Source organism: Cavia porcellus, unplaced genomic scaffold (genome assembly GCF_034190915.1).
Source record: "Cavia porcellus strain 051 isolate PalLab524CR breed Dunkin Hartley unplaced genomic scaffold, mCavPor4.1 scaffold_35, whole genome shotgun sequence".
Lineage (NCBI taxonomy): Eukaryota > Metazoa > Chordata > Mammalia > Rodentia > Caviidae > Cavia > Cavia porcellus.
In genome coordinates, this window is record NW_026947518.1 from 10,478,618 (window position 1) to 10,622,796 (window position 144,179).

The window sequence follows — 144,179 nt, forward strand, 5'->3', positions numbered from 1 at the left end:
GGTGGTGTGAATCCGAGGGCCTGATATAGGATAGGAGTGAGTGGCAATGTAGGATGGAGAAAAGCACCACGGGGTGGTCAGCATGGTGAGTTCAGGAAACATGCGGTGGTAAAGTAGGAAACGTTTCTGAAAAACATCGCGGGATGGTGCGCATTGTAAGTGTTTTTAACAGGCGATTCACTACTAAGAGTGAGAAAAACATCACGGGGTGGTGTGAATCAGAGGGCCTGAATTAGAATAGGCATTGAGTGGCATTGTAGGATGGAGAAAAGCAAGACGGGGTGGTTAGCATGGGGAGGTCAGGCAATTTGCAGTGGCAATGTAGCATAGGTTTGTGAAAAACATAGCGGGGTGGTGCACATTGTAAGGGTTTCTAACAGGCCATTCAGTAGTAGGAGTGAGAAAAACATCACAGGGTGGTGTGAATCTGAAGGCCTGAATTAAAATAGGCATTGAGTGGCAATGTAGGATGGAGAAAAGCATCACGGGATGGTCAGTATGGGCAGGTCAGGAAACATACGGTGGCAATGTAGGATAGGTTTCTGAAAAACATCTCAGGGTGGTGAGCATGGTTAGGGTTTCTAAGAGGCCATTCACTAGTAGGAGTGAGAAAAACATCACGGGGTGGTGTGAAACGGAGTGTCTGAATTAGATTACGCAGTGAGTGGTAATGTAGAATGGAGAAAAGCAAGATTTCGTGGTGAGCATGGGGAGTTCAGAAACATGCAGTGGCAATGTAGGATAGGTTACTGAAAAACATCGCGGGGTGGTGCGCATTGTAAGGGTTTCTAACAGGCCATTCACTAGTAGGAGTGAGAAAAACATCACCGGGTGGTGTGAATCGCAATGTCTGAATAAGGATAGGCAGTGAGTGGCAATGCAGGATTTAGAAAAGCATCACAGGTTATTCAGCATGGGGTGGTCAGGAAACATGCGTTGGAATGTAGAATAGGTTTCTATAAAACATCGCGTGGTGGTTCGCATTGTAAGGGTTTCTAACAGGCCATTCCCTAGTAGGAGTGAGAAAAATATCATGAGGTGGTGTGAAATGGAGGGCCTGAATTAGATTAGGCAGTGAGTGGTAATGTATAATGGAGTAATTCAAGACGGCGTGGTGAGCATGGGGAGTTCAGGAAACATGCAGTGGCAATGTAGGATAGGTTTCTGAAAAACATCGCGTGGTCCTGGGCATTGTAAGTGATTCTATCAGGCCTTTCTCTTGTAGGAGTGATAAAAACGTCACGGGGTGGTTTGCTTCGGAGGGCCTCAAATAGGATAGGCAGTGTGTGGCAATGTATGATGGAGAAAAGCACCCCGGGTTGGTCAGCATGGGGAGGTCAGGAAACATGCGGTGGCAATGTAGGATAGGTTTCTGAAAAACATCGCGGGATGGTGCGCATTGTAAGTGTTTCTAACAGGCCATTCACTAGTAGGAGTGAGAAAAACAAACGGGGTGGTGTGAACCAGAGGGCCTGAATTAGCATAGGCAGTGAGTGGCAATGGAGGGTGGAGAAGAGCACCACGGGGTGGTTAGCATGGGAAGGTCAGGAAACATGTGGTGGCAATGTAGGATAGGTTTCTGAAACACATCGCGGAGTGGTGCGCATTGTAAGGGTTGCTAAAAGGCCATTCACTGGTAGGATAGAGAAAAAGTTCCCGTGGTGGTGTCAATCGGAGGGCCTGTATTAGGATAGGCAGTGAGTGGCAATGTAGTTTGGAGAAAAGCACCACGGGGTGGTCCGCATGGGGAGGTCAGGAAACATGCGGTAGCAATGTAGCATGGGTTTCTGAAAAATATTGCGTGGTGGTGCGCATTGTAAGGGTTTCAAACAGGCCATTCACTAGTAGGAGTGAGAAAATCATCGCGGAGTGGTGTGTAACCTTGGGCCTAAATTAGGATAGGCAGTGAGTGGCAATGTAGGATACAGAAAAGCACCACGGGGTGGTCAGCATGGGTAGGTCAGGAAATATGCGGTGGCAATGTAGGATATGTTCCTGTAAAAAATCGCGGGGTGTTGCGCATTGTAAGGTTTTCTTATAGGTCATTCACTAGTAGGAGTGAGAAAAATATGACTGAGTGGTGTGAATCGGAGGGCCTGAGTTACATTAGGCAGTGAGTGGCAATGTAAGATCTAGCAAAGCAAGACGAGGCGGTGAGCATTGGGAGGTCAGGAAACATGCAGTGGCAATGTAGGATAGCTTTCTGAAAAACATCGCGGGGTGTTGCGAATTGTGAGGGTTTGGAACAGACAATTCACTAGTAGGAGTGAGAAAAACATCACGGGGTGGTATGAATCGGAGGGCCTGAATTAGGATAGGCAGTGTGTGGCAATGTAGGATGGAGAAAAACACGACGGGTGGTCAGCATGGGGAGATCGGGAAACATGAGGTCGCAATGTAGGATAGGTTTCTGAAAAATATCTCGGGGTGGTGCGCAATGTAAGGGTTTCTAACAGACCCTTCACTAGTAGGAGTGTGAAAAGCATCACAGGAAGGTGTGAATTGGAGGGCCTGCATTCGGATAGGCAGTGAGTGGCAATGGAGGATGGAGAAAACAACAAGTGGTGGTCAGCACTGGGAGGTCAGGAAACATGCGGTGGCAATGTAGGATAGGTTTCTGAACAACATCGGGGGTGGTGCGCATTGTAAGGTTTGCTAACAGGCCATTCACTAGTAAGAGGGAGGAAAACATCACGGGGTGGTGTGAATCAGAGGTCCTGAATTAGCATAGGCAGTTATTGGCAATGTAGGATGGGGAAAAGCACCACGGGGTGGTCAGAATGGGGAGGTCTTTAAACATGTGGTGGCAATATAGGATACGTTTCTGAAATACATCGTGGGGTGAGGCGCATTGTAAGAGTTTCTAACAGGCCATTCACTAGTAGAAGTGAGAAAAACATCATGGGGTGGTGTGAATCGGAGTGTCTGAATTAGGATAGGCAGTGAGTGGCAATGTAGGATGGAGAAAAGCACCACAGGCTATTCAGCATGGGGAGCTCAGTAAACATGCGGTGGCAATGTAGGATAGGTTTCTGAAAAACATCAAGGGGTGGTGCGCATTGTAAGGGTTTCTAACAGGCCTTTCACTAGTGGGAGTGTTAAAAACGTCACGGGGTGGTTTGCTTTGGAGGGCCTGAAATAGGATAGGCAGTGATTGGCAATGTAGGATGGGGAAAAGCACCACGGCGTGGTCAGACTGGGGAGGTCAGGAAACATGTGGTGGCAATGTAGGATAGGTTTCTGAAAAACATCGAGGGGTGGTGTGCATTGTAAGGGTTTCTAACAGGCCATTCACAAGTAGGAGTGAGAAAAACATCACAGGGGGGTGTGAGTCAGAGGGCCTAAGTTAGAATAGCCAGTGAGTGGCAACATAGGATGGAGTAAAGCACCAAGGGTGCTCAGCACTGGGAGGTCAGGAAATATGCGGTGGCAATGTAGGATAGGTTTCTGAAAAACATCGCGGGGTGGTGCGCATTGTATGGTTTTCTAACAGGCCATTCACAAGTAGGAGTGAGAAAAACATCACAGTGGGGTTTGAATCAGAGGGCCTGAATTAGCATAGGCAGTGAGTGGCAATGAGGATGGAGAAAGGCATCACACCGTAGTTAGCAAGGCGAGGTAAGGAAACATGCGGTGGCAATGTAGGATAGGTTTCTGAAAAACATCAAGGGGTGGTGCGCGTTGTAAGGGTTTCTAACAGGACATTCTCTAGTAGCAGTGAGACAGTCATCACGGAGTGAGGTGAATATGAAGGCCTGAATTAGGTTAGGCAGTGAAAGGCTATGTAGGATGTAGAAAAGCACCACGGGATGGTCAGCATGGGGAGGTCAGGACACATGCGGTGGCAATTTAGGATAGGTTTCAGGAAAACATTGCGGGGTGGTGCTCATTGTAATGATTTATAACAGGCCATTCACTTGTAGCAGTGATAAAAACATCACGGCGCGGTGTGAATCAGAGGGCCTGAATTCGGATAGGCAGTGAGTGGCAATGTAGGATGGAGAAAAGCACCACAGGATGGTCAGCATGGGGAGGTCAGGAAACATGCAGTGGCAATGTAGGATAGGTTTCTGAAAACCATCCCGGTGTGGTGCGCATTGTAAGGGTTTCTAACAGGCCATTCACTAGTAGGTCTGAGAAAAAAATTATGGGGTGGTGTGAATCAGAGGGCCTGAATTTGATTAATCAGTGAGTGGCAGTGTAGGATCTAGCAAAGCAAGACGGGTCGGTGAGTATGGTGAGGTCAGGAAACAGGAAGTGGCAAGGTAGGATAAGTTTCTGAAAAACATCGCGTGGTGGTGCGCATTGTAAGGGTTTCTAACAGGCCATTCACTAGTAGGAGTGAGAAAAACATCATGGGGTGGCGTGAATCGGAGGGCCTGAATTACGATAGGCAGTGAGTCACAATGTAGGATACAGAAAATCACCACGGGTTGGTCAGCATGTGGAGGTTAGGAAACATGCAGTGGCAATGTAGCATAGGTTTCTGAAAAACATAGCGGGCTGGTGCGCATTGTAAAGGTTTCGAAGAGGCCATTCACTAATAGGAGTGAGAAAAACATCACGGGGTGGTGTGAATCTAGGGGCCTGTATTTGGATAGGCAGTGAGTGGCAATGTAGGATGGGAAAAAGCACCACGGGGTACTCAGCATGGGGAGGTAAGGAAACATCCGTTGGCCATGTAGGATAGATTGCTGAAAAACATTTCAGGTTGGTGAGCATTGTAAGGGTTTTTAACCGGCGATTCACTAGTAGGAGTGAGAAAAACATCACGGGGTGGTGTGATTCGGAGGGCCTGAATTAGAATAGGCATTGAGTGGCAATGTAGGATGGAGAAAAGCAAGACGGGGTGGTTAGCATGGGGAGGTCAGGCAATATGCAGTGGCAATGTAGCATTGGTTTGTGAAAAACATAGCGGGGTGGTGCAGATTGTAAGGTTTTCCAACAGGCCATTCACTAGTAGGAGGGAGAAAAACATCACGGGGTGGTGTGAATCAGAGGTCCTGAATTAGAATTGGCATTGAGTGGCAATGTAGGATGGAGAAAAGCACCATGGGATGGTCAGCATGGGGAGGTCAGGAAACATGAAGTGGCAATGTAGGATAGGATTCTGAAAAACATCTGTGGGTGGTGCGCATTGTAAGGGTTTCTAACAGGCCATTCACTAGTAGGAGTGAGAAAAACATCACGGGGTGGTGTGAATCGGATGGCCTGAATTAGAATAGGCATTGAGTGGCAATGTATGATCGAGATAAGCAAGACGGTGTGGTTAGCATGGGGAGGTCAGGAAACATGCAGTTTCAATGTAGGATAGGTTTCTGAAAAACATTTCAGTGTGGTGTGCATTGTAAGTGTTTGTAACAGGCCATTCACTAGTAGGAGTGAGAAAAACATCACGGGTTGTGTGAATCAGAGGGCCTGAATTAGAATAGGCATTGAGTGCCAATGTAGGATGGAGAAAAGCACCACGGGTTATTCAGAATGAAGAGGTCAGGAAACATGCGGTGGCAATGTAGGATAGGTTTCTGATAAACATCAAGAGGTGTTGCGCATTGTAAGGGTTTCTAACAGGCCATTCACTAGTAGGAGTGAGAAAAACATCATGGGGTTTTGTGAATCGCAGGGCCTCAATTAGATTAGGCAGTGAGTGGCAATGTAGGATCGAGCAAATCAAGACGTGGCAGTGAGCATGGCGAGGTCAGGATACATGAAGTGGCAATGTAGGATAGGTTTCTGGAAAACGTGGCGGGGTGGTGCACATGTAAGGGTTTCCAACAGGCCATTCACTAGTAGGAGTGAGAAAAACAGAACGGGGAGGTGTGAATCCAAGGACCTGAATTAGCATAGGCAATGAGTAGCAATGTAGGATGGAGAAAAGCACCACAGGGTGGTCAGCTTGGGGAGGTCAGGAAATATCCGGTGGCCATGTACGATAGGATTCTGAAAAACAACTCTGGGTTGTGCGCATTGTAAGGGTTTCTAACAGGCCATTCACTAGTAGGAGTGAGAAAAACATCATGGAGTGATGTGAATTGGAAGGCCTGAATTAGGATAGGCATTGAGTGGCAATGTAGGAAGGAGAAGCACAACTGGATGGTCAGCATGGGGAGGTCAGGAAACATGCGGTGGCAATGTAGCATACGTTTGTCAAAAACTTAGCGGGGTGGTCACATTGTAAGGGTTTCTAACAGGCCATTCACTAGTAGCAGTGAGAAAAACATCATGGGGTGGTGTGAATTGGAGGGCCTGAATTAGATTAGGCAGTGAGTAGCATTGTAGGATCTAGCAAAGCAAGACTGGCGGTGAGCATGGGTAGATTATCAAACATGAAGTGGCAATGTAGGATAGGTTTCTGAAAAACATGGAGGAGTGGTGCGCATTGTAAGGGTTTCTAACAGGCCATTCACTAGTAGGAGTTAGAAAAACATCATGGGGTGGTGTGAATAGGAGGGCCTGAATTAGATTAGGCAGTGTGTGGTAATGTAGGATGGAGAAAAGCAAGAAGCCGTGGTGAGCATGGGGAGGTCACAAAACATGCAGTGACAATGTAGGATAGGTTTCTGAACAACATCGCGGGGTGGTGTGCATTGTAAGGGTTTCTTACAGGCCATTCACAAGTAGAAGTGAGAAAAATATCACAGTGGGTGTGAGTCGGAGGGCCTAAGTTAGAATAGCCAGAGAGTGGAAATGTAGGATGGAGAAAAGCACCAAGGCTGGTCAGCATTGGGAGGTCAGGAAATATGCGGTGGCAAAGTAGGATAGGTTTTTGAAAAACATCGCGGTGTGGTGCACATTGTATGGTTTTTCAACAGGCCATTCCCTAGTAGGAGTGAGAAAAACATCACGGGGTGGTGTGAATCAGAGGGCCTGAATTAGCATAGGCAGTGAGTGGCAATGTAGGATGGAGAAAAGCATCACCCCGTATTTATTAAGTCGAGATCAGGAAACATGCGGGGCCAATGTAGGATAGGTTTCTGAAAAACATCGCGGGGTGGTGCGCATTGTAAGGGTTTCTAACAGGCCATTCACTAGTAGGAGTGAGAAAAACAGAAAGGGGTGGTGTGAAAAGGAGGACCTGAATTAGGATAGGCAGTGTGTGGCAATATAGGATGGAGAAAATCACGAAGGGGTAGTCAGCATGGGGAGGTCAAGAAACATGCGGTGGCAATGTAGGATACGTTTCTGAAATACATCGCGGGGTGGCGCGCACTGTAAAGTTTTGTTACAGGCCACTCACTAGTAGGAGTGAGAAAAACATCATGTGGTGGTGTGAATAGGAGGGCCTGAATTAGATTAGGCAGTGAGTGGCAATGTAGGATGGAGAAAAGCATCACCCCGTATTTAGTAAGTCGAGATCAGGAAACATGCGGTGCCAATGTAAAATAGGTTTCTGAAAAACATTGCGGGGTGGTGCACATTGTAAGGGGTTCTAACAGGCCATTCACTAGTAGGAGTGAGAAAAACATCATGGGGTGGTGTGAATCCGAGGGCCTAAATTTGATTAGGCAGTGAGTGGCAGTGTAGGATCTAGCAAAGCAAGACAGGGCGGTGAGCATGTGGAGGTCAGGAAACATGCAGTGGCAATGTTGGATAGGTTTCTGAAAAACATCTCTGGGTGGTGCGCATTGTAAGGGTTTCTAACAGGCCATTCACTAGTAGGAGTGAGAAAAACATCACGGGGTGGTGTGAGTCGGAGGGCCTGAATTACGATAGGCAGTGAGTGGGAATGTAGGATGGGGAATAGAACCACGGGGTTGTTAGCATGGGGAGGTCAGGAAACATGCGGTGGCAATGTAGGATACGTTTCGAAAAACATCGAGCGGTGGGGCGTATTTTAAGGGTTTGTAACAGGCCATTCACTAGTAGGAGTGAGAAAAACATCACGGGGTCGTGTGAATCCGTGTACCTGAATTAGGATAGGCAGTGAGTAGCAATGTAGGATGGAGAAAAGCACCACGGGATGGTCAGCATGGGGAGGTCAGGAATCATCTGGTGGCCATGTAGGATAGATTTCAGAAAAACATCGCGGGGTGGTGCGCATTGTAAGGGTTTCGAACAGGCCATTCACTAGTAGGAGTGAGAAAAACATCACGGGGTGGTGTGAATCGAAGTGCCTGATTTAGGATAGGAGTGAGTGGCAAAGTAGGATTTAGAAAAGCACCACGGGGTGGTCAGCATGGTGAGTTCAGGAAACATGCGGTGGTAAAGTAGGATACGTTTCTGAAAAACATCGCGGGGTGGTGCGCATTGTAGGGTTTGTAACAGGCGATTCACTAGTAGTAGAGTGAAAAACATCACGTGGTGGTGTGAATCGGAGGGCCTGAATTAGAATAGGCCTTGAGTGGCAATGTAAGATGGAGAAAAGCAAGACGGAGTGGCTAGCATGGGGAGGTCAGGAAACATGCAGTTTAAATGTAGGATAGGTTTCTGAAAAACATTGCGGGGTGGTGTGCATTGTAAGTGTTTCTAACAGGCCATTCACTAGAAAGAGTGAGAAAAACATCATGGGGTGGTGTGAATCGGAGGGCCTGAATTAGAATAGGCATTGAGGGGCAATGTAGGATGGAGAAAACACCACGGGTTATTCAGAATGAGGAGTTTAGGAACCATGCGGTGGCCATGAAGGATAGGTTTTTGAAACACAGCAGGAGGTGGTGCGCATTGTAAGGGTTTCTAAGAGGCCATTCAATAGTAGGAGTGAGAAAAACACCACGGGGTGGTGTGAATTGGAAGGCCTGATATAGGATAGGAGGGAGTGGCAATGTATGATGGAGAAAAGCACAACGGGGTGGTCAGCATGGTGATTTCAGGAAACATGTGGTAGTAAAGTAGGATACGTTTCTGAAAAACATCGCGGGGTGGTGCGCATTGTACGGGTTTCTAACGGGCGATTCACTAGTAGGAGTGAGAAAAACATCACGGGGTGGTGTGAATCAGAGGGCCTGAATTAGAATACGCAAGGAGTGGCAATATAGGATGGAGAAAAGCAAGACGGGGTGGTCAGCATTGGTAGGACAGGAAATATGCAGTGGAAATGTATGATAGATTTCAGAAAAGCATCGCGGGGTGGTGTGCATTGTAAGGGTTTCTAACAGGCCATTCACCAGTAGCAGTAAGAAAAACATCATGGTGTGGTGTGAATCGGAGGGCCTGAATTAGGATAGGCAGTCAGTAGCAATGCAGGTTGGAGTAAAGCAAGATGGGGTGGTTAGAATGGGGAGGTCAGGAAACCTGCAGTTTCAATGTAGGATTGTTTTCTGAAAAAGATTGCGGAGTGGTGTGCATTATAAGGGTTTCTAACAGGCCATTCACTAGTAGGAGTGAGAAAAACATCACGGGGTGGTGTGAATCAGAGGGCCTGAATTACAATAGGCAGTGAGTGACAATGCAAGATACAGAAAATCACCATGGGTTGGTCAGTATGGGGTGGTTAGGAAACAAGCGGTGGCAATGTTTCATTGGTTTCTGAAAAACATAGTGGGCTGGTGCGCATTGTAAAGTTTTCTAACAGGCAATTCACTAGTAGGAGTGAGAAAAACATCACCTGGTGGTGTGAATCGGGGTGCCTGTATTAGGCTAGGCAGTGAGTGGCAATGAGGGATGGAGAAAAGCACCACGTGGTGGTCAGCATGGGGAGGTCAGGAAACATGCAGTGGCATTGTAGGATACGTTTCTGAAAAACATCGGGCTGTGGTGCGCATTATAAGGGTTTCTAACAGGCCATTCACTATTAGGAGTGAGAACAATATCATGGGGTGGTGTGAATTGGAGGGCCTGAATTAGATATCGTAGTGGGTGGCAATGTAGGATCTAGGAAAGCAAGACGGGGCGGTGAGCATGGGGAGGTCAGGAAACATGAAGTGGCAATGTTGGATAGGTTTCTGAGAAACATGGTGGGGTGGTGCTCATTGTAATAGTTTCTAACACCCATTCACTATTAGGAGTGAGAAAAACATCACGGGTGGTGTGAATTGGAGGGCCTGAATTAGAATAGGCATTGAGTGGCAATGTAGGATGGAGAAAATCAAGACGGGGTGGTTAGCATGGGGAGGTCAGGCAACATGCAGTGGCAATGTAGCATAGGTTTGTGAAAAACATAGCGGGGTGGTGCATATTGTAAGGGTTTCTAACAGACCATTCACTAGTAGGAGTGAGAAAAACTTCACGGGGTGGGGTGAATCGGAAGGCCTGAATTAAAACAGGCATTGAGTGGCAATGTAGGATGGAGAAAAGCACCATGGGATGATCAGCATGTGCAGGTCAGGAAACCCTGCGGTGGCAAGGTAGGATAGGTTTCTTAAAAACATCAAGAGTTGGTGCGCGTTGTAAGGGTTTCTAACAGGCCATTCACTAGTAGCAGTGAGACAGTCATCACGGAGTGAGGTGAATGTGAAGGCCTGAATTAGGTTAGGCAGTGAATGGCTATGTAGGATGGAGAAAAGCACCACGGGATGGTCAGCATGGGGATGTCAGGAAACATAGGGTGGCAATGTGGGATAGGTTTCAGGAAAACATGGAGGGGTGGTGCGCATTGTAAGGGTTTCTAACAGGCCATGCACTAGTAGGAGTGATAAAAACATCACGCGGTGGTGTGAATCAGAGGGCCTGAATTACGATAGGCAGTTAGTGGCAATGTAGGATGGAGAAAGGCACCACGGGACGGTCAGCATGGGGAGATCAGGAAACATGAAGTGGAAATGTAGGATAGGTTTCTGAAAACCATCGCGGTGTGGTGTGCATTGTAAGGGTTTCTAACAGGCCATTCACTAGTAGGAGTGAGAAAAACATCATGGGGTGGTGTGAATCGGAGGGCCTGAATTTGATTAGGCAGTGAGTGGCAGTGTATGATCTAGCAAAGCAAGACGGGGAGGTGAGCATTGGGAGGTCAGGAAACATGAAGTGGCAATGTAGGATAGGTTTCTTCAAAACATCGCATGGTGGTGCTCATTGTAAGAGTTTTTAACAGGCCATTCACTAGTAGGAGTGAGAAAAACATCACGGGATGGTGTGAATCGGAAGACATGAATTAGGATAGGCAGTGTGTGGCAATGTAGGATGGAGAAAATCACCACGGGGTAGTCAGAATCGGGAGGTCAGGAAACATGCCGTGGCATTGTAAGATAGGATTCTGAAAAACATCTCTGAGTGGGGTTCATTGTAAGGGTTTCTAACAGGCCATTCACTAGTAGGAGTGAGAAAAACATCACGGGGTGGTGTGAATTGGAGGGCCTGAATTACAATAGGCAGTGAGTGACAATGTAAGATACAGAAAATCACCACGGGTTGGTCAGCATGGGGAGGTTAGGAAACATGCGGTGGCAATATTTATAGGTTTCTGAAAAACATAGCAGGCTGGTGAGCATTGTAAAGTTTTCTAACAGTCCATTCACTAGTAGGAGTGAGAAAAACATCACGGGGTGGTGTGAATCGGAGGGCCAGAATGAGGATAGGCAGTGAGTGGCAATGGAGGATGGAGAAAAGCACCACGGGGTAGTCAGCATGGGGAGGTCAGGAAACATGCGGTGGCAGTGTAGGATAGTTTTCTGAAAAACATCGCGGGGTGATGCGCATTGTAAGGTTTCTAACAGGCCATTCACTATTAGGAGTGAGAAAAACATCATGGGGTGGTGTGAATTGGAGTGCATGTATTAGATATGGCAGTGAGTGGCAATGTAGGATCTAGCAATGCAAGACGGGGCGGTGAGCATGGGGAGGTCAGGAAACATGAAGTGGCAATGTAGGATAGGTTTCTGAAAAACATGGCGGGGTGGTGTACATTGTAAGGGTTTCTAACAGGCCATTCACTAGTAGGAGTGTGAAAAACAGAATGGGGTGGTGTGAATCGGAGGACCTGTATTACGATTGGCAATGAGTGGCATTTTTCGATGGAGAAAAGCACCACAGGCTGGTCAGCATGGTGAGTTTAGGAAACACCGGTGGCAAGGTAGGATAGGTTTCTGAAAAACATCTCAGGGTGTTGCGCATTGTAAGGGTTTCTAAGAGGCCATTCACTAATAGGAGTGAGAAAAAGATCACGGGTGGTGTGAATCGGAGGGCCTGATATAGGAAAGGAGTGAATGGCAATGTAGGATGGAGAAAAGCACCACGGGGTGGTCAGCATGGGGAGTTCAGGAAACATGCGGTGGTAAAGTAGGATATGTTTCTGAAAAACATCGCGGGGTGGTGCGCATTGTAAGGGTTTCTAACAGGCGAATCACTAGTAGGAGTGAGAAAAACATCACATGGTGGTGTGAATCAGAGGGCCTGAATTAGAATAGGCATTGAGTGGCAATGTATGATGGACAAAAGCGAGACGGCCGGTTAGCATGCGGAGGTCAGGAAACATGCAGTTTCAATGTAGGATAGGTTACTGAAAAACATTGCGGGGTGGTGGGCATTGTAAGTGTTTGTAACAGGCCATTCACTAGTAGGAGTGAGAAAAACATCACGGGTTGTGTGAATCAGAGGGCCTGAATTAGAATAGGCATTGAGTGTCAATGTAGGATGGAGAAAAGCACCATGGGTTATTCAGAATGAAGAGGTTAGGAAACACGCGGTGGCAATATAGGATAGGTTTCTGATAAACATCAAGAGGTGTTGCGCATTGTAAGGGTTTCTAACAGGCCATTCACTAGTAGGAGTGAGAAAAACAACATGGGGTGGTGTGAATCGCAGGGCCTCAATTAGATTAGGCAGTGAGTGGCAATGTAGGATTGAGCAAATCAAGACGGGGCAGTGAGCATGGGGAGGTCAGGAAACATGAAGTGGCAATGTAGGATAGGTTTCTGAAAAACATGGCGGAGTGGTGCACATTGTAAGGGTTTCTAACAGGCCATTCACTAGTAGGAGTGTGAAAAACAGAATGGGGTGGTGTGAATCGGAGGACCTGTATTACGATTGGCAGTGAGTGGCATTTTTCGATGGAGAAAAGCACCACAGGCTGGTCAGCATGGTGAGTTCTGGAAACATCCGGTGGCAAGATAGGATAGGTATCTGAAAAACATCTCAGGGTGGGGCGCATTGTAAGGGTTTCCAAGAGGCCATTCACTAATAGGAGTGAGAAAAAGATCACGGGGTGGTGTGAATCGGAGGGCCTGATATAGGAAAGGAGTGAATGGCAATGTAGGATGGAGAAAAGCACCACGGGGTGGTCAGCATGGGGAGTTCAGGAAACATGTGGTGGTAAAGTAGGATATGTTTCTGAAAAACATCGCGGGGTGGTGCGCATTGTAAGGGTTTCTAACAGGCGAATCACTAGTAGGAGTGAGAAAAACATCACATGGTGGTGTGAATCAGAGGGCCTGAATTAGAATAGGCATTGAGTGGCAATGTATGATGGAGAAAAGCGAGACTGCCGGTTAGCATGGGGAGGTCAGGAAACATGCAGTTTCAATGTAGGATAGGTTTCTGAAAAGCATTGCGGGGTGGTGGGCATTGTAAGTGTTTGTAACAGGCCATTCACTAGTAGGAGTGAGAAAAACATCACGGGTTGTGTGAATCAGAGGGCCAGAATTAGAATAGGCATTGAGTGTCAATGTAGGATGGAGAAAAGCACCACGGGTTATTCAGAATGAAGAGGTTAGGAAACACGCGGTGGCAAAATAGGATAGGTTTCTGATAAACATCAAGAGGTGTTGCGCAATGTAAGGGTTTCTAACAGGCCATTCACTAGTAGGAGTGAGAAAAACAACATGGGTTGGTGTGAATCGCACGGCCTCAATTAGATTAGGCATTGAGTGGCAATGTAGGATTGAGCAAATCAAGACGGGGCAGTGAGCATGGGGAGGTCAGGATACATGAAGTGGCAATGTAGGATAGGTTTCTGGAAAACGTGGTGGGGTGGTGCGCATTGTAAGGGTTTCTAACAGTACATTCACTAGTAGGAGTGAGAAAAACATCATGGGTTGGTGTGAATCGGAAGGGCTGAATTTGATTAGGCAGTGAGTGGCATTGTAGGATCTAGCAAAGCAAGACGGGGCGGTGAGCATGTGGAGGTCAGGAAACATGAAGTGTCAATGTAGGATAGGTTTCTGAAAAACATCTCTGGGTCGTGCGCATTGTAAGGGTTTCTGACAGGCCATTCTCTATTAGGAGTGAGAAAAACATCACGTGGTCGTGTGAATCGGAGGGCCTGAATTAGAATAGGCATTGAGTGGCAATGTAGGATGGAGAAAAGCTCCACGGGGTATTCAGCATGAGGAGCTTTGGAAACATGCGGTGGCAATGTAGGATAGGGTTCTGAAAAACATCAAGAGGTGGTGCTCATTGTAAGGGTTTCTAACAGGCCATTCACTAGTAGGAGTGAGAAAAACATCATGGGGTGGTGTGAATCGCAGGGCCTGAATTAGACTAGGCAGTGAGTGGCAATGTAGGATCTAGCAAAGCAAGACAGGGCGGTGAGCATGAGGAGATCCAGAAACGTTAAGTGGCAATTTAAGATAGGTTTCTGAAAAACATGGCATAGTGGTGCGCATTGTAAGGGTTTCCAACAGGCCATTCACTATTAACAGTGAGAAAAAAAGAACAGGGTGTGAATCGCAGGGCCTGATATAGGTTAGGAGTGAGGGACAATGTATGATGGAGAAAAGCACCACGGGGTGGTCAGCATGGTGAGTTCAGGAAACATGCGGTGGTAAAGTAAGATATATTCCTGAAAAACATCGTGGGGTGGTGCGCATTTTAAGGGTTTCTAACAGGCCATTCACTAGTAGCAGTGAGACAATCATCACGGAGAGATGTGAATATGAAGGCCTGAATTAGTATAGGCAGTGAGTGGCAATGTAGGATGGAGAAAAGCACCATGGGATGGTCAACATGGGGAGGTAAGGAAACATGCGGTGGCAATGTAGGATAGGTTTCAGAAAAACCTCGCGGGTGGTGCGCATTGTAATGGTTTGTAGCAGGCCATTCACTTGTAGCAGTGATAAAAACATCACGGGGTGGTGTGAATCAGAGGGCCTGAATTCGGATAGGCAGTGAGTGGCAATGTAGGATGGAGAAAAGCACCATGGGATGGTCAGCATGGGGAGGTCAGGAAACATGCAGTGGCAATGTAGGATATGTTTCTGAAAACCATCCCGGTGTGGTGCGCATTGTAAGGATTTCTAACAGGCCATTCACTAGTAGGAGTGAGAAAAACATCACGGGGTGGTGTGAATCAGAGGGCCTGAATTAGGATAGGCAGGGACTGGCAATGTAGGATGGAGAAGCACAACGGGGTGGTCAGCATGGGGAGGTCAGGAAACATGCGCTGGCAATGTAGCATACGTTTGTTAAAAACATAGCGGGGTGGTCACATTGTAAGGGTTTCTAACAGGGCATTCACTAGTAGGAGTGAGAAAAACATCACGAGGAGATGTGAATCGGAGAGCCAAAATTAGAATAGGCAGTGAGTTACAATGTAGAATGAAGAAAAGCACCACGGGGTGGTCAGCATGGGGAGGTCAGGAAACATGCGGTGGCAATGTAGGATAGGTTTCTGAAAACCATCCCGGTGTGGTGCGCATTGCAAGGGTTTCTAACAGGCCATTCACTAGTAGGAGTGAGAAAAACATCATGGGGTGGTGTGAATCGGAGGGCCTGAATTTGATTAGACAGTGAGTGGCAGTGTAGTATCTAGCAAAGCAAGACGGGGCGGTGAGCATGAGGAGGCCAGGAAACATGAAGTGGCAATGTAGGATAGGTTTCTTCAAAACTGCGCGTGGTGTTGCGCATTGTAAGAGTCTAACAGGCCATTCAGTAGTAAGAGTCAGAAAAACATCACGGGGTGGTGTGAATTGGAGGACCTGAATTAGGATAGGCACTGTGTGGCAATGTAGGATGGAGAAAATCACCACGGGTTAGTCAGAATCGAGAGGTCAGGAAACATGCCCTGGCAAGGTAGGATAGGATTCTGAAAAACATCTCTGGGTGGTGCGCATTGTAAGGGTTTCTAACAGGCCATTCACTAGTAGGAATGAGAAAAACATCACGGGGTGGTGTGATTCGGAGGGCCTGAATTAGAATAGGCATTGAGAGGCAATGTAGGATGGAGAAAAGCTCCACGGGTTATTCAGCATGAGGAGGTTAGGAAACATGCGGTAGCAATGTAGGATAGGATTCTGAAAAGCATCAAGAGGTGATGCACATTGTAAGGGTTTCTAACATGCCATTCAATAGAAGGAGTGAGAAAAACATCATGGGGTGGTGTGAATCGCAGGGCCTGAATTAGATTAGGCAGTGAGTGGCTATGAAGGATCTAGCAAACAAGACTTGGTGGTGAGCATGGGGAGTTGAGGAAACATGAAGTGGCAATGTAGGATAGATTTCTGAAAAACATCGCGGGGTGGTGCGCATTTTAAGGGTTTCTAACAGGCCATTCACTAGTAGCAGTGAGACAATCATCACGGAGTGATGTGAATATTAAGGCCTGACTTAGGATAAGCAGTGAGTGGCAATGTAGGATGGAGAAAAGCACCACGGGATGGTCAGCATGTGGAGGTCAGGAAACATGCGGTGGCAATGTAGGATAGGTTTCTGAAAACCATCGCGGTGTGTTGAGCATTGTAAAGTTTTCCAACAGTCCATTCACTAGTAGGAGTGAGATAAACAGAATGGGGTGGTGTGAATCGGAGGGCCTTAATTAGGATAGGCAGTGAGTAGCAATGTAGGATGGGGAAAAGCACCACGGGGTGGTCAGCATGGGGAGGTCAGGAAACATGTGGTGGCAATGTAGGATAGGTTTCTGAAAAATATGGCGGGGTGGTGCACATTGTAAGGGTTTCTAACAGGCCACTCACTAGTAGGAGTGTGAAAAACATCATGGGGTGGTGTGAATCGGAGGGCCTGAATTTGATTAGGCAGTGAGTTGCATTGTATGATCTAGTAGAGCAAGACAGGGCGGTGAGCATGTGGAGTCAGGAAACATGAAGTGGCAATGTAGGATAGGTTTTTGAAAAACATGGTGGGGTGGTGCGCATTGTAAGGGTGTCTAAAAGGCAATTCACTAGTAGGAGTTAGAAAAACAGAATGGTGTGGTGTGAATCGGAGGACCTGAATTAGGATATGCAGGGAGTAGCAATGTAGGATGGAGAAAAGCACCACAGGGTGGTCAGCATGGGGAGGTCAGGAAAAATCCGTTGGCCATGTAGGATAGGTTTCTGAAAAACATCTCAATGTGGTGCACATTGTACGGGTTTCTAAGAGGCCATTCACTAGTAGGAGTGAGAAAAACATCACGGGGTGGTGTGAATCGGAGGGCCTGATATAGAATAGGAGAGAGTGGCAATGTAGGATGGAGAAAAACACCACGGGATTGTCAGCATGGGGAGGTCAGGAGACATGCGGTGGCAATATAGGATAGGTTTCTGAAAAGCATCGCAGTGTGTTGAGCATTGTAAGGGTTTCCAACAGTCCATTCACTAGTAGGAGTGAGAAAAACATCATGGGGTGGTGTGAATCGGAGGGACTTAATTAGGATAGGCAGTGAGTGGCAATGTAGGACGGAGAAGCACAACGGGGTGGTCAGCATGGTGAGTTCAGGAAATATGTGGTGGTAAAGTAGGATAGGTTTCTGAAAAACATCGGGGGGTGGTGCACATTGTAAAGGTTTCTAACAGGCTATTCACGAGTAGGAGTGAGAAAAACATCACAGGGTGGTGTGAATCGGAGGGCCTGAATTAGAATAGTCATTGAGTGGCAAGGTTGGATGCAGAAAAGCACCACGGGTTACTCAGCATGAGGAGGTTAGGAAAGATCCAATGGCAATGTATGATAGGTTTCTGAAAAACATCAAGAGGTGGTGCGGATTGTAAGGGTTTCTAACAGGCCATTCACTAGTAGGAGTGAGAAAAACATCATGGGGTGGTGTGAATCGCAGGGCCTGAATTTCAATAGGCAGTGAGTGGCAATGTAGGATCGAGCAAATGAAGAAAAGGCGGTGAGCATGGGGAAATCAGGATACATGAAGTGGCAATGTAGGATCGGTTTCTGAAAAATATCTCTGGGTGGTGCGCATTGTAAGGGATTCTGACAGGCCATTCACTAGTAGGAGGGAGAAAAACATCAAGGGGTGGTGTGATTCGGAGGGCCTGAATTAGGAGAGGCAGTGAGTGGCAATGTAGGATGGAGAAGCACAACGGGGTGGTCAGCATGGGGAGGTCAGGAAACATGCAGTTTCAATGTAGCATACGTTTGTGAAAAACATAGCGGGGTGGTCACATTGTAAGGGTTTCTAACAGGCCATTCACTAGTAGGATTGAGAAAAACATCATGGGGTGGTGTGAATTGGAGGGCCTGAATTAGATTAGGCAGTGAATGGCAATGTAGGATCTAGCAAAGCAAAATGGGGCGGTGAGTATAGGGAGGTCAGGAAACCTGAAGTGGCAATGTAGGATAGGTTTCTGAAAAACATTGCGGGGTGGTGCGCATTGTAAGGGGTTCTAACAGGCCATTCACTAGGACGAGTGAGAAAAACAGGACGGGGTGGTGTGAATCGGAGGACCTGAATTAGGATAGGCAGTGAGTAGCAATGTAGAATGGAGAAAAGCACCACGGTGTGGTCAGCATGGGAAGGTCAGGAAACATCCAGTGGCCATGTAGGATAGGTTTCTGAAAAACATCTCATGGTGGTGCGCATTGTAAGGGTTTCTAAGAGGCCATTCACTAGGGTGGTTAGCATGGGGAGGTCAGGAAACATGCAGTTTCAATGTAGCGTAGGTTTTTGAAAAACATTGCGGGGAGGTGTGCATTGTAAGGGTTTCTAAGAAGCCATTCACTAGTAGGAGCGAGAAAAACATCACGGGGTGGTGTGAATCGGAGGGCCTGATATAGAATAGGAGTGAGTGGCAATGTAGGATGGAGAAAGACACAACGGGGTGGTCAGCATGGTGAGTTCAGGAAACATGTGGTTGTAAAGTAGGATACGTTTCTGAAAAACATCGCGGGGTGGTGTGCATTGTAAGGGTTTCTGACGGGCGATTCACTAGCAGGAGTGAGAAAAACATCACGGGGTGTTGTGAATCGGAGGGCCTGAATTAGAATAGCCATTGAGTGGCAATGTAGGATGGAGAAAAGCACCACGAGGTGGTCAGCATGGGGAGGTCACTAAACATAGAGTGGCATTGCCTGATAAGTTTCTGAAAAACATCTCAGGGTGGTGCGCATTGTAAGGGTTTCTAACAGGCCATTAACAAGTAGGAGTGAGAAAAACATCATGGGGTGGTGTGAATCAGAGGGCCTGAATTAGATTAGGCAGTGAGTGGCAATGTAGGATGGAGAAAAGCACCATGGGGTGGTCCGCATTGGGAGGTCAGGAAACATGCGGTGGCAATGTAGGGTAGGTTTCTGAAAAACATCTCTGGGTGGTACGCATGGTAAGGGTTTCTAACAGGCCATTCACTAGTAGGACTGAGAAAAACATCATGGGGTGGTATGAATTGGAGGGTCAGCATTAGATTAGGCAGTGAATGGTAATGTAGGATGGAGAAAAGTAAGACTGCATGGTGAGCATGGGGATATCAAGAAACATGCCGTTGGCAATGTAGGATAGGTTTCTGAAACACATCGTGGGGTGGGACGCATTGTAAGGGTTCCTAACAGGCCATTCACTAGTAAGAGTTAGAAAAACATCACGGGGTGGTGTGAATCGGAATAACTGAATTATGATACGCAGTGAGGGGCAATGTATGATGGAGAAAAGCACCATGGGTTGGTCAGCATGGGGTGGGCAGGAAACAAGCGGTGGCAATGTAGGATAGGTTTCTGAAAAGCCTCGCACGGTGGTGCGCATTGTAAGGGTTTCAAACAGGCCATTCACTAGTAGGAGTGAGAAAAACATCACATGGTGGTGTGAATCGGAGGGCCTGAATTAGAATAGTCATTGAGTGGCAAGGTTGGATGAAGAAATGCACCACGGGTTACTCAGCATGAGGAGGTTAGGAAATATGCGGTGGCAATGTAGGATAGGTTTCTGAAAAACATCAAGAGGTGGTGCGCATTGTAAGGGTTTCTAACAGGCCATTCACTAGTAGGAGTGAGAAAAACTTCATGGCGAGGTGTGAATCGCATTGCCTGAATTAGATCAGGCAGTGAGTGGCAATGTAGGATCTAGCAAAGCAAGACGGGGCGTTGAGCATGGGGAGGTCAGGAAACATGAAGTGGCAATGTAGGGTAGGTTTCTGAAAAACATTGCAGGGGGGTGCGCATTGTAAGGGTTTCTAACACGCCATTCACTTGTAGCAGTGAGACAAACATCACGGAGTGATGTGAATATGAAGGCCAGAATTAGGATACGCAGTGAGTGCAATGCAGGATGGAGAAAAGCACCACGGGATGGTCAGCATGGGGAGATCAGGAAACATGCGGTAGCAATGTAGGATAGGTTTATAAAAAACATTGCGGGGTGGTGCGCATTGTAAGGGTTTCTAACAGGCCATTCACTAGTAGGAGTAATGAAAACATCACGGGTTGGTGAGAATCAGAGGGCCTAAATCAGTATAGACAGTGAGTGGCAATGTAGGATGGAGAAAAGCACCACGAGGTGGTCAGAATGGGGAGGTCAGGAAATATGAGGTGGTAATGTAGGGTAGGTTTCTGAAAAACATTGCATGGTGGTGAGCATTGTAAGGGTTTCTAACAGGCCATTCACTACTAGGAGTGAGAAAAACATCACGGGGTGGTGTGAATCGGAGGGCCTGAATTACGATAGGCCGTGAGTGGCAATGTAGAATGGGGAAAAGCACCACGGGGTGGTTAGCATGGGGAGGTCAGGAAACATCCGGTTGCAAGGTAGGATAGGTTTCTGAAAAACATCTCAGAGTGGTGCACATTGTAAGTGTTTCTAAGAGGCCATTCACTAATAGGATTGAGAAAAAGATCACGGGGTGGTGTGAATCGGAGGGCCTGATATAGGAAAGGAGTGAATGGCAATGTAGGAAGGAGAAAAGCACCACGGGGTGGTCAGCATGGTGAGTTCAGGAAACATGCGGTGGTAAAGTAGGATATGTTTCTGAAAAACATCGTGGGGTGGTGCGCATTGTAAGGGTTTCTAACAGGCGATTCACTAGTAGGAGTGAGAAAAACATCACAAGGTGGTGTGAATCGGAGGGCCTTAATTAGAATAGGCATTGAGTGGCAATGTATGATCGAGAAAAGCGAGACAGGGTGGTTAGCATGGGGAGGTCAGGAAACATGCAGTTTCAATGTAGGATAGTTTTCTGAAAATGACTGCGGGGTCGTGGGCATTGTAAGTGTTTCTTACAGGGCATTCACTAGTAGGAGTGATAAAAATATCACGGGTTGTGTGAATCAGAGGGCTTCAATTATAATAGGCATTGAGTGTCAATGTAGGATGGAGAAAAGCACCACGGGTTATTCAGAATGAAGAGGTTAGGAAACATGCGGTGTCAATTTAGGATAGGTTTCTGATAAACATCAAGAGGTATTGCGCATTGTAAGGGTTTCTAACAGGCCATTCACTAGTAGGAGTGAGAAAAACATCATGGGGTGGTGTGAATCGCAGGGCCTCAATTAGATTAGACAGTGAGTGGCAATGTAGTATCGAGCAAATCAAGACGTGGCAGTGAGCATGGGGAGGTCAGGATACATGAAGTGGCAATGCAGGATAGGTTTCTGGAAAACATGGTGGGGTGTTGCGCATTTTAAGGGTTTCTAAAGGGCATTCACTAGTAGGAGTGAGAAAAACAGAACGGGGTGGTGTGAATCGGAAGACCTGAATTGGGATAGGCAGTGAGTAGCAATGTAGGATGGAGAAAAGCACCACAGGGTGGTCAGCATGGTGAGGTCAGGAAATATCCGGTGGCCATGTAGGATAGGATTCTGAAAAACATCTCTGGGTGGTGCGCATTGTAAGGGTTTCTAACAGGCCATTCACTAGTAGGAGTGTGAAAAACATGATGGGGTGGTGTGAATAGGAGGGCCTTAATTTGATTAGGCAGTGAGTGGCAGTGTATGATCTAGCAAAGCAAGATGGGGCGGTGAGCATGTGGAGGTCAGGAAACATGAAGTGGAAATGTTGGATAGGTTTCTGAAAAACATCTCTGGGTAGTGCGCATTGTAAGGGTTTCTAACAGGCCATTCACTAGTAGGAGTGAGAAAAACATCACGGGGTGGTGTGAATCGAGTGGCCTGTATAAGGATAGGAAGTGAGTGGCAATGTAGGATGGAGAAGAACAACGGGGTAGTCAGCACGGGAGGTCAGGAAACATGCAGTTTTAATGTAGCATACGTTTGTGAAAAACATAGCGGGGTGATCACATTGTAAGAGTATCTAACAGGCCATTTACTAGTAGGATTGAGAAAAACATCATGGGGTGGTGTGAATTGGAGGGCCAGAATTAGATTAGGCAGTGAATGGCAATGTAGGATCTAGCAAAGCAAGATGGGGCGGTGAGTATAGGGAGGTCAGGAAACATGAAGTGGCAATGTAGGATAGGTTTCTGAAAAACATTGCGGTGTGGTGTGCATTGTAAGGGTTTCTAACAGGCCATTCACTAGGAGGAGTGAGAAAAACATTACGGGGTGGTGTGAATAGGAGGACCTGAATTAGGTTAGGCAGTGAGTAGCAATGTAGGATGGAGAAAAGCACCATGGTGTGGTCAGCATGGGGAGGTCAGGAAACATCCAGTGGCCATGTAGGATAGGATTCTGAAAAACATCTCATGGTGGTGAGCATTGTAAGGGTTTCTAAGAGGCCATTCACTAGTAGGAGCGAGAAAAACATCACGGGGTGGTGTGAATCGGAGGGCCTGATATAGAATAGGAGTGAGTGGCAATGTAGGATGGAGAAAGACACAACGGGGTGGTCAGCATGGTGAGTTCAGGAAACATGTGGTTGTAAAGTAGGATACGTTTCTGAAAAACATCGCGGGGTGGTGTGCATTGTAAGGGTTTCTGACGGGCGATTCACTAGCAGGAGTGAGAAAAACATCACGGGGTGGTGTGAATCGGAGGGCCTGAATTAGAATAGCCATTGAGTGGCAATGTAGGATGGAGAAAAGCACCACGAGGTGGTCAGCATGGGGAGGTCACTAAACATAGAGTGGCATTGCCTGATAAGTTTCTGAAAAACATCTCAGGGTGGTGCGCATTGTAAGGGTTTCTAACAGGCCATTAACAAGTAGGAGTGAGAAAAACATCATGGGGTGGTGTGAATCGGAGGGCCTGAATTAGATTAGGCAGTGAGTGGCAATGTAGGATGGAGAAAAGCACCATGGGGTGGTCCGCATTGGGAGGTCAGGAAACATGCGGTGGCAATGTAGGATAGGTTTCTGAAAAACATCTCTGGGTGGTACGCATGGTAAGGGTTTCTAACAGGCCATTCACTAGTAGGAGTGAGAAAAACATCATGGGGTGGTATGAATTGGAGGGTCAGCATTAGATTAGGCAGTGAATGGTAATGTAGGATGGAGAAAAGTAAGACTGCATGGTGAGCATGGGGATATCAAGAAACATGCCGTTGGCAATGTAGGATAGGTTTCTGAAACACATCGTGGGGTGGGACGCATTGTAAGGGTTCCTAACAGGCCATTCACTAGTAAGAGTTAGAAAAACATCACGGGGTGGTGTGAATCGGAATAACTGAATTATGATATGCAGTGAGGGGCAATGTATGATGGAGAAAAGCACCATGGGTTGGTCAGCATGGGGAGGTCAGGAAACATGCGGTGGCAATGTAGGATAGGTTTCTGAAAAACATCGCGGTGTGTTGAGCATTGTAAGGTTTTCCAACAGTCCATTCACTAGTAGGAGTGTGAAAAAAATCATGGGGTGGTGTGAATCGGAGGGCCTTAATTAGGATAGGCAGTGAGTGACAATGTAGGATGGAGAAGCACAACCGGGTGGTCAACATTGGGAGGTCAGGAAACATGCTGTGGCAATGTAGGATAGGTTTCTGAAAAACATCAAGAGGTGATGCGCATTGTAAGGGTTTCTAACATGCCATTCACTAGTAGGAGTGAGAAAAACATCATGGGGTGGTGTGAATCGCAGGGCCTGAATTAGATTAGGCAGTGAGTCGCAATGAAGGATCTAGCAAACAAGACGGGGTGGTGAGCATGGGGAGGTGAGGAAACATGAAGTGGCAATGTAGGATAGATTTCTGAAAAACATCGCGGGGTGGTGCGCATTTTAAGGGTTTCTAACAGGCCATTCACTAGTAGCAGTGAGACAATCATCACGGAGTGATGTGAATATGAAGGCCTGACTTAGGATAGGCAGTGAGTGGCAATGTAGGATGGCGAAAAGCACCACGGGATGGTCAGCAGTGGGAGGTCAGGAAACATGCTGTGGAAATGTAGGATAGGTTTCTGAAAAACATCGCGGGGTGGTGCGCATTGTAAGGGTTTCTAACAGGCCATTCACTAGTAGGCATGAGAAAAACATCACGGGGTGGTGTGAATCGGAGGGCCTGAATTACGATAGGCAGTGAGTGGCAATGTAGAATGGGGAAAAGCACCACGGGATGGTTAGCATGGGGAGGTCAGGAAACATCCGGTTGCAAGTTAGGATAGGTTTCTCAAAAACATCTCAGAGTGGTGCACATTGTAAGTGTTTCTAAGAGGCCATTCACTAATAGGATTGAGAAAAAGATCACGGGGTGGTGTGAATCGGAGGGCCTGATATAGGAAAGGAGTGAATGGCAATGTAGGAAGGAGAAAAGCACCACGGGGTGGTCAGCATGGTGAGTTCAGGAAACATGCGGTGGTAAAGTAGGATATGTTTCTGAAAAACATCGTGGGGTGGTGCGCATTGTAAGGGTTTCTAACAGGCGATTCACTAGTAGGAGTGAGAAAAACATCACATGGTGGTGTGAATCGGAGGGCCTGAATTAGAATAGGCATTGAGTGGCAATGTATGATCAAGAAAAGCGAGACGGGGTGGTTAGCATGGGGAGGTCAGGAAACATGCATTTTCAATGTAGGATAGTTTTCTGAAAATGACTGCGAGGTCATGGTCATTGTAAGTGTTTCTTACAGGGCATTCACTAGTAGGAGTGATAAAAATATCACAGGTTGTGTGAATCAGAGGGCTTCAATTATAATAGGCATTGAGTGTCAATGTAGGATGGAGAAAAGCACCACGGGTTATTCAGAATGAAGAGGTTAGGAAACATGCGGTGTCAATTTAGGATAGGTTTCTGATAAACATCAAGAGGTATTGCGCATTGTAAGGGTTTCTAACAGGCCATTCACTAGTAGGAGTGAGAAAAACATCATGGGGTGGTGTGAATCGCAGGGCCTCAATTAGATTAGACAGTGAGTGGCAATGTAGTATCGAGCAAATGAAGACGGGGCAGTGAGCATGGGGAGGTCAGGATACATGAAGTGGCAATGCAGGATAGGTTTCTGGAAAACATAGCGGGGTGTTGCGCATTTTAAGGGTTTCTAAAGGGCATTCACTAGTAGGAGTGAGAAAAACAGAACAGAGTGGTGTGAATCGGAAGACCTGAATTGGGATAGGCAGTGAGTAGCAATGTAGGATGGAGAAAAGCACCACAGGGTGGTCAGCATGGTGAGGTCAGGAAATATCCGGTGGCCATGTAGGATAGGATTCTGAAAAACATCTCTGGGTGGTGCGCATTGTAAGGGTTTCTAACAGGCCATTCACTAGTAGGAGTGAGAAAAACATCACTGGGTGGTGTGAATCGGAGGGCCTGAATTAGAATAGGCATTGAGTGGCAATGTAGGATGGAGAAAAGCACCACGGGTTATTCAGCATGAGGAGGTTTGGAAACGTGCGGTGGCAATGTAGGATAGGTTTCAGAAAAACATCGCGGGAGGTGCACATTGTAAGGGTTTCGAACAGGCCATTCACTTGTAGGAGTGATAAAAACATCACGGGGTGGTGTGCATCAGATGGCCTGAATTACGATAGGCCGTGAGTGGCAATGAAGAATGGAGAAAAGCACCACGGGATGGTCTGTATGGGGAAGTCAGGAAACATGCGGTGGCAATGTAGGATAGGTTTCTGAAAAACTTCGCGGTGTGTTGAGCATTGTAAGGTTTTCCAACAGTCCATTCACTAGTACTAGTGAGAAAAACATCATGGGGTGGTGTGAATCGGAGGGCCTTAATTAGGATAGGCAGTGAGTGGCAATGTAGGATGGAGAAGCACAACGGGGTGGTCAACATGGGGAGGACAGGAAACATGCGGTGGCAATGTGGCATACGTTTGTGAAAAACATAGCGGGGTGGTCACATTGTAAGGGTTTCTAACAGGCCATTCACTAGTAGGAGTGAGAAAAACATCACGGGGTGGTGTGAATCGGAGGGCCAGAATCAGGATAGGCAGTGAGAGGCAATGTAGGACGGAGAAGCACAACGGTGTTTTCAGCATGGTGAGTTCAGGAAATATGTGGTGGTAAAGTAGGATAAGTTTCTGAAAAACATCGGGGGTGGTGCGTATTGTAAGGGTTTCTAAGGGGTTATTCACTAGTAGGAGTGAGAAAAACATCACAGGGTGGTGTGAATCGGAGGGCCAGAATTAGAATAGTCATTGAGTGGCAAGGTAGGTTGGAGAAAAGCACCACGGGTTATTCAGCATGAGGAGGTCAGGAAACATCCAGTGGCAATGTAGGATAGGTTTCTGAAAAACATCAAGAGGTGGTGCGCATTGTAAGGGTTTCTAACAGGCCATTCACTAGTAGGAGTGAGAAAAACATCATGGGGTGGTGTGAATCGCAGGGCCTGAATTAGAATAGGCAGTGAGTGGCAATGTAGGATGGAGAAAAGCACCACGGGATGGTCAGTCTGGGGAGGTCAGGAAACATGCGGTGGCAATGTAGCATACGTTGTCAAAAACATAGCGGGGTGGTCACATTGTAAGGGTTTCTAATTGGCCATTCACTAGTAGGAGTGAGAAAAACATCACGGGGTGGTGTGAATCAGATGGCCTGAGTTACGATAGGCAGTGAGTGGCAATGTAGAATGGAGAAAAGCACCACGGGATGGTCAACATGGGGAGGTCAGGAAACATGCGGTGGCAATGTAGGATAGGTTTCTGAAAAGCATCGCGGTGTGTTGAGCATTGTAAGGTTTTCCAACAGTCCATTCACTAGTAGGAGTGTGAAAAAAATCATGGGGTGGTGTGAATCGGAGGGCCTTAATTAGGATAGGCAGTGAGTGACAATGTAGGATGGAGAAGCACAACCGGGTGGTCAACATTGGGAGGTCAGGAAACATGCTGTGGCAATGTAGGATAGGTTTCTGGAAAACATCAAGAGGTGATGCGCATTGTAAGGGTTTCTAACATGCCATTCACTAGTAGGAGTGAGAAAAACATCATGGGGTGGTGTGAATCACAGGGCCTGAATTAGATTAGGCAGTGAGTCGCAATGAAGGATCTAGCAAACAAGACGGGGTGGTGAGCATGGGGAGGTGAGGAAACATGAAGTGGCAATGTAGGATAGATTTCTGAAAAACATCGCGGGGTGGTGCGCATTTTAAGGGTTTCTAACAGGCCATTCACTAGTAGCGGTGAGACAAACATCACGGAGTGATGTGAATATGAAGGCCTGACTTAGGATAGGCAGTGAGTGGCAATGTAGGATGGCGAAAAGCACCACGGGATGGTCAGCAGTGGGAGGTCAGGAAACATGCGGTGGCAATGTAGTATAGGTTTCAGAACAACATCACGGGGTGGTGCGAATTGTAAGGGTTTCTAACAGGCCATTCAATAGTAGGAGTGATAAAAACATCACAGGGTGGTGTGAATCAGAGAGCCTGAATTACGATAGGCAGTGAGTGGCAAAGTAGGATGGAGAAAAGCACCACGGGATGGTCAGTCTGGGGAGGTCAGGAAACATGCGGTGGCAATGTAGCATATGTTGTCAAAAACATAGCGGGGTGGTCACATTGTAAGGGTTTCTAATTGGCCATTCACTAGTAGGAGTGAGAAAAACATCACGGGGTGGTGTGAATCAGATGGCCTGAGTTACGATAGGCAGTGAGGGGCAATGTAGAATGGAGAAAAGCACCACGGGATGGTCAACATGGGGAGGTCAGGAAACCTGTGGTGGCAATGTAGGATAGGTTTCTGAAAAACATCGCGGTGTGTTGAGCATTGTAAGGTTTTCCAACAGTCCATTCACTAGTAGGAGTGTGAAAAAAATCATGGGGTGGTGTGAATCGGAGGGCCTTAATTAGGATAGGCAGTGAGTGACAATGTAGGATGGAGAAGCACAACCGGGTGGTCAACATTGGGAGGTCAGGAAACATGCTGTGGCAATGTAGGATAGGTTTCTGAAAAACATCGCGGGGTGGTGCGCATTGTAAGGGTTTCTAACAGGCCATTCACTAGTAGGCATGAGAAAAACATCACGGGGTGGTGTGAATCGGAGGGCCTGAATTACGATAGGCCGTGAGTGGCAATGTAGAATGGGGAAAAGCACCACGGGGTGGTTAGCATGGGGAGGTCAGGAAACATCCGGTTGCAAGGTAGGATAGGTTTCTGAAAAACATGTCAGAGTGGTGCACATTGTAAGTGTTTCTAAGAGGCCATTCATTAATAGGATTGAGAAAAAGATCACGGGGTTTTGTGAATCGGAGGGCCTGATATAGGAAAGGAGTGAATGGCAATGTAGGAAGGAGAAAAGCACCACGGGGTGGTCAGCATGGTGAGTTCAGGAAACATGCGGTGGTAAAGTAGGATATGTTTCTGAAAAACATCGTGGGGTGGTGCGCATTGTAAGGGTTTCTAACAGGCGATTCACTAGTAGGAGTGAGAAAAACATCACATGGTGGTGTGAATCGGAGGGCCTGAATTAGAATAGGCATTGAGTGGCAATGTATGATCGAGAAAAGCGAGACAGGGTGGTTAGCATGGGGAGGTCAGGAAACATGCAGTTTCAATGTAAGATAGTTTTCTGAAAATGACTGCGGGGTCGTGGGCATTGTAAGTGTTTCTTACAGGGCATTCACTAGTAGGAGTGATAAAAATATCACGGGTTGTGTGAATCAGAGGGCTTCAATTAGAATAGGCATTGAGTGTCAATGTAGGATGGAGAAAAGCACCACGGGTTATTCAGAATGAAGAGGTTAGGAAACATGCGGTGTCAATATAGGATAGGTTTCTGATAAACATCAAGAGGTATTGCGCATTGTAAGGGTTTCTAACAGGCCATTCACTAGTAGGAGTGAGAAAAACATCATGGGGTGGTGTGAATCGCAGGGCCTGAATTAGATTAGGCAGTGAGTCGCAATGAAGGATCTAGCAAACAAGACGGGGTGGTGAGCATGGGGAGGTGAGGAAACATGAAGTGGCAATGTAGGATAGATTTCTGAAAAACATCGCGGGGTGGTGCGCATTTTAAGGGTTTCTAACAGGCCATTCACTAGTAGCGGTGAGACAATCATCACGGAGTGATGTGAATATGAAGGCCTGACTTAGGATAGGCAGTGAGTGGCAATGTAGGATGGCGAAAAGCACCACGGGATGGTCAGCAGTGGGAGGTCAGGAAACATGCGGTGGCAATGTAGTATAGGTTTCAGAACAACATCACGGGGTGGTGCGAATTGTAAGGGTTTCTAACAGGCCATTCAATAGTAGGAGTGATAAAAACATCACAGGGTGGTGTGAATCAGAGAGCCTGAATTACGATAGGCAGTGAGTGGCAAAGTAGGATGGAGAAAAGCACCACGGGATGGTCAGTCTGGGGAGGTCAGGAAACATGCGGTGGCAATGTAGCATACGTTGTCAAAAACATAGCGGGGTGGTCACATTGTAAGGGTTTCTAATTGGCCATTCACTAGTAGGAGTGAGAAAAACATCACGGGGTGGTGTGAATCAGATGGCCTGAGTTACGATAGGCAGTGAGGGGCAATGTAGAATGGAGAAAAGCACCACGGGATGGTCAACATGGGGAGGTCAGGAAACCTGTGGTGGCAATGTAGGATAGGTTTCTGAAAAACATCGCGGTGTGTTGAGCATTGTAAGGTTTTCCAACAGTCCATTCACTAGTAGGAGTGTGAAAAAAATCATGGGGTGGTGTGAATCGGAGGGCCTTAATTAGGATAGGCAGTGAGTGACAATGTAGGATGGAGAAGCACAACCGGGTGGTCAACATTGGGAGGTCAGGAAACATGCTGTGGCAATGTAGGATAGGTTTCTGAAAAACATCGCGGGGTGGTGCGCATTGTAAGGGTTTCTAACAGGCCATTCACTAGTAGGCATGAGAAAAACATCACGGGGTGGTGTGAATCGGAGGGCCTGAATTACGATAGGCCGTGAGTGGCAATGTAGAATGGGGAAAAGCACCACGGGGTGGTTAGCATGGGGAGGTCAGGAAACATCCGGTTGCAAGGTAGGATAGGTTTCTGAAAAACATGTCAGAGTGGTGCACATTGTAAGTGTTTCTAAGAGGCCATTCATTAATAGGATTGAGAAAAAGATCACGGGGTTTTGTGAATCGGAGGGCCTGATATAGGAAAGGAGTGAATGGCAATGTAGGAAGGAGAAAAGCACCACGGGGTGGTCAGCATGGTGAGTTCAGGAAACATGCGGTGGTAAAGTAGGATATGTTTCTGAAAAACATCGTGGGGTGGTGCGCATTGTAAGGGTTTCTAACAGGCGATTCACTAGTAGGAGTGAGAAAAACATCACATGGTGGTGTGAATCGGAGGGCCTGAATTAGAATAGGCATTGAGTGGCAATGTATGATCGAGAAAAGCGAGACAGGGTGGTTAGCATGGGGAGGTCAGGAAACATGCAGTTTCAATGTAAGATAGTTTTCTGAAAATGACTGCGGGGTCGTGGGCATTGTAAGTGTTTCTTACAGGGCATTCACTAGTAGGAGTGATAAAAATATCACGGGTTGTGTGAATCAGAGGGCTTCAATTAGAATAGGCATTGAGTGTCAATGTAGGATGGAGAAAAGCACCACGGGTTATTCAGAATGAAGAGGTTAGGAAACATGCGGTGTCAATATAGGATAGGTTTCTGATAAACATCAAGAGGTATTGCGCATTGTAAGGGTTTCTAACAGGCCATTCACTAGTAGGAGTGAGAAAAACATCATGGGGTGGTGTGAATCGCAGGGCCTCAATTAGATTAGACAGTGAGTGGCAATGTAGTATCGAGCAAATCAAGACGGGGCAGTGAGCATGGGGAGGTCAGGATACATGAAGTGGCAATGCAGGATAGGTTTCTGGAAAACATGGTGGGGTGTTGCGCATTTTAAGGGTTTCTAAAGGGCATTCACTAGTAGGAGTGAGAAAAACAGAACGGGGTGGTGTGAATCGGAAGACCTGAATTGGGATAGGCAGTGAGTAGCAATGTAGGATGGAGAAAAGCACCACAGGGTGGTCAGCATGGTGAGGTCAGGAAATATCCGGTGGCCATGTAGGATAGGATTCTGAAAAACATCTCTGGGTGGTGCGCATTGTAAGGGTTTCTAACAGGCCATTCACTAGTAGGAGTGTGAAAAACATGATGGGGTGGTGTGAATAGGAGGGCCTTAATTTGATTAGGCAGTGAGTGGCAGTGTATGATCTAGCAAAGCAAGATGGGGCGGTGAGCATGTGGAGGTCAGGAAACATGAAGTGGAAATGTTGGATAGGTTTCTGAAAAACATCTCTGGGTAGTGTGCATTGTAAGGGTTTCTAACAGGCCATTCACTAGTAGGAGTGAGAAAAACATCACGGGGTGGTGTGAATCGAGTGGCCTGTATAAGGATAGGAAGTGAGTGGCAATGTAGGATGGAGAAGAACAACGGGGTAGTCAGCACGGGAGGTCAGGAAACATGCAGTTTCAATGTAGCATACGTTTGTGAAAAACATAGCGGGGTGATCACATTGTAAGAGTATCTAACAGGCCATTTACTAGTAGGATTGAGAAAAACATCATGGGGTGGTGTGAATTGGAGGGCCAGAATTAGATTAGGCAGTGAATGGCAATGTAGGATCTAGCAAAGCAAGATGGGGCGGTGAGTATAGGGAGGTCAGGAAACATGAAGTGGCAATGTAGGATAGGTTTCTGAAAAACATTGCGGTGTGGTGTGCATTGTAAGGGTTTCTAACAGGCCATTCACTAGGAGGAGTGAGAAAAACATTACGGGGTGGTGTGAATAGGAGGACCTGAATTAGGATAGGCAGTGAGTAGCAATGTAGGATGGAGAAAAGCACCATGGTGTGGTCAGCATGGGGAGGTCAGGAAACATCCAGTGGACATGTAGGATAGGATTCTGAAAAACATCTCATGGTGGTGAGCATTGTAAGGGTTTCTAAGAGGCCATTCACTAGTAGGAGCGAGAAAAACATCACGGGGTGGTGTGAATCGGAGGGCCTGATATAGAATAGGAGTGAGTGGCAATGTAGGATGGAGAAAGACACAACGGGGTGGTCAGCATGGTGAGTTCAGGAAACATGTGGTTGTAAAGTAGGATACGTTTCTGAAAAACATCGCGGGGTGGTGTGCATTGTAAGGGTTTCTGACGGGCGATTCACTAGCAGGAGTGAGAAAAACATCACGGGGTGGTGTGAATCGGAGGGCCTGAATTAGAATAGCCATTGAGTGGCAATGTAGGATGGAGAAAAGCACCACGAGGTGGTCAGCATGGGGAGGTCACTAAACATAGAGTGGCATTGCCTGATAAGTTTCTGAAAAACATCTCAGGGTGGTGCACATTGTAAGGGTTTCTAACAGGCCATTAACAAGTAGGAGTGAGAAAAACATCATGGGGTGGTGTGAATCGGAGGGCCTGAATTAGATTAGGCAGTGAGTGGCAATGTAGGAGGGAGAAAAGCACCATGGGGTGGTCCGCATTGGGAGGTCAGGAAACATGTGGTGGCAATGTAGGATAGGTTTCTGAAAAACATCTCTGGGTGGTACGCATGGTAAGGGTTTCTAACAGGCCATTCACTAGTAGGAGTGAGAAAAACATCATGGGGTGGTATGAATTGGAGGGTCAGCATTAGATTAGGCAGTGAATGGTAATGTAGGATGGAGAAAAGTAAGACTGCATGGTGAGCATGGGGATATCAAGAAACATGCCGTTGGCAATGTAGGATAGGTTTCTGAAACACATCGTGGGGTGGGACGCATTGTAAGGGTTCCTAACAGGCCATTCACTAGTAAGAGTTAGAAAAACATCACGGGGTGGTGTGAATCGGAATAACTGAATTATGATACGCAGTGAGGGGCAATGTATGATGGAGAAAAGCACCATGGGTTGGTCAGCATGGGGTGGGCAGGAAACAAGCGGTGGCAATGTAGGATAGGTTTCTGAAAAGCCTCGCACGGTGGTGCGCATTGTAAGGGTTTCAAACAGGCCATTCACTAGTAGAGTGAGAAAAACATCACAGGGTGGTGTGAATCGGAGGGCCTGAATTAGAATAGTCATTGAGTGGCAAGGTTGGATGAAGAAATGCACCACGGGTTACTCAGCATGAGGAGGTTAGGAAATATGCGGTGGCAATGTAGGATAGGTTTCTGAAAAACATCAAGAGGTGGTGCGCATTGTAAGGGTTTCTAACAGGCCATTCACTAGTAGGAGTGAGAAAAACTTCATGGCGAGGTGTGAATCGCATTGCCTGAATTAGATCAGGCAGTGAGTGGCAATGTAGGATCTAGCAAAGCAAGACGGGGCGTTGAGCATGGGGAGGTCAGGAAACATGAAGTGGCAATGTAGGGTAGGTTTCTGAAAAACATTGCAGGGGGGTGCGCATTGTAAGGGTTTCTAACACGCCATTCACTTGTAGCAGTGAGACAAACATCACGGAGTGATGTGAATATGAAGGCCAGAATTAGGATACGCAGTGAGTGCAATGCAGGATGGAGAAAAGCACCACGGGATGGTCAGCATGGGGAGATCAGGAAACATGCGGTAGCAATGTAGGATAGGTTTATAAAAAACATTGCGGGGTGGTGCGCATTGTAAGGGTTTCTAACAGGCCATTCACTAGTAGGAGTAATGAAAACATCACGGGTTGGTGAGAATCAGAGGGCCTAAATCAGTATAGACAGTGAGTGGCAATGTAGGATGGAGAAAAGCACCACGAGGTGGTCAGAATGGGGAGGTCAGGAAATATGAGGTGGTAATGTAGGGTAGGTTTCTGAAAAACATTGCATGGTGGTGAGCATTGTAAGGGTTACTAACAGGCCATTCACTACTAGGAGTGAGAAAAACATCACGGGGTGGTGTGAATCGGAGGGCCTAAATTACGATAGGCCGTGAGTGGCAATGTAGAATGGGGAAAAGCACCACGGGGTGGTTAGCATGGGGAGGTCAGGAAACATCCGGTTGCAAGGTAGGATAGGTTTCTGAAAAACATCTCAGAGTGGTGCACATTGTAAGTGTTTCTAAGAGGCCATTCACTAATAGGATTGAGAAAAAGATCACGGGGTGGTGTGAATCGGAGGGCCTGATATAGGAAAGGAGTGAATGGCAATGTAGGAAGGAGAAAAGCACCACGGGGTGGTCAGCATGGTGAGTTCAGGAAACATGCGGTGGTAAAGTAGGATATGTTTCTGAAAAACATCGTGGGGTGGTGCGCATTGTAAGGGTTTCTAACAGGCGATTCACTAGTAGGAGTGAGAAAAACATCACAAGGTGGTGTGAATCGGAGGGCCTGAATTAGAATAGGCATTGAGTGGCAATGTATGATCGAGAAAAGCGAGACAGGGTGGTTAGCATGGGGAGGTCAGGAAACATGCAGTTTCAATGTAGGATAGTTTTCTGAAAATGACTGCGGGGTCGTGGGCATTGTAAGTGTTTCTTACAGGGCATTCACTAGTAGGAGTGATAAAAATATCACGGGTTGTGTGAATCAGAGGGCTTCAATTAGAATAGGCATTGAGTGTCAATGTAGGATGGAGAAAAGCACCACGGGTTATTCAGAATGAAGAGGTTAGGAAACATGCGGTGTCAATTTAGGATAGGTTTCTGATAAACATCAAGAGGTATTGCGCATTGTAAGGGTTTCTAACAGGCCATTCACTAGTAGGAGTGAGAAAAACATCATGGGGTGGTGTGAATCGCAGGGCCTCAATTAGATTAGACAGTGAGTGGCAATGTAGTATCGAGCAAATCAAGACGGGGCAGTGAGCATGGGGAGGTCAGGATACATGAAGTGGCAATGCAGGATAGGTTTCTGGAAAACATGGTGGGGTGTTGCGTATTTTAAGGGTTTCTAAAGGGCATTCACTAGTAGGAGTGAGAAAAACAGAACGGGGTGGTGTGAATCGGAAGACCTGAATTGGGATAGGCAGTGAGTAGCAATGTAGGATGGAGAAAAGCACCAAAGGGTGGTCAGCATGGTGAGGTCAGGAAATATCCGGTGGCCATGTAGGATAGGATTCTGAAAAACATCTCTGGGTGGTGCGCATTGTAAGGGTTTCTAACAGGCCATTCACTAGTAGGAGTGTGAAAAACATGATGGGGTGGTGTGAATAGGAGGGCCTTAATTTGATTAGGCAGTGAGTGGAAGTGTATGATCTAGCAAAGCAAGATGGGGCGGTGAGCATGTGGAGGTCAGGAAACATGAAGTGGAAATGTTGGATAGGTTTCTGAAAAACATCTCTGGGTAGTGCGCATTGTAATGGTTTCTAACAGGCCATTCACTAGTAGGAGTGAGAAAAACATCACGGGGTGGTGTGAATCGAGTGGCCTGTATAAGGATAGGAAGTGAGTGGCAATGTAGGATGGAGAAGAACAACGGGGTAGTCAGCACGAGAGGTCAGGAAACATGCAGTTTCAATGTAGCATACGTTTGTGAAAAACATAGCGGGGTGATCACATTGTAAGAGTATCTAACAGGCCATTTACTAGTAGGATTGAGAAAAACATCATGGGGTGGTGTGAATTGGAGGGCCAGAATTAGATTAGGCAGTGAATGGCAATGTAGGATCTAGCAAAGCAAGATGGGGCGGTGAGTATAGGGAGGTCAGGAAACATGAAGTGGCAATGTAGGATAGGTTTCTGAAAAACATTGCGGTGTGGTGTGCATTGTAAGGGTTTCTAACAGGCCATTCACTAGGAGGAGTGAGAAAAACATTACGGGGTGGTGTGAATAGGAGGACCTGAATTAGGATAGGCAGTGAGTAGCAATGTAGGATGGAGAAAAGCACCATGGTGTGGTCAGCATGGGGAGGTCAGGAAACATCCAGTGGACATGTAGGATAGGATTCTGAAAAACATCTCATGGTGGTGAGCATTGTAAGGGTTTCTAAGAGGCCATTCACTAGTAGGAGCGAGAAAAACATCACGGGGTGGTGTGAATCGGAGGGCCTGATATAGAATAGGAGTGAGTGGCAATGTAGGATGGAGAAAGACACAACGGGGTGGTCAGCATGGTGAGTTCAGGAAACATGTGGTTGTAAAGTAGGATACGTTTCTGAAAAACATCGCGGGGTGGTGTGCATTGTAAGGGTTTCTGACGGGCGATTCACTAGCAGGAGTGAGAAAAACATCACGGGGTGGTGTGAATCGGAGGGCCTGAATTAGAATAGCCATTGAGTGGCAATGTAGGATGGAGAAAAGCACCACGAGGTGGTCAGCATGGGGAGGTCACTAAACATAGAGTGGCATTGCCTGATAAGTTTCTGAAAAACATCTCAGGGTGGTGCACATTGTAAGGGTTTCTAACAGGCCATTAACAAGTAGGAGTGAGAAAAACATCATGGGGTGGTGTGAATCGGAGGGCCTGAATTAGATTAGGCAGTGAGTGGCAATGTAGGAGGGAGAAAAGCACCATGGGGTGGTCCGCATTGGGAGGTCAGGAAACATGTGGTGGCAATGTAGGATAGGTTTCTGAAAAACATCTCTGGGTGGTACGCATGGTAAGGGTTTCTAACAGGCCATTCACTAGTAGGAGTGAGAAAAACATCATGGGGTGGTATGAATTGGAGGGTCAGCATTAGATTAGGCAGTGAATGGTAATGTAGGATGGAGAAAAGTAAGACTGCATGGTGAGCATGGGGATATCAAGAAACATGCCGTTGGCAATGTAGGATAGGTTTCTGAAACACATCGTGGGGTGGGACGCATTGTAAGGGTTCCTAACAGGCCATTCACTAGTAAGAGTTAGAAAAACATCACGGGGTGGTGTGAATCGGAATAACTGAATTATGATACGCAGTGAGGGGCAATGTATGATGGAGAAAAGCACCATGGGTTGGTCAGCATGGGGTGGGCAGGAAACAAGCGGTGGCAATGTAGGATAGGTTTCTGAAAAGCCTCGCACGGTGGTGCGCATTGTAAGGGTTTCAAACAGGCCATTCACTAGTAGAGTGAGAAAAACATCACAGGGTGGTGTGAATCGGAGGGCCTGAATTAGAATAGTCATTGAGTGGCAAGGTTGGATGAAGAAATGCACCACGGGTTACTCAGCATGAGGAGGTTAGGAAATATGCGGTGGCAATGTAGGATAGGTTTCTGAAAAACATCAAGAGGTGGTGCGCATTGTAAGGGTTTCTAACAGGCCATTCACTAGTAGGAGTGAGAAAAACTTCATGGCGAGGTGTGAATCGCATTGCCTGAATTAGATCAGGCAGTGAGTGGCAATGTAGGATCTAGCAAAGCAAGACGGGGCGTTGAGCATGGGGAGGTCAGGAAACATGAAGTGGCAATGTAGGGTAGGTTTCTGAAAAACATTGCAGGGGGGTGCGCATTGTAAGGGTTTCTAACACGCCATTCACTTGTAGCAGTGAGACAAACATCACGGAGTGATGTGAATATGAAGGCCAGAATTAGGATACGCAGTGAGTGCAATGCAGGATGGAGAAAAGCACCACGGGATGGTCAGCATGGGGAGATCAGGAAACATGCGGTAGCAATGTAGGATAGGTTTATAAAAAACATTGCGGGGTGGTGCGCATTGTAAGGGTTTCTAACAGGCCATTCACTAGTAGGAGTAATGAAAACATCACGGGTTGGTGAGAATCAGAGGGCCTAAATCAGTATAGACAGTGAGTGGCAATGTAGGATGGAGAAAAGCACCACGAGGTGGTCAGAATGGGGAGGTCAGGAAATATGAGGTGGTAATGTAGGGTAGGTTTCTGAAAAACATTGCATGGTGGTGAGCATTGTAAGGGTTACTAACAGGCCATTCACTACTAGGAGTGAGAAAAACATCACGGGGTGGTGTGAATCGGAGGGCCTAAATTACGATAGGCCGTGAGTGGCAATGTAGAATGGGGAAAAGCACCACGGGGTGGTTAGCATGGGGAGGTCAGGAAACATCCGGTTGCAAGGTAGGATAGGTTTCTGAAAAACATCTCAGAGTGGTGCACATTGTAAGTGTTTCTAAGAGGCCATTCACTAATAGGATTGAGAAAAAGATCACGGGGTGGTGTGAATCGGAGGGCCTGATATAGGAAAGGAGTGAATGGCAATGTAGGAAGGAGAAAAGCACCACGGGGTGGTCAGCATGGTGAGTTCAGGAAACATGCGGTGGTAAAGTAGGATATGTTTCTGAAAAACATCGTGGGGTGGTGCGCATTGTAAGGGTTTCTAACAGGCGATTCACTAGTAGGAGTGAGAAAAACATCACAAGGTGGTGTGAATCGGAGGGCCTGAATTAGAATAGGCATTGAGTGGCAATGTATGATCGAGAAAAGCGAGACAGGGTGGTTAGCATGGGGAGGTCAGGAAACATGCAGTTTCAATGTAGGATAGTTTTCTGAAAATGACTGCGGGGTCGTGGGCATTGTAAGTGTTTCTTACAGGGCATTCACTAGTAGGAGTGATAAAAATATCACGGGTTGTGTGAATCAGAGGGCTTCAATTAGAATAGGCATTGAGTGTCAATGTAGGATGGAGAAAAGCACCACGGGTTATTCAGAATGAAGAGGTTAGGAAACATGCGGTGTCAATTTAGGATAGGTTTCTGATAAACATCAAGAGGTATTGCGCATTGTAAGGGTTTCTAACAGGCCATTCACTAGTAGGAGTGAGAAAAACATCATGGGGTGGTGTGAATCGCAGGGCCTCAATTAGATTAGACAGTGAGTGGCAATGTAGTATCGAGCAAATCAAGACGGGGCAGTGAGCATGGGGAGGTCAGGATACATGAAGTGGCAATGCAGGATAGGTTTCTGGAAAACATGGTGGGGTGTTGCGTATTTTAAGGGTTTCTAAAGGGCATTCACTAGTAGGAGTGAGAAAAACAGAACGGGGTGGTGTGAATCGGAAGACCTGAATTGGGATAGGCAGTGAGTAGCAATGTAGGATGGAGAAAAGCACCAAAGGGTGGTCAGCATGGTGAGGTCAGGAAATATCCGGTGGCCATGTAGGATAGGATTCTGAAAAACATCTCTGGGTGGTGCGCATTGTAAGGGTTTCTAACAGGCCATTCACTAGTAGGAGTGTGAAAAACATGATGGGGTGGTGTGAATAGGAGGGCCTTAATTTGATTAGGCAGTGAGTGGAAGTGTATGATCTAGCAAAGCAAGATGGGGCGGTGAGCATGTGGAGGTCAGGAAACATGAAGTGGAAATGTTGGATAGGTTTCTGAAAAACATATCTGGGTAGTGCGCATTGTAATGGTTTCTAACAGGCCATTCACTAGTAGGAGTGAGAAAAACATCACGGGGTGGTGTGAATCGAGTGGCCTGTATAAGGATAGGAAGTGAGTGGCAATGTAGGATGGAGAAGAACAACGGGGTAGTCAGCACGAGAGGTCAGGAAACATGCAGTTTCAATGTAGCATACGTTTGTGAAAAACATAGCGGGGTGATCACATTGTAAGAGTATCTAACAGGCCATTTACTAGTAGGATTGAGAAAAACATCATGGGGTGGTGTGAATTGGAGGGCCAGAATTAGATTAGGCAGTGAATGGCAATGTAGGATCTAGCAAAGCAAGATGGGGCGGTGAGTATAGGGAGGTCAGGAAACATGAAGTGGCAATGTAGGATAGGTTTCTGAAAAACATTGCGGTGTGGTGTGCATTGTAAGGGTTTCTAACAGGCCATTCACTAGGAGGAGTGAGAAAAACATTACGGGGTGGTGTGAATAGGAGGACCTGAGTTAGGATAGGCAGTGAGTAGCAATGTAGGATGGAGAAAAGCACCATGGTGTGGTCAGCATGGGGAGGTCAGGAAACATCCAGTGGCCATGTAGGATAGGATTCTGAAAAACATCTCATGGTGGTGAGCATTGTAAGGGTTTCTAAGAGGCCATTCACTAGTAGGAGCGAGAAAAACATCACGGGGTGGTGTGAATCGGAGGGCCTGATATAGAATAGGAGTGAGTGGCAATGTAGGATGGAGAAAGACACAACGGGGTGGTCAGCATGGTGAGTTCAGGAAACATGTGGTTGTAAAGTAGGATACGTTTCTGAAAAACATCGCGGGGTGGTGTGCATTGTAAGGGTTTCTGACGGGCGATTCACTAGCAGGAGTGAGAAAAACATCACGGGGTGGTGTGAATCGGAGGGCCTGAATTAGAATAGCCATTGAGTGGCAATGTAGGATGGAGAAAAGCACCACGAGGTGGTCAGCATGGGGAGGTCACTAAACACAGAGTGGCATTGCCTGATAAGTTTCTGAAAAACATCTCAGGGTTGTGCGCATTGTAAGGGTTTCTAATAGGCCATTAACAAGTAGGAGTGAGAAAAACATCACGGGGTGGTGTGAATCGGAGGGCCTGAATTAGATTAGGCAGTGAGTGGCAATGTAGGATGGAGAAAAGCACCATGGGGTGGTCCGCATTGGGAGGTCAGGAAACATGCGGTGGCAATGTAGGATAGGTTTCTGAAAAACATCTCTGGGTGGTACGCATGGTAAGGGTTTCTAACAGGCCATTCACTAGTAGGAGTGAGAAAAACATCATGGGGTGGTATGAATTGGAGGGTCAGCATTAGATTAGGCAGTGAATGGTAATGTAGGATGGAGAAAAGTAAGACTGCATGGTGAGCATGGGGATATCAAGAAACATGCCGTTGGCAATGTAGGATAGTTTCTGAAACACATCGTGGGGTGGGACGCATTGTAAGGGTTCCTAACAGGCCATTCACTAGTAAGAGTTAGAAAAACATCACGGGGTGGTGTGAATCGGAATAACTGAATTATGATACGCAGTGAGGGGCAATGTATGATGGAGAAAAGCACCACGGATTATTCAGCATGAGGAGGTTAGGAAACATGCGGTGGCAATGTACTATAGGTTTTTGAAAAACATCAAGTGGTCGTACGCATTGTAACGGTTTCTAACAGGCCATTCACTAGTAGGAGTGAGAAAAACATCACGGGGTGGTGTGAATCGGGGGGCCTGTATTAGGATAGGCAGTGAGTGGCAATGTAGGATCTAGAAAAGCAAGACGGGTCGGTGAGCATGGGGAGGTCAGGAAATATGAAGTGGCAATATAGGATACGTTTGTGAAAAACATCGCGGGGTGGAGCGCATTGTAAGGGTTTCTAACAGGCCATTCACTTGTAGCAGTGAGACAATCATCACAGAGTGATGTGAATCAGAGGGCCTGAATTATGATAGGTTGTGAGTGGCAACGTAGGAGGGAGAAAAGTACCACAGGGTGGTCAGCATGGGGAGGTCAGGAAACATGCGGTTGCAATGTAGCATAGGTTTCTGAAAAACATCGCGGGATGGTGTGCTTAGTAAGGGTTTCTAACAGGCCATTCACTAGTAGTAGTGAGAAAAACATCACGGGGTGGTGTGAATCGGGGGCCTGTATTTGGATAGGTAGTGAGTGGCAATGTCGCATGGAGAAACACAACGGGGTGGTCAGCATGGTTAGTTCAGGAAACTTGCAGTGGCAATGTAGCATAGGTTTCTGTAAAACATTGCGGGGTGGTGTGCACTGTAAGGGTTTCTAACAGGCCATTCACTAGTAGGAGTGAGAAAAGCATCATGGGGTGGTGTGAATTGGAGGGCCTGAATTAGATTGGGCAGTGAGTGGCAATGTAGGATCTAGCAAAGCAAGATGGGGCGGTGAGCATGGGGAGGTCAGGAAACATGAAGTGGCAACGTAGGATAGGTTTCTGAAAAACATCGCGGGGTGGTGCGCATTGTAAGGTTTTCTAACAGGCCATTCACTAGTAGGAGTGAGAAAAACAGAACGGGGTGGTGTGAATCAGAGGACCTGAATTAGGATAGGCAGTGAGTAGCAATGTAGGATGGAGAAAAGCACCACAGGGTGGTCAGCATGCGGAGGTCAGGAAACATCCGGTGGTCATGTAGGATAGTTTTATGAAAAACATCTCAGGGTGGTGCGCATTGTAAGTGTTTCTAAGAGGCCATTCACTAGAAAGAGTGAGAAAAACTTCAAGAGGTGGTGTGAATCGGAGGGCCTGAATTAGAAAAGGTATTGAGTGGCAATGTAGGATGGAGAAAAGCAAGACGGGCTGGTAAGCATAGGGAGGTCAGGAAACAGGCAGTTCCAATGTAGGATAGGTTTCTAAAAACCTTTCAGTGTGGTGTGCATTGTAAGTGTTTCTAACAGGCCATTCACTAGTAGGAGTGAGAAAAACATCACGGGGTGGTGTGAATCGGGGGGCCTGTTTTAGGATAGGCAGTGAGTGGCAATGTAGCATTGAGAAAAGCACCACGGGGTGGTTAGCATGTGTAGATCAGGAAACATGCAGTGGCAATGTAGGATAGGTTTCTGAAAAACATCACGGGGTGGTGCGCATTGTAAGGGTTTCTAAAGGCCGTTCACTAATAGGAGAGAGAACAACAGAACGGGTTGGTGTGAATTGGAGGATCTGAATTAGGATAGGCAGTGAGTAGCAATGTAGGATGGAGAAAAGCACCACAGGGTGGTTTGCATGGGGAGGTCAGGAAACATCCGGTGGCCATGTAGGTTAGGTTTATGAAAAACATCTAAGGGTGGTGCGCATTGTAAGGGTTTCTCAGAGGCCATTCACTAGTAGGATTGAGTAAAACATCACGGGGTGGTGTGATTCGGAGTGCCTGATATAGGATAGGAGTGAGTGGCAATGTAGGATGGAGAAAAGAACCACGGGGTGGTCAGCATGTTGAGTTCAGGAAACATGCGGTGGTAAATTAGGATACGTTTTTGAAAAACATCGCGGGGTGGTGCGCATTGTAAGGGTTTCTAACAGGTGATTCACTAGTAGGAGTGAGAAAAACATCAAAGGGTGGTGTGAATCGGAGGGCCTGAATTAGAATAGGCATTTAGTGGCAATGTAGGATGGAGAAAAGCAAGACGGGGCGTTTAGCATGAGGAGGTCAGGAAACATGAAGTGGCAATATAGGATAGGTTTCTGAAAAACATCGCGGGGTGGTGCGCATTGTATGGCTTTCTAACAGGCCATTCAGTAGTAGGTGTGAGAAAAACATCACAGGGGGGTGTGAATCGGAGGACCTGAATTAGATTAGGCAGTGAGTGGTAATGTAAGATGAAGAAAAGCAAGACGGCGTTGTGTGCATTGGGAGGTCAGGAAAGATGAAGTGGCAATGTAGGATAGGTTTCTGAAAAGCATCTAGGTGTGGTGCGCATTGTAATGGTTTCTAGCAGGCCATTCACAAGTAGGAGTGAAAAAAACATCACGGGGAGATGTGAATCAGAGGGCCTGAATTATGATAGGCATAGAGTGGCAATGTGGGATGGATAAAGCACCACGGGGTGGTCAGCACAGTGAGGTCTGGAAACATGCGGTGGTAAAGTAGGATATGTTTCTTAAAAACATCGCGGGGTGGTGTGCATTGTAAGGGTTTCTAATAGGTCATTCACAAGTAGGAGTGAGAAAAATATCATGGGTGGTGTGAATCGAAGGGCCTTAATTATGATAGGCAGTGAGTGGCAATGTAGGATGCAGAAAATCACCAAGTGGTTGTCAGCATGGGGAGGTAAGGAAATATGCTGTGGCAATGTAGGATAGGTTTCTGAAAAACATCGCGGGTTGGTGCGCATTGTAAGGGTTTCTAACAGGCCATTCCCTAGTAGGAGTGAGAAAAACATCACGGGATGGTGTGTATCGGAGTGCCTGAATTCGGATAGGCAGTGAGTGGCAATGTAGGATGGAGAAAAGCACCACGGGGTGGTCAGCATGGGGAGGTCAGGAAACATGCGGGAGCAATGTAGGATAGGTTTCTGAAAAACATCGCGGTGTGTTGGGCGTTGTAATTGTTTCTAACCGGAAATTCACTAGTATGAATGAGAAAATCATCACGGAGTGGTGTGAATTGGAGGGCCTAATTCGGATAGGCAGGGAGTGGCAATGTAGGATGAAGAAAAGCACCACGGGTTGGTCAGCATGGGGACGTCAGGAAACATGCGCTGGTAAAGTAGGATAGGTTTCTGAAAAACATCGCGGGGTGGTGCACATTGGAAGGGTTTCTAACAGGCCATTCACTAGGAGGATTTTGAAAAACATCACCCGGTGGTGTGAATCAGAGGGCCAGAATAAGCATAGGCAGTGAGTGGCAATGGAGAAAGGAGAAAAGCACCAAGTGGTGCTCAGCATGGGGAGGTCAGGAAACATGCTGTGGCAATGTAGGATAGGTTTCTGAGAATCATCATGGGATTGTCCGCATTGTTAGGGTTTCTAACAGGCCATTCAGTAGTAGGAGTGAGAAAAACATCATGGGGTGGTGTGACTCTGAGGGAATGAATCAGATTAGGCAGTGAGTGGTAATGTAGAATGGAGAAAAGCAAGACGGGGCGGTGAGCATTGGGAGGTCAAGAAACATGAAGTGGCAATATAGGATAGGTTTCTGAAAAACATCCCGGGGTGGTGCACATTGTATGGCTTTCTAACAGGCAATTCAATAGTAGGTGTGACAAAAACATCACAGGGTGGTGTGAATCAGAGGACCTGAATTAGATTAGGCAGTGAGTGGTAATGTAGGATGAAGAAAAGCACCATGGGGTGGTCAGCATGGGGAGGTACAGAAACATGCGGTGGTAAATTAGGATACGTTTCTTAAAAACGTCGCGGGGTGGTGCGCATTGTAAGGGTTTCTATTAGGTCATTCACAAGTAGGAGCGAGAAAAATATCACGGGGTGGTGTGAATCAGAGGGCCTTAATTATGATAGGCAGTGAGTGACAATGTAAGATGGACAAGTACAAAGGGGTGGTCAGCATGGGGAGGTCAGGCAACATGCGGTGGCTATGTAGCATAGGTTTGTGAAAAACATAGCGGTGTGGTGCACATTGTAAGGGTTTCTAACAGGCCATTCAATAGTAGGAGTGAGAAAAATATCACGGGGTGTTGTGAATCGGAGGGCCTGAATTAGATTAGGCACTGAGGGGCAATGTTGGATCTAGCAAGCAAGACAGGGCGGTGAGCATGGGGAGGTCATGAAACATGAAGTGGCAATGTAGCATAGGTTTTTGAAAAACATCGCGGGGTGGTGCGCATTGTAAGGGTTTCTAACAGGCCATTCACTAGTAGGAGTGAGAAAAACATCACGGGGTTGTGTGAATTGGAGGGCCTGAAATAGGATAGGCATTGAGTGGCAATGTGGGATGGAGAAAAGCACCACGGGGTGGTCAGCACGGGGAGGTCCGGAAACATGCGGTGGTAAAGTAGGATACGTTTCTTAAAAACGTCGCGGGGTGGTGCGCATTGTAAGGGTTTCTAATAGGTCATTCACAAGTAGGAGCGAGAAAAATATCACGGGGTGGTGTGAATCAGAGGGCCTTAATTACAACAGGCAGTGAGTGGCAATGAAGGATGCAGAAAACCACCAAGTGGTGGTCAGCATGTGGAGGTAAGGAAATATGCGGTGGCAATTTAGCATACGTTTCTGAAAAACATCGCGTGGTGGTGCGCGTTGTAAGGGTTTCTAACAGGCCATTCACTAGTAGGAGTGAGAAAAACATCACGGAGTGGTGTGTATCGGAGTGCCTGAATTCAGATAGGCAGTGAGTGGCAATGTAGGATGGAGAAAAGCACCATGGTGTGGTCAGCATGGGGAGGTCAGGAAACATGCGGTAGCAATGTAGGATTGGTTTCTGAAAAACATCGCGGTGTGGTGGGCATTGTAATTGTTTCTAACCGGCAATTCACTAGTAGGAGTCAGAAAATCATCACGGTGTGGTGTGAATTGGAGGGCCTAATTCAGATAGGTAGTGAGTGGCAATGTAGGATGAAGGAAAGCACCATGGGGTGGTCAGCATGGGGACGTCAGGAAACATGCGCTGGTAAAGTAGGGTAGGTTTCTGAAAAACATCGCGGGGTTGTGCGCATTGGAAAGGTTTCTAACAGGCCATTCACTAGGAGGATTTTAAAAATCATAACGGGGTTGTGTGAATCGGAGGGCCTGAATAAGCATAGGCAGTGAGTGGCAATGGAGAAAGGAGAAAAGCACCAAGTGGAGCTCAGCGTGGGGAGGTCAGGAAACATGCTGTGGCAATGTAGGATAGGTTTCTGAAAATCATCATGGGGTTGTCCGCATTGTAAGGGTTTCTAACAGGCCATACACTAGTAGGAGTGAGAAAAACATCACAGGGTGGTGTGACTCTGAGGGACTGAATTAGATTAGGCAGCGAGTGGTAATGTAGAATGGAGAAAAGCAAGATGGGGAGGTGAGCATTGGGAGGTCAAGAAACATGAAGTGGCAATATAGGATAGGTTTCTGAAAAACATCACGGGGTGGTGCGCATTGTATAGCTTTCTAACAGGCCATTCAGCAGTAGGTGTCAGAAAAACATCACAGGGGGGTGTGAATCGGAGTGCCTGAATTCGGATAGGCAGTGATTTGCAATGTATGATGGAGAAAAGCACCACGGGGTGGTCAGCATGGGGAGGTCACGAAACATGCGGTAGCAATGTAGGATAGGTTTCTGAAAAACATCGCGGGGTGGTGCGCATTGTACTTGTTTCTAACAGGCAATTCACTAGTAGGAGTGATAAAATCATCACGGGGCTGTCTGAATTGGAGGGCCTAATTCAGATAGGCAGTGAGTGGCAATGTAGGATGAAGAAAAGCTCCACGGGGTGGTGAGCATGTGGAGGTCAGGAAACATGTGGTGGAAAAGTAGGATAGGTTTCTGAAAAACATCGCGCGTGGTGCGTATTGTAACGGTTGCTAACAGACCATTCACTAGTAGGAGTGTGAAAAACAACACGGGGTGGTGTGAATCGGAGGGCCTGAATTAGCATAGGCAGTGTGTGGCAATGGAGGATGGAGAATAGCACCACGAGTTGGTCAGCATGGGGAGGTCAGGAAACATGCGGTAGCAATGTAGGATTGGTTTCTGAAAAACATCGTGGTGTGGTGGGCATTGTAATTGTTTCTAACTGGCAATTCACTAGTAGGATTCAGAAAATCATCACGGTGTGGTGTGAATTGGAGGGCCTAATCCAGATAGGTAGTGAGTGGCAATGTAGGATGAAGAAAATCACCACGGGATGGTCAGCATGGGGACGTCAGGAAACATGCGCTGGTAAAGTAGGGTAGGTTTCTGAAAAACATCGCGGGGTGGTGCGCATTCGAAGGGTTTCTAACAGGCCATTCACTAGGAGGATTTTGAAAAACATAACGGGCTGGTGTGAATCAGAGGGCCTGAATAATCATAGGCAGTGAGTGGCAATGGAGAAAGGAGAAAAGCACCAAGTGGTGCTCAGCATGGGGAGGTCAGGAAACATGCTGGGGCAATGTAGGATAGGTTTCTGAAAATCATCATGGGGTTGTCCGCATTGTAAGGGTTTCTAACAGGCCATACACTAGTAGGAGTGAGAAAAACATCACAGGGTGGTTTGACTCTGAGGGACTGAATTAGATTAGGCAGTGAGTGGTAATGTAGAATGGAGAAAAGCAAGACAGGGGGATGAGCATTGGGAGGTCAAGAAACATGAAGTGGCAATATAGGATAGGTTTCTGAAAAACATCACGGGGTGGTGCGCATTGTATGGCTTTCTAACAGGCCATTCAGCAGTAGGTGTGAGAAAAACATAACAGGGGGGTGTGAATCGGAGTGCCTGAATTCGGATAGGCAGTGATTTGCAATGTATGATGGAGAAAAGCACCACGGGGTGGTCAGCATGCGGAGGTCACGAAACATGCGGTAGCAATGTAGGATAGGTTTCTGAAAAACATCGCGGGGTGGTGCGCATTGTACTTGTTTCTAACAGGCAATTCACTAGTAGGAGTGATAAAATCATCACGGGGCTGTCTGAATTGGAGGGCCTAATTCGGATAGGCAGTGAGTGGCAATGTAGGATGAAGAAAAGCACCACGGGGTGGAGAGCATGGGGAGGTCAGGAAACATGTGGTGGAAAAGTAGGATAGGTTTCTGAAAAACATCGCGCGTGGTGCGTATTGTAACGGTTTCTAACAGGCCATTCACTAGTAGGAGTGTGAAAAACATCACGGGGTGCTGTGAATTGGAGGGCCTGAATTAGCATAGGCAATGAGTGGCAATGGAGGATGGAGAATAGCACCACGAGGTGGTCAGCATGGGGAGGTCAGGAAACATGCGATGATAATGTAGGATAGGTTTCTGAAAAACATCGCGCATTGGTGCGCATTGTAAGGGTTTCTAACTGGCCATTCACTAGTAGAAGTGAGAGAAACATCACGCGGTGGTGTGAATCGGAGGGCCTGAATTAGGATAGGCACTGAGTGGCAATGTAGGATGGAGAAAAGCACCACGGGGTATTCAGCATGGGTAGGTCAGGAAACATGCGGTGGCAATGTAGGATATGTTCCTGAAAAACTTCGCGGTGTGGTGCGCATTGTACGGGTATCTAACAGGCCATTCACTACTAGGAGTGAGAAAAACATCACGGGGTGGTGTGAATCTGAGGGCCTGAATTAGGAAAGGCAGTGAGTGGCAATGCAGGATGGAGAAAAGCACCACTGTGTGGTCAGCATGGGGAGGTCAGTAAACATGCGATGATAATGTAGGATAGGTTTCTGAAAAACATCGCGCATTGGTGCGCATTGTAAGGGTTTCTACCTGGCCATTCACTAGTAGAAGTGAGAGAAACATCACGCGGTGGTGTGAATCGGAGGGCCTGAATTAGGATAGGCACTGAGTGGCAATGTAGGATGGAGAAAAGCACCACGGGGTATTCAGCATGGGTAGGTCAGGAAACATGCGGTGGCAATGTAGGATAAGTTTCTGAAAAACATCACGTGGTGGTGTGAATTATAAGGGTTTCTAACAGGCCATTCCCTAGTAGGAGTGAGAAAAACATACCGGGGTGGTGTAAATTAGAGTGCCAGAATTAGCATAGGCATTGAGTGGCAATCTAGGATGGAGAAAAGCACCATGGGGTTGTCATCATGGGGAGGTCACGAAACATGAAGTGGCAATGTAGGATATGTTCCTGAAAAACATTGCGCGGTGGTGCGCAGTGTAAGGTTTTCTAACAGGCAATTCACTAGTAGGAGTGAGAAAAATATCACGGGGTGGTGTGAATCTGAGGGCCTGAATTAGAAAAGGCAGTGAGTGGCAATGCAGGATGGAGAAAAGCAACTCGGGGTATTCATCTTGGGGAGGTCAGGAAACATGCGGTGGCAATGTAGGATAGGTTTCTGAAAAACATCGCGCGGTGGTGCGCATTGTAAGGGTTTCTAACAGGCCATTCACTAGAAGAAGTGAGAAAAACATCACGGTGTGGTGTGAATCGGAGGGCCTGAATTAGGATAGGCACTGAGTGGCAATGTAAGATGCAGAAAAGCACCACGGGGTATTCAGCATGGGGAGGTCACAAAACATGAAGTGGCAATGTAGGATAGGTTTCTGAAAAATATCGCGTGGTGGTGCGCACAGTAAGGGTTTCTTACAGGCCATTCACCTGTAGGAGTGAGACAAACATCACGGGGTGATGTGAATCGGGGGGCCTGAATTAGGATAGGCAGTGAGTGGCAATGTAGGATGGAGAGAATCACCACGGGTTGGTCCGCATGGGGAGGTCAGGAAACTAGCTTTGGCAATGTAAGATATTTTTCTGAAAAGCATCGTGGGTTGGTGCACATTGTAAGGGTTTCTATCAGGCCATTCACTAGTAGGCGTGAGAAAAACATCACGCATTGGTGTGAATCGGAGGGCCTGAATTAGAATAGACATTGAGTGGAATGTAGGATAGAGAAAAGCACCACGGATTATTCAGCATGAGGAGGTTAGGAAACATGCGGTTGCAATGTGGAGACATTTCTCAAAAGCATCAAGAGGTGGTGCGCATTGTAAGGGTTTAAAACATGCCATTCACTAGTAGGAGTGAGAAAACCATCATGGGTATTGTGAATCACAGTGCCTGAAATAGACTAGGCATTAATTGGCAATGTGGGATGGAGCAAACCAGACGGGCTGGTGAGCCTGAGGAGGTCAGGAAACATGAAGTGGTAACGTAGGGTAGGTTTCTGAAAAACATCGTGGGGTGGTGCGCATTGTAAGTGTTTCTAACAGGCCATTCACTAGTACCAGTAAGACAAACATCACGGAGTGATGTGAATATGAAGGCCTGAATTAGGATACCCAGTGAGTGGCAATGTAGGATGGAGAAAAGCACCATGGGGTGGTCAGCATGGTGAGGTCAGATAACAATTTAGGATGGATAAAAGCAAGACGGTGTAGTGAGCATAGGGATGTCAGGAAACATGCAGTGGCAATGTAGGATACGTTGCTGAAAAACATCGCGGGGTGGTGCGCATTGTAAGGGTTTGTAACAGGCCATTCACTAGTAGGAGTTAGAAAAACATCACGGGGTGGTGTGAATCGGAGGACCTGAATTAGGATAGGCAGTTAGTGGCAATGGAGAATGGAGAATAGCACCACGGGGTGGTCAGCATGGGGAGGTCAGGAAACATGCGGTGGCAATGTAGGATAGGTTTCTGAAAAACATCACGGGGTGGTGCGCATTGTCAGATTTTCCAACAGGCCATTCACTAGTAGGAGTGAGAAAAGTAACACGTGGTGGGTTGAATCAGAGGCCCTGAATTAGCATAGGAGTGAGTGGCAATGGAGGATGAAGAAAAGCACCATGGGGTGGTCGGCATGGGGAGGTAAGGAAACATGCGGTGGGAATGTAGGATATTTTCCTGAAAAACATCGCTGCATGGTGCACAAGGTAAGGGTTTCTAACAGGCCATTCACTAGTAGGAGTGCGAAAAACATCAAGGGGTGGTATGAATCGGAGGGCCTGAATTAGCATAGGCAGTGAGTGTCAATGGAGGATGGAGAATAGCACCACGAGGTGGTCAGCATGGGGAGGTCAGGAAACATGCGGTGGCAATGTAGGATATGTTCCTGAAAAACATCGCGGTGTGGTGCGCAATATAAGGGTTTCTAACAGCCAATTCACTAGTAGGAGTGACAAAAACATCACAGGGTGGTGTGAATCGGAGGGCCTGAATTAGCATAGGCAGTGAGTTGCAAAGGAGGGTGGAGAATAGCACCACGAGATGGTCAGCATGGGGAGATCAGGAAACATGCGGTGGCAATGTAGGATATGTTCCTGAAATACATCATGGTGTGGCGCGCATTGTAAGGGTTTCTAACAGGCAATACACCAGTAAGAGTGAGAGAAACATCACGGGATGGTGTGAATCTGAGGGCCTGAATTAGGAAAGGCAGTGAGTGGCAATGCAAGATGGAGAAAAGCACCACTGGGTGGTCAGCATGGGAGGTCAGGAAACAGGCGGTGACACTGTAGGAAAGGTTTCTGAAAAACATCGCGGGGTGGTGTGCATTTTTGGGTTTCTAACAGGCCATTCACTAGTAGGAGTGAGAAAAACATCACGGGGTGGTGTGAATCGGAGGGCCTGAATTAGGATAGGCACTGAGTGGCAATGTAGGATGGAGAAAAGCACCAAGGTGTGGTCAGCATTGGGAGGTCAGGAAACATGCGGTGGCAATGTAGGATAGGATTCTGAAAAACATCACGGAGTGGTGCACATTGTAAGGGATTCTAACAGGCCATTCCCAAGTAGGAGTGAGAAAAACATCACGGGGTAGTGTGAATCGGAGGGCCTGAATGAGCATACGCAGTGAGTGGCAATGTAGGATGGAAAAAGCACCACAGGTGTTCAGGATGGGGAGGTCATGAAACATGCAGTGGCAATGTAGGATAGGTTTTGGAAAAACATCGCGGGGTGGTGCGCATTGTAAGGGTTTCTAACAGGCCATTCACTAGTAAGATTGAGAAAAAGATCTCGGGGTGGTGTGAATCGGCGTGCCTGAATTCGGATAGGCAGTGATTGGCAATGTGGGATGGAGAAAAGAACCACGGGGTTGTCAGAATGGGGAGGTCAGGAAACATGCGGTAGCAATGTAGGATAGGTTTCTGAAAACCATCGTGAGGTGGTGCGCATTGTAAGGGTTTCTAAGAGGCCATTCACTAAATGGAGTCAGAAAAACATCACGGGGTGGTGTAAATCGGAGTGGCTGAATTCGATAGGCTGTGAGTGTCAATGTAGGATGTAGAAAAGCACCATGGTGTATTCAGCATGGGGAGGTCAGGAAACATGCGGTGGCAATGTAGGATAGGTTTCTGTAAAACATCGCGGGGTGGTGTGCTTTGTAAGGGTTTCTAACAGGCCATTCACTAGTAGGAGTGAGAAAAACATCACGGTGTGGTGTGAATCGGAGGGCCGCCATTATATTAGGCAGTGAGTGACAATGTAGGATGCAGAAAAGCACCACGGGGTATTCAGCATGGGGAGGTCAGGAAACATGCGGTGGCAATGTAGGATAGGTTTCTGAAAAATTTCACGAGGGGTGCCCATTTTAAGGGTTTCTAACAGGACATTACCTAGTAGGAGTGAGAAAAACATCCCTGGGTGGTGTCAATCTGAGGGCCTGAATTAGGAAAGGCAGTGAGAGGCAATGCAGGATGGAGAAAAGCACCACTGGGTGGTCAGCATGGGGAGGTCACGAAACATGCGGTGGCAATGTAGGATAGGTTTCTGAAAAACATCGCACTTGGTGCGCATTGTAAGGGTTTCTAACAGGCCATTCAAAGGTAGGAGTGAGAAAAACATCACTCGGTGGTGTGAATTGGAGAGCCTGAGTTAGAATAGCCAGTGTGTGGCAATGTAGGATGGAGTAAAGCACCAATGGTTAGTCAGCATTCAGAGGTCAGGAAACATGCGGTGGCAATGTAGGATAGCTTTCTGAAAAACATCGCGTAGTGGTGCACATTTTATGGATTTCTAACAGGCCATTCACTAGTAGGAGTGAGAAAAACATCACGTGGTGGTGTGAATCGGAAGGCCAGAATTAGCATAGGCAGTGAGTGCCAAAGTAGGATGGAGAAAAGCACCAATAGGAGGTCAGAATGGGTAGGTCAGGAAACATGCGGTGGCAATGTAGGATAGGTTTCTGAAAAACATTGCGTGGTGGTGCGCATTGTAAGGTTTTCTAACAGGACATTCACTAGTAGAAGTGAGAAAAATATCACGGGATGGTGTGAATGGGAGGGCCGGCATTAAATTAGGCAGTCAGTGGTAATGTAGTTTGGAGAAAAGCAAGAGGGCGTGATGAGCATGGGGAGTTCAGGGAACATGCATTGGCAATGTAGGATACGTTTCTGAAAAACATCTCTGGGTGGTGCGCATTGTAAGGGTTTCTAACAGGCCATTCACTAGTAGGAGTGAGAAAAACATCACATGGTGGTGTGAATCGGATGGCCTGAATAACGATAGGCAGTGAGTGACAATGTAGGATGGAGAAAATCACCACGGGTTGGTCAGAATGAGGTTAGGAAACATGCTCTGGCAATGTAGGATAGGTTTCTAAAAAACATCACGGGGTAGTGTGCATTGTAAGGGTTTCTAACAGGCCCTTCCCTAGTAGGAGTGAGGAAAACATCATAGGGTGGTGGGATTCGGGGGGCCTGTATTAGGATAGGCAGAGAGTGGCAATGTAGCGTGGAGAAAAGCACCATTGAGTGTCAGCATGATGAGGTCAGGAAACATGCGGTGGCATTGTAGCATAGGTTTCTAATAAAGATCACGGTGTGGTCCGCATTGTAAGGGTTTCTAACAGGCCATTCACTAGAAGGAGTGAGACAAACATCACAGCGTGGTGTGAATCGGAGAGACTTAATTAGATTAGGCAATGAGTGGCAATGTAGGATCAAGCAAAGCAAGATGGGGCGGTGATCATGGGGAGGTCAAGAAACATGAAGTGGCAATGTAAAATAAGTTTCTGAAAAACATCGCGTGGTGGCGCGCATTGTAAGGGTTTCTAAGAGGCCATTCACTAGTAGGAGTGAGAAAAACATCATAGGGTGGTGGGACTCGGAGGGCCTCAATTAGGAAAGGCAGTGAGTGGCAATGCAGGATGGAGAAAAGCACCACTGGGTGGTCATTATGGGGAGGTCAGGAAACATGTGGTGGCAATGTTGGACAGGTTTCTGAAAAACATAGCGTGGTGGTGCGCATTGTAAGGGTTTATAATAGGCCATTCACTAGTAGAAGTGAGAAAAACATCACGTGGTGGTGTGAATTGGAGGGCCTGAATTAGCATAGGCAGTGAGTGGCAATGGAGGATGGAGAAGAGCACCACGAGGTGGTCAGCATGGGGAGGTCAGGAAACATGCGATGGCAATGTAGGATAGGTTTCTGAAAAACATCACGTGGGGGTGCACATTTTAAGGGTTTCTAACAGGCCATTACCTAGTAGGAGTGAGAAAAACATCCCAGGGTGGTGTGAATCAGAGGGCCTGAATTAGATTAGGCAGTGAGTGGTAATGTATGATGGAGAAAAGCAAGACGGCGTGGTGAGCATGGGGAGGTCAGGAATCATGCAGTGGCAATGAAGGAAAGGTTTATGAAAAACATTGCAGGGTGGTGCGCATTGTAAGGGTTTCTTACAGGCCATTCAAAGGTAGAAGTGAGAAAAACATCACACGGTGGTGTGAATCGGAGGTCCTGAATTATCATAGGCAGTGAATGGCAATGGAGGATGGAGAAAAGCATCACCCGTAGTTAGCAAGGCGAGGTCAGGAAACATGCGGTGGCAATGTAGGATAGGTTTTGGAAAAACATCGCGGAATGGTGCGCATTGTCAGGGTTTCTAACAGGTAGGAGTGAGAAAAAATCACGGGGTCGTGTGAAACGGAGGGCATGAATTACAATAGGCAGTGCGAGGCAATGTAGGATGCAGAAAACCACCAAAGGGTGGTAACATGGGGAGGTAAGGAAATATGCGGTGGCCATGTAGGGTAACTTTCTGAAAAACATTGCGGTGTGGTGCACATTGTAAGGGTTTCTAACAGGCCATTCACTAGTAGGAGTGAGAAAAAGATCTCGGGGTGGTGTGAATCGGAGTGCCTGAATTCGGATAGGCAATGAGTGGCAATGTGGGATGGAGAAAAGCACCACGGGGTTGTCAGAATGGGGAGGTCAGGAAACATGCGGTAGCAATGTAGGATAGGTTTCTGAAAACCATCGTGAGGTGGTGCGCATTGTAAGGGTTTCTAACAGGCCATTCACTAAATGGAGTCAGAAAAACATCACGGGGTTGTGTGAATCGGAGTGGCTGAATTCGATAGGCTGTGAGTGGCAATGTAGGATGTAGAAAAGCACCACGGTGTATTCAGCATGGGGAGGTCAGGAAACATGCGGTGGCAATGTAGGATAGGTTTCTGAAAAACATCACGGGGTGGAGCGCATTGTAAGGGTTTCTAACAGGCCATTCACTAGTAGGAGTGAGAAAAACATCACGGGGTGGTGTGAATCGGAGAAGCTGAATTAGGATAGGTAGTGAGTGGCAATGTAGTGTGGAGAAAAGCACCACGGGTGGTCAGCATGGGGAGGTCAGGAATCATGCAGTGGCAATGTTGGAGAGGTTTCTGAAAAACATCGCGGGGTGGTGCGCATTGTAAGGGTTTCTTACAGGCCATTCACTAGTAGGAGTTAGAAAAACATCACGCGGTGGTGTGAATCGGAGGGCCTGAATTAGCATAGGCAGTGAGTGGCAAGGGAGGATGGAGAATAGCACCACGAAGTGGTCAGCATGGGGAGGTCAGGAAACATGCGGTGGCAATGTAGGATGTGTTCCTGAAAAACATCACGGTGTGGTGCGCAATGTAAGGGTTTCTAACAGGCAATTCACTAGTAGGAGTGACAAAAACATCACGGGGTGGTGTGAATCAGAGGGCCTGAATTAGCATAGGCAGTGAGTGTCAAAGGAGGATAGAGAATAGCACCACGAGATGGTCAGCATGGGGAGGTCAGGAAACATGTGGTGGCAATGTAGGATATGTTCCTGAAAAACATCGCGGTGTGGTGCGCATTGTAAGGGTTTCTAACATGCAAATTCACTAGTAGGAGTGAGAAAAACATCACGGTGTGGTGTGAATCTGAGGGCCTGAATTAGGAAAGGCAGTGAGTGGCAATGCAGGATGCAGAAAAGAACAACTGGGTGGTCAGCATGGGGAGGTCAGGATACAGGCGGTGGCATTGTAGGATAAGTTTCTGAAAAACATCTCGCGGGGGTGCGCATTGTAATGGTTTCTAAAAGGCCATTCACTAGTAGAAGTGAGAAAAACATCACGGGGTGGTGTGAATCTGAGGGCCTGAATTAGGATAGGCACTGAGTGGCAATGTAGGATGGAGAAAAGCACCACGGGGTAGTTAGCATGGGGAGGTCAGGAAACATGCGGTGGCAACGTAGGATAGGTTTCTGTAAAACATCACGGGGTGGTGTGTATTGTAAGGGTTTGTAACAGGACATTCACTAATAGGTGTGAGAAAAACATCACAGGGCCGTGTGAATCGGAAGGCCTGAATTCGGATAGGCACGGAGTGGCAATTTGGGATGGAGAAGAGCACCAATGTGTGGTCAGCATTGGGAGGTAAGGAAACATGCGGGGGCAATGTAGGATAGGATTCTGAAAAACATCGCGGGGTGGTGCGCATTGTAAGGGTTTCTAACAGGCCATTCCCTAGTAGGAGTGAGAAAAACATCACGGGGTAGTGTGAATCGGAGGGCCTGAATGAGCATAGGCAGTGAGTGGCAATGTAGTATGGACAAAAGCACCATAGGTGGTCAGGATGGGGAGGTCAGGAAACATGCAGTGGCAATGTAGGATAGCTTTCTGAAAAACATCGCGGGGTGGTGCGCATTGTAAGGGTTTCTAACAGGACATTCACTAGTAGGAGTGAGAAAAACATCACAGGGTGGTGTGATTCGGAGGGCCTGAATTACGATAGGCAGTGAGGGGCAATGTAGGATGCAGAAAACCACCACCGGGTGGTAAGCATGGGGAGCTATGGAAATATGCAGTGGGCATGTAGGATAACTTTTTGAAAAACATCTCAGTGTGCTGCGCATTGTAAGGGTTTCTAAGAGGCCATTCACTAGTAGGAGTGAGAAAAACATCACGGGGTGGTGTGAATCTGAGGGCCAGTATTAGGTTAGACAGTGAGTGGCAATGTAGGATGAAGAAAAGCACCACAGGGTATTCAGCATGGGGAGGTCAGGAAACATGCGGTGGCAATGTAGGATAGATTTCTGAAAAACATCGCGTGGTGGTGCGCATTGTAAGGGTTTCTATCAGGCCATTCACTAGTACGAGTGATAAAAATATCACCGGGGGCTGTGAACCCAAGGGCCTGAATTCGGATAGGCAGTGAGTGGCATTGTATGATGGAGAAAATACCAAGGGTTGGTCAGCATGGGAATGTAAGGAAACATGCAGTGGCAAAGTAGGATAGGTTTCTGAAAAACATCGTGGGTTGGTGCGAATTGTAAGGTTTTCTAAAAGGACATTCACTAGTAAGAGTGAGAAAAACGTCACGGGTTGGTGTGAATCCGAGGGCCTGAATTAAGATAGGTAATCAGTGGCAATGTAGGATTGAGAGAAGCAAAACGAGTTATTCAGCATGAGGAGGTCAGGAAACATGCGGTGGCAATGTAGGATAGGTTTCTGAAAAACATCACGAGGGGGTGCTCATTTTAAGGGTTTCTAACAGGCCATTACCTAGTAGGAGTGAGAAAAACATTCCGGGGTGGTGTGAATCTCTGGGCCTGAATTAGGAAAGGCAGTGAGAGGCAATGCAGGATGGAGAAAAGCACCAGTGGGTGGTAAGCATGGGGAGGTCACGAAACATGCGGTGGCAATGTAGGATAGGTATCTGAAAAACATCGCGCGGTGGTGCGCATTGTAAGGGTTTCTAACAGGCCATTCAAAGGTCGGAGTGAGAAAAACATCACACGGTGGTGTCAATCGGAGTGCCTGAGTTAGAATAGCCAGTGAGTGGCAATGTAGGATGGAGAAAAGCACCAAGAGGAGGTCAGTATGGGTATGTCACGAAACATGCGGTGGCAATGTAGGATAGGTTTCTGAAAAACATTGCGTGGTGGTGCGCATTGTAAGGGTTACTAACAGGACATTCACTTTAAAAGTGAGAAAAATACCACGGGGTGGTGTGAATCAGAGGGCCGGCCTTAGATTAGGCAGTGAGTGGCAATGTAGGATCAAGCAAAGCAAGATGGGGTGGTGATCATGGGGATGTCAGGAAACATGCAGTGGCAATGTAAGACAGGTTTCTGAAAAACATCGTGTGGTGGTGCGCATTGTAAGGGTTTCTAAGAGGCCATTCACTAGTAGGAGTGAAAAAAACATTATAGGGTGGTGGGATTCGGAGGGCCTGAATAATGATAGGCAGTGAGTGACAATGCAGGATGGAGAAAAGCACAACTGGGTGGTCATCATGGGGAGGTCAGGAAACATGCGGTGGCAATGTAGCATAGGTTTCTGAAAAACATTGTGCGGTGGTGCTCATTGTAAGGGTTTCTAATAGGCCATTCACTAGTAGAAGTGAGAAAAACATCACGGGGTGGTGTGAATCGGAGGGCCTGAATTAGGATAGGCACTGAGTGGCAATGTAGTATAGAGAAAAGCACCACGGGGTATTCAGCATGGGGAGGTCAGGAAACATGCGGTGGCAAAGTAGGATAGGTTTCTGAAAAACATCACGTGGTGGTGTGCATTTTAAGGGTTTCTAACAGGCCATTCCCTAGTAGGAGTGAGAAAAACATACCGGGGTGGTGTGAATCAGAGGGCCTGAATTAGTTTAGTCAGTCAGTGGTAATGTAGGATGGAGAAAAGCAAGACGGCGTGGTGAGCATCGGGAGGTCAGGAATCATGCAGTGGCAATGTAGGATAGGTTTCTGAAAAACATCGCAGGGTGTTGCGCATTGTAAGGGTTTCTAACAGGCCATTCAAAGGTAGGAGTGAGAAAAACATCACATGGTGGTGTGAATTGGAGGGCCTGAGGTAGAATACCCAGTGAGTGGCAAAGTAGGATGGAGAAAAGCACCAAGGGATGGTCAGCATTCGGAGTTCAGGAAACATGCGGTGGCAATGTAGGATAGCTTTCTGAAAGAAGTCGCAGGGTGGTGCGCATTTTAAGGGTTTTGAACAGGTCATTCTCAAGTGGGAGTGAGAAAGACATAACGGGGTGGTGTGAATCGGAGGGCCTGAATTACAATAGGCAGTGAGGGGCAATGTAGGATGCAGAAAACCACCACGGGGTGGTAAGCATGGGGAGCTATGGAAATATGCGTTGGCCATGTAGGATAACTTTCTAAAAAACATCTCAGTGTGGTGCGCATTGTAAGCGTTTCTAACAGGCCATTTACTAGTAGGAGTGAGAAAAACATCTCGGGGTGGGGTGAATCGGAGGGCCTGAATTCGGATAGGCAGTGAGTGGCAATGTAGGATGGAGAAAAGCAAAACGGGGTTGTCAGCATGGGGAAGTCAGGAAACATGCGATGGCAATGTAGGATAGGTTTCTGAAAAACATCACGGGGTGGTGCGCATTGTCAGGTTTTCCAACAGGCCATTCGCTAGTAGGAGTGAGAAAAACATCACAGGGTGTGTTGAATCATTGGGCCTGAATTAGCATAGGCAGTGATTGGCAATGCAGGATGGAGAAAAGCACCATGGGGTGGTCGGCATGGGGAGGTAAGGAAAAATGCGGTGGCAATGTGGGATATTTTCCTGAAAAACATCACTGCCTGGTGAACATTATAAGGTTTTCTAACAGGCCATTCACTATTAGGATGGCAAAAAACATCACGGGGTGGTGTGAATCTGAGGGTCAGTATTAGGTTAGACAGTGAGTGGCAATGTAGGATAAAGAAAAGCACCACGAGGTATTCAGCATGGGGAAGTCAGGAAACATGCGGTGGCAAAGTAGGATAGGTTTCTGAAAAACATCACGTTGTGGTGCGCATTTTAATGGTTTCTAACAGGCCATTCCCTAGTAGGAGTGAGAAAAACATCCTGGGGTGGTGTGAATCGGAGGGCCTGAGTTAGAATACCCAGTGAGTGGCAATGTAAAATGGAGAAAAGCTTCACCCCGTACCTAGCAAGGAGAGGTCAGGAAACATGCGGTGGCAATGTAGGATAGGTTTCTGAAAAACATCGCGGGGTGGTGCGCATTGTAAGGGTTTCTAACAGGTCATTCACAAGTAGAGGTGAGAAAAACATCACGGGGTGGTGTGAATCGGAGGGCTGAATTACGATAGGCAGTGAGGGGCAATGTAGGATGCAGAGAACCACCACCGGGTGGTAAGCATGGGGAGCCATGGAAATATGCGGTGGCCATGTAGGATAACTTTCGGAAAAACATCTCGGTGTGGTGCGCATTGTAAGGTTTTCTAACAGGCCATTTACTAGTAGGAGTGAGAAAAACATCACGGGGTGGTGTGAATCTGAGGGCCAGTATTAGGTTAGACAGTGAGCGGCAATGTAGAATGAAGAATAGCACCACAGGGTATTGAGCATGAGGAGGTCAGGAAACATGCGGTGGCAATGTAGGATAGATTTCTGAAAAACATCGCGTGGTGGTGCGCATTGTAAGGGTTTCTATCAGGCCATTCACTAGTACGAGTGAGAAAAATATCACCGGGGGCTGTGAACCCAAGGGCCTGAATTCGGATAGGCAGTGAGTGGCATTGTAGGATGGAGAAAATACCAAGGATTGCTCAGCATGGAAACGTCAGGAAACATGCACTGGCAAAGTAGGATAGGTTTCTGAAAAACATCGTGCGTTGGTGCGAATTTTAAGGTTTTCTAAAAGGACATTTACTACTAGGAGTGAGAAAACATCACGGGGTGGTGTGAATCAGAGGGCCTGAATTAGCATAGGCAGTGAGTGGCAATGTAGGATGGAGAAAAGCACCACGGGGTATTCAGCAGGGGAGGTCAGGAAACATGCGGTGGCAATGTAGGATAGGTTTCTGAAAAACTTCGCGGTGTGGTGCGCATAGTAAAGGTTTCTAAGAGGAAATTCACTAGTAGGAGTGAGAAAAACATCACGGGGTGGTGTGATTCGGAGGACATGAATTAGGATAGGCAGTGAGTGGCAATGTAGGTTGGGGAAAAGCACCATGGGGTGTTCAGCATGGTGAGGTCAGGAAATATGTGGTGGTAAAGTAGGATAAGTTTCTGAAAAATATCGCGGGGTGGTGCGTATTGTAAGGGTTTCTAACATGCGATTCACTAGTAGGAGTGAGGAAAACATCACGGGGTGGTGTGAATTGGAGGGCCTGAATTAGAATAGACAGGGAGTGACAATTTAGGATGGAGAAAAGCAAGACGGGGTAGTCAGCATAGGGAGGTCAGGAAACATGCAGTGGCAACATAGGATAAGTTTCTGAAAAACATCGCCGGTTGGTGTTCATTGTAAGGGTTTCTAACAGACCATTCACTAGTAGGAGTGCGAAAAACATCACGGGGTGGTTTGAATCGGAGGACCTGAATTAAGATAGGCAGTCAGTGGCAATGTAGGATGAAGAGAAACAAAACGAGTTATTCAGCATGAGGAGGTCAGGAAACATGCGGTGGCAATGTAGGACAGGTTTCTGAAAAACATCGCGGGGTGGTGTGCATTGTAAGGGTTTGTAACAGGCCATTCACTAGTAGGCGTGAGAAAAACATCACAGGGGCATGTGTATCGGAGGGCCTGAATTCGAATAGGCACTGAGTGGCAATGTAGGATGGAGAAAAGCACCAAGGTGTGGTCAGCATTGTGAGGTCAGGAAACATGCGGAGGCAATGTAGGATAGGATTCTGAAAAACATCGCGAGGTGGTGCGCATTGTAAGGGTTTCTAACAGGCCATTCCCTAGTAGGAGTGAGAAAAACATCATGGGGTAGTGTGAATAGGAGGGCCTTAATGAGCATAGGCAGTGAGTGGCAATGTACGATGGACAAAAGCACCACAGGTGGTCTGGATGGGGAGGTCAGGAAACATGCAGTGGCAATGTAGGATAGGTTTCTGAAAAACATCGCGGGGTGGTGCGCATTGTAAGGGTTTCTAACAGGCCATTCACTAGTAGGAGTGCGAGAAACATGACGGGGTGGTGTGAATCTGAGGGCCAGAATTAGGTTAGACAGTGAGTGGCAATGTAGGATGAAGAAAATCAACAATGGGTATTCAGCATGGGGAAGTCAGGAAACATGTGGTGGCAAAGTAGGATAGGTTTCTGAAAAACATCATGTGGTGGTGCGCATTTTAAGGGTTTCTAACAGGCCATTCCCTAGTAGGAGTGAGAAAAACATCGCGGGGTGGTGTGAATCGGAGGGCCTGAGTTAGAATACCCAGTGAGTGGCAATGTACAATGGAGAAAAGCACCTCGGGGTATTCAGCATGGGGAGGTCAGGAAACATGCGGTGGCAATGCAGGATAGGTTTCTGAAAAACTTCGCGTTGTGGTGCGCATAGTAAAGGTTTCTAAGAGGCCATTCACTAGTAGGAGTGAGAAAAACATCACGGGGTGGTGTGAATCGGAGGACCTGAATTAGGATAGGCAGTGAGTGGCAATGTAGGATGAAGAAAAGCACCATGGGGTGTTCAGCATGGTGAGGTCAGGAAAAATGTGGTGGTAAAGTAGGATACGTTTCTGAAAAATATCGCGGGGTGGTGCGCATTGTAAGGGTTATTTACATGCGATTCACTACTAGGAGTGAGGAAAACATCACGGGGTGGTGTGAATCGGAGGGCCTGAATTAGAATAGGCAGGGAGTGACAATTTAGGATGGAGAAAAGCAAGACGGGGTATTCAGCATAGGGAGGTCAGGAAACATGCAGTGGCAATATAGGATAGGTTTCTGAAAAACATCGCGGGGTGGTGTGCATTGTAAGGGTTTCTAACAGGCCATTCACTAGTAGGAGTGAGAAAAACATCACGGGGTGGTGTGAATCGGAGGGCCTGAATTAGGATAGGCAGTCAGTGGCAATGTAGGATGGAGAAAAACAAAACGGTTTATTCAGCATGATGAGGTCAGGAAACATGCGGTGGCAATGTAAGATAGGTTTCTGAAAAGCATCGCGGGGTGGTGTGCATTGTAAGGTTTGGTTCGGGCCATTCACTAGTAGGTGTGATAAAAACATCACAGGGGGGTATCAATCGGAGGGCCTGAATTCAGATAGGCACTGAGTGGCAATGTAGGATGGAGAAAAGAACCAAGGTGTGATCATCATTGGGAGGTCAGGAAACATGCGGTGGCAATGTAGGATAGGATTCTGAAAAACATCACGTGGGGGTGCACATTTTAAGGGTTTCTAACAGGCCGTTACCTAGTAGGAGTGAGAAAAACATCCCGGGGTGGTGTGAATCGGAGGGCCTGAATTAGATTAGGCAGTGAGTGGTAATGTAGGATGGAGAAAAGCAAGATGGCGTGGTGAGCATGGGGAGGTCAGGAATCATGCAGTGGCAATGTAGGATATGTTTCTGAAAAACATCGTAGGGTGGTGCGCATTATAAGGGATTCTAACAGGCCATTCAAAGGTAGGACTGAGAAAACCATCACGGGGTAGTGTGAATCGGAGGGCCTGAATTAGGATCAGTAGTGAGTGACAATGTAGTGCGGAGAAAAGTCAGATGGCGTGGTGAGCATGGGGAGTTCAGGAAACAAGCGGTGACAACTTATTATAGGTTTCTGAAAAACATCACGGGGTGGTGCGCATTGTAAGGGTTTCGAACAGGCCATTCACTAGTAGGAGTTAGAAAAACATCACGGGGTGGTGTGAATCGGAGGGCCTGAATTAGGATAGGTAGTGAGTGGCAAAGCAGTGTGGAGAAAAGACCACGGGTGTTCAGCATGGGGAGGTCAGGAAACATGCAGTGGAATGTTGGAGAGGTTTCTGAAAAACATCGCGGGGTGGTGCGCATTGTAAGTGTTTCTAACAGGCCATTCACTAGTAGGAGTGAGAAAAACATCACGGGGTGGTGTGAATCGGAGGGCCTGAATTAGCATAGGCAGTGAGTGGCAAAGGAGGATGGAGAATAGCACCACGAGATGGTCAGCATGGGGAGGTCAGGAAACATGCGGTGTCAATGTAGGATATGATCCTGAAAAACATCGCGGTGTGGTGCGCATTGTAAGGGTTTCTAACATGCAAATTCACTAGTAGGAGTGAGAAAAACATCACAGGGTGGTGTGAATCTGAGGGCCTGAATTAGGAAAGAAAGGAGTGGCAATGCAGGATGCAGAAAAGAACCACTGGGTGGTCAGCATGGGGAGGTCAGGAAACAGGCGTTGGCATTGTAGGATAGGTTTCTGAAAATCATCGCGCGGTGGTGCGCATTGTAAGGGTTTCTAACAGGCCATTCACTAGTAGAAGTGAGAAAAACATCACGGGGTGGAATTCATCAGAGGGCCTGAATTAGTATAGGCACTGAGTGGAAATGTAGGATGAAGAAAAGCACCAAGGGGTATTCAGCATGGGGAGGTCAGGAAACATGCGGTGGCAATGTAGGATAGGTTTCTGTAAAACATCGCGGGGTGGTGTGCATTGTAAGGGTTTGTAACAGGCCATTCACTAGTAGGTGTGAGAAAAACATCACAGGGCCGTGTGAATCGGAGGGCCTGAATTCGGATAGGCACTGAGTGGCAATGTAGGATGGAGAAAAGCACCAAGGTGTGGTCAGCATTGGGAGGTCAGGAAACATGCGGGGGCAATGTAGGATAGGATTTTGAAATACATCGCGGGGTGGTGAGCATTGTAACGGTTTCTAACAGTCTCTTCCCTAGTAGGAGTGAGAAAAACATCACAGGGTAGTGTGAATCGGAGGGCCTGAATGAGGATAGGCAGTGAGTGGCAATGTAGGACGGACAAAAGCACCATAGGTGGTCAGGATGGGGAGGTCAGGAAACATGCAGTGGCAATGTAGGATAGGTTTCTGAAAAACATCACGGGGTGGTGCTCATTGTAAGGGTTTCTAACAGGACATTCACAAGTAGGAGTGAGAAAATCATCACAGGGTGGTGTGAATCGGAGGGCCGCCATTATATTAGGCAGTGAGTGGCAATGTAGGATCCAGAAAAGCACCACTGGGTGGTCAGCATGGGGAGGTCAGGAAACATGCGGTGGCAATGTAGGATAGGATTCTGAAAAACATCACGTGGGGGTGCACATTTTAAGGGTTTCTAACAGGCCGTTACCTAGTAGGAGTGAGAAAAACATCCCTGGGTGGTGTGAATCGGAGGGCCTGAATTAGATTAGGCAGTGAGTGGTAATGTAGGATGGAGAAAAGCAAGATGGCGTGGTGAGCATGGGGAGGTCAGGAATCATGCAGTGGCAATGTAGGATATGTTTCTGAAAAACATCGTAGGGTGGTGCGCATTATAAGGGATTCTAACAGGCCATTCAAAGGTAGGACTGAGAAAACCATCACGGGGTAGTGTGAATCGGAGGGCCTGAATTAGGATCAGTAGTGAGTGACAATGTAGTGCGGAGAAAAGTCAGATGGCGTGGTGAGCATGGGGAGTTCAGGAAACAAGCGGTGACAACTTATTATAGGTTTCTGAAAAACATCACGGGGTGGTGCGCATTGTAAGGGTTTCGAACAGGCCATTCACTAGTAGGAGTTAGAAAAACATCACGGGGTGGTGTGAATCGGAGGGCCTGAATTAGGATAGGTAGTGAGTGGCAAAGCAGTGTGGAGAAAAGACCACGGGTGTTCAGCATGGGGAGGTCAGGAAACATGCAGTGGAATGTTGGAGAGGTTTCTGAAAAACATCGCGGGGTGGTGCGCATTGTAAGTGTTTCTAACAGGCCATTCACTAGTAGGAGTGAGAAAAACATCACGGGGTGGTGTGAATCGGAGGGCCTGAATTAGCATAGGCAGTGAGTGGCAAAGGAGGATGGAGAATAGCACCACGAGATGGTCAGCATGGGGAGGTCAGGAAACATGCGGTGTCAATGTAGGATATGATCCTGAAAAACATCGCGGTGTGGTGCGCATTGTAAGGGTTTCTAACATGCAAATTCACTAGTAGGAGTGAGAAAACATCACAGGGTGGTGTGAATCTGAGGGCCTGAATTAGGAAAGAAAGGAGTGGCAATGCAGGATGCAGAAAAGAACCACTGGGTGGTCAGCATGGGGAGGTCAGGAAACAGGCGTTGGCATTGTAGGATAGGTTTCTGAAAATCATCGCGCGGTGGTGCGCATTGTAAGGGTTTCTAACAGGCCATTCACTAGTAGAAGTGAGAAAAACATCACGGGGTGGTATTCATCAGAGGGCCTGAATTAGTATAGGCACTGAGTGGAAATGTAGGATGAAGAAAAGCACCAAGGGGTATTCAGCATGGGGAGGTCAGGAAACATGCGGTGGCAATGTAGGATAGGTTTCTGTAAAACATCGCGGGGTGGTGTGCATTGTAAGGGTTTGTAACAGGCCATTCACTAGTAGGTGTGAGAAAAACATCACAGGGCCGTGTGAATCGGAGGGCCTGAATTCGGATAGGCACTGAGTGGCAATGTAGGATGGAGAAAAGCACCAAGGTGTGGTCAGCATTGGGAGGTCAGGAAACATGCGGGGGCAATGTAGGATAGGATTTTGAAATACATCGCGGGGTGGTGAGCATTGTAACGGTTTCTAACAGTCTCTTCCCTAGTAGGAGTGAGAAAAACATCACAGGGTAGTGTGAATCGGAGGGCCTGAATGAGGATAGGCAGTGAGTGGCAATGTAGGACGGACTAAAGCACCATAGGTGGTCAGGATGGGGAGGTCAGGAAACATGCAGTGGCAATGTAGGATAGGTTTCTGAAAAACATCGCGGGGTGGTGCTCATTGTAAGGGTTTCTAACAGGTCATTCACAAGTAGGAGTGAGAAAATCATCACAGGGTGGTGTGAATCGGAGGGGCGCCATTATATTAGGCAGTGAGTGGCAATGTAGGATCCAGAAAAGCACCACTGGGTGGTCAGCATGGGGAGGTCAGGAAACATGCGGTGGCAATGTAGGATAGGTTTCTGAAAAACATCGCGCGGCGGTGTGCATTGTAAGTGTTTCTAACAGGCCATTCTCTAGTAGAAGTGAGAAAAACATCACGGAGTGGTGTGAATCGGAGGGACTGAATTAGAATAGGCACTTTGTGGCAATGTAGGATGGAGAAAAGCACCACGGGGTATTCAGCATTGGGAGGTCAGGAAACATGCGGTGGCAATGTAGGATAGGTTTCTGAAAAACTTCGCGGTGTGGTACGCATAGTAAGGGTTTCTAAGAGGCCATTCTCTAGTAGGAGTGAGAAAAACATCACGGGGTGGTGTGAATTGGAGGACCTGAATTAGGATAGGCAGTGAGTGGCAATGTAGGATGGAGAAAAGCACCATGGGGTGTTCAGCATGGTGAGGTCAGGAAACATGTATTGGTAAAGTAGGATATGTTTCTGAAAAATATCGCGGTGTGGTGCGCATTGTAAGGGTTTCTAACATGCGATTCACTAGTAGGACTGAGGAAAACATCACGCGCTGGTGTGAATCGGAGGGCCTGAATTACAATAGACAGGGAGTGACAATTTAGGATGGAGAAAAGCAAGATGGGGTAGTCAGCATAGGAAGGTCAGGAAACATGCAGTGGCAATATAGGATAAGTTTCTGAAAATCATCGCGGGGTGGTGTGCATTGTAAGGGTTTCTAACAGGCCATTAACTAGTAGCAGTGAGAAAAATATCACGGGGTGGTGTGAATCGGAGGGCCTGAATTAAGGTAGGCAGTCAGTGGCATTGTAGAATGGAGAGAAGCAAAACGAGTTATTCAGCATGAGGAGGTCAGGAAACATGCGGTGGCAATGTAGGATAGGTTTCTGAAAAACATCACGAGGGGGTGCGCATTTTAAGGGTTTCTTACAGGCCATAACCTAGTAGGAGTGAGAAAAACATCCCGGGGTGGTGTGAATCTCAGGGCCTGAATTAGGAAAGGCAGTGAGAGGCAATGCAGGATGGAGAAAAGCACCAGTGGGTGGTAAGCATGGGGAGATCACGAAACATGCGGTGACAGTGTAGGATATGTTTCTGAAAAACATCGCGTGGTGGTGCACATTGTAAGGGTTTCTAACAGGCCATTCAAAGGTAGGAGTGAGAAAAACATCACACGGTGGTGTGAATCGGAGAGCCTGAGTTAGAATAGCCAGTGAGTGGCAATGTAGGATGGAGAAAAGCACCAAGAGGAGGTCAGTATGGGTAGGTCAGGAAACATGCGGTGGCAATGTAGGATAGGTTTCTGAAAAACATTGTGTTTTGGTGCGCATTGCAAGGGTTTCTAACAGGACATTCACTTTAAAAGTGAGAAAAATACCACGGGGTGGTGTGAATCGGAGGGCCGGCATTAGATTAGGCAGTGAGTGGCAATGTAGGATCAAGCAAAGCAAGATGGGTTGGTGATCATGGGGAGGTCAGGAAACATGCAGTGGCAATTAGGATAGGTTTCTGAAAAACATCGTGTGGTGGTGCGCATTGTAAGGGTTTCTAAGAGGCCATTCACTAGTAGGAGTGAGAAAAACATCATAGGGTGGTGGGATTCGGAGGGCCTGAATAACGATAGAAAGTGAGTGACAATGCAGGATGGAGAAAAGTACCACTGGGCGGTCATCATGGGGAGGTCAGGAAACATGCGGTGGCAATGTAGCATAGGTTTCTGAAAAACATCACGGGGTGGTGCGCATTGTCAGGATTTCCAACAGGCCATTCACTAGTAAGAGTGAGAAAAACATCACGGGGTGGGTTGAATCAGAGGGCCTGAATTAGCATAGGCAGTGATTGGCAATGGAGGATGGAGAAAAGCACCACGGGGTGGTCGGCATATGCAGGTAATGAAACATGCGGTGGCAATGTGGGATATTTTCCTGAAAAACATCGCTACATGGTGCACATTGTAAGGGTTTCTAACAGGCCATTCACTAGTAGGAGTGCGAAAAACATCACGGGGTGGTGTGAATCTGAGGGCCAGAATTAGATTAGACAGTGAGTGGCAATGTAGGATGAAGAAAAGGACGACAGGGTATTTAGCATGGGGAGGTCAGGAAACATGCGGTGGCAATGTAGGATAGATTTCTGAAAAACATCGCGTGGTGGTGCGCGTTGTAAGGGTTTCTATCAGGCCATTCACTAGTAGGAGTGAGAAAATTATCACCGAGGACTCTGAATCCGAGGGCCTAAATTAGGATACGCAGTGAGTGGCATTGTAGGATGGAGAAATACCAAGTGTTGGTCAGCATGTGAATGTCAGGAAACATGCGGTGGCAAAGTAGGATAGGTTTCTGGAAAACACCGTGCGTTGGTGCGAATTGTAAGGTTTTCTAAAAGGCCATTCACTAGTAGGAGTGAGAAAAACATCAAGTGGTGGTGTGAATTGGAGGGCCTGAGTTAGCATAGGCAGTGAGTGGCAATGGAGGATGGAGAAGAGCACCACGAGGTGGTCAGCATGGGGAGGTCAGGAAACATGCGGCGGCAATGTAGGATATGTTCCTGAAAAACATCGCGGTGTGGTGCGCATTGTAAGGGTTTCTAACAGGCAATTCCCTAGTAGGAGTGAGAAAAACATCACAGGGTGGTGTGAATCGGAGGGCCTGAATTAGCATAGGCAGTGAGTGGCAATGTAGGATTGAGAAAAGCACCAAGAGAAGGTCAGAATGGGTAGGTCAGGAAACCTGCGGTGACAATGTAGGACAGGTTTCTGAAAAACATTGCGTGGTGGTGCGCATTTTAAGGGTTTCTAACAGGACATTCACTAGTAGAAGTGAGAAAAACATCACGGGGTGGTGTTAATCAGAGGGCCTGAATTAGGATAGGCACTTTGTGGCAATGTAGGATGCAGAAAAGCACCACGGGGTATTCAGCATGGGGAGGTCAGGAAACATGCGGTGGCAATGTATGATAGGTTTCTGAAAAAACATCATGTGGTGGTCCGCATTTTAAGGGTTTATAACAGGCCATTCCCTAGTAGGAGTGAGAAAAACATCCGGGGGTGGTGTGAATCGGAGAGCCTGAATTACGATAGGCAGTGAGTGACAATGTAGGATGCAGAAAACCATCAAGGGGTGGTAAGCATAGGGAGGTAAGGAAATATGCGGTGGCCATGTAGGATAACTTTCTGAAAAACATCTCGGTGTGGTGCGCATTGTAAGGGTTTCTAACAGGCCATTCACTAGTAGGAGTGAGAAAAACATCACGGGGTGGTGTGAATCTGAGGGCTAGAATTAGGTTAGACAGTGAGTTGCAATGTAGGATGAAGAAAAGCACAACGGGGTATTCAGCATGGGGAGGTCAGGAAACATGCTGTGGCAATGTAGGATAGATTTCTGAAAAACATCGCGTGGTGGTGCGCATTGTAAGTGTTTCTATCAGGCCATTCACTAGTAGGAGTTGAAAAACATCTCGGGGTGGTGTGAATCGGAGGGCCTGAATTCGGATAGGCTGTGAGTGGCAATGTAGGATGGAGAAAAGCACCACGGGCTTGTCAGCATGGGGAGGTCAGGAAACATGCGGTGGCAATGTAGCATAGGTTTCTGAAAAACATCACGGGGTGGTGCGAATTGTCAGGTTTTCCAACGGCCATTCACTAGTAGGAGTGAGAAAAACATCACGGGGTGGGTTGAATCAGAGGGCCTGAATTAGCATAGGCAATGATTGCCAGTGGAGGATGGAGAAAAGCACCACAGGGTGGTCGGCATATTCAGGTAATGAAACATGCGGTGGCAATGTAGGATATTTTCAAGAAAAGCATCGCTGCATGGTGCGCATTGTAAGGGTTTCTAACAGGACATTCACTAGTAGGAGTGTGAATAACATCACGGGGTTGTGTGAATCTGAGGGCCAGAATTAGGTTAGACAGTGAGTGGCAATGTAGGATGGAGAAAAGCACCATGGGGTATTCAGCATGGGGAGGTCAGGAAACATGCGGTGGCAATGTAGGATAGGTATCTGAAAAACATCGCTTGTGGTGCGCATTGTAAGGGTTTCTATGAGGCCATTCACCAGTAGGAGTGAGAAAAATATCACTGGGGGCTGTGAACCCAAGGGCCTGAATTCGGATAGGCAGTGAGTGGCATTGTAGGATGGAGAAAACACCAAGGGTTGGTCAGCATGGTGATGTCAGGAAACATGCGGTGGCAAAGTAGGATAGGTTTCTGAAAAACATCGCGGGTTGCTGCGCATTGTAAGGTTTTCTAACAAGCCATTCACTAGTAGGAGTGAGAAAAACATCACGGGTAGGTGTGAATCGGATGGCCTGAATTAGCATAGGCAGTGAGTGACAATGGAGGATAGAGAAAAGCACCACAATGTGGTCAGCATGGGGAGGTCAGGAAACATGCTGTGGCAATGTAGGATATGTTCCTGAAAAACATCGCGGTGTGGTGCGCATTGTAAGGTTTTCTAACAGGCCATTCACTAGTAGGAGTGAGAAAAACATCATGGGGTGGTGTGAATCAAAGGGCCTGACATAGAATAGGAGTGAGTGGCAATGTAGGAGGGAAAAAAGCACCATGGGGTGGTCAGCATGGTGAGTTCAGGAAACATGCGGTGGTAAAGTAGGATACGTTTCTGAAAATCATCGCCGGGTGGTGCGCATTTTCAGCGTTTCTAACAGGCGATTCACTAGTAGGAGTGAGAAAAACATCACGGGGTGGTGTGAATCGGAGGGCGTGAATTAGAATAGGCATTGAGTGGCAATGTAGGATGGAGAAAAGCAAGATTGTGTGGTTAGCATGGGGAGGTCAGGAAACATGCAGTTTCAGTGTAGGATAGTTTTCTGAAAAACATTTTGGGGTGGTGTGCATTGTAAAGTTTTCTAACAGGCCATTCACTAGTAGGAGTGAGAAAAACATCACGGGGTTGTGTGAATCGGAGGGCCTCAATTAGAATAGGCATTGAGTGGCAATGTAGGATGGAGAAAAGCACCACGGGTTATTCAGCATGAGGAGGTTAGGAAACATGCGGTGGCAATGTGGAGACGTTTCTGAAAAACATCAAGAGGTGGTGCGCATTGTAAGGGATTCTAACAGGCCATTCACTAGTAGGAGTGAGTAAAACATCATGGGGTGGTGTGAATCGCAAGGCCTGAAATAGATTAGGCATTGAGTGTTAATGTAGGATCTAGCAAAGCAAGACAGGGCGGAGAGCATGGAGAAGTCAGGAAACATGAATTGGCAACGTAGGGTAGGTTTCTGAAAAACATCGCAGGGTGGTGCGCATTGTAAGCATTTCTAACAGGCCATTCACTAGTAGCAGTGAGACAAACATCACGGAGTGATGTGAATATGAAGGCCTGAATTAGGATATGCAGTGAGAGGCAAGTTAGGATGGAGTAAAGCATCACGGGGTGGTCAGCATGGTGAGTTCAGGAAACATGCGGTGGTAAAGTAGGATACGTTTCTGAAAATCATCGCCGGGTGGTGCGCATTTTCAGCATTTCTAACAGGCGATTCACTAGTAGGAGTGAGAAAAACATCACGGGGTGGTGTGAATCGGAGGGCCTGAATTAGCATAGGCAGTGAGTGGCAATGTAGGATTGAGAAAAGCACCAAGAGGAGGTCAGAATGGGTAGCTCAGGAAACCTGCTTTGGCAATGTAGGACAGGTTTCTGAAAAACTGTGTGGTGGTGCGCATTGTAAGGGTTTCTAACAGGACATTCACTAGTAGAAGTGTGAAAAATATCACGGGGTGGCGTGAATCGGAGTGCCGGCATTAGATTAGGCCGTGAGTGGTAATGTAGGTTGGAGAAAAGCAAGACGGAGTGATGAGCTTGGGCAGTTCAGGGAACATGCATTGGCAATGTAGAATACATTTCTGAAAAACATCTCTGGGTGGTGCGCATTGTAAGGGTTTCTAACAGGCCATTCACTAGTAGGAGTAAGAAAAACATTACGGGGTGGTGTGAATCGGAGGGCCTGAATAACGATAGGCAGTGAGTGACAATGTACGATGGAGAAAATCACCACGGGTCGGTCAGAATGAGGTTAGGAAACATGCTGTGGCAATCGAGGATAGGTTTCTAAAAAACATCTCAGGGTAGTGCACATTGTAGGGGTTTCTGAAAGGCCATTCCCTAGTAGGAGTGAGAAAAACATCATACGGTGGTGGGAATCGGGGGGCCTGTATTAGGATAGACAGAGAGTGGCACTGTAGGATGGTGAAAACCACCATTGAGTGTCAGCATGATGAGGTCAGGAAACATGCGGTGGCATTGTAGCATAGGTTTCTAATAAAGATCGCAGTGTGGTCTGCATTGTAAGGGTTTCTAACAGGCCATTCACTAGATGGAGGGAGACAAACATCACGGGGTGGTGTGAATCGGAGAGACTTAATTAGATTAGGCAGTGAGTGGCAATGTAGCATCAAGCAAAGCAAGATGGGGTGGTGATCATGGGGAGCTCAGGAAACATGCTGTGGCAATGTAGGATAGGTTTCTGAAAAACATCGCATGGTGGTGCACATTGTAAGGGTTTCTAACAGGCCATCCACTAGTAGGAGTGAGAAAAACATCACGGGGTGGTGCGAATCGGAGGACCTGAATTAGGATAGGCAGTGAGTGGCAATGTAGGATGGAGAAAAGCACCATGGGGTGGTCAGCATGGTGAGGTCAGGAAACATTCGGTGGAAAAGTAGGATACGTTTCTGAAAAACATCGTGGGGTGGTGCGCATTGTAAGGGTTTCTAACATGCGATTCACTAGTAGGAGTGAGGAAAACATCACAGGGTGGTGTGAATCGGAATGCCTGAATTAGAATAGGCAGGGAGTGACAATTTAGGATGGAGAAAAGCAAGACGGGGTAGTCAGCATAGGGAGGCAAGGAAACATGCAGTGGCAATGTAGGATAGGTTTCTGAAAAACATTGCGGGGTGGTGTGCATTGTAAGGGTTTCTAACAGGCCATTCACTAGTAGGAGTGAGAAAAATATCACGGGGTGGTGTGAATCGGAGGGCCTGAATTAGGATAGGCAGTAAGTGGCAATGTAGGATGGAGAAAAGCAAAACGGGTTATTCAGCATGAGGAGGTCAGGAAACATGCGGTGGCAATGTAGGATAGGTTTCTGAAAAACATCGCTGGGTGGTGTGCATTGTAAGGGTTTGTAACAGGCCATTCACTAGTAGGTGTGAGAAAAACATCACAGGGTGGTGTGAATCGGAGGGCCTGAATTCGGATAGGCACTGAGTGGCAATGTAGGATGGAGAAAAGCACCAAGGGGTGGTCAGCATTCGGAGCTCAAGAAACATGCGGTGGCAATGTAGGATAGCTTTCTGAAAAACATCGTGGAGTGGTGCACATTGTATGGTTTTCTAACAGGCCATTCACAAGTAGGAGTGAGAAAAACATGACGGGGTGGTGTGAAATAGAGGGCCAGAATGAGCATAGGCAGTGTGTGGCAATGTAGGTTGGAGAAAAGCATCATCCCGTACTTAGCAAGGCGAGGTCAGGAAACATGCTGTGGCAATGTAGGACAGGTTTCTGAAAAACATCGCAGGGTTGTGCGCATTGTCAGGGTTTCTAACAGGTCATTGACAAGTAGGAGTGAGGAAAACATCACGGGGTCGTGTGAATCGGAGGGCCTGAATTACGTGAGGCAGTGAGTGGCAATGTAGGATGCAGAAAATAACCACAGGGTGGTTACATGGGGAGGTAAAGAAATATGCGGTGGCCATGTAGGACAACTTTCTGAAAAACATTGCGAGGTGGTGCGCATTGTAAGGGTTTCTAACAGGCCATTCACTAATAAGAGTCAGGAAAACATCACGGGGTTGTGTGAATCGGAGAGGCTGAATTCTATAGGCTGTGAGTGGCAATGTAGTTTGTACAAAAGCACCACGGGGTATTCAGCATGGGAGGTAAGGAACCATGCGGTGGCAATGTCGTATAGGTTTCTGAAAAACATCGCAGGGTGGTGCGCATTGTAAGGGTTTTTAACTGGCCATTCAAAGTTAGGAGTGAGAAAAACATCACAGGGTGGTGTGAATCAGAGGGCCTGAGTTAGAATAGCCAGTGAGGGGCAATGTAGGATGGGGAAAAGCACCAAGTGGTGGTCATTATTCGGAGGTCAGAAATCATGCGGTGGCAATGTAGGATAGCTTTCTGAAAAACACTTCGGGGTGGTGCGCATTGTAAGGGTTTCTAACAGGCCATTCACTAGTAGGAGTTAGAAAATCATCACGGGGTGGTGTGAATCTTAGGACCTGAATTAGGATAGGAAGTTAGTGGCAATGGAGAATGGAGAAAAGTACCACGGGGTGGTCACCATGGTTAGGTCAGGAAACATGCGGTGGCAATGTAGGATAGGTTTCTGAAAAAGATCGCGTGGTGGTGCACATTGTATGGTTTTCTAACAGGCCATTCACTAGTAGAAGTGAGAAAAACATCACGGGGTGGTGTGAAATAAAGGGCCAGAATTAGCATAGGCAGTGAGTGGCAATGTAGGATGGAGAAAAGCATCACCCCGTAATTAGCAAGGCGAGGTCAGGAAACATGTGGTGGCAATGTAGGATAGGTTTCTGAAAAACATTGCGCGGTGGTGCGCATTGTAAGGGTTTCTATCAGGCCATTCACTAGTAGAAGTGAGAAAAACATCACGGGGTGGTGTGAATCCGAGGGCCTGAATTAGGATAGGCTCTGAGTGGGAATGTAGGATGGAGAAAAGCACCACGGGGTATTCAGCATGGGGAGTTCAGGAAACATGCGGTGGCAAAGTAGGATAGGTTTCTGAAAAACATTGCAGGGTGGTGCGCATTGTAAGGGTTTCTAACAGGCCATTCAAAGGTAGGAGTGAGAAAAACATCACAGGGTTCTGTGAATCGGAACGCCTGAGTTAGAATAGCCAGTGAGTGGCAATGTAGGATGGAGAAATGCACCAAGGTGTGGTCAAAATTCGGAAGTCAGGAAACATGCGGTGGCAATGTAGGATAGCTTTCTGAAAAACATCGCGGAGTGGTGCGCATTGTATGGTTTTCTAACTGGCCATTCACTATTAGGGTGAGAAAAACATCACGGGGTGGTGTTAACTAGAGGGCCATAATTAGCATAGGCAGTGAGTGGCAATGTAGGATGGAGGAAAGCATCACCCCTTACTCAGCAAGATGAGGCCAGGAATCATGCAGTGGCAATGTAGGATAGGTTTCTGAAAAACATCGCAGGGTGGTGGGCATTGTAAGGGTTTCTAACAGGTCATTCACAAGTAGGAGTGAGCAAAACATCACGGGGTTGGGTGAATCGGAGGGCCCAAATTACGATAGGCAGTGAGGGGCAATGTAGGATGAAGAAAACCACCAAGGGGTGGTAAGCAAGGGGAGGTAAGGAAATATGCGGTGGCCATGTAGGATAACTTTCTAAAAAACATCGCGGGGTGGTGTGCATTGTAAGGGTTTGTAACAGGCCATTCACTAGTAGGCTTGAGAAAAACATCTCGGTGTGGTGTGAATCGGAGTGCCTGAATTCGGATAGGCAGTGAGTGGCAATGTAGGATGGAGAAAAGCACCACGGGGTTGTCAGCATGGTGAGGGCAGGAAACATGCTGTGGCAATGTAGGATAGGTTTCTGAAAAACATCTCCGGGTGGTGCGCATTGTAAGGATTTCTAACAGGCCATTCACTAGTAGGAGTGAGAAAAACATCACGGGGTGGTGTGAATCGGACGGCCTGAATTAGGATAGGTAGTGAGTGGCAATGTAGTGGGGAGAAAAGCACCACGGGGGGGGGTTAGCACGTGGAGGTCAGGAAACATGCAGTGGCAAAGATGGATAGGTTTCTGAAAAACATCGCCGTGTGGTGCGCATTGTAAGGGTTTCTAACAGGCCATTCCCTAGTAGGAGTGAGAAAAACATCACGGGGTGGTGTGAATCGGAGGACCTGAATTAGGATAGGGAGTTAGTGGCAATGGAGAATGGAGAAAAGTACCACGGGTTGGTCACCATGGTTAGGTCAGGAAACATGCGGTGGCAATGTAGGATAGGTTTCTGAAAAACATCGCGCGGTGGTGCGCATTGTAAGGGTTTCTAACAGGTCATTCACAAGTAGGAGTGAGAAAAACATCACGGGGTTGTGTGAATCGGAGGGCCCGAATAACGATAGGCAGTGAGGGGCAATGTAGGATGCAGAAAACCACCACGGGGTGGTAAGCATGGGGAGGTAAGGAAGTATGCGGTGGCCATGTAGGATAACTTTCTAAAAAACATCTCGGTGTCGTGTGCATTATAAGGGTTTCTAATAGGCCATTCACTAGTAGGAGTGAGAAAAACATCTCGGTTTGGTGTGAAACGGAGTGCCTGAATTCGGATAGGCAGTGAGTGGCAATGTAGGATGGAGAAAAGCCCCACGGGGTTGTCAGCATGGGGAGGGCAGGAAACAAGCTGTGGCAATGTAGGATAGGTTTCTCAAAAACTTCGCGGTGTGGTGCGCATTGTCAGGTTTTCCAACAGGCCATTCACTAGTAGGAGTGAGAAAAACATAACGGGGTGGGTTGAATCAGACGGCGTGAATTAGCATAGGATGTGATTGGCAATGGAGGATGGAGAAAGGCACCACGGGGTGGTCGGCATTGAGAGGTAAGGAAACATGCGGTGGCAATGTAGGATATTTTCCTGAAAAACATCGCTGCATGGTGTGCATGTAAGGGTTTCTAACAGGCCATTCACTAGTAGGAGTGAGAAAAACATCACGGGGTGGTGTGAATCGGAGGGCCTGAATTAACATAGGCAGTGAGTGGCAATGGAGGATGGAGAAAAGCACCGCAGGGTGGTCAGCATGGGGAGGTCAGGGAACATGCGGTGGCAATGTAGGATATGTTCCTGAAAAACATCGCGGTGTCGTGTGCATTGTAAGGTTTTCTAACAGGCAATTCACTAGTAGGAGTGACAAAAACATCATGGGGTGGTGTGAGTCGGAGGGCCTGATATAGAATAGGAGTGAGTGGCAATGTACCATGGAGAAAAGCACTACGCGGTGGTCGGCATTGAGAGGTAAGGAAACATGCGGTGGCAATGTAGGATATTTTCCTGAAAAACATCGCTGCATGGTGTGCATTGTAAGGGTTTCTAACAGGCCATTCACTAGTAGGAGTGAGAAAAAGATCACGGGGTGGTGTGAATCGGAGGGCGTGAATTAGAATAGGCATTGAGTGGCAATGTAGGATGGAGAAAAGCAAGACGGGGTGGTAAGCATGGGGAGGTCAGGAAACATGCAGTTTCAGTGTAGGATAGGTTTCTGAAATACATTCCGGTTAGGTGCGCAATGTCAGGTTTTCTAAAAGGCCATTCACTAGTAGGAGTGAGAAAAACATCACGGCGTGGGGTGAATCGGAGGGCCTGAATTAGGATAAGCATTGAGTGGCAATGTTGGATGGAGAAAAGCAAAAGAGGATGCTCAGCATGGGGAGGTGAGGAAACATGCAGTGGCAATGTAGGATTGGTTTCTGAAAAAAAAATGGGGTGGTGCGCATTGTAAGGGTTTCTAACAGGCCATTGACTAGTAGGAGTGAGAAAAACATCACTGGGTGGTGTGAATTGGAGGGCCTGAATCAAGTTAGACAGTGAGTGTCAATGTAGGATGGAGAAAAGCACCACGGGTTGGTGAGCATGGGGAGGTCAGGAAACGTGCATTGGCAATGTACGATAGGTTTCTGAAAAACGTCGCGGGGTTGTTCGCATTGTAAGGGTTTGTAGAAGGCCATTCACTAGTAGGAGTGAGAAAAACATCACGGGGTGGTGTGAATCAGATGTTCTGAATTAGGATAGGCAGTGAGTGGCAATGTAGGATGGAGAAAAGCACCACGGTGTGTCAGCATGGGGATGTCAGGAAACATGCATTGGCAATGTAGGATAGGTTTCTGAAAAACATCGCGGGGTGGTGTGCATTGTAAGGCAATCTAACAGGCCATTCACTAGTAGGAGTGAGAAATACATCATGGTGTGGTGTGAATCGGAGGGCGTGAATCAAGTTAGACAGTGAGTGGCAATGTAGGATGTAGAAAAGCACCATGGGTTGGTGAACATGGGGAGGTCAGGAAACATGCAATGGCAATGTAGGATAGGTTCCTGAAAAACAATTTGGGGTTGTGCGCATTGTAAGTGTTTGTACCAGGCCATTCACTAGAAGGAGTGACAAATTCATCATGGGGTGGTGTGAATAGGAGGGCCTGAATCAGTATAGGCAGTGAGTGGCAGTGTAGTATGGAGAAAAGCACCAAAAGGATAGGTTTCTTAAAAATATTGCGGGTTGGTGCTCATTGTAAGGGTTTCTAAAAGGCCTTCCACTAGTAGGAGTGAGAAAAACATCACGAGGTGGTGTGAATCGCAGGGCCTGAATCAGTATAGGCTGTGAGTGTCAATGTAGGATGGAGAAAAGCACCACGGGGTGGTCAGGATTGGGAGGTCAGGAAACATGCAGTGGCAATGTAGGATAGGTTTCTGAAAAACATCGCGGCGTAGTGCGCATGGTAAGGGTTTCTAACAGGACATTTACTAATAGGAGTGAGAAATATATCATGGTTTGGTGTGAATTGGAGGGTCTGAATAAAGTTAGACAGTAAGTGGCAATGTAGGATGGAGAAAAGCCCCACGGGTTGGTGAGCATGTGGAGGTCAGGAAACATGCATTGTCAATTTACGAAAGGTTTCTGAAAAACGTCGCGTGGTTGTGCGCATTATAAGGGTTTGTAGCAGGCCATTCACTAGTAGGAGTGAGAAAAACATCACGTGGTGGTGTGAACCAGAGGGGCTGAATTAGGAAAGGCAGTGAGTGGCAATTAAGAAGGGAGAAAAGCACCACGGGTGGTCAACCTGTGGAGGTCAGGAAACATGTAATGGCAATGTTGGATAAGTTTCTGAAAAACATCGCGCGGTGGTGCACATTGTAAGGCTTTCTAACAAGCCATTCACAAGTAGGAGTGAAAAAAAATCACAGGGTGGTGTGAATCGGAGGGTGTGAATTAGGATAGGCTGTGAGTGGCAATGTAGGATAGAGAATAGCACCACAGGTTTGTCAGCATGGGGAGGCAAGGAAACATGCAGTGGCTATGTAGAATAGGTTTCTGCAAAACATCGCCGGGTGGTGCGCATTGTAAGGCTTTCTAGCAGGCCATTCACTAGTAGGAGTGAGAAAAATATAACGGGGTGGTGTGAATCAGAGGGCCTGAATAAGGATAGACAGTGAGTAGCAATGTAGGATGGAGAAAAGCACCACGGGGTGGTCAGCATGGGGAGATCAGGAAACATGCAGTGGCAATGTGGGATAGCTTTCTGAAAAACATTACGGGTAGGTGCGCATTGTAAGGGATTCTAACAGGCCATTCACTAGTAGGAGTGAGAAAAATCTCACGACATGGTGTGAATTGGAGGGCCTGAATCAGGATAGGCAGTGAGTGGCAATGTAGGATGGAGAAAAGCACCACGGAGTGGTCATCATGGAGAGGTCAGGACACATGCAGAGGCAATGTATTATAGGATTCTAAAAAACATCGCGGGTGGTGAGGATTGTAAGGGTTTCTAACAGGCCATTCACTAGAAGGAGTGAGAAAAACATGACGGCGTGGTGTGAACCCGAGGGCCTGAATTATGATAAGCAGTGAGTGGCAATGTAGGATGGAGAAAAGCACCACGGTGTGCTCAGCATGGGGAGGTCAGGAAACATGCAGTGGCAATGTAGGATAGGTTTCTGAAAAAAAGAGTGGGGTGGTGTGCATTGTAAGGGTTTCTAACAAGCCATTCACTAGCAGGAGTGAGAAAAACATCACGGGGTGGTGTGAATCGGAGGGCCTGAATTAGGATAGGCAGGGAGTGGCAATGTAGAATGGAGAAAACCACCACGGCATGGTCAGCATGGGGAGGTCAGGAAACATGCAGTGGCAATGTGGGATAGCTTTCTGAAAAATATTACAGGTTTGTGCGCATTGTAAGGGTTTCTAACAGGCCATTCACTAGTAGAAGTGAGAAAAACATCACAGCGTGGTGTGAATTGGAGTGCCTGAATCAGGATAGGCAGTGAGTGGCAATGTAGGATGGAGAAAAGCACCAAATGGTGGTCATCATGGGGAGGTCAGGACACATGCAGTGGCAATGTAGGATAGGTTTCTGAAAAACATATCGGTTGGTGAGAATTGTAAGGATTTCTAACAGGCCTTTCACTAGAAGGAGTGAGAAAAACATCACGGGGTGGTGTGAATCAGAGGGCCTGAATTATGATAAGCAGTAAGTGGCAACATAGGATGGCGAAAACCACCACGGGGTGGTCAGCATGAGGAGGTCAGGAAACATGAACTGGCAAAGTAGGATAATTTTCTGAAAAACATAACGGGGTGGTGCCCATTGTAAGGCTTTCTAACAGGCCATTAAGTAGTAGGATTGAGAAAAACATCACGGGGTGGTGTGAATGGGAGGGCCTGAATTAGGATAGGCAGTGAGTGGCAATGTAAAATGGAGAAAAGCACCACTGGGTGGTCAGCATGGGGAGGTCAGGAAACATTCAGTGTCAATATATGATAGGTTTATGATTAACATCTCTGGGTGGTGCGCATTGTAAGGGTTTCTAACAGGCCATTCATTAGTAGGAGTGAGAAAATCATTTGGTGCTGTGAATAGTGGGTCTGAATATGGATAGGCAGTGAGTGGCAACATAAAATGGAGAAAAGCACCTAGGTGTGGTCGGCATGGTGAGGTCAGGAAACATGCAATGGCAAAGCAGGATAGGTTTCTGAAAAACATTGCGGGGTTTGGCGCATTGTAAAGGTATCTAACAGGCCATTCACTAGTACGAGTGAGAAATACATCATGGTGTGGTGTGAATCGGGGGGCTGAATCAAGTTAGACAGCGAGTGGCAATGTAGGATGGAGAAAAGAACCACGGCATGGTCAGCATGGGCAGGTCAGGAAACATTTAGTGGCAATATAGTATAGGTTTCTGAAAAACATCGTGGGGTTGTGCGCATTGTAAGGGTTTCTAAGAGGCCATTCACTAGTTGGAGTGAGAAAAACATAACGAGGTGTTGTGAATGGGAGGGTCTGAATTTGGATAGGCAGTGAGTGGCAATGTAGGATGTAGAAAAGCACCACAGGGTGGTCAGCATGGGGAGGTCAGGAAACATGCAGTGGCAATGTGGGATAGCTTTCTGAAATACATTCCGGTTAGGTGCGCAATGTCAGGTTTTCTAAAAGGCCATTCACTAGTAGGAGTGAGAAAAACATCACGGCGTGGTGTGAATTGGAGGGACTGAATCAGGATAGGCAGTGAGTGGCAATGTAGGATGGAGAAAAGCACCAAAGGGTGGTCATCATGGGGAGGTCAGGACACATGCAGTGGCAATGTAGGATAGGTTTCGGAAAACATCGTGGGTGGTGAGAATTGTAAGGCTTTCTAACAGGCCATTCACTAGTAGGAGTGAGCAAAACATCACGGGGTGGTGTGAATCAGAAGGCCTGATTTATGATAAGCAGTGAGTGGCAATGTAGGAGTGAGAAAAGCACCACGGGGTGGTCAGCATGGGGAGGTCAAGAAACACGCAATGGCAATGTATGATAGGTTTCTGACAAAAAACATCGTGGTGGTGCGCATTGTAAGGGTTTCTAAGAGGCCATTATCTATTAGGAGTGAGAAAAACATCACGGGGTGGTGTGAATCGGAGGGCCTGATTTAGGATAGGCAGTGAGTGGCAATGTAGGATGGAGAAATGCTCCACGGGGTGATCAGTATGGGGAGGTGGGGAAATATTCAGTGGCAATGTAGGATAGGTTTCTGATAAACATCTCTGGGTGGTGCGCATTGTAAGGGTTTCTAACAGGCCATTAATTAGTAGGAGTGAGAAAAACATCACGTGGTGCTGTGAATCGGTGGGCATGAATTAGGATAGGCAGTGAGTTGCAACATAACATGGAGAAAAGCAACACGGTGTGGTCAGCATGGTGAGGTCAGGAAACATGTAGTGGCAATGCAGGATCGGTTTCTCAAAAACATCGCAGGGTTGGGCACATTGCAAGGGTTTCTAACAGGACATTTACTAGTAGGAGTGAGAAATACATCATGGTGTGGTGTGAATCGGAGGGCGTGAATCAAGTTAGACAGTGAGTGGTAATGTAGGATGGAGAAAAGCACCATGGGTTGGTGAACATGGGGAGGTCAGGAAACATGCAATGGCAATGTAGGATAGGTTCCTGAAAAACAATTTGGGGTTGTGCGCATTGTAAGTGTTTGTACCAGGCCATTCACTAGAAGGAGTGACAACATCATCATTGGGTGGTGTCAATAGGAGGGCCTGAATCAGTATAGGCAGTGAGTGGCAGTGTAGTATGGAGAAAAGCACCAAAAGGATAGGTTTCTTAAAAATATTGCAGGTTGGTGCTCATTGTAAGGGTTTCTAAAAGGTCTTCCACTAGTAGGAGTGAGAAAAACATCACGAGGCGGTGTGAATCGCAGGGCCTGAATCAGTATAGGCCGTGAGTGGCAATGTAGGATGGAGAAAAGCACCACGGGGTGGTCAGGATTGGGAGGTCAGGAAACATGCAGTGGCAATGTAGGATAGGTTTCTGAAAAACATCGCGGTGTAGTGCGCATGGTAAGGGTTTCTAACAGGACATTTACTAGTAGGAGTGAGAAATACATCATGGTGTGGTGTGAATTGGAGGGTCTGAATCAAGGGAGACAGTGAGTGGCAATGTAGGATGGAGAAAAGCCCCACGGGTTGGTGAGCATGTGGAGGTCAGGAAACATGCATTGTCAATTTACGAAAGGTTTCTGAAAAACGTCGCGGGGTTGTGCGCATTATAAGGGTTTGTAGCAGGCCATTCACTAGTAGGAGTGAGAAAAACATCACATGGTGGTGTGAACCGGAGGGGCTGAATTAGGAAAGGCAGTGAGTGGCAATGAAGAAGGGAGAAAAGCACCACGGGGTGGTCAACCTGGGGAGGTCAGGAAACATGTAATGGCAATGTAGGATAAGTTTCTGAAAAACATCGCGCGGTGGTGCACATTGTGAGGCTTTCTAACAAACCATTCACAAGTAGGAGTGAAAAAAACATCACAGGGTGGTGTGAATCCGAGGGTGTGAATTAGGATAGGCTGTGAGTGGCAATGTAGGATGGAAAATAGCACCACAGGTTTGTCAGCATGGGGAGGCAAGGAAACATGCAGTGGCTATGTAGAATAGGTTTCTGATAATCATCGCTGGGTGGTGCGCATTGTATGGGTTTCTAACAGTCCATTCACTAGTAGGAGTGAGAACAACATCAAGGCGGTGGTGTGAATCGGAGGCCCTGAATTAGGAAACGCAGTGAGTGGCAATGTAGGATGGAGAAAACACCACACGGTGGTCAGCATCGGGAGGTCAGGAAACATGCAGTGGTAATGTAGGATAGGTTTCTAAAAAAAAAAGCGGGGTGGTGCGCATTGTTTGGGTTTCTAACAGGCCATTCACTAGTAGGAGTGAGAAAAACATCACGAGGTGGTGTGAATCGGAGGGCCTGAATTAGGATAGGCAGTGAGTGGCAATGTAGGATGGAGAAAAGCACCAGGGGGGGTCAGCATGCGGAGGTCATGAAACATGTATTGGCAATGTAGGATAGGTTTCTGCAAAACATCGCCGGGTGGTGCGCATTGTAAGTCTTTCTAGCAGGCCATTCACTAGTAGGAGTGAGAAAAATATAACGGGGTGGTGTGAATCAGAGGGCCTGAATAAGGATAGACAGTGAGTAGCAATGTAGGATGGAGAATAGCACCACGGGGTGGTCAGCATGGGGAGATCAGGAAACATGCAGTGGCAATGTGGGATAGCTTTCTGAAAAACATTACGGGTAGGTGCGCATTGTAAGGGTTTCTAACAGGCCATTCACTAGTAGGAGTGAGAAAAACCTCACGATATGGTGTGAATTGAAGGGCCTGAATCAGGATAGGCAGTGAGTGGCAAAGTAGGATGGAGAAAAGCACCACGGAGTGGTCATCATGGGGAGGTCAGGAGACATGCAGTGGCAATGTATTATAGGATTCTAAAAAACATCGCGGGTGGTGAGGATTGTAAGGGTTTCTAACAGGCCATTCACTAGTAGGAGTGAGAAAAACATGACGGCGTGGTGTGAACCCGAGGTCCTGAATTATGATAAGCAGTGAGTGGCAATGTAGGATGGAGAAAAGCACCACGGGGTGCTCAGCATGGGAAGTCAGGAAACATGCAGTCGCCATGTAGGATAGTTTTTTGAAAAACATCACGGGGTGGTGTGCATTGTAAGGGTTTCTAACAGGCCATTCACTAGTAGTAGTGAGAAAAACATCACCGGGTGGTGTGAATCAGATGTTCTGAATTAGGATAGGCAGTGAGTGACAATGTAGGATGGAGAAAAGCACCACGGGGTGGTCAGCATGGGGAGGTCAGGAAACATGCATTGGCAATGCAGGATAGGTTTCTGAAAAACATCCTGGGATTGTGTGCATTGTAAGGCTTTCAACCAGGCCATTCACTAGTAGGAGTGAGAAAATCATCACGGGGTGGTGTGAATGGGAGTGCCTGAATTAGAATAGGCAGTGAGTGGCAATGAAGAATGGAGCAATGCACCATGGGTTGGTCAACATGGGGAGGTCAGGAAACATGCAATGGCAATGCAGGATAGGTTTCTGAAAAACATCGAGGGGTGGTGCGCATTGCAAGGTTTTCTAACATGCCATTCACAAGTGGGAGTGAAAAAAACATCAAGGGGTGGTGTGAATCGGAGAGCCTGAATTCGGTTAGGCAGTGAGTGGCAATGTAGGATGGAGAAAATCACCACAGGTTGGTCAGCATGGGGAGGTCAGAAAACATGCCCTGGCAATGTAGGATAGGTTTCTGAAAAAAAAAAAGCGGGGTGGTGCGCATTGTTAGGGATTCTAACAGGCCATTCACTAGTAGGAGTGAGAAAAACTTCACGACATGGTGTGAATTGGAGGGCCTGAATCAGGATAGGCAGTGATTGGCAATGTAGGATGGAGAAAAGCACCACGGGGTGGTCATCATGGGGAGGTCAGGACACATGCAGTGGCAATGTATTATAGGTTTCTAAAAATCATCGCGGGTGGTGAGGATTGTAAGGGTTTCTAAAAGGCCATTCACTAGTAGGAGTGAGAAAAACACGACGGCGTGGTGTGAACCCGAGGGCCTGAATTATGATAAGTAGTGAGTGGCAATGTAGGATGGAGAAAAGCACCACGGGGTGCTCAGCATGGGGAGGTCAGGAAACATGCAGTGGCCATATAGGATAGTTTTCTGAAAAACATCACGGGGTGGTGCGCATTGTAAGGGTTTCTAACAGGCCATTCACTAGTAGTAGTGAGAAAAACATCACGGGGTGGTGTGAATCAGATGTTCTGAATTAGGATAGGCAGTGAGTGGCAATGAAGGATGGAGAAAAGCACCACAGGGTGGTCAGCATGTGGAGGTCAGGAAACATGCAGTGGCAATGTAGGATAGGTTTCTGAAAAGCATCCTGGGATGGTGTGCATTGTATGGTTTTCTAACAGGCCATTCACTAGTAGGAGTGAAAAAAACCTCACGTGGTGGTGTGAATCGGTGGGCCTGAAATAGGATAGGCTGTGAGTGGCAACATAAAATGGGGAAATCACCACGGTGTGGTCAGCATGGGGAGGTCAGGAAACATGCAGTGACAATGTAGGAAAGTTTTCTGAAAAACATCACGGGGAGGTGCGCAATGTAAGTGTTTGTAGCAGGCCATTCACTAGTAGGAGTGAGAAAATCATCACGGGGTGGTGTGAATGGGAGTGCCTGAATTAGAATAGGCAGTGAGTGGCAATGAAGAATGGAGAAAAGCACCATGGGTTGGTCAACATGGGGAGGTAAGGAAACATGCAATGGAAATGCAGGATAGGTTTTTGAAAAACATCGCAGGGTGGTGCGCATTGCAAGGTTTTCTAACAAGCCATTCACAAGTCGGAGTGAAAAAAACATCAAGGGGTGGTGTGAATCGGAGAGCCTGAATTAGGTTAGGCAGTGAGTGGCAATGTAGGATGGAGAAAATCACCACAGGTTGGTCAGCATGGGGAGGCCAGAAAACATGCCCTGGCAATGTAGGATAGGTTTCTGAAAGAAAAAAAAAAAAAAAAAAGCGGGGTGGTACGCATTGTAAGAGTTTCTAACAGGCCATTCACTAGTAGGAGTGAGAAAAACATCACGGGGTGGTGTGAATCGGAGGGTCTGAATTAGGATAGGCAGTGAGTGGCAATGTAGGATGGAGAAAAGCACCACAGGGTGGTCAGCATGGGGAGGTAAGGAAACATGCAGTGGCAATGTAGGATAGTTTTCTGAAAAACATCACGGGGTGGTGCGCATTGTAAGGGTTTGTAACAGGCCATTCACTTGTAGGATTGAGAAAAACATCACGGGGTGGTGTGAATCGGAAGGCCTGAATTAGGATAGGCAGTGAGTGGCAATGTAGGATGGGGAAAAGCACCACAGGGTGGTCAGCATGGGGAGGTCAGGAAACATGCAGTGGCAATGTAGGATAGTTTTCTGAAAAACATCACGGGGTGGTGCGCATTGTAAGGGTTTCTAACAGGCCATTCACTAGTAGGAGTGAGAAAAACCTAACGGGGTGGGGTGAATCGGAGGGCCTGAATAAGAATAGGCAGTGAGTGGCAATGTAGGATGTAGAAAAGCACCGCGGGGTGGTCAGCATGGGGAGGTCAGGAAACATGCAGTGGCAATGTGGGATAGCTTTCTGAAAAACATTACGGGTTGGTGCGCATTGTAAAAGTTTCAAACAGGCCATTCACTAGTAGGAGTGAGAAAAACCTCACGACGTGGTGTGAATTGGAGGGCCTGAATCAGGATAGGCAGTGAGTGGCAATGTAGGATGGAGAAAAGCACCAAACGGTGGTCAGGATTGGGAGGTCAGGAAACATGCCGAGGCAATGTAGGATAGGTTTCTGAAAAATATCGCGGTGTAGTGCGCATGGTAAGGGTTTCTAACAGGACATTTACTAGTAGGAGTGAGAAATACATCATGGTGTGGTGTGAATTGGAGGGTCTGAATCAAGTTAGACAGTGAGTGGCAATGTAGGATGGAGAAAAGCCCTACGGGTTGGTGAGCATGGGGAGGTCAGGAAACATGCATTGTCAATTTACGAAAGGTTTCTGAAAAACGTTGCGGGGTTGTGCGCATTATAAGGGTTTGTAGCAGGCCATTCACTAGTAGGAGTGAGAAAAACATCACGTGGTGGTGTGAATCGGAGGGGCTGAATTAGGAAAGGCAGTGAGTGGCAATGAAGAAGGGAGAAAAGCGCCACGGGTTGTCAACCTGTGGAGGTCAGGAAACATGTAATGGCAATGTAGGATAAGTTTCTGAAAAACATCGCGCGGTGGTGCACATTGTAAGGCTTTCTAACAAGCTATTCACAAGTAGGAGTGAAAAAAACATCACAGGTTGGTGTGAATCGGAGGGTCTGAATTAGGATAGGCTGTGAGTGGCAATGTAGGATGGAGAAAAGCACCACGGGTTTGTCAGCATGGGGAGGCAAGGAAACATGCAGTGGCTATGTAGAATAGGTTTCTGATAATCATCGCTGGGTGGTGCACATTGTATGGGTTTCTAACAGGCCATTCACTAGTAGGAGTGAGAACAACATCAAGGCTGTGGTGTGAATCGGAGGCCCTGTATTAGGATACGCAGTGAGTGGCAATGTAGGATGGAGAAAACACCACACGGTGGTCAGCATCGGGAAGTCACGAAACATGCAGTGGTAATGTAGGATAGGTTTCTGAAAAAAAAAAACGGGGTGGTGCGCATTCTTAGGGTTTCTAACAGGCCATTCACTAGTAGGAGTGAGAAAAACATCACGAGGTGGTGTGAATCGGAGGGCCTGAATTAGGATAGGCAGTGAGTGGCAATGTAGGATTTAGAAAAGCACCACGGGGTGGTCAGCATGGGGAGGTCAGGAAACATGCATTGGCAATGTAGAATAGGTTTCTGAAAAACATCCTGGGTTGGTGTGCATCGTAAGGCTTTCTAACAGGCCATTCACTAGTAGGAGTGAAAAAAACCTCACGTGGTGGTGTGAATCGGTGGGCCTGAAATAGGATAGGCAGTGAGTGGCAACATAAAATGGGAAAATCACCACGGTGTCGTCAGCATGGCGAGGTCAGGAAACATGCAGTGACAATGTAGGAAAGGTTTCTGAAAAACATCACGGGGAGGTGCGCAATGTAAGTGTTTGTAGCAGGCCATTCACTAGTAGGAGTGAGAAAATCATCACGGGGTGGTGTGAATGGGAGTGCCTGAATTAGAATAGGCAGTGAGTGGCAATGAAGAATGGAGAAAAGCACCATGGGTTGGTCAACATGGGGAGGTCAGGAAACATGCAATGGCAATGCAGGATAGGTTTCTGAAAAACATCGCAGGGTGGTACGCATTGCAAGGTTTTCTAAAAAGCCATTCACAAGTCGGAGTGAAAAAAACATCAAGGGGTGGTGTGAATCGGAGAGCCTGAATTAGGTTAGGCAGTGAGTGGCAATGTAGGATGGAGAAAATCACCACAGGTTGGTCAGCATGGGGAGGCCAGAAAACATGCCCTGGCAATGTAGGATAGGTTTCTGAAAAAAAAAAAAAAGCGGGGTGGTACGCATTGTAAGAGTTTCTAACAGGCCATTCACTAGTAGGAGTGAGAAAAACATCACGGGGTGGTGTGAATCGGAGGGTCTGAATTAGGATAGGCAGTGAGTGGCAATGTAGGATGGAGAAAAGCAGCACAGGGTGGTCAGCATGGGGAGGTAAGAAAACATGCAGTGGCAATGTAGGATAGTTTTCTGAAAAATATCACGGGGTGGAGCGCATTGTAAGGGTTTCTAACAGGCCATTCACTAGTAGGATTGAGAAAAACATCACGGGGTGGTGTGAATCGGAGGGCTTGAATTACGATAGACAGTGAGTGGCAATGTAGGATGGAGAAAAGCACCACGGCATTTTCTGCATGGGGAGGTTAGGATACATTCAGTGGCAATGTAGTATAGGTTTCTGAAAAACATAGCCTGGTGGTGCGCATTGTAAGGCTTTCTAGCAGGCCATTCACTGGTAAGAGTGAGAAAAATATAACGGGGTGGTGTGAATCAGAGGGCCTGAATAAGAATAGGCAGTGAGTAGCAATGTAGGATGGAGAAAAGCACCACGGGGTGGTCAGCATGGGGAGATCAGGAAACATGCAGTGGCAATGTGGGATAGCTTTCTGAAAAACATTACGGTTTGGTGCGCATTGTAAGGGTTTCTAACAGGCCATTCACTAGTAGGAGTGAGAAAAACTTCACGACATGGTGTGAATTGGAGGGCCTGAATCAGGATAGGCAGTGAGTGGTAATGTCGGATGGAGAAAAGCACCACGGGGTGGTCATCATGGGGAGGTCAGGACACATGCAGTGGCAACGTATTATAGGTTTCTAAAAAACATCGCGGGTGGTGAGGATTGTAAGGGTTTCTAACAGGCCATTCACTAGTAGGAGTGAGAAAAACATGACGGCGTGGTGTGAACCCGAGGGCCTGAATTATGATAAGTAGTGAGTGGCAATGTAGGATGGAGAAAAGCACCACGGGGTGCTCAGCATGTGGAGGTCAGGAAACATGCAGTGGCAATGTAGGATAGTTTTCTGAAAAACATCGCGGGGTCGTGCGCATTGTAAGGGTTTCTAACAGGCCATTCACTAGTAGTAGTGAGAAAAACATCACGGGGTGGTGTGAATCAGATGTTCTGAATTAGGATAGGCAGTGAGTCGCAATGTAGGATGGAGAAAAGCACCACGGGGTGGTCAGCATGGGGAGGTCAGGAAACATTCATTGGCCATGTAGGATAGGTTTCTGAAAAACATCCTGGGATGGTGTGCATTGTAAGGCTTTCTCACAGGGCATTCACTAGTAGGAGTGAGAAAAACCTCACGTGGTGGTGTGAATCGGTGGGCCTGAATTAGGATAGGCAGTGAGTGGCAACATAAAATGGGGAAATCACCACGGTGTGGTCAGCATGGGGAGGTCAGGAAACATGCAGTGACAAAGTAGGAAAAGTTTCTGAAAAACATCGCGGGGAGGTCCGCAATGTAAGTGTTTGTAGCAGGCCATTCACTAGTAGGAGTGAGAAAATCATCACGGGGTGGTGTGAATGGGAGTGCCTGAATTAGAATAGGCAGTGAGTGGCAATGAAGAATGGAGAAAAGCACCATGGGTTGGTCAACATGGGGAGGTCAGGAAACATGCAATGGCAATGCAGGATAGGTTTCTGAAAAACATCGCAGGGTGGTACGCATTGCAAGGTTTTCTAAAAAGCCATTCACAAGTCGGAGTGAAAAAAACATCAAGGGGTGGTGTGAATCGGAGAGCCTGAATTAGGTTAGGCAGTCAGTGGCAATGTAGCATGGAGAAAATCACCACAGGTTGGTCAGCATGGGGAGGCCAGAAAACATGCCCTGGCAATGTAGGATAGGTTTCTGAAAAAAAAAAAAAAAGCGGGGTGGTACGCATTGTAAGAGTTTCTAACAGGCCATTCACTAGTAGGAGTGAGAAAAACATCACGGGGTGGTGTGAATCGGAGGGTCTGAATTAGGATAGGCAGTGAGTGGCAATGTAGGATGGAGAAAAGCAGCACAGGGTGGTCAGCATGGGGAGGTAAGAAAACATGCAGTGGCAATGTAGGATAGTTTTCTGAAAAATATCACGGGGTGGAGCGCATTGTAAGGGTTTCTAACAGGCCATTCACTAGTAGGATTGAGAAAAACATCACGGGGTGGTGTGAATCGGAGGGCTTGAATTACGATAGACAGTGAGTGGCAATGTAGGATGGAGAAAAGCACCACGGCATTTTCTGCATGGGGAGGTTAGGATACATTCAGTGGCAATGTAGTATAGGTTTCTGAAAAACATAGCCTGGTGGTGCGCATTGTAAGGCTTTCTAGCAGGCCATTCACTGGTAAGAGTGAGAAAAATATAACGGGGTGGTGTGAATCAGAGGGCCTGAATAAGAATAGGCAGTGAGTAGCAATGTAGGATGGAGAAAAGCACCACGGGGTGGTCAGCATGGGGAGATCAGGAAACATGCAGTGGCAATGTGGGATAGCTTTCTGAAAAACATTACGGGTTGGTGCGCATTGTAAGGGTTTCTAACAGGCCATTCACTAGTAGGAGTGAGAAAAACTTCACGACATGGTGTGAATTGGAGGGCCTGAATCAGGATAGGCAGTGAGTGGTAATGTCGGATGGAGAAAAGCACCACGGGGTGGTCATCATGGGGAGGTCAGGACACATGCAGTGGCAACGTATTATAGGTTTCTAAAAAACATCGCGGGTGGTGAGGATTGTAAGGGTTTCTAACAGGCCATTCACTAGTAGGAGTGAGAAAAACATGACGGCGTGGTGTGAACCCGAGGGCCTGAATTATGATAAGTAGTGAGTGGCAATGTAGGATGGAGAAAAGCACCACGGGGTGCTCAGCATGTGGAGGTCAGGAAACATGCAGTGGAAATGTAGGATAGTTTTCTGAAAAACATCGCGGGGTCGTGCGCATTGTAAGGGTTTCTAACAGGCCATTCACTAGTAGTAGTGAGAAAAACATCACGGGGTGGTGTGAATCAGATGTTCTGAATTAGGATAGGCAGTGAGTCGCAATGTAGGATGGAGAAAAGCACCACGGGGTGGTCAGCATGGGGAGGTCAGGAAACATTCATTGGCCATGTAGGATAGGTTTCTGAAAAACATCCTGGGATGGTGTGCATTGTAAGGCTTTCTAACAGGGCATTCACTAGTAGGAGTGAGAAAAACCTCACGTGGTGGTGTGAATCGGTGGGCCTGAATTAGGATAGGCAGTGAGTGGCAACATAAAATGGGGAAATCACCACGGTGTGGTCAGCATGGGGAGGTCAGGAAACATGCAGTGACAAAGTAGGAAAAGTTTCTGAAAAACATCGCGGGGAGGTCCGCAATGTAAGTGTTTGTAGCAGGCCATTCACTAGTAGGAGTGAGAAAATCATAACGGGGTGGTGTGAATGGGAGTGCCTGAATTAGGATAGGCAGTGAGTGGCAATGAAGAATGGAGGAAAGCACCATGGGTTGGTCAACATGGGGAGGTGAGGAAACATGCAATGGCTATGCAGGATAGGTTTCTGAAAAACATCGCTGGGTGGTGCGCATTGCAATGATTTCTAACAAGCCATTCACAAGTAGGAGTGAAAAAAACATCAAGGGGTGGTGTGAATCGGATAGCCTGAATTAGGTTAGGCAGTGAGTGGCAATGTAGGATGGAGAAAATCACCACAGGGTGGTCAGCATGGGGAGGTTCGAAAAAATGACCTCGCAATGTAGGATAGGTTTCTGAAAAAAAAAAGCGGGATGGTGCTCATTGTAAGAGTTTCTAACCGGTCATTCACTAGTAGGAGTGAGAAAAACATCACGGGGTGGTGTGAATCGGAGGGTCTGAATTAGGATAGGCAGTGAGTGGCAATGTAGGATGGAGAAAAGCACCACAGGGTGGTCAGCATGGGGAGGTCAGGAAACATGCAGTGGCAATGTAGGATACTTTTCTGAAAAACATCACGGGGTGGTGCGCATTGTAAGGGTTTCTAACAGGCCATTCACTAGTAGGATTGAGAAAAAACATCACGGGTGGTGTGAATCGGAGGTCCTGAATTAGGATAGGCAGTGAGTGGCAATGTAGAATGGAGAAAATCACCAATGGGTGGTCAGCATGGGGAGGTCAGAAAATATGCAGGGGCAATGTAGGATAGGTTTCTGAAAAACATTACGGGGAGTGCGCATTGTAAGGGTTTCTAACCGGCCAATCCCTGGTAGGAGTGAGAGATATATCATGGGAGGGTGTGAATCGGTAGGCCTCAATCAGGATAGGCAGTGACTGGCAATGTAGGATGGAGAAAAGCACCACGGCATGGTCAGCATGGGGAGGTCAGGATACATTCAGTGGCAATGTAGTATAGGTTTCTGAAAAACATCGCGGGTGGTGAACATTGTAAGGGTTTCAAACAGGTCATTCACTAGTAGGAGTGAGAAAATCCTAACAGGGTGGTGTGAATCGGAGGGCCTTAATAAGAATAGGCAGTGAGTGGCAATGTAGGATGTAGAAAAGCATCACGGGGTGGTCAGCATGTGAGGTGAGGAAACATGCAGTGGCAATGTGGGATAGCTTTCTGAAAAACATTACGGGTGGGTGTGCATTGTAAAAGTTTCTAACAGGCCATTCACTAGTAGGAGTCAGAAAAATATCACGGAATGGTGTGAATTGCAGGGCCTGAATCAGGATAGGCAGTGAGTGGCAATGTAGGATGGAGAAAAGCACGAAAGGGTGATCATCATGTGGAGGTCAGGACAAATGCAGTGGCAATGTAGGATAGGTTTCTGAAAAACATCGCGAGTGGTGAGAATTGTAAGGCTTTTAAACAGGCCATTCAGTAGTAGGACTGAGAAAAACATCACGGGGTGGTGTGAATGAGAGGGACTGAATTATGATAAGCAGTGAGTGGCAATGTAGGACGGAGAAAAGCACCACGGGGTGGTCAGCATGGGGAGGTCAGGAAACATGGAGTGGCAATATAGGATAGGTTTCTGAAAAATATCACGGGGTGGTGCGCATTGTAAGGGTTTCTAACCGGCCAATCCCTGGAAAGAGTGAGAAATACATCACGGGAGGGTGTGAATCGAAAGGCCTGAATTAGGATAGGCAGTGAGTGGCAATGTAGGATGGAGAAAAGCTCCAAAGAGTGGTCATCATGGGGAGGTCAGGACACGTGCATTGGCAATGTATGATTGGTTTCTGAAAAACTTCACGGGTGGTGAGAATTGTAAGGCTTTCTAACAGGCCATTCACTAGTAGGAGTGAGAAAAACATCACCTAGTGCTGTGAATCGTTGGTCATGAATTAGGATAGGCAGTGAGTGGCAACATAACATGGAGAAAAGCACCACGGTGTGGTCTGCATGGTGAGGTCAGGAAACATGCAGTGGCAATGCAGGATCGGTTTCTGAAAAACATCGCGGGGTTGGGCGCATTGCAAAGGTATCTAACAGGCCATTCACTAGTAGGACTGAGAAATACATCATGGTGTTGTGTGAATCGGAGGGCCTGAATCAAGTTAGACAGTGAGTGGCAATGTAGGATGGAGAAAGTCACCATGGGTTGGTGAGCATTGGGAGGTCAGGAAACATGCAATGGCAATGTAGGATAGGTTTCGGAAAAGCATTTTGGGGTTGTGGCATTGTAAGGTTTTGTAGCAGGCCATTCACTAGTAGGAGTGACAAAATCATCACGGGGTGGTGTGAATCGGAGGGCCTGAATCAGGATAGGCAATGAGTGGCAGTGTAGGATGGAGAAAAGCACCACGGGCTGGTCAGGATGTGGAGGTCAGGAAACATGCAGTGGCAATGTAGGATAGATTTCTTAAAAACATTGCGGGTTGGTGCTCATTGTAAGGGTTTCTAAAAGGCCTTCCACTAGTAGGAGTGAGAACAACATAAAGGCGGTGGTGTGAATCGGAGGGCCTGAATTAGGATAGGCAGTGAGTGGCAATGTAGGGTGGAGAAAAGCACCACAGGGTGGTCAGCACGGGGAGGTCAGGAAACATGCAGTGGCAATGTAGGATACTTTTCTGAAAAACATCACGGGGTGGTGCGCATTGTAAGGGTTTCTGAAAGGCCATTCACTAGTAGGAGTGAGAAAAACATCACGGGGTGGTTTGAATCAGATGTTCTGAATTAGGATAGGCAGTGAGTGGCAATGTAGGATGGAGAAAAGCACCACGGTTTGGTCAGCATGCGGAGGTCAGGATACATGTATTGGCAATGTAGGATAGGTTTCTGCAAAACATTGCCGGGTGGTGCGCATTATAAGGCTTTCTAGCAGGCCATTGACTAGTAGGAATGAGAAAAATATAACGGATTGGTGTGAATCAGAGGGCTTGAATAAAGATAGGCAGTGAGTGGCCATGTAGGATGGAGAAAAGCACCACGGGGTGGTCAGCATGGGGAGATCAGGAAACATGCAGTGGCAATGTGGGATAGCTTTATGAAAAACATTATGGGTTGGTGCGCATTGTAAGGGTTTCTAACAGGCCATTCACTAGTAGGAGTGAGAAAAATCTCACGACGTGGTGTGAATTGGAGGGCCTGAATAAGGATAGGCAGTGAGTGGGAATGTAGGATGGAGTAAAGCACCACGGGGTGGTCATCATGGGGAGGTCAGGACACATGCAGTGGCAATGTAGGATAGGTTTCTAAAAAAACATGGCGGGTGGTGAGGATTGTAAGGGTTTCTAAAAGGCCATTCACTAGTAGGAGTTAGAAAAACATCACGGGGTGGTGTGAACATGAGGGCCTGAATTATGATAGGCAGTGAGTGGCAATGTAGGATGGAGAAAAGCACCACGGGGTGCTCAGCTTGTGGAGGTCAGGAAACATGCAGTGGCAATATAGGATAGTTTTCTGAAAAACATCACGGGGTGGTGCGCATTGTAAGGGTTTCTAACGGGCCATTCACTAGTAGGAGTAAGAAAAACATCACGGGGTGGTGTGAATCAGACGATCTGAAATAGGATAGGCAGTGAGTGGCAATTTAGGATGGAGAAAAGCACCACGGGGTGGTCAGCATGGGTAGGTCAGGAAACATGCATTGGCAGTGTAGGATAGGTTTCTGAAAAACATCCTGGGGTGGTGTGCATTGTAAGGATTTCTAACAGGCCATTCACTAGTAGGAGTGAGAAAAACATCATGTGGTGGTGTGAAGCGGTGGGCCTGAATTAGGATAGGCAGTGAGTGGCAACATAAATTGGAGAAAAGCACCACGGTGTGGTCAGCATGGGGAGGTCAGGAAACATGTATTGGCAATGTAGGAAAGGTTTCTGAAAAACATCGCGGGGTGGTGCGCATTGTAGTGTTTGTAGCAGGCCATTCACTAGTAGGAGTGAGAAAATCATAACGGGGTGGTGTGAATGGGAGTGCCTGAATTAGGATAGGCAGTGAGTGGCAATGAAGAATGGAGGAAAGCACCATGGGTTGGTCAACATGGGGAGGTCAGGAAACATGCAATGGCTATGCAGGATAGGTTTCTGAAAAACATCGCTGGGTGGTGCGCATTGCAATGATTTCTAACAAGCCATTCACAAGTAGGAGTGAAAAAAACATCAAGGGGTGGTGTGAATCGGATAGCCTGAATTAGGTTAGGCAGTGAGTGGCAATGTAGGATGGAGAAAAGCACCACAGGGTGGTCAGCATGGGGAGGTCAGGAAACATGCAGTGGCAATGTAGGATACTTTTCTGAAAAACATCACGGGGTGGTGCGCATTGTAAGGGTTTCTAACAGGCCATTCACTAGTAGGATTGAGAAAAAACATCACGGGTGGTGTGAATCGGAGGTCCTGAATTAGGATAGGCAGTGAGTGGCAATGTAGGATGGAGAAAATCACCAATGGGTGGTCAGCATGGGGAGGTCAGAAAATATGCAGGGGCAATGTAGGATAGGTTTCTGAAAAACATTACGGGGAGTGCGCATTGTAAGGGTTTCTAACCGGCCAATCCCTGGTAGGAGTGAGAGATATATCATGGAAGGGTGTGAATCGGTAGGCCTCAATCAGGATAGGCAGTGACTGGCAATGTAGGATGGAGAAAAGCACCACGGCATGGTCAGCATGGGGAGGTCAGGATACATTCAGTGGCAATGTAGTATAGGTTTCTGAAAAACATCGCGGGTGGTGAACATTGTAAGGGTTTCTAACAGGCCATTCACTAGTAGGAGTGAGAAAATCCTAACAGGGTGGTGTGAATCGGAGGGCCTTAATAAGAATAGGCAGTGAGTGGCAATGTAGGATGTAGAAAAGCATCACGGGGTGGTCAGCATGTGAGGTGAGGAAACATGCAGTGGCAATGTGGGATAGCTTTCTGAAAAACATTATGGGTGGGTGTGCATTGTAAAAGTTTCTAACAGGCCATTCACTAGTAGGAGTCAGAAAAATATCACGGAATGGTGTGAATTGCAGGGCCTGAATCAGGATAGGCAGTGAGTGGCAATGTAGGATGGAGAAAAGCACGAAAGGGTGATCATCATGTGGAGGTCAGGACAAATGCAGTGGCAATGTAGGATAGGTTTCTGAAAAACATCGCGAGTGGTGAGAATTGTAAGGCTTTTAAACAGGCCATTCAGTAGTAGGACTGAGAAAAACATCACGGGGTGGTGTGAATGAGAGGGACTGAATTATGATAAGCAGTGAGTGGCAATGTAGGACGGAGAAAAGCACCACGGGGTGGTCAGCATGGGGAGGTTAGGAAACATGGAGTGGCAATATAGGATAGGTTTCTGAAAAATATCACGGGGTGGTGCGCATTGTAAGGGTTTCTAACCGGCCAATCCCTGGAAAGAGTGAGAAATACATCACGGGAGGGTGTGAATCGAAAGGCCTGAATTAGGATAGGCAGTGAGTGGCAATGTAGGATGGAGAAAAGCTCCAAAGAGTGGTCATCATGGGGAGGTCAGGACACGTGCATTGGCAATGTATGATTGGTTTCTGAAAAACTTCACGGGTGGTGAGAATTGTAAGGCTTTCTAACAGGCCATTCACTAGTAGGAGTGAGAAAAACATCACCTAGTGCTGTGAATCGTTGGTCATGAATTAGGATAGGCAGTGAGTGGCAACATAACATGGAGAAAAGCACCACGGTGTGGTCAGCATGGTGAGGTCAGGAAACATGCAGTGGCAATGCAGGATCGGTTTCTGAAAAACATCGCGGTGTTGGGCGCATTGCAAAGGTATCTAACAGGCCATTCACTAGTAGGACTGAGAAATACATCATGGTGTTGTGTGAATCGGAGGGCCTGAATCAAGTTAGACAGTGAGTGGCAATGTAGGATGGAGAAAGTCACCATGGGTTGGTGAGCATTGGGAGGTCAGGAAACATGCAATGGCAATGTAGGATAGGATTCGGAAAAGCATTTTGGGGTTGTGGCATTGTAAGGTTTTGTAGCAGGCCATTCACTAGTAGGAGTGACAAAATCATCACGGGGTGGTGTGAATCGGAGGGCCTGAATCAGGATAGGCAATGAGTGGCAGTGTAGGATGGAGAAAAGCACCACGGGCTGGTCAGGATGTGGAGGTCAGGAAACATACAGTGGCAATGTAGGATAGATTTCTTAAAAACATTGCGGGTTGGTGCTCATTGTAAGGGTTTCTAAAAGGCCTTCCACTAGTAGGAGTGAGAACAACATAAAGGCGGTGGTGTGAATCGGAGGGCCTGAATTAGGATAGGCAGTGAGTGGCAATGTAGGGTGGAGAAAAGCACCACAGGGTGGTCAGCACGGGGAGGTCAGGAAACATGCAGTGGCAATGTAGGATACTTTTCTGAAAAACATCACTGGGTGGTGCGCATTGTAAGGGTTTCTAAAAGGCCATTCACTAGTAGGAGTGAGAAAAACATCACGGGGTGGTTTGAATCAGATGTTCTGAATTAGGATAGGCAGTGAGTGGCAATGTAGGATGGAGAAAAGCACCACGGGTTGGTCAGCATGCGGAGGTCAGGATACATGTATTGGCAATGTAGGATAGGTTTCTGCAAAACATCGCCGGGTGGTGCGCATTATAAGGCTTTCTAGCAGGCCATTGACTAGTAGGAATGAGAAAAATATAACGGATTGGTGTGAATCAGAGGGCTTGAATAAAGATAGGCAGTGAGTGGCCATGTAGGATGGAGAAAAGCACCACGGGGTGGTCAGCATGGGGAGATCAGGAAACATGCAGTGGCAATGTGGGATAGCTTTATGAAAAACATTATGGGTTGGTGCGCATTGTAAGGGTTTCTAACAGGCCATTCACTAGTAGGAGTGAGAAAAATCTCACGACGTGGTGTGAATTGGAGGGCCTGAATAAGGATAGGCAGTGAGTGGGAATGTAGGATGGAGTAAAGCACCACGGTGTGGTCATCATGGGGAGGTCAGGACACATGCAGTGGCAATGTAGGATAGGTTTCTAAAAAAACATGGCGGGTGGTGAGGATTGTAAGGGTTTCTAAAAGGCCATTCACTAGTAGGAGTTAGAAAAACATCACGGGGTGGTGTGAACATGAGGGCCTGAATTATGATAGGCAGTGAGTGGCAATGTAGGATGGAGAAAAGCACCACGGGGTGCTCAGCTTGTGGAGGTCAGGAAACATGCAGTGGCAATATAGGATAGTTTTCTGAAAAACATCACGGGGTGGTGCGCATTGTAAGGGTTTCTAACGGGCCATTCACTAGTAGGAGTAAGAAAAACATCACGGGGTGGTGTGAATCAGACGATCTGAAATAGGATAGGCAGTGAGTGGCAATTTAGGATGGAGAAAAGCACCACGGGGTGGTCAGCATGGGTAGGTCAGGAAACATGCATTGGCAGTGTAGGATAGGTTTCTGAAAAACATCCTGGGGTGATGTGCATTGTAAGGATTTCTAACAGGCCATTCACTAGTAGGAGTGAGAAAAACATCATGTGGTGGTGTGAAGCGGTGGGCCTGAATTAGGATAGGCAGTGAGTGGCAACATAAATTGGAGAAAAGCACCACGGTGTGGTCAGCATGGGGAGGTCAGGAAACATGTATTGGCAATGTAGGAAAGGTTTCTGAAAAACATCGCGGGGTGGTGCGCATTGTAGTGTTTGTAGCAGGCCATTCACTAGTAGGAGTGAGAAAATCATAACGGGGTGGTGTGAATGGGAGTGCCTGAATTAGGATAGGCAGTGAGTGGCAATGAAGAATGGAGAAAAGCACCATGGGTTGGTCAACATGGGGAGGTCAGGAAACATGCAATGGCTATGCAGGATAGGTTTCTGAAAAACATCGCTGGGTGGTGCGCATTGCAATGATTTCTAACAAGCCATTCACAAGTAGGAGTGAAAAAAACATCAAGGAGTGGTGTGAATCGGATAGCCTGAATTAGGTTAGGCAGTGAGTGGCAATGTAGGATGGAGAAAATCACCACAGGGTGGTCAGCATGGGGAGGTTCGAAAAAATGACCTCGCAATGTAGGATAGGTTTCTGAAAAAAAAAGCGGGATGGTGCGCATTGTAAGAGTTTCTAACCGGTCATTCACTAGTAGGAGTGAGAAAAACATCACGGGGTGGTGTGAATCGGAGGGTCTGAATTAGGATAGGCAGTGAGTGGCAATGTAGGAAGGAGAAAAGCACCACAGGGTGGTCAGCATGGGGAGGTCAGGAAACATGCAGTGGCAATGTAGGATACTTTTCTGAAAAACATCACGGGGTGGTGCGCATTGTAAGGGTTTCTAACAGGCCATTCACTAGTAGGATTGAGAAAAAACATCACAGGTGGTGTGAATCGGAGGTCCTGAATTAGGATAGGCAGTGAGTGGCAATGTAGGATGGAGAAAATCACCAATGGGTGGTCAGCATGGGGAGGTCAGAAAATAGGCAGGGGCAATGTAGGATAGGTTTCTGAAAAAAATAGCGCGCTGGTGCGCATTGTAAGGGTTTCTAACAGGCCATTCACTAGTAGGATTGAGAAAAACATCACGGAGTGGTTTGAATCAGAAGTTCTGATTTAGGATATACAGTGAGTGGCAATGTAGGATGGAGAAAAGCACCACGGGTTGGTCAGCATGGGGAGGTCAGGAAACATGCATTGGCAATGTATGATAGGTTTCTGAAAAACATCGCTGGTGGTGCACATTGTAAGGCTTTCTAACAGGCCATTCACTAGTAGGAGTGAGAAAAATATCATTGGGTGGTGTGAATCGGAGGGCCAGAATTAGGATAGGCAGTGAGTGGCAATATAAAATGGAAGAAAGCACCACGGTGTGGTCAGCATGGGGAGGTCCGGAAACATGCAGTGGCAATGTAGGATAGGTTTCTGAAAAACATTACGGGGTGGTGCGCATTGTGAGGGTTGCTAACAGGACATTCACTAGTAGGAGTGAGAAAAACATCACGGGGTGGTGTGAATCGGAGGGCCTGAATCAACTTAGACAGTGAGTGGCAATGTAGGATGTAGAAAAGAACCACGGGGTGGTCATCATGGGGAGGTCATGAAACATTCAGTAGCAATGTAGGATAGTTTTCTGAAAAACATCAGGGGGTGGTGCACATTGAAAGGGTTTCTAACAGGCTATTCACTAGTAGGAGTGAGGAAAACATCACGGGGTGGTGTGAATCAGATGTTCTGAATTAGGATAGGCAGTGAGTGGCAATGTAGGATGGAGAAAAGTACCACGGGGTGGTAAGCATTTGGAGGTCAGGAAAAATGCTTTGGCAATGTAGGATAGGTTTCTGAAAAACATCGCGGGTTGGTGTGCATTGTAAGGCTTTCTAACAGGCCATTCACTAGTAGGAGTTAAAACAATCATCACGGGGTGGTGTGAATCAGAGGGCCTGAATTATGATAGGCAGTGAGTGGAAATGTAGTATGGAGAAAAGCACCGTGGGCTGGTCAGCATGGGGAGGTCAGGAAATACGCAGTGGCAAAGTAGGATAGGTTTCTGAAAAACATCGCGGGGTGGTGCGCATTGTGAGGTTTTCTAACAGTCCATTCACTAGTAGAAGTGAGAAAAACATCACGTTGTTGTGTGAATCTTTGGGCCTGAATTAGGATAGGCAGTGAGAGGCAACATAAAATGGAGAAAAGCACCACGGTGTGGTCAGCATGGCGAGGTCAGGAAACATGCAGTGGCACATTAGGATAGGTTTCTGAAAAAAAAAGCGGGGTGTTGCGCATTGTAAGGGTTTCTAACAGGCCATTCACTAGTAGGAGTGAGAAAAACATCACGGAGTGGTGTGAATCGGAGGGAATTAATCAGGATAGGCAGTGAGTGGCAATGTAGGATGTAGAAAAGCACCACAGGGTGGTCAGCATGGGGAGGTCATAAACAAGCAGTGGCAATGTGGGATAGCTTTCTGAAAAACGTTTCGGGTTGGTGCGCAATGTAAGGGTTTCTAACAGGCCATTCACTAGTATGAGTGAGAAAAACATCACGGCGTGGTGTGAATCGGAGGGCCTGAATCAGGATAGGCAGTGAGTGGCAATGTAGGATGGAGAAAAGCACAACGGGGTGGTCATCATGGGAGGTCATGACACATGCAGTGGCAATGTAGATAGGATTCTGAAAAACATCGTGGGGTTGTGTGCATTGTAAGCGTTTCTAACAGGCCATTCACTAGTAGGAGTGAGAAAAACATCACGCGGTGGTGTGAATCGGAGGGCCTGAATTATGATAGGCAGTGAGTGGCAATGTAGCATGGAGAAAAGCACCACGAAGTGGTCATGATGGGGAGGTCAGGAAACATGCAGTGGCTATGTTGCATAGGTTTCTGAAAAAAAAAAAAAAGCGGGGTGTTGTGCATTGTCAGGGTTCCTAACAGGCCTTTCACTAGTAGGAGTGAGAAAAACATCACGGGGTGGTGTGAATCACATGTTCTGAATTAGCATAGACAGTGAGTATCAATGTAGGATGGAGAAAAGCACCACGGGTTGGTCAGCATGCGGAGGTCAGGATACATGTATTGGCAATGTAGGATAGGTTTCTGCAAAACATCGCCGGGTGGTGCGCATTATAAGGCTTTCTAGCAGGCCATTCACTAGTAGGAGTGAGAAAAATATAACGGGGTGGTGTGAATCAGAGGGCCTGAATAAGGATAGGCACTGAGTGGCAATGTAGGATGGAGAAAAGCACCACGGGGTGGTCAGCATGGGGAGATCAGGAAACATGCAGTGGCAAAGTGGCATAGCTTTCTGAAAAACATTACGGGTTGGTGCGCATTGTAAGGGTTTCTAACAGGCCATTCACTAGTTGGAGTGAGAAAAATCTCACGACATGGTGTGAATTGGAGGGCCTGAATCAGGATAGGCAGTGAGTGGCAATGTAGGATGGAGAAAAGCACCACAGGGTGGTCATCATGGGGAGGTCAGGACACATGCAGTGGCAATGTATTAAAGGTTTCTAAAAAACATTGCGGATGGTGAGGATTGTAAGGGTTTCTAACAGGCCATTCACTAGTAGGAGTGAGAAAAACATCACGGCGTGGTGTGAACCCGAGGGCCTGAATTATGATAGGCAGTGAGTGACAATGTAGGATGGAGTAATGCACCACGGGGTGCTCAGCATGGGGAGGTAAGGAAACATGCAGTGGCAATGTAGGATAGTTTTCTGAAAAACATCACGGGGTGGTGCGCATTGTAAGGGTTTATAACAGGCCATTCACTGGTAGTAGTGAGAAAAACATCACGGGATGGTGTGAATCAGATGTTCTGAATTAGGATAGGCAGTGAGTGGCAATGTAGGATGGAGAAAAGCACCACGGGGTGGTCAGCATGGGGAGGTCAGGAAACATGCATTGGAAATGTAAGATAGGTTTCTGAAAAACATCCTGGGGTGGTGTGCATTGTAAGGCTTTCTAACAGGCCATTCACTAGTAAGAGTGAGAAAAACATCACGTGGTGGTGTGAATCGGTGGGCCTGAATTAGGATAGGCAGTGAGTGGCAACATAAAATGGAGAAAATCACCACGGTGTGGTCAGCATGGGGAGGTCAGGAAACATGCAGTGGCAATGTAGGAAAGGTTTCTGAAAAACATCGCGGGGTGGCGCGCATTGTAAGTGTTTGTAGCAGGCCATTCACTAGTAGTAGTGAGAAAATCATCACGGGGTGGTGTGAATGGGAATGCCTGAATTAGAATAGTCCGTGAGTGGCAATGAAGAATTGAGAAAAGCACCATGGGTTCGTCTACATGGGGAGGTCAGGAAACATGCAATGGCAATGCAGGATAGGTTTCTGAAAAACATCACGGGGTGGTGCGCATTGTAAGGGTTTCTAACAGGCCATTCACTAGTAGGATTGAGAAAAACATCACGGGGTGGTGTGAATTGGCGGGCCTGAATAAGGATAGGCAGTGAGTGGCAATGTAGGATGGAGAAAAGCACCACAGGGTGGTCAGCATGGGGAGGTCAGGAAACATGCAGTGGCAATGTAGTATAGGTTTCTGAAAAACATCGCGGGGTGGTGCGCATTTGTAAGGGTTTCTAACAGGCCACTAACTAGTAGGAGTGAGAAAAACATAACGGGGTGGTTTGAATCGGTGGGCCTAAATAAGGATAGGCAGTGAGTGGCAATGTAGGATGGAGAAAAGCACCACAGGGTGGTCAGCATGGGAAGGTCAGGAAACATGCAGTGGCAATGTGGGATAGCTTTCTGAAATACATTCTGGGTAGGTGCGCAATGTAAGGGTTTCTAACAGGCCATTCACTAGTAGTAGTGAAAAAAACATCACGGCGTGGTGTGAATTGGAGGGCCTGAATGAGGATAGGCAGTGAGTGGCAATGTAGGATGGAGAAAAGCACCAAAGGTTGGTCATCATGGGGAGGTCAGGACACATGCAGTGGCAATCTAGGATAGGTTTCTGAAAAACATCGCGGGTGGTGAGAATTGTAAGGGTTTCTATCAGGCCATTCACTAGTAAGAGTGAGAAAAACATCACGCGGTGGTGTGAATCAGAAGGCCTGAATTATGATAAGCAGTGAGTAGCAATGTAGGATAGAGAAAAGCACCACGGAGTGGTCATCATGGGGAGGTCAGGAAACATGCAGTGGCAATGTAGGATAGGTTTCTGGTAAACATCTCTGGGTGGTGCGCATTGTAAGGGTTTCTAACAGGCCATTCATTAGTAGGAGTGAGAAAAACATCACATGGTGCTGTGAATCGGTGGGTATGTATTAGGATAGGCAGTGAGTGGCAACATAACATGGAGAAAAGCACCACGGTGTGGTCCACATGGTGAGGTCAGGAAACATGCAGTGGCAATGTGGGATAGCTTTCTGAAAAACATTATGGGTTGGTGCGCATTGTAAAATTTTCTAAAAGGCCATTCACTAGTAAGAGCGAGAAAAACATCACGGCGTGGTGTGAATGGCAGGGCCTGAATTGGGATAGGCAGTGAATGGCTATGTAGGATGGAGAAAAGCCGCAAAGGGTGGTCATCATGGGGAGGTCAGGACACATGCAGTGGCAATGTACGATTGGTTTCTGAAAAACATCGCGGGTGGTGAGAAATGTAAGGCTTTCTAACAGGCCATTCACTAGTAGGACTGAGAAAAACATCACGGGGTGGTGTGAATCAGAGGGCCTGAAATATGTTAAGCAGTGGGTGGCAATATAGGATGGAGAAAAGCACCACGGGGTGGTCTGCATGGGGAGGTCAGGAAACATGCAGTGGCAATGTAACATAGGTTTCTGAAAAGAACATCGTTGTAGTGCGCATTGTAAGGGTTTCTAACAGGCCATTCACTAGTAGGAGTGAGAAAAACATTACAGGGTGTTGTGAATGGGAGGGTCTGAATTAGGATAGGCAGTGAGTGGCAATGTAGGATGGAGAATACCATCACGGGGGGGTCAGCATGAGGAGGTCAGGAAACATGCACTGGCAAAGTAGGATAATTTTCTGAAAAACATCACTGGGTGGTGCCCATTGTAAGGCTTTCTAACAGGCCATTCACTAGTAGGAGTGAGAAAAACATCACGGGGTGGTGTGAATCGGAGGGACTGAATTAGGTTAGGCAGTGAGTGGCAATGTAGGATGGAGAAAAGCACCACGGGGGGGTCAGCATGAGGAGGTCAGGAAACATGCACTGGCAAAGTAGGGTAATTTTCTGAAAATCATCACGGGGTGGTGCCCATTGTAAGGCTTTCTAACAGGCCATTCACTAGTAGGAGTGAGAAAAACATTTGGTGCTGTGAATCGTGGGCCTGAATTAGGATAGGCAGTGAGTGGCAACATAAAATGGGTAAAAGCACCTCGGTGTGGTCAGCATGGTGAGGTCAGGAAACATGCAGTGGCAATGTAGTATAGGTTTCTGGAAAACATCGTGGGGTGGTGCGCATTGTAAAGGTTTCTAACAGGCCATTCAATAGTAGGAGTGAGAAAAACATAACGGGGTGCTGTGAATCAGAGGGCCTGAATAAGGATAGGCAGTGAGTGGCAATGTAGGATGTAGAAAAGCACCACAGGGTGGTCAGCATGGGGAGGTCAGGAAACATGCAGTGGTAATGTGCGATAGCTTTCTGAAATACATTCCGGGTAGGTGCGCAATGTAAGGGTTTCTAACAGGCCATTCACTAGTAGGAGTGAGAAAAACATCACTGCGTGGTGTGAATTGGAGGGCCTGAATCAGGATAGGCAGGGAGTGGCAATGTAGGATGGAGAAAAGCACCAAAGGGTGGTCAGCATGGGGAGGTCAGGACACATGCAGTGGCAATGTAGGATAGGTATCTGAAAAACATCGCAGGGTGGTGAGAATTGTAAGGCTTTCTAACAGGCCATTCACTAGTAAGAGTGAGAAAAACATCACGCGGTGGTGTGAATCAGAAGGCCTGAATTATTATAAGCAGTGAGTGGCAATGTAGGATGGAGAAAAGCACCACGGGGTGGTCATCATGGGGAGGTCAGGAAACATGCATTGGCAATATACGATAGCTTTGTGAAAAAAAACATCGGGGTGGTGCACATTGTAAGGCTTTCTAAGAGGCCATTAACTAGTAGGAGAGAGAAAAACATCACGGGGTGGTGTCATTCAGAGGGACTGAATTATGATAAGCAGTGAGTGGCAATGTAGGACGGAGAAAAGCACCACGGGGTGGTCAGCATGGGGAGGTCAGGAAACTTCGAGTGGCAATATAGGATAGGTTTCTGAAAAATATCACAGGGTGGTGCGCATTGTAAGGATTTCCAACCGGCCAATCCCTGGAAGGAGTGAGAAATACATCACGGGAGGGTGTGAATCGAAAGGCCTGAATTAGGATAGGCAGTGAGTGGCAATGTAGGATGGAGAAAAGCTCCAAAGAGTGGTCATCATGGGGAGGTCAGGACACGTGCATTGGCAATGTATGATTGGTTTCTGAAAAACATCACGGGTGGTGAGAATTGTAAGGCTTTCTAACAGGCCATTCACTAGTAGGAGTGAGAAAAACATCACCTAGTGCTGTGAATCGTTGGTCATGAATTAGGATAGGCAGTGAGTGGCAACATAACATGGAGAAAAGCACCACGGTGTGGTCAGCATGGTGAGGTCAGGAAACATGCAGTGGCAATGCAGGATCGGTTTCTGAAAAACATCGCGGGGTTGGGCGCATTGCAAAGGTATCTAACAGGCCATTCACTAGTAGGACTGAGAAATACATCATGGTGTTGTGTGAATCGGAGGGCCTGAATCAAGTTAGACAGTGAGTGGCAATGTAGGATGGAGAAAGTCACCATGGGTTGGTGAGCATTGGGAGGTCAGGAAACATGCAATGGCAATGTAGGATGGGTTTCGGAAAAGCATTTTGGGGTTGTGGCATTGTAAGGTTTTGTAGCAGGCCATTCACTAGTAGGAGTGACAAAATCATCACGGGGTGGTGTGAATCGGAGGGCCTGAATCAGGATAGGCAATGAGTGGCAGTGTAGGATGGAGAAAAGCACCACGGGCTGGTCAGGATGTGGAGGTCAGGAAACATGCAGTGCCAATGTAGGATAGGTTTCTTAAAAACATTGCGGGTTGGTGCTCATTGTAAGGGTTTCTAAAAGGCCTTCCACTAGTAGGAGTGAGAACAACATAAAGGCGGTGGTGTGAATCGGAGGGCCTGAATTAGGATAGGCAGTGAGTGGCAATGTAGGGTGGAGAAAAGCACCAAAGGTTGGTCATCATGGGGAGGTCAGGACACATGCAGTGGCAATCTAGGATAGGTTTCTGAAAAACATCGCGGGTGGTGAGAATTGTAAGGGTTTCTATCAGGCCATTCACTAGTAAGAGTGAGAAAAACATCACGCGGTGGTGTGAATCAGAAGGCCTGAATTATGATAAGCAGTGAGTAGCAATGTAGGATAGAGAAAAGCACCACGGAGTGGTCATCATGGGGAGGTCAGGAAACATGCAGTGGCAATGTAGGATAGGTTTCTGGTAAACATCTCTGGGTGGTGCGCATTGTAAGGGTTTCTAACAGGCCATTCATTAGTAGGAGTGAGAAAAACATCACATGGTGCTGTGAATCGGTGGGTATGTATTAGGATAGGCAGTGAGTGGCAACATAACATGGAGAAAAGCACCACGGTGTGGTCCACATGGTGAGGTCAGGAAACATGCAGTGGCAATGTGGGATAGCTTTCTGAAAAACATTATGGGTTGGTGCGCATTGTAAAATTTTCTAAAAGGCCATTCACTAGTAAGAGCGAGAAAAACATCACGGCGTGGTGTGAATGGCAGGGCCTGAATTGGGATAGGCAGTGAATGGCTATGTAGGATGGAGAAAAGCCGCAAAGGGTGGTCATCATGGGGAGGTCAGGACACATGCAGTGGCAATGTACGATTGGTTTCTGAAAAACATCGCGGGTGGTGAGAAATGTAAGGCTTTCTAACAGGCCATTCACTAGTAGGACTGAGAAAAACATCACGGGGTGGTGTGAATCAGAGGGCCTGAAATATGTTAAGCAGTGGGTGGCAATATAGGATGGAGAAAAGCACCACGGGGTGGTCTGCATGGGGAGGTCAGGAAACATGCAGTGGCAATGTAACATAGGTTTCTGAAAAGAACATCGTTGTAGTGCGCATTGTAAGGGTTTCTAACAGGCCATTCACTAGTAGGAGTGAGAAAAACATTACAGGGTGTTGTGAATGGGAGGGTCTGAATTAGGATAGGCAGTGAGTGGCAATGTAGGATGGAGAATACCATCACGGGGGGGTCAGCATGAGGAGGTCAGGAAACATGCACTGGCAAAGTAGGATAATTTTCTGAAAAACATCACTGGGTGGTGCCCATTGTAAGGCTTTCTAACAGGCCATTCACTAGTAGGAGTGAGAAAAACATCACGGGGTGGTGTGAATCGGAGGGACTGAATTAGGTTAGGCAGTGAGTGGCAATGTAGGATGGAGAAAAGCACCACGGGGGGGTCAGCATGAGGAGGTCAGGAAACATGCACTGGCAAAGTAGGGTAATTTTCTGAAAATCATCACGGGGTGGTGCCCATTGTAAGGCTTTCTAACAGGCCATTCACTAGTAGGAGTGAGAAAAACATTTGGTGCTGTGAATCGTGGGCCTGAATTAGGATAGGCAGTGAGTGGCAACATAAAATGGGTAAAAGCACCTCGGTGTGGTCAGCATGGTGAGGTCAGGAAACATGCAGTGGCAATGTAGTATAGGTTTCTGGAAAACATCGTGGGGTGGTGCGCATTGTAAAGGTTTCTAACAGGCCATTCAATAGTAGGAGTGAGAAAAACATAACGGGGTGCTGTGAATCAGAGGGCCTGAATAAGGATAGGCAGTGAGTGGCAATGTAGGATGTAGAAAAGCACCACAGGGTGGTCAGCATGGGGAGGTCAGGAAACATGCAGTGGTAATGTGCGATAGCTTTCTGAAATACATTCCGGGTAGGTGCGCAATGTAAGGGTTTCTAACAGGCCATTCACTAGTAGGAGTGAGAAAAACATCACTGCGTGGTGTGAATTGGAGGGCCTGAATCAGGATAGGCAGGGAGTGGCAATGTAGGATGGAGAAAAGCACCAAAGGGTGGTCAGCATGGGGAGGTCAGGACACATGCAGTGGCAATGTAGGATAGGTATCTGAAAAACATCGCAGGGTGGTGAGAATTGTAAGGCTTTCTAACAGGCCATTCACTAGTAAGAGTGAGAAAAACATCACGCGGTGGTGTGAATCAGAAGGCCTGAATTATTATAAGCAGTGAGTGGCAATGTAGGATGGAGAAAAGCACCACGGGGTGGTCATCATGGGGAGGTCAGGAAACATGCATTGGCAATATACGATAGCTTTGTGAAAAAAAACATCGGGGTGGTGCACATTGTAAGGCTTTCTAAGAGGCCATTAACTAGTAGGAGAGAGAAAAACATCACGGGGTGGTGTCATTCAGAGGGACTGAATTATGATAAGCAGTGAGTGGCAATGTAGGACGGAGAAAAGCACCACGGGGTGGTCAGCATGGGGAGGTCAGGAAACTTCGAGTGGCAATATAGGATAGGTTTCTGAAAAATATCACAGGGTGGTGCGCATTGTAAGGATTTCCAACCGGCCAATCCCTGGAAGGAGTGAGAAATACATCACGGGAGGGTGTGAATCGAAAGGCCTGAATTAGGATAGGCAGTGAGTGGCAATGTAGGATGGAGAAAAGCTCCAAAGAGTGGTCATCATGGGGAGGTCAGGACACGTGCATTGGCAATGTATGATTGGTTTCTGAAAAACATCACGGGTGGTGAGAATTGTAAGGCTTTCTAACAGGCCATTCACTAGTAGGAGTGAGAAAAACATCACCTAGTGCTGTGAATCGTTGGTCATGAATTAGGATAGGCAGTGAGTGGCAACATAACATGGAGAAAAGCACCACGGTGTGGTCAGCATGGTGAGGTCAGGAAACATGCAGTGGCAATGCAGGATCGGTTTCTGAAAAACATCGCGGGGTTGGGCGCATTGCAAAGGTATCTAACAGGCCATTCACTAGTAGGACTGAGAAATACATCATGGTGTTGTGTGAATCGGAGGGCCTGAATCAAGTTAGACAGTGAGTGGCAATGTAGGATGGAGAAAGTCACCATGGGTTGGTGAGCATTGGGAGGTCAGGAAACATGCAATGGCAATGTAGGATGGGTTTCGGAAAAGCATTTTGGGGTTGTGGCATTGTAAGGTTTTGTAGCAGGCCATTCACTAGTAGGAGTGACAAAATCATCACGGGGTGGTGTGAATCGGAGGGCCTGAATCAGGATAGGCAATGAGTGGCAGTGTAGGATGGAGAAAAGCACCACGGGCTGGTCAGGATGTGGAGGTCAGGAAACATGCAGTGCCAATGTAGGATAGGTTTCTTAAAAACATTGCGGGTTGGTGCTCATTGTAAGGGTTTCTAAAAGGCCTTCCACTAGTAGGAGTGAGAACAACATAAAGGCGGTGGTGTGAATCGGAGGGCCTGAATTAGGATAGGCAGTGAGTGGCAATGTAGGGTGGAGAAAAGCACCACAGGGTGGTCAGCACGGGGAGGTCAGGAAACATGCAGTGGCAATGTAGGATACTTTTCTGAAAAACATCACGGGGTGGTGCGCATTGTAAGGGTTTCTAAAAGGCCATTCACTAGTAGGAGTGAGAAAAACATCACGGGGTGGTTTGAATCAGATGTTCTGAATTAGGATAGGCAGTGAGTGGCAATGTAGGATGGAGAAAAGCACCACGGGTTGGTCAGCATGCGGAGGTCAGGATACATGTATTGGCAATGTAGGATAGGTTTCTGCAAAACATCGCCGGGTGGTGCGCATTATAAGGCTTTCTAGCAGGCCATTCACTAGTAGGAATGAGAAAAATATAACGGATTGGTGTGAATCAGAGGGCCTGAATAAAGATAGGCAGTGAGTGGCCATGTAGGATGGAGAAAAGCACCACAGGGTGGTCAGCATGGGGAGATCAGGAAACATGCAGTGGCAATGTGGGATAGCTTTATGAAAAACATTACGGGTTGGTGTGCATTGTAAGGGTTTCTAACAGGCCATTCACTAGTAGGAGTGAGAAAAACCTCACGACGTGGTGTGAATTGGAGGGCCTGAATAAGGATAGGCAGTGAGTGGGAATGTAGGATGGAGAAAAGCACCACGGGGTGGTCATCATGGGGAGGTCAGGACACATGCAGTGGCAATATAGGATAGGTTTCTAAAAAAACATGGCGGGTGGTGAGGATTGTAAGGGTTTCTAAAAGGCCATTCACTAGTAGGAGTGAGAAAAACATCACGGGGTGGTGTGAGCATGAGGGCCTGAATTATGATAGGCAGTGAGTGGCAATGTAGGATGGAGAAAAGCACCACGGGGTGCTCAGCATGTGGAGGTCAGGAAACATGCAGTGGCAATATAGGATAGCTTTCTGAAAAACATCACGGGGTGGTGAGCATTGTAAGGGTTTCTAATGGGCCATTCACTAGTAGGAGTAAGAAAAACATCACGGGGTGGTGTGAATCAGACGATCTGAAATAGAATAGGCAGTGAGTGGCAATTTAGGATGGAGAAAAGCACCACGGGGTGGTCAGCATGGGGAGGTCAGGAAACATGCATTGGCAATATACGATAGCTTTGTGAAAAAAAACATCGGGGTGGTGCACATTGTAAGGCTTTCTAAGAGGCCATTAACTAGTAGGAGAGAGAAAAACATCACGGGGTGGTGTCATTCAGAGGGACTGAATTATGATAAGCAGTGAGTGGCAATGTAGGACGGAGAAAAGCACCACGGGGTGGTCAGCATGGGGAGGTCAGGAAACTTCGAGTGGCAATATAGGATAGGTTTCTGAAAAATATCACAGGGTGGTGCGCATTGTAAGGATTTCCAACCGGCCAATCCCTGGAAGGAGTGAGAAATACATCACGGGAGGGTGTGAATCGAAAGGCCTGAATTAGGATAGGCAGTGAGTGGCAATGTAGGATGGAGAAAAGCTCCAAAGAGTGGTCATCATGGGGAGGTCAGGACACGTGCATTGGCAATGTATGATTGGTTTCTGAAAAACATCACGGGTGGTGAGAATTGTAAGGCTTTCTAACAGGCCATTCACTAGTAGGAGTGAGAAAAACATCACCTAGTGCTGTGAATCGTTGGTCATGAATTAGGATAGGCAGTGAGTGGCAACATAACATGGAGAAAAGCACCACGGTGTGGTCAGCATGGTGAGGTCAGGAAACATGCAGTGGCAATGCAGGATCGGTTTCTGAAAAACATCGCGGGGTTGGGCGCATTGCAAAGGTATCTAACAGGCCATTCACTAGTAGGACTGAGAAATACATCATGGTGTTGTGTGAATCGGAGGGCCTGAATCAAGTTAGACAGTGAGTGGCAATGTAGGATGGAGAAAGTCACCATGGGTTGGTGAGCATTGGGAGGTCAGGAAACATGCAATGGCAATGTAGGATGGGTTTCGGAAAAGCATTTTGGGGTTGTGGCATTGTAAGGTTTTGTAGCAGGCCATTCACTAGTAGGAGTGACAAAATCATCACGGGGTGGTGTGAATCGGAGGGCCTGAATCAGGATAGGCAATGAGTGGCAGTGTAGGATGGAGAAAAGCACCACGGGCTGGTCAGGATGTGGAGGTCAGGAAACATGCAGTGCCAATGTAGGATAGGTTTCTTAAAAACATTGCGGGTTGGTGCTCATTGTAAGGGTTTCTAAAAGGCCTTCCACTAGTAGGAGTGAGAACAACATAAAGGCGGTGGTGTGAATCGGAGGGCCTGAATTAGGATAGGCAGTGAGTGGCAATGTAGGGTGGAGAAAAGCACCACAGGGTGGTCAGCACGGGGAGGTCAGGAAACATGCAGTGGCAATGTAGGATACTTTTCTGAAAAACATCACGGGGTGGTGCGCATTGTAAGGGTTTCTAAAAGGCCATTCACTAGTAGGAGTGAGAAAAACATCACGGGGTGGTTTGAATCAGATGTTCTGAATTAGGATAGGCAGTGAGTGGCAATGTAGGATGGAGAAAAGCACCACGGGTTGGTCAGCATGCGGAGGTCAGGATACATGTATTGGCAATGTAGGATAGGTTTCTGCAAAACATCGCCGGGTGGTGCGCATTATAAGGCTTTCTAGCAGGCCATTCACTAGTAGGAATGAGAAAAATATAACGGATTGGTGTGAATCAGAGGGCCTGAATAAAGATAGGCAGTGAGTGGCCATGTAGGATGGAGAAAAGCACCACAGGGTGGTCAGCATGGGGAGATCAGGAAACATGCAGTGGCAATGTGGGATAGCTTTATGAAAAACATTACGGGTTGGTGTGCATTGTAAGGGTTTCTAACAGGCCATTCACTAGTAGGAGTGAGAAAAACCTCACGACGTGGTGTGAATTGGAGGGCCTGAATAAGGATAGGCAGTGAGTGGGAATGTAGGATGGAGAAAAGCACCACGGGGTGGTCATCATGGGGAGGTCAGGACACATGCAGTGGCAATATAGGATAGGTTTCTAAAAAAACATGGCGGGTGGTGAGGATTGTAAGGGTTTCTAAAAGGCCATTCACTAGTAGGAGTGAGAAAAACATCACGGGGTGGTGTGAGCATGAGGGCCTGAATTATGATAGGCAGTGAGTGGCAATGTAGGATGGAGAAAAGCACCACGGGGTGCTCAGCATGTGGAGGTCAGGAAACATGCAGTGGCAATATAGGATAGCTTTCTGAAAAACATCACGGGGTGGTGAGCATTGTAAGGGTTTCTAATGGGCCATTCACTAGTAGGAGTAAGAAAAACATCACGGGGTGGTGTGAATCAGACGATCTGAAATAGAATAGGCAGTGAGTGGCAATTTAGGATGGAGAAAAGCACCACGGGGTGGTCAGCATGGGTAGGTCAGGAAACATGCATTGGCAGTGTAGGATAGGTTTCTGAAAAACATCCTGGGGTTGTGTGCATTGTAAGGATTTCTAACAGGCCATTCACTAGTAGGAGTGAGAAAAACATCACGTGGTGGTGTGAAGCGGTGGGCCTAAATTAGGATAAGCAGTGAGTGGCAACATAAATTGGAGAAAAGCACCACGGTGTGGTCAGCATGGGGAGGTCAGGAAACATGTATTGGCAATGTAGGAAAGGTTTCTGAAAAACATCGCGGGGTGGTGCTCATTGTAGTGTTTGTAGCAGGCCATTCACTAGTAGGAGTGAGAAAATCATAACGGGGTGGTGTGAATGGGAGTGCCTGAATTAGGATAGGCAGTGAGTTTCAATGAAGAATGGAGAAAAGCACCATGGGTTGGTCAACATGGAGAGGTCAGGAAACATGCAATGGCTATGCAGGATAGGTTTCTGAAAAACATCGCTGGGTGGTGCGCATTGCAATGATTTCTAACAAGCCATTCACAAGTAGGAGCGAAAAAAACATCAAGGGGTGGTGTGAATCGGAGAGCCTGAATTAGTTTAGGCAGTGTGTGGCAATGTAGGATGGAGAAAATCACCACAGGGTGGTCAGCATGGGGAGGTTCGAAAACATGACCTCGCAATGTAGGATAGGTTTCTGAAAAAAAAAGCGGGATGGTGCGCATTGTAAGAGTTTCTAACCGGTCATTCACTAGTAGGAGTGAGAAAAACATCACGGGGTGGTGTGAATCGGGGGGTCTGAATTAGGATAGGCAGTGAGTGGCAATGTAGGATGGAGAAAAGCACCACAGGGTGGTCAGCATGGGGAGGTCAGGAAACATGCAGTGGCAATGTAGGATACTTTTCTGAAAAACATCACGGGGTGGTGCGCATTGTAAGGGTTTCTAACAGGCCATTCACTAGTAGGATTGAGAAAAAACATCACGGGTGGTGTGAATCGGAGGTCCTGAATTAGGAAAGGCAGTGAGTGGCAATGTAGGATGGAGAAAATCACCAAAGGGTGGTCAGCATGGGGAGGTCAGAAAATATGCAGGGGCAATTTAGGATAGGTTTCTGAAAAAAAAAGCGGGCTGGTGCGCATTGTAAGGGTTTCTAACAGGCCATTCACTAGTAGGATTGAGAAAAACATCACCGAGCGGTTTGAATCAGAAGTTCTGATTTAGGATATACAGTGAGTGGCAATGTAGGATGGAGAAAAGCACCACGGGTTGGTCAGCATGGGGAGGTCAGGAAACATGCATTGGCAATGTATGATAGGTTTCTGAAAAACATCGCTGGTGGTGCACATTGTAAGGCTTTCTAACAGGCCAGTCACTAGTAGGAGTGAGAAAAATATCATTGGGTGGTGTGAATCGGAGGGCCAGAATTAGGATAGGCAGTGAGTGGCAATATAAAATGGAAGAAAGCACCACAGTGTGGTCAGCATGGGGAGGTCCGGAAACATGCAGTGGCAATGTAGGATAGGTTTCTGAAAAACATTACGGGGTGGTGCGCATTGTAAGGGTTTCTAACCATCCAATCCCTGGTAGGACTGAGAGTTATATCACGGGAGGGTGTGAATCGGAAGGCCTGAATCAGGATAGGCAGTGACTGGCAATGTAGGATGGAGAAAAGCACCACGGCATGGTCAGCATGGGGAGGTCAGGATACATTCAGTGGCAATGTATTATAGGTTTCTGAAAAACATCGCGGGTTGGTGCGGATTGTAAGGGTTTCTAACAGTCCAATCACTAGAAGGAGTTAGAAAAACATAACGTGGTGCTGTGAATCGGAGGTCCTGAATAAGGATAGGCAGTGAGTTGCAATGTAGGATGGAGAAAAGCACCAAAGGGTGGTCATCATGGGAAGGTCTGGACAAATGTAGTGGCAAAGTAGGATAGTTTTGAAAAACATCACAGGGTGGTGGCCATTGTAAAACTTTCTAACAGGCCATTCACTAGTAGGAGTGAGAAAAACATCACGGGGTGGTGTGAATCGGAGGGCCTGAATCAACTTAGACAGTGAGTGGCAATGTAGGATGTAGAAAAGAACCACGGGGTGGTCATCATGGGGAGGTCATGAAACATTCAGTAGCAATGTAGGATAGTTTTCTGAAAAACATCAGGGGGTGGTGCAAATTGAAAGGGTTTCTAACAGGCTATTCACTAGTAGGAGTGAGAAAAACATCACGGGGTGGTGTGAATCAGATGTTCTGAATTAGGATAGGCAGTGAGTGGCAATGTAGGATGGAGAAAAGCACCACGGGGTGGTAAGCATTTGGAGGTCAGGAAACATGCTTTGGCAATGTAGGATAGGTTTCTGAAAAACATCACGGGGTGGTGTGCATTGTAAGGCTTTCTATCAGGCCATTCACTAGTAGGAGTTACAACAATCATCACGGGGTGGTGTGAATCAGAGGGCCTGAATTATGATAGGCAGTGAGTGGCAATGTAGTATGGAGAAAAGCACCGCGGGCTGGTCAGCATGGGGAGGTCAGGAAATACGCAGTGGCAAAGTAGGATACGTTTCTGAAAAACATCGCGTGGTGGTGCGCATTGTGAGGTTTTCTAACAGTCCATTCACTAGTAGAAGTGAGAAAAACATCACGTTGTTGTGTGAATCTTTGGGCCTGAATTAGGATAGGCAGTGAGAGGCAACATAAAATGGAGAAAAGCACTACGGTGTGGTCAGTATGGGGAGGTCAGGAAACATGCAGTGGCACTTTAGGATAGGTTTCTGAAAAAAAAAAGCGGGGTGTTGCGCATTGTAAGGGTTTCTAACAGGCCATTCACTAGTAGGAGTGAGAAAAACATCACGGAGTGGTGTGAATCGGAGGGACTGAATCAGGATAGGCAGTAAGTGGCAATGTAGGATGTAGAAAAGCACCACGGGGTGGTCAGCATGGGGAGGTCATAAACAAGCAGTGGCAATGTGGGATAGCTTTCTGAAAAACGTTTCGGGTTGGTGCGCAATGTAAGGGTTTCTAACAGGCCATTCACTAGTAGGAGTGAGAAAAACATCACAGCGTGGTGTGAATCGGAGGGCCTGAATCAGGATAGGCAGTAAGTGGCAATGTAGGATGGAGAAAAGCACCACGGGGTGGTCATCATGGGAGGTCACGACACATGCAGTGGCAATGTAGGATAGGATTCTGAAAAACATCGTGGGGTTGTGTGCATTGTAAGCGTTTCTAACAGGCCATTCACTAGTAGGAGTGAGAAAAACATCACGCGGTGGTGTGAATCGGAGGGCCTGAATTATGATAGGCAGTGAGTGACAATGTAGCATGGAGAAAAGCACCACGGGGTGGTCAGGATGGGGAGGTCAGGAAACATGCAGTAGCAATGTTGGATAGGTTTCTGAAAAAAAAAAGCGGGGTGTTGTGCATTGTCAGGGTTTCTAACAGGCCTTTCACTAGTAGGAGTGAGAAAAACATCACGGGGTGGTGTGAATCAGATGTTCTGAATTAGCATAGGCAGTGAGTATCAATGTAGGATGGAGAAAAGCACCACGAGGTGGTCAGCATGAAGAGGTCAGGAAACATGCAGTGGCAATGTAGGATAGGATTCTGATAAACATCGCTGGGTGGTGAGAATTGTAAGGGTTTCTATTAGGCCATTCATTAGTAAGAGTGAGAAAAACATCACGTGGTAGTGTGAATCAGTGGGCCTGAATTAGGATAGGCAATGATTGGCAACATAAAATGGAGAAAACACCACGGTGTGGTCAGCATGGGGAGGTGAAGAAACATGCAGTGGCAATGTAGGATAGGATTCTGATAAACATCGCGGGGTGGTGCACATGGTAAGGGTTTCTAACAGGCCATTCACTAGTAGGAGTGAGAAAAATATAACACGGTTGTGTGAATCGGAGGGCCTGAATCAGGATAGGCAGTGAGTAGCAATGTAGCATGGAGAAAAGCACCACGGGGTGGTCAGGATGGGGACGTCCGGAAACATGCAGTGGCAATGTAGGATAGTTTTCTGAAAAACATCACAGGGTGGTGCGCATTGTAATGGTTTCTAACAGGCCATTCACTAGTAGGAATTTGAAAAACATCACAGGCTGCTTTGAATCAGATGTTCTGAATTAGGATAGGCAGTGAGTGGCAATGTAGTATGGAGAAAAGCACCACGGGGTGGTCAGCATGGGGAGGTCAGGAAACATTCATTGGCAATGTAGGATAGGTTTCTGAAAAACATCGCCGGGTCGTGCGCATTGTAAGGCTTTCTAACAGGCCATTCACTAGTAGGGGTGAGGAAAACATAACGGGGTGGAGTGAATCGGAGGGCCTGAATAAGGATAGACAGTTAGTGGCAATGTAGGACGTAGAAAAGCACCACGGGGTGGTCAGCATGGGGAGGTCAGGAAACATGCAGTGGCAATGTGGAATAACTTTCTGAAAAATATTACGGGTTGGTGCGCATTGTAAGGGTTTGTAAAAGGCCATTCACTAGTAGGAGTGAGAAACACATCACGGGGTGGTGTGAATCGGAGGGCCTGAATCAGGATTTGCAGTGAGTGGCAATGTAGGATAGAGAAAAGCACCAAGGGGTGGTCATCATGGGTAGGTCAGGACACATGCAGTGGCAATGTAGGATAGGTTTCTGCAAATCATCACGGGTGGTGAGAATTGTAAGGCTTTCAACAAGCCATTCACTAGTAGGAGTGAGAAAAACATCATGGGGTGGTGTGAATCAGAGGGCCTGAATTATGATATGCAGTGTGTGGCAATGTAGGATAGAGAAAAGCACCACGGGTTGGTCAGCATGGGGAGGTCAGGAAACATGCAGTGGCAATGTAGGATAGGTTTCTGAAAAACATCGATGGTGGTGAGAATTGTAAGTGTTTCTAACAGGCCATTCACTAGTAGGAGTGAGAAAATCATCATGGGGTGGTGTGAATCGGATGCCCTGATTGAGGACAGGCAGTGAGTGGCAATGCAGGATCGAATAAAGCACCATAGGGTGGTCAGCATGAGGATGTCAGGAAACATGCCGTGGCAATGTAGAATAGTTTTCTGGAAAACATCACGGGGTGGTGCCCATTGTAAGGGTTTCTAACAGGCCATTCACTAGTAGGAGTGAGAAAATCATCATGGGGTGGTGTGAATCAGAGTGCCCGGATATGGATGGGCAGTGAGTGGCAATGAAGAATGGAGAAAAGCACCATGGGGTGGTCAACATCAGGAGGTCAGGAAACATGCAGTGGCAATGTAGGACAGGTTTCTGAAAAACATCGCGGGGTGGTGCACACTGTAAGGCTTTCTAACAAGCCATTCACAAGTAGAAGTGAAAAAAACATAACGTGGTGGTATGAATCGGAGGCCCTGAATTAGGATAGGATATGAGTGGCAATGTAGGATGAAGAAAAGCACCACGGGTTTGTCATCATGGGGAGGCAAGGAAACATTCAGTGGCAATGTAGAATAGGTTTCTGATAAACATCGCTGGGTGGTGCGCATTGTTAGGCTTCTAACAGGCCATTCACTAGTAGGAGTGAGAAAAACATCACTTTGTGGTGTGAATCAGATGTTCTGAATTAGGATAGGCAGTGGGTGGCAATGTAGGATGGAGAAAAACCCCACGAGGTGCTCACCATGGGAAGGTCAGGAAACATACATTGGCAATGTATGATAGATTTCTGAAAAACATCGCCGGGTGGTGTGCATTGTAAGTCTTTCTAACAGGCCATTCCCTAGTAGGAGTGAGAAAAACATCACAGCGTGGTGTGAATCGGAGTGCCTGAATCAGGATAGGCAGTGAGTGGCAATGTAGGATGGAGAAAAGCACCACGGTGTGGTCAGCATGGGGAGGCCAGCAAAGATGCAGTGTCAATGTAGGAAACGTTTCTGAAAAACATCGCGGGGTGGTGCGCATTGTAAGGGTTTTTAACAGGCCATTCACTAGTAGGAGTGAGAAAAACATCATGGCGTTGTTTAAATCAGAGGGCCTGAATCAGCATAGGCAGTGAGTGGCAATGTAGGACAGAGAAAAGCACCACGGAGTGGTCAGCATGGGGAGGTCAGGACACATGCACTGGCAATGTAGGACAGGTGTCTGAAAAACATCGCGGGTGGTGAGAATTGTAAGGGTTTCTAAACATCACTTGGTGGTGTGAATCAGATGTTCTGAATTAGGATAGGCAGTGGGTGGCAATGTATGATGGAGAAAAACCGCACGGGGTGGTCAGCATGCGGAGGTAAGGAAACATTCATTGGCAATGTAGGATAGGTATCTGCAAAATATTGTCGCGTGGTGCGCATTATAAGGTTTTCTAACAGGCCATTCACTAGTAGGAGTGAGAAAAACATCACTGGGTGGTGTTAATCGGAGGGCCTGAATAAGGATAGGCAGTGAGAGGCAATGTTGGATGTAGAAAAGCATCACGGGGTGGTCAGCATGGGGAGGTCATAAACATGCAGTGGCAATGTGGGATAGCTTTCTGAAAAACGTTTCGGGTTGGTGCGCATTGTAAGGGTTTCTAACAGGCCATTCACTATTAGGAGTGAGAAAAACATCACGGCGTGCTGTGAATCGGAGGGCCTGAATCAGGATAGGCAGTGAGTGGCAATGTAGGATGGAGAAAAGCACAATGGGGTGTTCATCATGGGGAGTTCAGGACACATGCAGTGGCAATGTAGGATAGGATTCTGAAAAACATCGTGAGGTTGTGCGAATTGTAAGTGTTTCTAAAAGGCTTTCACTAGTAGGAGTGAGAAAAACATCACGGGGTCGTGTGACTCGGAGGGCCTGCATTATGATAGGCAGTGCGTGGCAATGTAGCATGGAGAAAAACACCACGGGGTGGTCAGGATGGGGAGGTCAGGAAACATGCAGTGGCAATGTTGGATAGGTTTCTGAAAAAATAGCGGGTTGTTGTGCATTGTAAGGGTTTCTAACAGGCCTTTCACTAGTAGGAGTGAGAAAAACATCACGGGGTGGTGTGAATCAGATGTTCTGAATTAGCATAGGCAGTGAGTGGCAATGTAGGATGGAGAAAAGCACCACGGGGTGATGAGCATGGGGAGGTCAGGAAACATGCAGCGGCAATGTGGGATAGCTTTCTGAAAAACATTACGTGTTGGTGCGCATTGTAAAGGTTTCCTACAGGCCATTCACTAGTAGGAGTGAGAACAACATCACGGGGTGGTGTGAATCAGAGGGCCTGAATTAGGATAGGCAGTGATTTACAATGTAGGTTGGAGAAAATCACCACAGGGTGGTCAGCATGTGGAGGTCAGGAAACATGGCATGGCAATGTTGGATAGGTTTCTGAAAAAAAAAGCAGTTTGGTGCACACCGTAAGAGTTTCTAACAGGCCATTCACTAGTAGGAGTGAGAAAAACATCACGGGGTGGTGTGAATCGGAGGGCCTGAATTAGGATAGGCAGTGATTGGCAATGTAGGATGGAGAAAAGCACCATAGTGTGTTAAGCATGGTGAGGTCCGGAAACATGCAGTGGCAATGTAGGATAGTGTTCTGAAAAACATCACGGTGTGGTGTGCTTTGTACGTGTTTCTAACATGCCATTCACTAGTAGGATTGAGAAAAACATCACAGGGTGCTTTGAATCAGATGTTCTGAATTAGGATAGGCAGTGAGACGCAATGTAGTATGGGGAAAAGCACCAAGGGGTGGTCATCATGGGGAGGTCAGGAAAAATCCTTTGGCAATGTAGGATAGGTTTCTGAAAAACATCGCCGGGTGGTGCGCATTGTAAGGCTTTCTAACAGGCCATTCACTAGTAGGAGTGAGAAAAATATCACGGGGTGGTGTGAATTGGAGGGCCTGAATAGGATAGGCAGTGAGTGGCAATGTAAAATGGAGAAAAGCACCACGGTGTGGTCAGCATGGGGAGGTCAGGAAACATGCAGTGGCAATGTAGGATAGGTTTCTGAAAAACATCGCGGGGTTTTGCGCATTATAAGGGTTTCTAACCAGCCATTCACTGGTAGGAGTGAGAAATATATCACGGGAGGGTGTGAATCGGAAGGCCTGAAACAGGTAAGGCAGTGAGTGGCAATGTAGGATGGAGTAAAGCACCACAGCATGGTCAACATGGGGAGGTCAAGAAAAATTCAGTGGCAATGTTGTATAGTTTTCTGAAAAACATGGCGGGGTGGTGCGCATTGTAAGGGTTTCTAACAGCCCATTCACTAGTAGGGGTGAGGAAAACATAACGGGGTGGTGTGAATCGGAGGGCCTGAATAAGGATAGGCAGTGAGTGGCAATGTAGGATGGAGAAAAGCACCACGGTGTGGTCAGCATGGGGAAGTCAGAAAACATGCAGTGGCTATGTAGGATAGGTTTCTGAAAAAAATCGCGGGGTGGTGCGCATTGTAAGGGTTTCTAATAGGCCATTCATTAATAGGAGTGAGAAAATCATCACGGGGGGGTGTGAATCAGAGTGCCTGGATTAGGATAGGCAGTGAGTGGCAATGAAGAATGGAGAAAAGCACCATGGGGTGGTCAACATGGGGAGGTCAGGAAACATGCAGTGGAAATGTAGGACAGGTTTCTGAAAAACATCGCGGGGTGGTGCGAACTGTAAGGCTTTCTAACAAGCCGTTCCCAAGTAGAAGTGAAAAAAAACATAACGGGGTGGTATGAATCGGAGGGCCTGAATTAGGATAGGCTGTGAGTGGCAATGTAGGATGGAGAAAGGCACCACGGGTTTGTCATCATGGGGAGGTCAGGCAACATGCAGTGGCAATGTACAATAGGTTTCTGATAAACATCGCTGGGTGGTGCGCATTGTAAGAGTTTCTAACAGGCCATTCACTAGTAGGAGTGAGAAAAACATCACAGTGTGGTGTGAATCGGAGGGCCTGAATCAGGATAGGCAGTGAATGGCAATGTAGGATGGAGAAAAGCACCACGGAGTGGTCAGCATGGGGAGGTCAGGATACATGCAGTGGCAATGTACGTCAGGTTTCTGAAAAACATCGTGGGGTGGTGCGCACTGTAAGGCTTTCTAAAAAGCCATTCACAAGTAGAAGTGAAAAAAATATAACGGGGTGGTATGAATCAGAGGGCCTGAATTAGGATAGGATGTGAGTGGCAATGTAGGATGGAGAAAAGCACCACGGGTTTGTCATTATGGAGAGGCAAGGAAACATGCAGTGGCAATGTAGAATAAGTTTCTGATAAACATCGCTGGGTGGTGCATATTGTAAGAGTTTCTAATAGGCCATTCACTAGTAGGAGTGAGAAAAACATCACAGCGTGGTGTGAATCAGAGGGCCTGAATCAGGATAGGCAGTGAGTGGCAATTTAGGATGGAGAAAAGCACCACGGAGTGGTCAGCATGGGGAGGTCAGGATACATGCAGTGGCAATTTAGGATATGTTTCTGAAAAACATCGATGGTGGTGAGAATTGTAAGTGTTTCTAACAGGACATTCACTAGAAGGAGTGAGAAATACATCACGTGGTGTTGTGAATCGGAGTGCCTGAATTAGGATAGGCAGTGAATGGCAATGTAAAATGGAGAAAAGCACAACGGTGTGGTCAGCATGGGGAGACCAGGAAAGATGCACTGTCATTGTAAGATAGGTTTCTGAAAAACATCGCGGGGTGGTGTGCATTGTAAGGGTTTCTAACAGGCCATTCACTAGTAGGAGTGAGAAAAACATCACGGCGTTGTTTAAATCAGAGGGCCTGAATCAGCATAGGCAGTGAGTGGCAATGTAGGATGGAGAAAAGCAACACGGTGTGGTCAGCATGGGAAGGTTAGGACACATGCACTGGCAATGTAGGATAGATGTCTGAAAAACATCGTGGGTGGTGAGAATTGTAAGGGTTTCTAAGAGGCCATTCACTAGTAGGAGTGAGAAAAACATCACAGGGTGGTGTGAATCGGATGGCCTGAATTAGGAGAGGCAGTGAGCGGCAATGTGGGATGGAAAAAAGCACCACGGGGTAGTCAGCATGGGGAGGTCAGGGTACATACACTGGCAATGCAGGATAGCTTTCTGAAAAACATCGCGGGGTGGTACGCATTGTAAGGTTTTCTAACAGGCCATTCTCTAGTAGAAGTGAGAAAAACATCACAGGGTGGTGTGAATCGGAGGGCCTGAATAAGGATAGGCAGTGAGTGGCAATGTAGAATGGAGAAAAGAACAACGGGGTGATTAGGATGGGGAGGTGAAGAAACATGCAGTGGCAATGTAGGACAGGTTTCTGAAAATCATCGCGGGATGTGCGAATTTTAAGGATTTCTAACCGGCCATTCACTAGTAGGAGTGAGAACTACATCATGGTGTGGTGTGAATCGAAGGGCCTGAACCAATATAGACAGTGAGTGGCAATGTCGGATGGAGAAAAGCACCACGGGGTGGTCAGAATGGGGAGGTCAGGAAACATGCAGTGGCAATGTAGGATAGGTTTCTGAAAAACACCACGGGGTGATGTGCATTGTAAGTGTTTCTAACAGGCCATTCACTAGTAGGAGTGAGAAAATCATCACGGGGTGGTGTGAATCCGAGGGCCTGAATTAGGATAGGCAGTGCGTGGCAAGGAAGATTGGGGAAAAGCACCACAGGTTTGTCAGCGTGGTGAGGCAAGGAAACATGCAGTGGCAATGTAGGATAGGTTTGTGAAAAATATCTCGGGGTGGTGCGCATTGTAAATGTTTCTAACAGGCCATTCACAAGTAGGAGTGAGAAAAATATAACAGGGTGGTGTAAATCCGAGGGTCTGAATCAGGATAGGCATTGATTGGCAATGTAGGATGGAGAAAGGCACCATGGGGTGGTCAGCATGGTTAGCTCAGGAAACATGCTTTGGCAATGTAGGTTAGGTTTCTGAAAAACATCTTCGGCTGGTGCGCATTGTAAGGGTTTCTAACAGGCCTTTCACTAGTAGGAGAGAGAAAATCATCACAGGGTGGTGTGAATCTGAGGGCCTGAATCAGGATAGACAGTGAGTGGCAAAATAGGATCGAGAAAAGCACCACGGGGTGGTCAGGATGGGGAGGCAAGGAATCATGCAGTGGCAATGTAGAATAGGTTTCTGATAAGCATCGCTAGGTGGTGCACATTGTAAGGGTTTCTAACAGGCCATTCACTAGTAGGAGTGAGAACAAAATCACACGGTGGTGTGAATCGGAGGCCCTGAATTAGGCTAGGCAGTGAGTGGCAATGTAGGATAGAGAAAACACACAGGGTGATAAGCATGGGGAGGTCAGGAAACATGCGGTGGCAATGTAGGATAGGTTTCTGAAAAACATCACTGGGTGGTACGCATTGTAAGGGTTTCTAAAAGGCCATTCACTAGTAGGAGTGAGAAAAACAACACGGGGTGGTTTGAATCAGATGTTCTGAATTAGGATAGGCAGTGAGTGGCAATGTAGGATGGAGAAAAGCACCACGGGGTTGTCAGGATGGGGAAGTCAGAAACATGCAGTGGCAAAGTAGTATAGGTTTCTGAAAAACATCGCGGGGCAGTGCGCATTGTAAGGGTTTTTAACAGACCATTCACTAGTAGGAGTGAGAAATACATCATGGTGTGGTGTGAATCGGAGGGCCTGAATCAAGATAGACAGCGAGTGGCAATGTAGGATGGAGAAAAGCACCAAGGGGTGGTAATCAGGGGGAGGTCAGGACACATGCAGTGGCAATGTAGGATAGGTTTCTGAATAACATCGCGGGTGGTGAGAATTGTAAGGCTTTCTAACAGGCCATTCACTAGTAGGAGTGAGAAAAACATCACAGGGTGGTGTGAATCGGATGGCCTGAATTAGGAGAGGCAGTGAGTGGCAATGTGGGATGGAAAAAAGCACCACGGGGTAGTCAGCATGGGGAGGTCAGGGAACATACACTGGCAATGTAGGATAGCTTTCTGAAAAACATCGCGGGGTGGTACGCATTGTAAGGTTTTCTAACAGGCCATTCTCTAGAAGGAGTGAGAAATACATCACGTGGTGTTGTGAATCGGAGTGCCTGAATTAGGATAGGCAGTGAATGGCAATGTAAAATGGAGAAAAGCACAACGGTGTGGTCAGCATGGGGAGGCCAGGAAAGATGCAGTGTCATTGTAAGATAGGTTTCTGAAAAACATCGCGGGTTGTGCGAATTTTAAGGATTTCTAACCAGCCATTCACTAGTAGGAGTGAGAAATACTTCATGTTGTGGTGTGAATCCGAGGGCCTGAATAAATATAGACAGTGAGTGGCAATGTCGGATGGAGAAAAGCACCACGGAGTGGTCAGCATGGGGAGTTCAGGAAACATGCACTGGCAAAGTAGGTTAGGTTTCTGAAAAACATCGCGGGGTGCTGCTAGTTGTCAGTGATTCTAAAAGGCCTTTCACTTGTAGGTGTGAGAAAAACATCACGGGGTGGTGTGAATCGGAGGGCCTGAATCAGGATAGGCAGTGAGTGGCATTGTAGGATGGAGATTAACACCACGGGTTTGTCTGCATGGGGAGGCAAGGAAACATGCAGTGGCAATGTAGAATAGGTTTCTGATAAATATCGCTGGGTGGTGCGCATTGTAAGGGTTTCTAACAGGCCTTTCACTAGTAGGAGTGAGAACAACATCACGGGGAGGTGTGAGTCGGAGGGCCTGAATTAGGATAGGCAGTGAGTGACAATGCAGGATGGAGAAAATCACCACTGGGTGGTCAGCATGGGGATGTCAGGAAACATGCCGTGGCAATATTGGATACGTTTCTGAAAAAAAAAAAAAAGCGGTTTGGAGCGCATTGTAAGTGTTTCTAACAGGCCATTTACTAGTAGGAGTGAGAAAAACATCTCGGAGTTGTGTGAATCGGAGGGCCTGAATTAGGATAGGCAGTGATTGGCAATGTAGGATGGAGAAAAGCACCAAGGGGTGGTCAGCATGGGGTGGTCAGGAAACATGCATTGGAACTGTAGAATAGTTTTCTGAAAAACATCGCTGGGGGGTGCGCATTGTAAGGCTTTCTAACAGGCCATTCACTAGTAGGAGTGAGAAAAACATCATGGCGTGGTGGGAATCGGAGGGCCTGAATCAGGATAGGCAGTGAGTGGCAATGTAGGATGGAGAAAAGCACCAAGGGGTGGTCATCAGGGGGAGGTCAGGACACATGCAGTGGCAATGTAGGATATGTTTCTGAAAAACATCGCGGGTGGTGAGAATTGTAAGGCTTTCAAACAGGCCATTCATTAGAAGGAGTGAGAAAAACAACATGGGGTGGTGTGAATCAGAGGGCCTGAATTATAATAGGCAGTGTGTGACAATGCAGGATGCAGAAAAGCCCCACGGGTTGGTCAGCATGCGAAGGACAGGAAACATGCAGGGGCAATGTAGGATAGGTTTCTGAAAAAAACACCGGGGTGGTGCGCATTGTAAGGGTTTCTAACAGGCCATTCACTAGCAGGAGTGAGAAAAACATCACGGGGTGGTGTGAATCAGAGGCCCTGATTTAGGACAGGCAGTGAGTGGCAATGTAAGTTTGAGAAAAGCACCATGCGGTGGTCAGCACGAGGATGTCAGGAAACATGCCGTTGCAATGTAGGATAGTTTTCTGAAAAACATCACGGGGTGGTGCCCATTGTACGGGTTTCTAACAGACCATTCACTAGTAGGAGTGAGAAAAACATCATGGTGTGGTGTGAATCAGACATTCTGAATTAGAATAGGCAGTGCGTGGCAATGTACGATGGAGAAAAGCACCATGGGGTGGTCAGCATGGGGAGGTCAGCAAACATGCATTGGCAATTTTGGATAGGTTTCTGAAAAACATCGCCAGGTGGTGCGCATCGCAAGGCTTTCTAACAGGCCATTCACTAGTAGGAGTGAGAAAAACATCACGGGGAGGTATAAATCGGAGGGCCTGAATTAGCATAGGCAGTGAGTGGCAATGTAAAATGGAGAAAAGCACCACGGTGTGGGCAGCACGGGGAGGTCAGGAAACATGCAGTGGCAATGTAGGATATGTTTCTTAAAAACATCGAGAGTGGTGAGAATTGTAAGTGTTTCTAACAGGCCATTCACTAGTAGGAGTGAGAAATACATCACGGGGTGGTGTGAATCGGACGGCCTGAATTAGGATAGGCAGTGAATGGCAATGTAAAATGGAGAAAAGCACCATGGAGTGATCAGCATGGGGAGGCCAGGAAAGATGCAGTGGCAATGTAGTATAGTTTTCTGAAAAACATCGTGGTGTGGTGCGCATTGTAAGGGTTTCTAACAGGCCATTCACTAGTAGGAGTGAGAAAAACATCATGGCGTTGTTTAAATCAGAGGGCCTGAATCAGCATAGTCAGTGAGTGGCAATGTAGGATGGAGAAAAGCACCACGGTGTGGTCAACATGTGGATGTCGGGACACATGCACTGGCAATGTAGGATAGGTGTGGGAAAAACATCGTGGGTGGTGAGAATTGTAAGGGTTTCTAACAGAACATTCACTAGTAGGAGTGAGAAAAACATCACGGGGTGGTGTGAATCAGAGGGCCTGTATTAGGAGAGGCAGTGAGTGGTAATGTGGGATGGAGAAAAGCACCACGGGGTGGTCAGCATGGGGAAGTCAGGAAACATGCAGTGGCAAAGTAGGATAGGTTTCTGAAAAACATCGCGGGGTGGTGCTCGTTGTAAGTGTTTCTAAAAGGCCTTTCACTAGTAGGAGTGAGAAAAACATCACGGGGTGGTGTGAATCGGAGGGCCTGAATCAGGATAGGCCGTGATTGGCAATGTAGGATGGAGAAAAGCACCACGGGTTGGTCAGGATGGGGAGGGCAGGAAACATGCAGTGGCAATGTAGGATAGGTTTCTGAAAAACATCGCGGGGTAGTGCGGATTATAAGGGTTTCTAACAGGCCATTCACTAGTAGGAGTGAGAAATACATCATGGTGTGGTGTTAATCGGAGAGCCTGAATCAAGATAGACTGTGAATGGCAATGTAGGCTAGAGAAAAGCACCACGGGTTGGTGAGCATGGGGAGGGCAGGAAACATGCAATGGCAATGTAGGATAGGTTTCTGATAAACATCGCTGGGTGGTGGGCATTGTAAGTGTTTCTTAAAGGCCTTTCACTAGTAGGAGTGAGAAAAACATCACGGGGTGGTGTGAATCGCAGGGACTGAATCAGGATAGGCATTGAGTGGCAATGTAGGATGGAGAAAAGCACCACGGCATGGTCAGCATTGTAAGGGTTTCTACTGGCCATTCACTAGTAGGTGTGAGAAAAATATAACGGGGTGGTGTGAATCAGAGTGCCTGAATAGGCAGTGAGTGGCAATGAAGAATGGAGAAAAGCGCCACGGGGTGGTCAACATGGGGAGGTCAGGAAACATGCAGTGGCATAGTAGGATAGATTTCTGAAAAACATCACGGGGTGGTGCGCATTGTAAGGATTTCTAACAGGCCATTCACTAGTAGGAGTGAGAAAAACATCAAGGCGTGGTGTGAATCGGAGGGCCTGAATTAGGATAGGCAGTGAGTGGCAATGTAGGATGGAGAAAAGCACCACGGGGTGGTCATCATTGGAGGTCAGGAAACATGTAATGGCAATGTAGGACAGCTTTCTGAAAAATATCGCGGGGTGGTGCGCATTGTAAGGCTTTCTAACAGGCCATGCACTAGTAGGAGTGAGAAATACATCATGGTGTAGTGTGAATCGGAGGGCCTGAATCAAGATAGAGAATGAGTGGCAATGTAGGATGGAGAAAAGCACCACGTTTTGGTGAGCATGGGGAGGTCAGGAAACATGCAATGGCAATGTAGGATAGGTTTCAGAAAAACAACGCAGGGTGGTGCGCATTGTGAGTGTTTCTAACAGGTCATTCACTAGTAGGAGTGAGAAAAACCTCATTGGGTGGTGTGAATCGTAGGGCCTGAATTAGGATAGGCAGTGTGTGGCAATGAAGATTGGAGAAAAGCACCATGGGTTTGTCAGCATGGGGAGGCAAGGAAACATGCAATGGCTATATAGAATAGGTTTCTGATAAACATCGCAGGGTGGTGCCCATTGTAAGTGTTTCTAACAGGCCATTCACTAGTAGGAGTGAGAACAACATCACGGGGTGGTGTGAATCTGAGTGCCTTAATTAGGATAGGCATTGAGTGGCAATGTAGGACGGAAAAAAGCACAACAAGGTTTTCAGCATGGGGCGGTGAGGAAACATCCACTGGCAATGTAGGATAGGTTTCTGAAAAAAAAAAAAAAGCAGGGTGGTGCGCATTGTAAGGGTTTCTAACAGGCCATTCACTAGTAGGAGTGAGAACAACATCACAGGGTGGTGTGAATCGAAGGGCCTGATTTAATATAGGCAGTGAGTGGCTATGAAGACTGGAGAAAAGCACAACGGGGTGGTCAACATGGTGAGGTCAGGAAACATGTAGTGGCAATGTAGGATAGGTTTCTGAAAAACATCGTGGGATGGTGCACATTGTAAGGCTTTCTAACAAGCCATTCAGAAGAAGGAGTGAAAAAAATATCACGGGGTGGTGTGTATCGGAGGTCCTCAATTAGGATAGGCATTGAGTTGCAATGTAGGATGAAGAAAGGCACCACAGGGCGGTCAGCATGGGGAGGTCAGGAAACATGCAGTTGCAAAGTAGGATAGTTTTCTGAAAAACATCGCGGGGTGGTGCGCATTTTAAGGATTTCTAACCATCCATTCAAAAGTAGGAGTGAAAAAAACATCACGGTGTGGTGTGAATCGTAGGGGCTGAATTAGGATAGGCTGTGAGTGGCAATGCAGGTTGGAGAAAAAAACCACGGGTTTGTCAGCAAGGGGAGGCAAGAAAACATGCAGTGGCAATGTACAATAGGATTCTGATAAACATTGCTGGGTGGTGCGCATTGTAAGGGTTTCTAACAATCCATTCACTAGTAGGAGTGAGAACAACATCACAGGGTGGTGTGAACCAGAGTGCCTGAATTAGGATAGGCAGTGAGTGGCAATGTAGGATGGAGAAAAGCACGATGGATTGGTCAACATGGGGAGGTCAGGAAACATGCTGTGGCAATGTAGGACAGGTTTCTGAAAAACATCGCGGGGTGATGCGCATTGTAAGGCTTTCTAACAAGCCATTCACTCGTAGGAGTGAGAAATACATCACGGTGTGGTGTGAATCGGAGGGCCTGAATCAAATAGGCAGTGAGTGGCAATGTACGATGGAGAAAAGCACCACGGGTTAGTGAGCATGGGGAGGTCAGGAAACATTCAATGGCAATGTAGGATAGGTTTCTGAAAAACAACGCGTGGTGGTATGCATTCTAAGGGTTTGTAGCATGCCATTCACTAGTAGGAGTGAGAAAAACATCACGGGGTGGTGTGAATCGGAGGGCCTGAATTAGGATAGGCAGTGCGTGTCAATGAAGATTGGAGAAAAGCACCACAGGGTGGTCAGCATAGGGAGGTGAGGAAACAGGCATTGGCAATGTAAGACAGGTTTCTGAAAAACATCGCGGGGTGTTGCGCATTGTAAGGCTTTCTAACAGGCCATTCTCTAGTAGGAGTGAGAAATACATCATGGTGTGTTGTGAATCGGAGGGCCTGAATCAAATAGACAGTGAGTGGCAATGTAGGATGGAGAAAAGCACCACGGGTTAGTGAGCATGGGGAGGTCAGGAAACATGCAATGTCAATGTATGATAGGTTTCTGAAAAACAACGTGTGGTGGTACGCATTGTAAGTGTTTGTAGCAGGCCATTCACTAGTAGGAGTGAGAGAAACGTCACGGGGTGGTGTGATTCGGAGGGCCTGAATTAGGATAGGCAGTGCGTGGCAATGAAGATTGGAGAAAAGCACCACGGGGTGGTCAACATGTGGAGGTCAGGAAACATGCAGTGGCAATGTAGGATAGGTTTCTGAAAAAGATCGCGGGGTGGTGCGCATTATAAGAATTTCTAACAAGCCATTCACAAGCAGGAGTGAAAAAAACATCAGGGGGTGGTGTGAATCGGAGTGCCTAAATTAGGATAGGCTGTGAGTGGCAACGTAGAATGGAGAAAAGCGCCACGGGGTTGTCAGCATGGGGAGGTCAGGAAACATGCAGTGGAAATATAGGATACGTTTCTGAAAAACATCACGAGGTGGTGCGCATTGTAAGTGTTTCTAACAGGCCATTCACTAGTAGGAGTGAGAAAAACATCACGGGGTGGTGTGAATCAGATGTTCTGAATTAGGATAGGCAGTGAGTGGCAATGTAGGATGGAGAAAAGCACCACGGGGTGGTCAGCATGTGGAGGTCAGAAACATGCAGTGGCAATGTAGGATAGGTTTCTGAAAATTATCGCGCAGTGTTGCGCATTGTAAATGTTTCTAACACGCCACTCACTAGTAGGAGTGAGAAAATTATAACAGGGTGGTGTAAATCGGAGGGCCTGAATCAGGAAAGGCATTGAGTGGCAATGTAGGATGCAGAAAGGCACCACGGGGTGGTTAGCATGGGGAGGTCAGGAAACATGCTTTGGCAATGTAGGATAGGTTTCTGAAAAACATCGCTGGGTGGTGCGCATTGTAAGGGTTGCTAACAGGACATTCACTAGTAGGAGTGAGAAAAACATCACGGGGTGGTGTGAATCGGAGGGCCTGAATTATGATAGGCAGTGAGTGGCAATGTAGGATGGAGAAAATCACCACGGGGTGGTCAGCATGTGGTGGTCAGGAAACATGCAGTGTCAATGTAGGATACGTTTCTGAAAAACATCTTGAGGTGGTGAACATTGTAAGGGTTTCTAAAAGGCCTTTCACTAGTAGGATTGAGAATATCATCACGGGGTGGTGTGAATAAGAGGGCCTGAATCAGGATAGGCCGTGAGTGGCAATGTAGGATCGAGAAAAGAACCACGGGGTGGTCAGGATTGGAGGTCAGGAAACATGAAGTGGCAATGTAGGATAGGTTTCTGAAAAACATCGGGGGCAGTGCGCATTGTAAGGGTTTCTAAAAGGGCATTCACTAATAGGAGTGAGAAATACATCATGGTGTGGTGTGAATCCGAGGGCCTGAATCAAGATAGACAGTGAGTGCCAATGTAGGATGGAGAAAAGCACCACGGCTTGGTGAGCATGGGGCGGTCAGGAAACATGCAATGGCAATGTAGGATAGGTTTGTAAAAAACATCGCGGGGTGGTGCACATTGTAAGGTTTTGTAGCGGGCCATTCACTAGTAAGAGTGAGAAAAATATCACAGGGGGGTGTGAATTGGAGGGCCTGAATTAGGTTAGGCAGTGAGTGGCAATAAAGAATGGAGAAAAGCACCACAGGGTGGTCAACTTGAGGAGGTCAGGAAACATGCAGTGGCAATGTAGGATAGGTTTCTGAAAAAAAAGCATGGTGGTGCGCATTGTAAGGGTTTCTAACAGGCCATGCACTAGTAGGAGTGAGAAAAACATCACGGGCTGGTGTGAGTCGCAGGTCCTGAATTAGGATAGGCAGTGAGTGGCAATGTTGGATGGAGAAAAGCACCACGGGGTGGTCATCATGGGGAGGTCAGGAAACATGCATTGGCAATGTAGGATAGTTTTGTGAAAAACATCACGGGGTGGTGAGCATTGTAAGGATTTCTAACAAGCCATTCACAAGTAGAAGTGAGAAAAACATCACGGGGTGGTGCACATTGTAAGGATTTCTAACAGGCCATTCACTAGTAGGAGTGAGATAAACATCACGGGGTGGTGTGAATCAGATGTTCTGAATTAGGATAGGCAGTGACTGGCAATGTAGGATGGAGAAAAGCACCACGGGGTGGTCAGCATGTGGAGGCCAGGAAACATGCAGTGGCAATGTAGGATAGCTTTCTGAAAAATATCGCGGGGTGGTGCGCTTGTAAAATTTTCTAACAGGCCATTCACTAGTACGAGTGAGAAAAATATAACAGGGTGGTGTAAATCGGAGGGCCTGAATCAGGATAGGCATTGAGTGGCAATGTAAGATGCAGAAAGGCACCACGGGGTGGTCAGCATGGGGGAGGTCAGGAAACATGCTTTGGCAATGTAGCATAGGTTTCTGAAAAACATCGCCGGGTGGTGCGCATTGTAAGGGTTTCTAACAGGCCATTCACTAGTAGGAGTGAGAAAATCATCACGGGGTGGTGTGAATCAGAGGGCCTGAATTATGGTAGGCAGTGAGTGTCAATGTAGGATGGAGAAAAGCACCACGGCCTGGTCATCATGGGATGGTCAAGAAACATGCAGTGCCAATGTAGGATAGGTTTCGGGAAAAGCATCCTGAGGTGGTGCTCATTGTAAGGGTTTCTAAAAGGCCTTTCACTAGTAGGAGTGAGAAAATTATCACGGGGTGGTGTGAATCAAAGGGCCTGAATCAAGATAGACAGTTTGTGCCAATGTAGGTTGGAGAAAAGCACCACGGCTTGGTGAGCATGGGGCGGTCCGGAAATATGCAATGGCAATGTAGGATAGGTTTGTAAAAAACATCGCGGGGTGGTGCGCATTGTAAGGTTTTGTAGCAGGCCATTCACCAGTAGCAATGAGAAAAACATCACGGGGTTGTGTGAATTGGAGGGACTGAATTAGGATAGGCAGTGAGTGGCAATGAAGAATGGAGAAAAGCACCATGGGATGGTCAACATGGGGAGGTCAGGAAACATGCAGTGGAAATGTAGGATAGGTTTCTGAAAAACATCGTGGGATGGTGCGCATTGTAAGGCTTTCTAACAAGCCATTCAGAAGAAGGAGTGAAAAAATCATCACGGGGTGGTTTGAATCAGAGGGCCTGAATTAGGATAGGCATTGAGTTGCAATGTAGGATGTAGAAAAGCACCACAGTGTGGTCAGAATGAGGAGGTCATGAAACATGCAGTGGCAATGTAGGATAGTTTTCTGAAAAAACATCGCGGGTTGGTGCGCATTTTAAGGATTTCTAACAAGCCATTCACAGGTAGGAGTGAAAAAAACATCACGGTGTGGTGTGAATCATAGGGGCTTAATTAGGATAGGCTGTGAGTGGAAATGCAGGATGGAGAAAAAAACCACGGGTTTGTCAGCATGTGGAGGCAAGGAAACATGCAGTGGCAACGTAGAACAGGTTTCTGATAAACATCGCTGGGTGGTGCGCATTGTAAGGGTTTCTAACAATCCATTCACTAGTAGGAGTGAGAACAAAATCACAGGGTGGTGTGAATCAGACGGCCTGAATTAGGATAGGCATTGAGTGGCAATGTAGGATGGAGAAAAGCACCACAGGGTGGTCAGCATAGGGAGGTGAGGAAACAGGGAGTGGCAATGTAGGATAGGTTTCTGAAAATAAAAGCAGGGTGGTGCGCATTGTAAGGGTTTCTAACAGGCCATGCACTAGTAGGAGTGAGAAAAACATCACGGGGTGGTGTGAATCGGAGGGCCTGAATTAGGATAGGCAGTGAGTGGCAATGTAGGATGGAGAAAAGCACGACGGATTGGTCAACATGGGGAGTTCAGGAAACATGCATTGGCAATGTAGGACAGGTTTCTGAAAAAGATCGCGGAGTGGTGCGCATTATAAGAATTTCTAACAAGCCATTCACAAGTAGGAGTGAAAAAAACATCACGGGGTGGTGTGAATCGGAGGGCCTGAATTAGGATAGGCTGTGAGTGGCAACGTAGAATGGAGAAAAGCACCACGGGGTGGTCAGCATGGGGAGGTCAGGAAACATGCAGTGGAAATATAGGATAAGTTTCTGAAAAACATCACGAGGCGGTGCGCATTGTAAGTGTTTTTAACAGGCCATTCTCTAGTAAGAGTGAGAAAAACATCACGGGGTGGTGTGAATCAGATGTTCTGAATTAGGAAAGGCAGTGAGTGGCAATGTAGGATGGAGAAAAGCACCACGGGGTGGTCAGCATGTGGAGGTCAGGAAACCTGCAGTGGCAATATAGGATTGGTTTCTGAAAATTATCGCGGGGTGGTGTGCATTGTAAATGTTTCTAACAGGCCACTCACTAGTAGGAGTGAGAAAAATATAACAGGGTGGTGTAAATCGGAGGGCCTGAATCAGGATAGGCATTGAGTGGCAATGTAGGATGCAGAAAAGCACCACGGGGTGGTCAGCATGGGGAGGTCAGGAAACATGCTTTGGCAATGTAGGATAGGTTTCTGAAAAACATCGCCGGGTTGTTCGCTATGTAAGGGTTTCTAACAGGACATTCACTAGCAGGAGTGAGAAAAACATCAAGGGGTGATGTGAATCGGAGGGCCTGAATTAGGATAGGCAGTGAGTGGCAATGTAGGATGGAGAAAATCACCACAGGGTGGTCTGCATGTGGTGGTCAGGAAACATGCAGTGTCAATGTAGGATACGTTTCTGAAAAACATCGTGAGGTGGTGCTCATTGTAAGGGTTTCTAAAAGGCCTTTCACTAGTAGGATTGAGAAAATCATCACAGGGTGGTGTTAATCAGAGGGCCTGAATCAGGATAGGCCGTGAGTGGCAACGTAGGATCGAGAAAAGCACCACGGGGTGGTCAGGATGGGAGGTCAGGAAACATGCAGTGGCAATATAGGATAGTTTTCTGAAAAACATCACGGGTAGTGCGCATTGTAAGGGTTTCTAACAGGCCATTCACTAGTAGGAGTGAGAAATACATCATGGTGTGGTGTGAATCTGAGGGCCTGAATCAAGATAGACAGTGAGTGCCAATGTAGGATGGATAAAAGCACCACGGCTTGGTGAGCATGGGGCGGTCTGGAAACATGCAATGGCAATGTAGGACAGGTTTGTAAAAAACATCGCGTGGTGGTGCGAATTGTAATGTTTTTTAGCAGGCCATTCACTAGTAGGAGTGAAAAAAACATCACGGGGTTGGGTGTGATTTGGAGGGCCTGAATTAGGATAGGCAGTGAGGGGCAATGAAGAATGGAGAAAAGCACCACAGTGTGGTCAACATGAGGAGGTCAGGAAACATGCAGTGGCAATGTAGGATAGGTTTCTGAAAAAAAAAAGCAGGGTGGTGCGCATTGTAAGGGTTTCTAACAGGCCATGCACTAGTAGGAGTGAGAAAAACATCACGGGCTGGTGTGAATCGGAGGTCCTGAATTAGGATAGGCAGTGAGTGGCAATGTTGGATGGAGAAAAGCACCACGGGGTGGTCATCATGGGGAGGTCAGTAAACATGCATTGGCAATGTAGGATAGTTTTCTGAAAAACATCACGGGGTGGTGTTCATTGTAAGGATTTCTAACAAGCAATTCACAAGTAGAAGTGAGAAAAATATCACGGGGTGGTGTGAATTGGAAGGCCTGAATCAAGATAGACAGTGAGTGGCAATGTAGGATGGAGAAAAGCACCATGGGATGGTCAACATGGGGAGGTCAGGAGACATACAGTGGCAATTTAGGATAGGTTTCTGAAAAACATCGTGGGATGGTGCGCATTGTAAGGCTTTCTAACAAGCCATTCAGAAGTAGGAGTGAAAAAAACATCACGGAGTGGTGTGAATCGGAGGGCCTGAATTAGGATAGGCATTGAGTTGCAATGTAGGATGTAGAAAAGCACCACAGGTTGGTCAGCATTCTGAGTTCAGGAAACATACAGTGGCAATGTAGGATAGTTTTCTGAAAAACATCGCGGGGTGGTGCAAATTTTAAGGATTTCTAACAAGCCATTCACAAGTAGGAGTGAAAAAAAACATCACGGTGTGGTGTGAATCATAGGGGCTTAATTAGGATAGGCTGTGAGTGGAAATGCAGGATGGAGAAAAAAACCACGGGTTTGTCAGCATGTGGAGGCAAGGAAACATGCAGTGGCAATGTAGAACAGGTTTCTGATAAACATCGCTGGGTGGTGCGCATTGTAAGGGTTTCTAACAATCCATTCACTAGTAGGAGTGAGAACAACATCACAGGGTGGTGTGAATCGGACGGCCTGAATTAGGATAGGCATTGAGTGGCAATGTAGGATGGAGAAAAGCACCACAGGGTGGTCAGCATAGTTAGGTGAGGAAACAGGCAGTGGCAATGTAGGATAGGATTCTGAAAATAAAAGCAGGGTGGTGCGCATTGTAAGGGTTTCTAACAGGCCATGCACTAGTAGGAGTGAGAAAAACATCACGGGGTGGTGTGAATCGGAGGGCCTGAATTAATTTAGGCAGTGAATGGCAATGTAGGATGGAGAAAAGCACGATGGATTGGTCAACATGGGGAGTTCAGGAAACATGCATTGGCAATGTAGGACAGGTTTCTGAAAAAGATCGCGGGGTGGTGCGCATTATAACAATTTCTAACAAGCAATTCACAAGTAGAAGTGAGAAAAATATCAGGGGGTGGTGTGAATTGGAAGGCCTGCATCAAGATAGACAGTGAGTGACAAGGTAGGATGGAGAAAAGCACCACGGGATGGTCAACATGGGGAGGTCAGGAAACATACAGTGGCAATTTAGGATAGGTTTCTGAAAAACATCGTGGGATGGTGCGCATTGTAAGGCTTTCTAACAAGCCATTCAGAAGTAGGAGTGAAAAAAACATCACGGAGTGGTGTGAATCGGAGGGCCTGAATTAGGTTAGGCATTGAGTTGCAATGTAGGATGTAGAAAAGCACCACAGGGTGGTCAGCATGGGGAGGTCAGGAAACATGCAGTGACAATGTAGGACAGTTTTCTGAATAACATCGCGGGGTGGTGCACATTTTAAGGATTTCTAACAAGCCATTCACAAGTAGGAGTGAAAAAAACATCACGGTGTGGTATGAATCATAGGGGCTGAATTAGCATAGCCTGTGAGTGGCAATGCAGGATGGAGAAAAAAACCACGGGTTTGTCAGCATGTGGAGGCAAGGAAACATGCAGTGGCAATGTAGAACAGTTTTCTGATAAACATCGCGGCTGGTGCATATTGTAAGTGTTTCTAACAATGCATTCACTAGTAGGAGTGAGAACAACATCACGGGGTGGTGTGAATCGGAGGGCCTGAATTAGGATGGGCATTGAGTGGCAATGTAGGATGGAGAATAGCACCACAGGGTGGTCAGCATAGGGAGGTGAGGAAACAGGCATTGGCAATGTAAGACAGGTTTCTGAAAAACATCGCGGGGTGTTGCGCATTGTAAGGCTTTCGAACAGGCCATTCTCTAGTAGGAGTGAGAAATACATCATGGTGTGTTGTGAATCGGAGGGCCTGAATCAAATAGACAGTGAGTGGCAATGTAGGATGGAGAAAAGCACCACGGGTTAGTGAGCATGGGGAGGTCAGGAAACATGCAATGTCAATGTATGATAGGTTTCTGAAAAACAACGTGTGGTGGTACGCATTGTAAGTGTTTGTAGCAGGCCATTCACTAGTAGGAGTGAGAGAAACGTCACGGGGTGGTGTGATTCGGAGGGCCTGAATTAGGATAGGCAGTGCGTGGCAATGAAGATTGGAGAAAAGCACCACGGTTGGTCAGCATGGGGAGGTCAGGAAACATGCAGTGGAAATATAGGATACGTTTCTGAAAAACATCACGAGGTGGTGCGCATTGTAAGTGTTTCTAACAGGCCATTCACTAGTAGGAGTGAGAAAAACATCACGGGGTGGTGTGAATCAGATGTACTGAATTAGGATAGGCAGTGAGTGGCAATGTAGGATGGAGAAAAGCACCACGGGGTGGTCAGCACGTTGAGGTCAGAAACATGCAGTGGCAATGTAGGATAGGTTTCTGAAAATTATCGCGCAGTGTTGCTCAATGTAAATGTTTCTAACAGGCCACGCACTAGTAGGAGTGAGAAAATTATAACAGGGTGGTGTAAATCGGAGGGCCTGAATCAGGATAGGCATTGAGTGGCAATGTAGGATGCAGAAAGGCACCACAGGGTGGTTAGCATGGGGAGGTCAGGAAACATGCTTTGGCAATGTAGGATAGGTTTCTGAAAAACATCGCCGGGTGGTGCGCATTGTAAGGGGTTCTATCCGGACATTCACTACTAGGAGTGAGAAAAACATCACAGGGTGGTGTGAATCGGAGGGCCTGAATTATGATAGGCAGTGAATGGCAATGTAGAATGGAGAAAATCACCACGGGGTGGTCAGCATGTGGTGGTCAGGAAACATGCAGTGTCAATGTAGGATATGTTTCTGAAAAACATCTTGAGGTGGTGAACATTGTAAGGGTTTCTAAAAGGCCTTTCACTAGTAGGATTGAGAATATCATCACGGGGTGTTGTGAATAAGAGGGCCTGAATCAGGATAGGCCGTGAGTGGCAATGTAGGATCGAGAAAAGAACCACGGGGTGGTCAGGATTGGAGGTCAGGAAACATGAAGTGGCAATGTAGGATAGGTTTCTGAAAAACATCGGGGGCAGTGCGCATTGTAAGGGTTTCTTAAAGGGCATTCACTAGTAGGAGTGAGAAATACATCATGGTGTGGTGTGAATCCGAGGGCCTGAATCAATATAGACAGTGAGTGCCAATGTAGGATGGAGAAAAGCACCACGGCTTGGTGAGCATGGGGCGGTCAGGAAACATGCAATGGCAATGTAGGATAGGATTGTAAAAAACATCGCGGGGTGGTGCACATTGTAAGGTTTTGTAGCAGGCCATTCACTAGTAAGAGTGAGAAAAACATCACAGGGTGGTGTGAATTGGAGGGCCTGAATTAGGATAGGCAGTGAGTGGCAATAAAGAATGGAGAAAAGCACCACAGGGTGGTCAACATGAGGAGGTCAGGAAACATGCAGTGGCAATGTTGGATAGGTTTCTGAAAAAAAAGCATGGTGGTGCGCATTGTAAGGGTTTCTAACAGGCCATGCACTAGTAGGAGTGAGAAAAACATCACGGGCTGGTGTGAGTCGCAGGTCCTGAAATAGGATAGGCAGTGAGTGGCAATGTTGGATGGAGAAAAGCACCACGGGGTGGTCATCATGGGGAGGTCAGGAAACATGCATTGGCAATGTAGGATAGTTTTGTGAAAAACATCACGGGGTGGTGCGCATTGTAAGGATTTCTAACAAGCCATTCACAAGTAGAAGTGAGAAAAACATCACCTGGTGGTGCGCATTGTAAGGCTTTCTAACAGGCCATTCACTAGTAGGAGTGAGAAAAACATCACGGGGTGGTGTGAATCAGATGTTCTGAATTAGGATAGGCAGTGACTGGCAATGTAGGATGGAGAAAAGCACCACGGGGTGGTCAGCATGTGGAGGCCAGGAAACATGCAGTGGCAATGTAGGATAGCTTTCTGAAAAATATCGCGGGGTGGTGCGCTTGTAAAATTTTCTAACAGGCCATTCACTAGTCCGAGTGAGAAAAATATAACAGGGTGGTGTAAATCGGAGGGCCTGAATCAGGATAGGCATTGAGTGGCAATGTAAGATGCAGAAAGGCACCACGGGGTGGTCAGCATGGGGAGGTCAGGAAACATGCTTTGGCAATGTAGCATAGGTTTCTGAAAAACATCGCCGGGTGGTGCGCATTGTAAGGGTTTCTAACAGGCCATTCACTAGTAGGAGTGAGAAAATCATCACGGGGTGGTGTGAATCGGAGGGCCTGAATTATGGTAGGCAGTGAGTGTCAATGTAGGATGGAGAAAAGCACCACGGGGTGGTCATCATGGGGTGGTCAAGAAACATGCAGTGCCAATGTAGGATAGGTTTCGGGAAAAGCATCCTGAGGTGGTGCTCATTGTAAGGGTTTCTAAAAGGCCTTTCACTAGTAGGAGTGAGAAAATTATCACGGGGTGGTGTGAATCAAAGGGCCTGAATCAAGATAGACAGTTTGTGCCCATGTAGGATGGAGAAAAGCACCACGGCTTGGTGAGCATGGGGCGGTCCGGAAATATGCAATGGCAATGTAGGATAGGTTTGTAAAAAACATCGCGGGGTGGTGTGCATTGTAAGGTTTTGTAGCAGGCCATTCACTAGTAGGAATGAGAAAAACATCACGGGGTGGTGTGAATCGGAGGGACTGAATTAGGATAGACAGTGAGTGGCAATGAAGAATGGAGAAAAGCACGACGGATTGGTCAACATGGGGAGTTCAGGAAACATGCATTGGCAATGTAGGACAGGTTTCTGAAAAAGATCGCGGGGTGGTGCGCATTATAACAATTTCTAACAAGCAATTCACAAGTAGAAGTGAGAAAAATATCAGGGGGTGGTGTGAATTGGAAGGCCTGCATCAAGATAGACAGTGAGTGACAAGGTAGGATGGAGAAAAGCACCACGGGATGGTCAACATGGGGAGGTCAGGAAACATACAGTGGCAATTTAGGATAGGTTTCTGAAAAACATCGTGGGATGGTGCGCATTGTAAGGCTTTCTAACAAGCCATTCAGAAGTAGGAGTGAAAAAAACATCACGAAGTGGTGTGAATCGGAGGGCCTGAATTAGGTTAGGCATTGAGTTGCAATGTAGGATGTAGAAAAGCACCACAGGGTGGTCAGCATGGGGAGGTCAGGAAACATGCAGTGACAATGTAGGACAGTTTTCTGAATAACATCGCGGGGTGGTGCACATTTTAAGGATTTCTAACAAGCCATTCACAAGGAGGAGTGAAAAAAACATCACGGTGTGGTATGAATCATAGGGGCTGAATTAGCATAGCCTGTGAGTGGCAATGCAGGATGGAGAAAAAAACCACGGGTTTGTCAGCATGTGGAGGCAAGGAAACATGCAGTGGCAATGTAGAACAGTTTTCTGATAAACATCGCGGCTGGTGCATATTGTAAGTGTTTCTAACAATGCATTCACTAGTAGGAGTGAGAACAACATCACGGGGTGGTGTGAATCGGAGGGCCTGAATTAGGGTGGGCATTGAGTGGCAATGTAGGATGGAGAATAGCACCACAGGGTGGTCAGCATAGGGAGGTGAGGAAACAGGCATTGGCAATGTAAGACAGGTTTCTGAAAAACATCGCGGGGTGTTGCGCATTGTAAGGCTTTCGAACAG